Source organism: Gymnogyps californianus, chromosome 19, assembly GCF_018139145.2.
Source record: "Gymnogyps californianus isolate 813 chromosome 19, ASM1813914v2, whole genome shotgun sequence".
In the NCBI taxonomy this organism is placed as follows: Eukaryota; Metazoa; Chordata; class Aves; order Accipitriformes; family Cathartidae; genus Gymnogyps; species Gymnogyps californianus.
In genome coordinates, this window is record NC_059489.1 from 7,276,565 (window position 1) to 7,413,678 (window position 137,114).

Sequence of the window (137,114 nt, forward strand, 5' to 3'; positions counted from 1 at the left end):
GAGGACGCGCCCCGAGAGGCCGAGGTGTGCTCCCCGGACGAGCAGGGAGCGCCCCGACGGTCTCCAGCCACCGTCGGGGCTATCTGCGGCGACCCCGGGGGGAGGCAGAGCCGGCCCACGGTGGGGGCTCAGCGGGGAGTGGGGGCCGCCCCGGCGGGCCCCGCCGGCTGGCAGGGAGAGGCGGAGGTGGCCCCGGGGGAGCGGTCCGACCCCACGCGGGAGAGATCCGGCCCCACGGGGCGCGCAGGACCCCGCTGCCGGCGGCGGCAGGACCCCGCCGCCACCGCGGCACCGAGCCGGGGACGCCCCGGTGGGGCGAGACGACATTTACATAACCCCGCCCCCGATCGATCTGCATAACCTCGCCCTCTATATTTGCATGACCTCGCCCCGTCGCTCTCCTTGTTTGGCGAGTTTCGCCCCGCCCCGCTCTCCGATTGGCGGCCGCCCGTCCCGCGCCCCGCCCCCGGGTATAAGAGCGGCGGGCGGGGGGGAGAGCCGCCCAGAGGCGCTCGGCGCGGGCGGCGGGGACGGGCGGCGGAGCCGCTCCCGCCATGAGCAGCAGCGCGGGCCCCGCGGCGCGGCTGTGCCGCCTGGAGCGGGGGCCGGACGGCTACGGCTTCCACCTGCACGGCGAGAAGGGCAAGCCGGGCCAGTTCATCCGGCAGGTGGAGGCGGGCTCACCGGCCGAGCGCTCGGGGTTGCGGGCCGGGGACCGGCTGCTGGAGGTGGATGGCGAGAACGTGGAGCGGGAGAGCCATCAGCAGGTGGTGGAGCGCATCCGTGCCGCCGCCGGTGCCGTCAGCCTCCTCGTCGTGGACCCGGTGGCCGACGAGGAGCTGCAAAAGCGGGGCGGGCCGGGTACCGAGTCCCCCGTAGGCGGCGGGCAGGCGGCCCCGGAGCCGGCGGAACCCGAGGCGCGGGAGCCCGGCGGCGGCGGCCAGCGGGTAAATGGGCGGCCGGGGGGAGCTCGGGCGCTGAAAAGTTTTCGTGGGGAGGGGGTGGTGTCCGGGGTGGGGGGGAGGGTCGAGACCTCCCGGGACCGGCCCCGGTCGTCGCCTTCCAGCCGAGCGAGCAGGAGCAGCAGCCGCCGCGTCTGCCCCGGCCTCCCCCGGGCGCCCTGTGTGGTTTCGCTCTTGGTTCTTTCTTTTTTGCTTTGCTTTAAACGCGGTTCCCCAAGAGCACCGGGCCCCGCCAGGCCCTGCTGCTTTTCCTTTTTTTTTATTTTAAACTATTTTTTTTTTTTTACTTAACACTTTTTTCTGCCAGCCATGTTGGGTGACGAGTGGGGGTGGGCGGGCACACGGGGCTGTTTGGACCCATAACCGAGCAGCCCGTCGTGTCCCGGAGCCCTTTGGCCCGCCCTTGTGCTGCAGGGCCGGTGAAACGGGGTGAGAAAAGCAAGAGGGAGCGAGGGTGGTGGCGAGCTTCGACGTGCAGGTGAGCCCCTGCCCGGGGCTGGGCTGAACGTGGCATTCACCCGCTCCAAAATACAACAAAAAAAGCTGTGGCAGAGGGTATTTTGGGGGGGCTGTGACTGCAGGTGTTGGTGGCAGTCACTGGTGCCATGAGCGTGTCCGGTCTCTGCTGCAGAGCAGAGATGGCAGAGCCCTTCCTCGGCCAGAGAGACTGATCCTGTCGGTCAGTCGCCGCGTCCAGACACTTACTAATTCAGGAATGTCGGCTTTAAGCGGCGCGTGGGAGTTAGCGATTGCACAAACAAAGCGATGTAGAAAGGTGAGGAATTGAGAAATAGCTGACCTTTCCTGCCCAGAGCAGTTCCTAAGAGACGCTCTGGGCTGCTGGAGATAATAGTGCTTTTTTATTTACCCAGCAAAAACATATGTTTGCTGTTACAACAGAGATGTGGATGGTCTTCCCAGGAAGCAGGCTCCCGATGTCCCCGGGGTGGGGGACCTTCTGGGGACCTCTTATGACCTGCTCCCAAAGACCAGCTGTGAAGGGTTGGTGCCGCGGGGCCTTCCCAGTGCCAGTGCTGAGCCCCAGGCAGACTTTGGTGCCTCACTGAGCTGTTGTCATGCAGGGTTTTGCTGAGGATCAGGTATTTTTATTAGTTGTGTCTCGTGTTGGACTTTAGCCTCATGCCGGCTGCCCGTTGCCCCCAGTTGGGCTGATCCACTGCAGGACACTGGTCTCATCCCTGCCTGGCTAAAGCACTGCTCCGGCACCTCCTTGATGGGCTTGTTCAGCTGGGAACAACCAGGCTCTGCCCCTGTCACTGCCCCGCTTGCTCGCTGTCCCCCACGGCATCCCTGGTCCCTCGGGTCTGGCCCCGTGCTGGGCTGCCGTGCTGCCCCGTGCGGGGCGAGCGTCCCTGCTCTCCCGTATGTCACAGTGCCAGCGCTCCCTCGGGGCCAGTGAAACCGTCTGTGCTGCGCTTTCCGCTTCCAGATCTCTCCATGTGCTGGGAAAAATAAAAGGGATGTAATTAATGCAGCTGGAGTGAGTCCCCTGCCAGGCCTGGGGGGGCTGAGGACAGGCAGTCCCCAAGGGGGACGGAGCCCCAACATGCTGCGGGGTGGCTGCCTGCTCGCAGGGGCTGTGCCGGCCGGAGCGATGCAAAGGGCCCGGGAAGCTGGAGATGCCCCACGGGTTTTGGGGGGCGGGGGGGGGGCAGCCCTGGCTGGAGGTGCCCCACAGTCTTGGGGTGCAGGCTTGGGGCGCAGCCCGTGCAGAGTTACCGCAGGCGGTTTCTCTCTGCGCGGGAGCAGGAAGTGGGTGACGTGGGTGACATGGGGTGACATTGCTGCATGGCCCCGGATGGTTTCTCAACAGGTAGCAGGAAATCTTGCGGCTGGGGGCAGGGCCGGGTGCTCGGGGCAAGAGAGCAAAGGCGAGCGGGTTTGGAGACGTCGCCCCAGCCGGGCGCCCACCAAGCAGAGTGGGAAGATGCCGGGTGGGATGCCGAGCCAAGCCGGAGCGGGCGGAAAGGGATTTCTCTCTGGCGAGCTGGGAACACACTGGCGTGCCTGTTCTCCGGCTGCTGGCGGGCAGCCGGTGCCTGCTGCCCCATCCCCCCGCAGCCCCCAGCAGCCCCGTCCCAGCCCCCTGGGTTGGTGGGATTCCCTTGGGATCGCTGTGGTGGGAAGCGGGAGGTTTGCCTGTGTCAGAGTCCTGTTTGCTTTATTGGGCCGGACTTGCCTTTATTTGCTTAACGAGCCTGGAGACACTCACTACCGGGAGAGCCAGCCAGTAGCACCCGCACCCTGCCCGGGGCCGAGCGAGGGTTTAACATCTCCCACCTTTGGGCAGGATCCAGCCTTTTTCCAAACACCGCTGGGTCCTGCACGGTCAGGACTCCCCTGTGCCAGGGGGCTCGGACACCCCCTCGGCTCCCAGTGCTGGGCGTGGGCTAAGGAGGTTTTGGGAGGGTCGTCATGGGCTCCCTTCTCATTCCTATAAAACCCTGGGTGTGCAAATCCCCCTGATGCTGGGGTGGAGGTTTTGAGCCTCCCTGGAGGCACCCGGGGAGCTGATCCGTGCACCCCTCTTCTGCGGCGCCGAGCCAGCGAGGTGATGGTTTTACACCCCCGAGGCCACACCTGCTTCTGGGGGCCCTGTGTCGCAGAGACTGTCCCCAGCGCTCGGCTGGGAGCCGTGACGGCTCGTCCTCCCCCCGCCTGCGTTTCCGGAGGCTTCAGCTGCTCGGGAGTGTCTTGAGAAAGTTTTGTGCAAATGGCACGGCGTTAGCGGAACAGCACCGGCAGCTGCCAGGCCAGCGCCCTGGCACGGGCTGGGGCTGCTTTTACCAGGGCAAGGCTTTTGCTACCAGCCCCGGGGTTCCCCCCTTGCAAATTTAGTGCTAAATTAGAGCCCTCCCTGCCAGCAACGCTCATCCCTCCTTGTAAAACCTGGGTGAGCCTCCCAGGGCTGGGTTTTGGGGTATAACAGGGAGCAGATCCCCCCTATTTGGGAGCATTGCACTGGGGGTAGCTGGTGTCTAATTAGGAAATGAATTAAATTTCCTCTCAAGGCAGCTGCATGAAAAGCAGCTCCAGTCAAACGGGACGTGACGGGGATGCTGCAAGGAGGCTGCTTTGCATCCCCTTTGTATGAAGCCCGAATGCGTGCGCCAGATTTCGGGACCCGTGTGAATTTACTGGCCCAGGCATCCTCCGAGCCGTTGTGTTTCTCTTTGAGTAACCGGGAACGCTGCTGCCGACGGGCTTGTTGCTGCTTGTAGGGCTGTGGGGAGTTTCCTGGGACTTGGGGCTTCAAAAGCTGTCCTGAAATTGCTGTTGGGGGGCTGGGAGCTGGGGAGTGGGTCCTGGCATGCTGGGCAGTTGGGGTCCCTGAGTCCCGGCTGGTCCTGCTGGGTGGCCGAAGGTGCTGGGGAGGGATGGTCTGGCACGCTCCTGGAGGGAGAAGGGTCCGGAGGTGCCCCAAGTCCTATTCCAGGGCAGGAATAGGGATGCGATGCCACTGAGCTCCCCATCCCAAGCGGGCATCTCTGCGGGCAGGAGATGTCCCTCTGCCACCCCTGGGTGCAGAGGACAGGGGTGGCACAGGATGCCCACGCTGGGGGCTGAGTCCAGCTTCCCCCGCCACGCTTCCCACCGGAGGTTGTAATTGCCTGTAACGAGGCTCTGCCGGCTAATCCATGCCCCAGCACGGTGGGAGGGCTGCTGGCGTTGGAGGAGAGGACGCAGAAGCTTATAGAAATTAAGGGCATTTCCGTTTTCCTACTATCCAGCTCCCGGTCCCACAGCCGTGGGGCTTCTCTGCATCCCGGGTGTCGACCCCAAACTCTCTCACCTCGGGTCTCTTCTGGCCAGGGACACTTTGGGGCTGCAGGGATGCCCTACTGCGGGGTGCTCGCCCCATGGACGGGCAGGATACGGCCCCTGGAGGATTGGGATGCGTTTATGGTTGTGGTTTTTTTGTTTTTTTTTTTTTTTTTCTCTCGGGGAGGCAGAACGGTGGCTGCCCGCAGGGTTTCTGCTGGCATGAGGGATTCGGGGAGGGCGAAGGTGGCCTGGCACACTGGGCGGGAGGAGCTGCCAGCCGCTGGCGGGGCTGGGTCACGGCTTGGCCGGGCTGCCCTTGCACGGGGTGCTCCTGCCTTCGCCGGCTGCCTTTGAGGGCTTGGTGCCTCCCTTGCTGCCATGACGTGTCCCCCTGCCCCGAGGCATCTGTCTATCCTGCAGGGCTATTCCCCCCCCCCCCAAAATTCATGGCCCCAGTGTCTTGGGGAGCCCAGGCTGCCGGGGCTTTGTTGGTACGGGTGGGAGCCAAGTCCTCCCTCCTCCTCCTCCTCCTCCTCCTCGCCCGGGAGTGCTGCCAGCGCCGCTTGCTGGGTGCTCCCTCCGGCTTTGTCCTGAGCTATCGGCGTGGAGCAACCCCGTGGTGCTGCCAAGGGCACCGGGAGCGTGGGTGCTCACAGAGCCCAAACCCCCTTCCCGGGGCCAGGGCAGGGACCTGCGGAGGTGCTACCTTCCTCCAGGCTCCACCAGCTCCTGCTTTTTGGCCTTGTTTTGGGTCTTCCCTGTCCCCACCCTCACTAGGGATTGCTGCCTGGGTGGAGGGTGCAGTCACAGCAGCTTGGGCACCCTGTGAACTTGCTGCCACCCAGGCACGGGGACTGGGGCAAAGCCCGCAGCCCAGACCCCTGGCATGGGGGGACCGAGGGGTGGCCAGGGCGAAGTGGAGGTGTCGCAATCCTCCACCCAGCCAGGGAACCTGCTGCCTGTCTGCGGAGGAGACGCCACCAGCTCCTTGGGGTGCAGCCGGGCTGTTGCAGTGGGCATTGCCCAGCCCAGCCACGGGTGGAGCAGGTCCTGCGTGACTTGCCAGCGCTGCGGCATCCCGGGCTCACCTTCGCTCCCCGGCAGGCCCGGCTGGGTACTTGCGTGCGCTTCCCTCCCTGGGGTGTTGGTGAGCGGTGCCGGGGCGGCAGCTGGCCTTGACCCTGCAGGAAGGCGTGCAAGAGGATGGGGTTTTATCGCAGCGTTGGGCTTAGCAATTGCAAATGCGTGACCCTGTGCCACTGCGGCGCTGCCAGACATGGGGTGCCAGCACCACGAGGACCAGGCTTTCCTGGCAGGGGGCAAAGGGGATTTCATGGTGAGAAGGGAACGTGCTGTACAGGGGGTGAAGAGCAGCACGGTGCAGATGCGGTAGGGGAAATTCCTGCAGTGCATGTCCCCAGTGATGCTATGGGTACCAAAGGAGAACAATCTCAGAAGAAAGAAAAAATATTAAACCCTCTGATGAGGAATATTTCAGGAGCTCGAGCGCAGCTTGGCTGCTGGGAGAGCCCTACCAAAGCCCAGGAGCTGGTGGTTAAAGCAGGGTCAAACCATTTTACATGTAAATATGTAGAAGTGGTGTTTGGGTGCTGGGGTCGGAGCAGTTCTGACAGCGCTGCATGCAGGCAGCTGGTTCGTGTCACCTGGTTCCTTCGATGCTTCCTGGGCATCCCACTCCCCGCCAGGCGAGTGAAGGCAGCTCCTATTTGCCAGGCTCCTGGAGATGCTCCTGCTTCTCCCCACTGCTCACAATGTGGGGATCTGTGCTCTTAAAAGGCTTGTGGGGGGCCGGGTGTGGGGCTGTGTCTGCCTCAGTCAGGTTCCCCAGGTCCGGGTGCTGGCGGATCTGCAGGTCAGGGTGAAACTGGGCGCAGACGAGCTGGGTGTTGCCTCCTGGAGAGGTGAACATCCCACATCGCACCGCCCCGGTCAAGCTGGTTTCTCTGTTTTGCAATAGCAGAGGGTCGTGCCGGGGCATCGAGGCGCCTCGGCATCGGGACTGCTCTGACTGGATCCCAGCTGCCTGCCCCAGCCCCATGTGCCCCTTCCCTGCCGGCAATGGCTGCGGGGTGCTTTGGGGTGGGGGATCCCACTGGCCCCATGGCTGGGTTTGCTGGGGAGGGGGGCTGCAGCTTGCAAGGGGGTGATGGAGGGGACCTGTACTGGTGGCTGAGACTTCTCCAGTAGTAAAGGCTTCCCGGGAGGGGTGGGGGTGCTTCCTAGCAGCCTGGGCTGTGCTTCCTCTTCCACCTTCATGTGGCAGTTGCAATCCTGATCCCAAAACGAAGAGCATCATCTGGGGACACATGTAATAACATGTTTCTTTAATGTTTTGCTGCAATTAGTGTGCCCTGCACCTAATTAATTAAGTAGAGCCTGGGTTCATAGGGTGTTTTGGCACCCTGTGTTCCAGCTCGAGGTGTCTGTGGGTGCGGGTGACCACCAGAGGATGATGTCCTTGCCACCCAAGCAGGTGTCCGGTGCTGTCCCTGGGTGTTGGGGGTTCCAGGAGCAGCTTTCCCACAGGCTGTCCCTGTTGCAGGAGGAGCTGCGGCCTCGGCTATGCCACATGAAGAAGGGCCCCAATGGCTACGGCTTCAACCTGCACAGTGACAAAAGCCGCCCGGGGCAGTACGTGCGTGCTGTCGACCCCAACTCGCCGGCTGAGGCAGCGGGGCTGGCCCCCCAGGACCGCATCATCGAGGTATGCAGGGGCGGGAGGGGGGTGTCTCCTCAATAAGTTCGGTGCTCCCTTGCATCCCGGTGCCCGGGAGGGAGCCGCCCTTTGCTGGGACGGTGCGCAGTGTCCCCAGTGTCAGCGGTGACTCACGATGCAGCCGCCCGACCTGCACCAGCCTGCCTGTCCCCACCCAGGGGCGCAGGCGGGTGGGTGGCGGGGAACAGCACCGCAGAGGGCTGGGGCTGAGTACTAATTAGCTGGCTGTGGGTTAAGCAGCAGCAGTACTGTCCCCTGCCCGGAGCAGGAGTGTCCCTGGGATGGGGCAGGCTGAGGACAAGCTGCACAATGGCCCCAAGCCATGCTGCCGGCTGTGACCGGGGTGGGGATGGGGCCAGGGTTTGTGCCAAGAGGGATGGTGACCCGTGAGGGCAAGGACAGGCTGAGCTCTGACCGCGCTGCTCACCAGGGCATGGGGCTGCTGCCTCTTTTGGGGTGAAACTTTGGGGTCTCTGGGGACCATGCCATGGCACGAGGGCTTTGTGCCTTGCCTGTGCTGCCCATCTTCTGTTCCAGCCCCAGGTCCCTGCCCTGCTGGGCGCTCCCTGCCAGCTTTGCCTGTACGATCCCGTGCTAATCACTCAGAGGGAAAATCTGCTTTTAATGAGGTTTTGCTGGCTTCACTGCTAATCCCCGTGAGGCTGTAGATACCTGCGGGGGTTGTGGGGTGGCCGTGCTGGGGCTGTGACTGGTACCAAGGCTGGTACCCAGCCCCAACACGGAGCTCCCGAGGGACGGATGTCCCCTGGCCCCAGCAGTGACATGGTGCCATGCCCACAGGTGAACGGGCTGTGCATGGAGGGCAAGCAGCACGGTGATGTGGTGGCAGCCATCAAGGCGGGCGGTGACGAGACCAGGCTGCTGGTGGTGGATGTCGTCACGGATGAGTTCTTCAAGAAGTGCAAAGTGGTGCCCTCGGAGGAGCACCTGGCAGGTGGGCTGGGGGCTGTGCTGCAGGGAGAGGCATTTGTGCCACCTCTGCCAGCTCTGTGTCACCTTGTCACCAAACCTGGGGGTGCTGGGGGAGTCCCTGAGCCCTGGGAAGTGGAGGTCTTATCACCCTGGGGCCAAGCAGCGTCACACGGCTTTGGCATCTCCCTGCCTAGCCAAGGGCCCTGTGCTGGGGCGGGGGGCTGACGTGGGCTCTGCGGGAAGGTGGGTTTATGGCTTGGGGAGCGAACAGGCAGCAGCCGCTCTTCACTTTCCTCTGCAGCCTCGGCTCAGCCGTGGCCCCCTCCCTGCTGTCACGGTGGTCCCCGGGAGGATGGGGGGGGTGGTCTCACTGGGCTCCACGTCGTGGCTGTCATCATGGGGATGTGCCTGGTGCCCGGCAGCGTCCCCCTGTGCTGCAGGGCTGGCTGTGAGGGGTGGGTTAAAAAATTCGGGACCCAGCCAGACCCTGGGCGGTGTTGGGTGAGCGCTGGCCACGTGCAGCCTTTGCTGGGCACTGCTGTGCCTGTTGGCGAGGGTGCGGAGCGAACACATCCTCACCCAGCGCCCGTGTCCTCGCCCTGCAGGTCCCTTGCCAGAACCAGTTGCCAATGGCGATATAGGGAAGGTAAGAGAGCCTCATCTTGCTTTTAATCCCATCCATGCCAGTCTCCAGGCAGGGATTCTGCCTGTTTAGGTGTCCCCTCTGCCCGTGGGTGGGTGATGCCACCAGGGACCGCAGTGCTCCCAGGCTGCCACGCAAGAGCAGCTGCCACTGGGAAGGGGACTGGGAGCTGGTGCCCCCCAGGAAGGGGTTTGCTTGTGGGGCTGAGTGTCACAGAGGTGGCTGCAATGCCTGCCTTCCTCCTCCTCCGTCCTCATGATGCTGCAGGGCTGGGAGCCCTTGTGCCGCTGTAGGGAAGTAGCATCCAGCCCTGCAGCCGCCCTCCTCCTCCTCCTCCTCCTCCTCCTCCCCCTAAAGCCAGGGCAGTCAGGCCAGAGTTTAATCCTTCACCGCCCCGGATGGGCAGCGCTAGAGGTATTTATGAGCCTGGAGCTCGCAGGGGATTACGTGTGGGGAGGACGGATTTCACAGCACCCTGGCTGGGACTCGCAACTCCGGGGGCCGTTCCCAAACCCCAGGGCTGGAGCCGCCCCGCTCACGCTCGCTCCCTGCTCCCCCCAGGAAAATGGTGGAGAGCCACAGTCCAACTCAGTGTCCGAGAACCCGTCCAGCCCTGGGCCGCTGGCTGCATCCTCTGACTCCGGCGAGACCCACAGTGAGGTAGGGCTGGGGATGCTGGGGAGAAGCGGTGGCTGGAAAGTGGGGTCTGGGCTGAGCCCCCACCGTGGGGCTGTCCCGGGGGGCACAGTGGGGCTGATGCAGCCTCTTGCCCCTCAGCCTGACGCACAGGAGGGTGACAAGCACCATTCGGCAACCGGCTCCCTCCTGGACCTCAACATCCCACTGGCGGTGGCCAAGGAGCGGGCACACCAGAAGCGCACCAGCAAGCGGGCACCCCAGATGGACTGGAGCAAGAAAAACGAACTGTTCAGCAACCTGTGAAGGCCCCAGGGTGGGGGCAAGGGTCTGCTGGTCCCCCCGGCCTCGCACCCACCTCTCCTGCATCCCCCCCTCCTCCCCACCACAGGCTCCTGGCGGGGATGCGGGGCTACTCCCCACCACCCTGACCTGAGCAATGGGGCTCAGTGGCCAGTGAGCATCCCTGCAGCGGGGTCCTGGGCGGTGGTTTTAGGCTAGAAAGAGCTGGGGCGTGCCCCCTCCCGTGAGCCCATCCCCGGGGTGCTCCTCCAGCCCTGCCTTGAAGCCCTGCACACCCTGGTAGGCATAAGCAGGGGTTTGGGGGGGATCAAGGATTTGGGGTGGCCTGATGCCCAACACTTCTGATCCCTGCTGTTCCCTAGTTCTTCCCCTACCCCAAATCCCATCTCCATTTTAACCCTCCTTACCCCCCCAAATTGCCCTTTAACTGCAAAACCTGAGACTTTTAGTGACTTTTAGCAAACCCCACCTGCCCAGCCACCAACCACAGCGATTTCTGCCCGGGGTGTTTGACCCCCGCCTGGCAAGCTCTGTCCATGATGACCCTGTCCCTTTGCCCCTCCAGCTGCAAGGAGGGACACGGGTGCCCAGCACGGCGGGGAGCCCCCAGCACCCTGCCCCCGGGGCTATTTTGGGGAGAGGAGAGGGTGTCTGGAGCCAGCGCAGCAAGCAATAATCATCTCCTTTGCTCCTGCTCACTCCTGGAGACAGCCCATCAGGGTTTGAATCCGACACACTTTAATTTAAAGGCTTCTCAATAGACTCTTTTTTTTTTTTTCTAAAATAAGAGTTTTCCAATCACACCTTTTTTTTTTTTTTTTTTAAATGTATTTTGTGGAAATTCTTCCTGTGGATGTTTTGTTTCCATGTGTTGCGATCGGGTGTTGTCGTACTGTCGAGCTCGAGAAATTCTGTTTACTGGAATAAACCTTCCTGACTTCACGTGTCCAGTTTAAGGCTAAATCCTTCCGAAGCCCGAATGTGTGTGGGGGCTCATCCGGGGCTCGCTGTGCCACAGCGGGTGGGGGAAGAGGCAGGTAACACTCCCAGTAGCGGGGGACACCGGGGCTGGTTTGGGTGCCCCTCAGCACCCAGTGGGGCCAGGCTGGGGGGATCGGGGAGGGACCTGCTGGTCCCAGTGTGGGTTAATGCCTCGGGGTGATTAAAGGGCTCTAATCCCCCGGGGGAGAGCTGGGGGGGGGGGGGGGGGGAGGTGGGTGATGCAAGGCTCTAATCTGTGTCTGCTGCCCAGGTTGGAGGGCAGCAGCTCTGCCAGGGGCAGCCCAAATCTGCCCCCAGCCCCTCTGGGGAGGTTTGGGGTGAGCCCGAGCCCCAGGGTTGCATCCTGGGTTGGGGGGAGGCAGGGGGGATCGGTGGGGAGAGCGTTGCTTGTCCCTCTAAATTGATGGATCTTAGCCCTGTCTGGGGAGCGAAGCAGAGGAAAGCAGGGCAGAGAGGTGTTTCAACATGGGGTTGGTGATGGTGCCGTGGCTGGAAGGGGCTGGGGGCTCAGCGTGGTGGGGCCAGGGTGCCCCCAGGGCTCTGCCACCCTGCCCACTTCCCAGGGCTATTTTTAAGCCCATGCGGGGCAGTTTATACACGGCCAAGCTAAGCCCTCCTGCCGCAGCGGGCGAGCGTGGGGGCACGCTGTGCCTGGGTGGCTCAGCAGGGCCGGCCTGGTGGCACCACGGCTGCGCCAGGGAGGGTGGGATGGTGGCTGCCTGGGGACAAGGCAGGGCTGTGGACCTGCAGCCCTGGCCTCTGCCCGGCATCTTTACTTCCTCCCCTTCTCCATGCTCTTGTTTCATGCTCCAAACCCCCAGACGAGCTCCTCTACCTGAGCAGACGAGTGGTTGCAGAGGTCTGCAGCTCAAATGACAACCAAGCGACCAAGTGCCACCACATCTGCGGGGGACATGCAGGCTGTCACTCCTCCCTGGAAGCTGGGGGAGCCCATTTCAACCTGCCTCATGCTCCGAAGTCGTGTCCTCTGCAGCAGTGCTGCTGAGCGGAGGTGAGTCCCTGTCCCCTCCTTTCCCACCCTCACCCCCTTGGGGCAAGCAGGGTGTCCCTGCCTGGGATGGGGTGCGATGCTGCGGGCTGGGGCCACCCATGCAGGGCAGGAGTGGGGGCACCTGGTAGGTCCCAGGACCATCTTTTGCCTCTTCGCCCAGTCAGAGCAGCCTGAGCACTGGTTCCCTGTAGGAACCCCAGTTGAGTCCTGCCGGGGACCCCCCCCAGCCCTGGGGGAGGGCCATGGCTCCGGGACAGACCCAACTTTGTTTCAGGTTGCCAGGGCAAAGGCTTTTCCCAGCTGCCCATGGAGGCGGGGGAGTGTGCCGGCGTTGCCGGGGGACTGGGGATGCCAAGCGGGGCGCTCACTGGCTCCAGAGCAACCGGCTGGGCATGGGGAGCCGCGGCGGGGCCGGGGAGGGCAGCACGGTTAAACTGTGCCCCCCTCGGACCTGGCAGAAGGGGTTAAAAGAAATTATTTTTCCCACCCTGGTCACTTTTTAGGGGAGCAAATCCCACCCCAGCTACATCTCTCCTGCCAGTCCAACCTTGCTCCTCTGGCAGAGGGATGAAATGCTCCACGGAAGGAGCACAGAGCCAGCAGTTCACCCGGCAGGTTCTGCAAATCTTGTTCTGGGGGGCAGAATCCACTCCTGCCTGCAGCAGGTGACGAAGAGCATGAGGATTAGTAGCCCTTCTCATGGTAATCCCAGCTGGAAGTAGAGCCGCTCTTCACTTTATTACTGCACAAAGCTTTTGCTACAACTAAATCCACGCTAAATACTTGTTGTTTAAAATACCATGATACGCTGTTCCCGTGCTTGGTTTTAATATTAGTCACAGGCATGATGTATTTAAATTAACTAAAATAGGAAAACTAAAACCCCCAGGCCCTAAATATACAGGCACAGCAACGCTAAAAATGCCACAGTCTACCAATCTCTGATAAAAATATCTCTGGGCAAATCTGAAAGCTATTACCTGATACTGCGTAATTGGAACAAATAATTTCTGGTCTAGAATTAGCCATTACGGCTGCTATTACACTGGGAAAACATACAGGAGCGTCAGTTATCCTCCTTACCTTCTGTCCTCTCCTCTGAGCAAGCTTCCCTGCTGTGGAGAGCATGCTGCGTAGGGCAGGAAAGGTCAGGCTAAACAACTGTATTAAAAAGTCTGTCCAGTGGGAGTCAGGCAAGTGCCTCTTCTTCAGCCACAGATCTCAGATACATCACAGCAGAGGCCAGCTGGCTAGCTCCTGCCCTAAATATATCTGCCCCCAATAAGAGATATTTTTCCCCCCATTCATCTTACTGGAGAGCAGCGAACGGAGCCTCCAGGCTCAGCAGAGCAAGCCCTGAGCTCCTTGAAGCAGGGGATCACTCTTCTGTCTCCTTTCAGTTGTGTTCTCCTCCTCCTTGCTTTCATAAAAGCACCCTGGTAAAATGAAGTGCAATATCCCTTCACCGATGGCCTGAGGTTTCCAGGTCCAAAGCATGGCCCTGAAACTCACAGGGTTTTGTCTCAGCAGCCTCCTGCAGCTGCCAGTCCCCCCGTTACGCAGCGATCGTGGCGAGGCTCTGCTGTAGTCTCGGTCGGCTGACATCAATAATTTTCATCATCTTAACTTGCCCTTTGGTTGTGCTCACCCACACCTGGGCCTCTCACTTCCAGGATCCAGCAGTGCCCCCCCTGCAACCCACCACACCCCAGAAAATAGGGTTCAAAGAGTCTCTGCTGTCCTTTACAACTTCAAATCACCTTTTCAGCAGCCAAAGCGAGCAGCCGAGCCCCACTGCTCCCAGATCGTGCTCGGGCACCTCAGATCTTTGTCATTTTTTTTATTCAAGAGAAAACAGACTGAGCTACCAGCGTACTGAGACTGCCTCTGTTGAACTGATGAATCCTGCTCTAAGGGCAGTGGAAGAAGGAACAGTGGGTGCTGCTTGTCCAGAAACTGGTGGCTCCAGGAATCAATTAACTGCTGGTGATTTTAGGCTCTGCTGGAACAGCATCATAAGGTTATAGTCATTCCTAGTCAAGCCTGTGAATTAGTGGCTGTTCTCCAGCTCCAAATTTCAGGCAGTATTCCTGGCTGGTGCAACAAGGTGCAAAGTTGACGAGATGACAAAGTAACCAAGGGAGACAGATGAAAACAGTCAAGTGCAGTGTTGGCTCCCCAGTGTCCTCCACACCCAGACCTTGGAACAGCGTCCAACTCCACCCTGGAAACCAGGCCTGTGTCTGGATGTGTCTGTCAGGTCTCCAGCACCCCAGCTGGCAGCTTCAGTTCAACGTAGCTCTTCTCCTCCACGTGGTTTGTCTGTTCCAGGAGCCATCGTCTCTCCTGGTCACTGACATCCAGCCTCAGCGTCACCTCTTGGAAAACGCTGTTCACAGCAACCTGTATCGTACAGAGGAAAAGCAGCTCAATCCCAGTCACAGGGCAAACGCTGCTCACGTTCTCTGGGTAGAAGACGGGCTGTTACCACACCTCCTTAAAATGAAGCTTTTTGAACATGCAGATACTGGCTTCATTTTCCTGACCAATCTTAGCCTCAAATTTGGTGATCCCCAGGTTTCTCACTCCTGCAAAAGAAACCAGAAGGAGAAGCATTTCTATTACCTGCTCAGCTGCCACATCTATGAAAGCACAGGACACCAATTTCTGGGGCAGATGCATCCCTTACTACCCTGTCTGTATCACTGGGAATACGTGCTCCTAGATCACATCCCAACTGTACTCCCGTTCCCGTGCATTGAGCCACCCTTACCATAGGACATCATCATCAGAGTTGCCTCCTTGCCAAATCCTCTGCCTCGGTAGCTGGGCTCTGAAAGAGACAGCCACAGAAGTCAGCATCCAGTTACGTGAGACAAATCAGCCATGCTGGACGCTTTTCAGAAGAGACTGTGACCTGGACCAGCAAAGGATGCTGATCAGGACTGAACAGCCACGGTAAAGCAGTGAGAATAAAAAGCTGCTGTACGTAACATCTGTCTGCAGCTGGCTTTAGCCACGGTGACAAAGGTCCAAGCTATGAAGCAGAACTTGACCTGCAATCATAATTTCAATCTCGCCCAAAGTTGGATCCTCAGCATCGGTGAGGAAGAGATTCACGTCCCCCACCATGCAGTCCTCATCCGCACACGCCTGCCCGGACCACCGCTCCGTGTCCAGCACAATGAAGGTGCACTCTGGGGAAAACAAAAACGTAGCAGCTTTTTCAGGGCACGCTGAGAATTATTCACAAATTAATGAAGGATGAAATTAAAGGCATGCAATGGACAGAGGAACAACAGTTTCCACATGTTAACAGTGAGGAAGAGCTAATAATTAGGCCTCCCATGCCAAGTGTGCCTGCTCCCATCCCTAGAAATATAAGAAATATTCTGAAAAACCCATTGTGACGGTGATGTAGACACCAAGACTAGAAACAGCCTATTTAAGGAGCACGAAAACTTTCATCCCATGACTGAGGTCTCCCTTCCTTGTCTCACTCTGCAGCAAGTTTCGGCAAAGAATTGTTTGATGCACAAGAGACTGAGACCTAGTGATTCACCTAGTCCGTATTATTTTTCCTTTTAGTAAGGCTTTTAATGCCATCTAAGTCAAATGTTCCAGACTGAGGTCTTTGCCAGCCTCAGTATTTTGCAGCTCACTATATTTTTACCAGGCTTTTATGGGCAGTGATTCATTACCTGTAGGAGAGCCAGGGAACCAATTCAGTCAGCACACCTCAACCAGGTAAAGTCATTCAATTTCTCAAGGAAAAATACAACCCCCTTCCACCTTTTTATGACGATCAGACCTGGGGAGTGTTGACTGTGCAGGAGCAGCTCAGCACATAACGCTCGGGGAAGTAAATCACTGTAATCTTTGAAAAACTGCATAAAAACGACACCAACAGCCCTGGACATTCTCTGCTTCCCTGAGCATATACCAGCTATAAACAGAAAGCCAGTTCTAAGCTACTGTTGTAGGTCTCACATCGCATCTGCTTCAACAAGTCGAGCCCACTCACCGGGCGCGCTCAGCCCACTGTGGGTCCTTTACGGGACAGAAGGGACCTGCTCACCACTCCCACCCACCCTTAGAAAATGTTTAAGATCCTCACTGTCTGCGTCGTCCTGCCAGCTGCGCTGCATCTCATACTCCTGCTCCAGGCTGAGTGGTTCAGAGGCGGTCAGGCGCTGCAGCTCCTCTGACTGCATCCACTCGTGGTACCTGACAACGGGACCCAGAACCAGATCACTGCCTGAGCTACAGCATCACAGTCTGATTTCCACAAGTGCTCTGAGGATCAGGCTGTCATAAACCGGTTCTGGAAACACTAGCCTGGCATTCATAGCAACTTGAAAGTATCCACAAGCCTCTCTCCCTTATCTAACACAGGAATTGGTGTTCTCCATGGAAATTTAGCAAGTTTGTCCATCCTGTACCTTTGTCTGAAGAGTGCCCGATGCAAACTTGATGTTTTTAAAAGTACTGAGCATTGAGTTCCGGCACGTTTCATCCCAACTGAGATGGACACAGCATCTCCCGGACACTGACAAAATGAGTAATACTGGCATCTTTGTGCTGAGGCTGCAGCTGCCCAGGCCGACACTTCACAAACTGCCTGCATGCCTGCTTCTAATTTATCAAACATCCATCTGGCTTTACACATTGAAGTTGTGCTCTTCCACTGTCATTAGGGAAAGACATCAACGAACAAGAGAACTGTTGGCGGTTCACTCACAGACAGGTATTCCCCTTTCCATGGGTACATGGTGGCACAGATGAAGTTCTCTTTGTCAGTAGACCTGGCAAAGAGCACAGACCTGCCAGGGATGTCTGCTGCCAGGCACAGAGGGCAAAACCGACTGCCTTTCTATCAGTGCTCTTTCCACTGTGCGGTTCCCAGGAGGAAGAGGGCCCTGCAGCTGTCAAGCCAGCACCCTTTGTGAACACCACACTCCCTTTAAAAAGAGAAGTGAATCAGACAGCGTAGAGTATCAGAGGAGGACATGAGCCACGTACCGGGGCACGTGTGCAGAAGTGTATGGCACCAGGGTCACCCTCTGTCCTTGCAGCACAGTGTTCTGGTTAATCTTCATGGCCTCTGCACTGAGAAAGAGACCCAGCACCCCACTCCGTGTCTCCAGCGAGGCCAAGGGATGGGACAGCACGCCCTGCAGCCCTTCGGGAGCCAGCAGTGGCCGCTCTCACTGTGCGGACAGGCCCCAGCTCACACCGATCCCCCACCCAGCAGCCTTCCCGCGTCCCCCCTCATTCCCCTCACCCAGGGCAGGGCTGCATCGGTGCCGACTGCCCTCGGAGCCCCAACAGCGGCCGGGGGTCTGCCCTGACAGGGGCCGCTCAACCCTTCATCACCCAGGTGGTGGTGGAGGCGCCCTGCCCCGACACACGGCGGGCCTCGGGGCTGAGGGGAGACCCGGCGCCTGAGGGGAGATCGGGGCCCGAGGGGAGACCCGCGGCCTGAGGGGAGAGCCGGGACCGGGAGCAAACGTCTACCTGCCGCGTCGCCCTTCCGCGCATGCGCAGAGGCCCCCACCTCCCCGCCCCGAGCAGTGTGCGCGTCATCGCCCCGCCCCCACCCCTTCCCCGCCCCGCCCCGCCCCGCCCCTACCCTTTCCCCGACCCGCCCACACCCCTTCCCGCCCCGCCTCTACCCCGTCCCCGACCCGCCCCTACCCCGTCCCCCGACCCCCCGACGCGCACGTGACTCCGGCGTCCAATCGCGGTTGGCGCATTCACCTCGCCCCCACCCCGCCCCGGGAGGTGGTCACGTGCGCGGAAAGTCCTCGTGGGCGGCGCGTGCGCGGTGGGGTCCTCGCGATGAGGGAGCGGGGGTCGCCGGCGAGAGCCGCTGCCGGTGAGGTACCGGGGGTCCCGGTGTGGGGGTGCGGGGTGAGGCGGAGGGGGGGCCGCCATAGGTGGGGTCTGGGGAGCGTCTCTGCGAGGGAGAGCGTGGGGTGAGGCCTGGGGAGGGGTCCCATAGGCGGGGGTGCGGGGTGGGGCCTGGGGAGGGTCCCGGTGTGGATCCCGGTGTGGGGCGGTGGTGACCTGGAGCGACAGGGCCCTGGCGGGGGGGGAAGGCCGCTGGACCGCGGGGGTGGCTCTCGGGATTGTAGGGGGCTTCTGTGGGGCGGGGGGAGTTTCCCCGGGGAGGGCAGGTTGGGCGAGCAGCGTTGCCAGCTGGGGGGCAGGCCCGGGGGGAGCTGGGAAGTGGCAGGGCCGGGGAGCTCCGGAGGCCTTGGTAGGCTCCGGGCCCTGGGGTAGGGCCCCTCCCGGGCTGGGGTGGGTGCCCTGCACGAGCACGCTTTCCCCGGCTGTGTCCCGGAGGTGTCTGTTAGTCTGCCCGTGGTCTTGCAGCTTTCTCTTGGTTTGTTAAGCTTGGCTTAAGAGTCGAGGTCTGTTATAAAAGAAGACGTTTGGCCTCTTTTTCTGAGGGCGGTCTGGTTATGACCACAGTTTGCTGTGCTGCCTGATTGATTTCTGTCATCTAGTGTGTGTGTGTAAGCTTATGAACTGTTTGGTTTTTTTAGTAGTGCTCTTAGCTTGTGAAGTTTGCGCTGATGATTTGTCCCAGTTGGTATGGCTAAGTAGGAGCACATATAGAAGTATGAAGAATTTGATAAAGCTCTTAAGCAATTCAACTATGGCCAATTATTTATTGACTGAAACCTTTCAGAAGGCTTGGGTTCTCCCCTCCCCCTGTAGTTTTTCTAAGACAATGTGAAGTTCCTCAAATACTTCTGCTTTGGAAACCATGGTATGTGTAACAAAACATCTTGGGGTGTTTTTCATAGGTCCAGTATTTTTGTTTGTCTACTTATTTCTGTACTTGAGATTATGAGGAGAGACTGTAGGCTGTTTTTTACTGCTTTGACTTGCAGGAGGCACGTGCTTTGTAAGAGTAGTAGCTGCATGAGAAGCAGCGGTATGAGATCATCCTCAAGTCAGGCATTCTTCCTCTTGAGGTTTTAGTGTCTGAAATGGCCCCTCTGGCTGTTTGGAGAAGGTAAGTTTGGTCATCGCATGCCGTGAAAGGGCAAGGCCTTTTGGTTACTTTTAAACTAGTTTAACAGGTACGAGAACTTTTTTCGTAGAGCATTGAACCAGGCAGTGCTGGTGAGTGGGGTATATCTGTTGAAGTGCAAGGTCCTGTTGAAATCCTCTTTTGTTCAAATATCAGAAGACTGATGTGCAAAAGCTGACTTGGGAGTTCCTCCTCTTTCCGACAAAGCTAACGCAACTTTATGATGTTTCCCTAGGTTAAAGGCAATAGAAGTTGAAAACACCCTCCTGAAAACACCCTTCTCGCTTTGCTCTGAGCCTCGCCACCACCTTCAACATGGCTGGTGGCATTACTGATACAGGAGAGCTTTACTCTCCCTATGTAAGTAATGCTGTTTGTGGTTTTGCTCACAAGTCTTTTCAAAATCCTCTTCTCTCGATGTTGTGTTTTCATTTCCTACTTTCCCATGGACATAACCTCAGTGTTTCAAGAGGTGATGGAGATCAAAGGGTACTTAAAAATGCTCAGTACTTGTAGTTGTTGGGGTCTTTTTTTACATCACAGATCACTTTATATAATGTAAAGGGATGATGTCTGCTTAAGGTATAGTTCTAAAAGTGTTAAAAAGAGCTTCATGTCCCATACCAGCTCTTGCATCCTTCTACCCACTTTTCTTATATTTTGTTAATGTTTTCATCAACCCAAATTGTCACGTGAAGCTAGCATAAACAGGGGGGATGGTGACATTGAAAGCATCCCACTTTGCTTCTCTTTTTTTTACTTTATATAACGTTCTCCCCTGAATTTCTTAAAGTTTACTTACTTGTAGCTGTTGTAGTAATTTGTTTTAAACTGCTTCACTTAAAATCAGTAATCAAGGTGTTTCTTCCTTGTAATGTGGTGTCCTGTGAAACTGCAGAGCCAATTACTGCTTTCCTATGTAACTGGAAATACTGGTTTTCATAGCCACAAGTGTTCATATAGTGTCAGCTCTTAAAAACAGTGCTTTGCAAACATTTTTTTTTCTGAAGTGAACTCACTAAATGTAGAACCAGTCCTGAAATCTGTGTGTTGGCTTTCAAATGCTTTAAAACTTTCATCCCCACGTTAACGATTGAATTTAGAAGAACTGGGTATTAGGCTGCAGAAATAGGTCACAGCTGAGAAAATGGAGAACAAGACAGTAACTGGGATGTCTGGACCCTAAAGGATTAGCGTCACCTGCTCTTATGTTGTTATGTTAGTGTTGCATGAATTTCCTAGAGTCAAATCCCAAAGGCTATGACTCTCTCCTCTTTCCCTGAAGATGTCTAGCCAGACTGAACACATGGGCACCATTCTCATCTCTGTCTACTTGACCAAAGTCAAGGAAAATCACCTGAGGTGTTTTTTTTGAGAGTCCTTCACTGAAGAGTAAGTCATGGCCCTGGGCACTTGAGTTGTGCTCAGGGAATGACAGCTCTGCCAGCTGAATGAAAAGAACTTTCCTGCAAGCTGCAATGGCTGATTTTTTTCGTTGTTCTTGGGGGACTCGTCAAAAGATGAATTTGCTGTGCTTATGTCAGTGAATGAAGGGCTCGCAGGGTCTCTGGGGAATAGTTCTGATATTAATTGCTCCACACCCAGAAAAGTGTACTCAGACACAGTTCTTTACTGGCTCTCCTCTGGAGAGACTCTGACCTATATTAAAAAAAAACCAAAACCAAAACAAAAAACAACTTTGGGGCAATTTTTGATCTTGAGTTCAGTGAAATTTATAGTCTGGGGGGGTCCTGTCCAGGTGCACAGTTATAGAATCATAGAATGGTTTGGGTTGGAAGGGACCGTAAAGATCATCTAGTTCCAACCCCCCTGCCGTAGGCAGGGACACCTTCCACTAGACCAGGCTGCTCAAAGCCCCATCCAACCTGGCCTTGAACACTTCCAGGGAGGGGGCATCCACAGCCTCTCTGGGCAACCTGTTCCAGTGCCTCACCACCCTCACAGTGAAGAACTTCTTCCTTACATCTAATCTACCCTATTTCAGTTTAAAACTGTTACCCCTCATCCTGACACTACACTTGCTGATAAAGAGTCCCTCCCCATCTTTCCCGTAGGCCCCCTTTAAGTACTGGAGGGCTGCTACAAGGTCTCCCCGGAGCCTTCTCTTCTCCAGGCTGAACAACCCCACCTCTCTCAGCCTGTCCTCATAGGAGAGCTGCTCCAGCCCTCTGAGCATCTTTGTGGCCTCCTCTGGACTCGCTCCAACAGGTCCATGTCCTTCTCACACTGGGGGCCCCAGAGCTGAAGGCAGGACTCCAGGTGGGGTCTCACGAGAGCAGAGTAGAGGGGGAGAATCAGGGTCATGCTTCTTTTGATGCGGCCCAGGATAGGGCTGGCTTTCTGGGGTGCAAACACACATTGCTGGGTCATGTTGAGCTTCTCGTCAACCAACACCCCCAAGTCCTTCTCCTCAGGGCTGCTGTCAATCCACTCATTGCCCAGCCTGTATTTGTGCTTGGGATTGCCCTGACCCACGTGCAGGACCTTGCACTTGGCCTTGTTTTGCCTTATCTTCTGCACCTGGATAGAAAAAAGCTCATTGCCAGAGAGGGTAAAATCCTTTCCCTTCCAGAAGTAAAATCCCTTCTTCAGAATATGCTCAGCTGCTTACTGGTAAAATGGCAAGCAGGCTTTGAATTAGAATTCTGCTTGGAAACTTCCTGCTTGACTAAGAATAAAGAAGAACAAGAGATTCTGAAAGGTAACTTATGTACGTAGTCATAACTACTTAGATTCAGGCCAGAAAACAGGGAGAGACCCCACCCCACAGTGTAGACCCTTCTGGTAGAAGGCAGTGGATTTGAAAACAAAGAACCAAAAAGCTCACGTGCTTTCTAACTTTAAAAGTTAGAAAGAAAAAAACAATATTTAAAAATAGTTAGAAAAATGGAGAGGAGTATCAGTTTCTCCAGAAATGTGCTGACACTCACTTTGTTCTCTTTGGTTATCAGTCCCCTCTTATATTTATTTCTAGCATGGGCTTGCTCCCACCCTGCTTGCTCAAAGATTGCTCTCTCCGTGTAAATCAGTACATATGTGAGGTGTCTTGGATGATCTCTGGCACAGCTGCAAACTCTCATGTTGGATTGTGTGGATGATTGCAGGTCGGTCTGGTTTACATGTTCAACCTCATCGTCGGAACAGGAGCCCTAACCATGCCGAAGGCCTTCGCGACAGCAGGGTGGCTCGTCAGCCTCGTTCTCCTAATGTTCCTGGGATTTATGAGGTAGGACACGAGTATGTGTCTTTAGGGGATTGGGGTTTCAGTTGGGTGGGGCTGTAAGGACAGTGCTAAGACTTCTGCTGCTTTTCTGAGCGATCCTGTCCCTCTGCTGCTTGAGCATTGGTCTCTGCAGTTGTGTTGCCTGTGGACCTTATTTGGAGGGATGCATTTTCTGACTGCCTGCAATATGGTGCTACATCCCATTTCCTGACCGATGGGAAAGACTTTTTCCTCCAGTCCAGAGTCTTCTGGGACCTTTCTCCTAGCTTCCTTGTTTGACACTGTCCTCGCTGTGGATACATCCCACGCTTGCCCCTGTCACAGATCAGTTCCCCAAACACTAGCCAGGTCACAGGTGACACAAGACCATTTCTCTGCTTTGTGACTTGCAGATGTGATGCAGACCTGTTGTGTTAGCTTTCTCTTGGCTTCTGGCAATGCTCTGGGCAGCTGCAAGAGTGTCAGGAAAACAAATTACTGTATAGCCAGGCCTGTCTTATTCTGCCCCCCCACCTTTGCTGCTCGAGACCTTGGAGCTGGTCTCATGATTTTTCACGCTGGCTCACCATGAGCTTCTGCCCAGATGTCTCCCTGCTGGAGCAGCAGGTGGAGCTGAAGGCTGTTGATACAGCACTGATGTCTAAGTAGTTATTAATAGAATTGCCGTCTTCTGGCAGGCTGTGAATCTCTGCTTGCTTCTTGCTTGGTTTTAAAATAAAATAAAACAAAATCCCCTCCTGCCGTTTGTAAGAATGGAATTTAGAAGTTCCTTTCTTGTCAGCGACCAGCTCTGTCAGCCTGAATGAGCCTTTGATTTGGAGGCGGTGCTTTTCGGATCTGTTAGGTGCTGCTATATAGAGGTACTGTATGGTCAGTACTGACTGTAGTAATGCTTGTAAGTTCCTCACCTCAAAGCTATATGCTGCAAAGGCTTGATAAAATGTAAACTGTGGGAGTACCAGTCACTGGGAGCTTTGGAAGCAAGTCGTTTTAGGTACATTAGTTTGAAAGCATAAATTCGATGTGTGAAACTCAGCACCAGCAGACAATCCTTCAAGGTCAGCAGAAGAGCACAAACCTCCAAAACTGCACTGGATTAAACGGAGAAGACGCAGCTCAAAGTATTACGTGCCTTGGGAGCTGTGCTGCCCCGTCGCTTTTGTTCTGTTGCTTGTGACTTCCTCAGGCCTGCTGGGGACCCTTCAGTGCAGGAAGAGTCTGGGCAGAAATTGCCACATGGGCCTCAGGACAGGGCTGCCTTCTTTTATTCTTGCAAAACTAATCTCTCATTTGAACTTGATAAGCGAGTCCAGTTCCTGAAGCAGTGAGAAACCACTTTAAAGCCTTAAATAAGATTGATTTGAGGCTTTTTTTTATTACAGGACTGTTTTTAGCTGAGATAATGATATTCCTTCTATCAGCGGCTCTCACTGTCTCCCTGGACAGCTTTTCCCCTGGCCTCCAGCAAAGTGTATTTGTATGCACGTGTGATCTGCTCCTTGGTCTTGTATTGCTGCTTTGCTTCTGATGCCATTTGTAAGATTCTTTAAGGAACCATAGTACCTTTGCCACAGGCCCTAATAGATAAGCTTCAGAATAGTACTGTGTTCATCCTAGGCCCTAAAAAGAGGAAGGAAACTTACTTTCTAACAAAGGAGGAAGTCCTTGCCTTCCTCAATCCACAGAATCACTAGGAAGGTGCCTTCCAGATATCTAAAACGTCTTCTTATATCTGAAGGCATGTTATATTTTACTGCATTTTGTGGTCTGCTTGAACACCTTAATCTCAAGAACAGAAGGGAGCAGCAAACTGAGATGAAACACTGTACCAAAAACGCAGTGTGTGCGGAGAGCTGGTGAAAGGGTTGTTTTGGTTGGTTTGTTTGCTCCTACAAACAGATGGGAATAATTCTTCATCTCCCTTCGGTGACAGTTCTTGACTATTACTGATATCAGTTGAATTTCTCTCTCTAGCTATATGACTACGACCTTTGTGGTGGAAGCCATGGCTGCTGCAAATGCCCAGCTGCGATGGAAGAGAATGGAAAAACGCAAGGTTCGTGTGGGGCTTAATTTTCCATTTTCTCTTGTTCTTTTATCCTGTAGGACTTGCCTGAGATTCCTCTGCATGTCTGCCTTGCCTCATTAGTAACTCTAAAGGAATAAATTTCTACTGTACTTAACTTTGCCATATAAAATATGTCTGTTAGTTCCCTGTGGGGTTGCTCATTAAAGACAGAATTTCTGCTCCTGCTTTGAAAAATCTCCTGTGCTATTCACATTTCTTACTGATTGCGCTCTCCTTGCCCAGAAGCGCTGCTCAGTGAATGTGGAGAGGTGGCAGCCAATATATTGGTGCCATTTGGAGTGTGCTGAGGTCTATAAATCCTTGCTGATCTCAGGTCATTTAACTGGGACAGGCTGGAATGTCCTTGCTGTCACTCGGGCTGTATCCCAAGGCGTGGACAGTCCCGAAGAATGTCCTTGCTGTAAAACTTACTTGTGGCTTTTTGGATCCTGGCTTTAGTGGCTTTTCTGGGTCAGTGCGAGGCATAATTGTTTGCACTGATTTAGATCCCTGCCTGTTTGTTAGTGGGTTGGAGTTAGGAGCTAGACCTGCCTGCTTTGACTAGCTAAGACTATATATGTTTGGAGTTTTATTTTTTTTCCTACCAGTTCTGCAACCCTGCAGATCTGGCGGAAGTTTCTAATTTCCTTGTGCCACATATCACTACACGAATTGGACACTGTTGCTCTGTGCATGTGACCTAGGCTAGGACAGCAGAGCCTGCCACTCACTTCAGCCTGCTCTGCTAGTGCCCTCTTCTGCTCTCCACAGGATCCCAAGCCCGGGCCAAGGGCTCTCTGGTATTGCCTTTGCTTGCATGTCCTGCCCATCCCTGTTTGGGACCTTCCTTTGCATTTCTGGAAGTGAGACCGTGACACTGGTGGTGCCACAGCCTGTACTGTGGGTAGCAGACATCTCAGCAGTGGTCTGGTCTTTTCTTCCAGGAGGATGATGATGAGGATTCTTCTTCTGGAGTATCTGACAGTGACGTTCTCCTCCAAGATGGCTATGAGCGAGCAGAGACACGACCTATCCTGTCAGTTCGTAAGTACCGAGTTCATGCTTTCACTGAATCCGAGACCTCTTCTCTGCAGACAGTGTCCCAGTGGGCTCCAGCAAGTGGAGCACGACTCTTCTGTCCATTTCGCCCTTAATTCCACGTGCTCACATCCCAAAGTCCTTAGCACTTGCAAGATAAGACTCGTTGAGAATTCAGTTCACCTTCTGCAGTCTGATAAAGATCTTTTCCTTCTAGGTCACTAAGATGAGAACCTATTATTTTCAAAACACTTTTAAACTAGCTTCAGCAGAGTAATTGGACCAGTGACTCTGGAGCTGTGGAGTCGTACATACTGTCCTCCAAACTGTTGCTAGAGCTTCCTGAGTGTCTTCAGATAATCTGGCCTCTGGGTTTATTGGAGGGACTGGTTGAAACACTTGTTTTCAACTTGCAGAGAGACGTGGCTCACCCAATATCTTTGAAATCACTGAGAGGGTGGAAATGGGCCAGATGGCTTCCATGTTCTTCAATAAAGGTAAGTGACTTCCATTTTCAAAAGTCCCTTCAGGTCCTCCTGCATGTTGTGTGTATGGCTTTTCCTTTAGTTTGTGTGCTTCTCAGTGTGGGTTTGCATCCTGAGTTTGTGATGATTCCACCCAAAAGTGTTGTTCCTTCTCTCTGTGGACTAGATTCATCCCCCTGTGTGGTGTTTCTACAAAGCAGAGTATTTATGGGCCAGGTGGGCCAGAACCTGCATGAAGGGGAGGGTGCTGTGGTGGTAGCGGAACTAGCCAAAATACTGCAGGTTATGGGCCTGGTTTCTTGGGACAGGTAAGTTTAAGTCAGTGCCTTTTCTGACTGCCCTTAACCTGACTCTGAACTGCATCTATCCTCTGTGGTCTCCACTGTCTAAAGCAGTAGAGCCCAGCTGTAGTGTTTGCTAGTTCCATCTTGGTTGTAGCATTTGAGAATTTAAGATGTTTGGGCTTCCCTGAACCCTGTAAGTATCAGTCTGAAGGAGAGAGACTTCCGGGGAGAGTAACTGAGAATTGCGTGTGTCTGGGCAGTCACCAAGAGAGCAGTTGGGACATCAGCTGCTGAAAGGGTCCCTGGTGTGCATATGATAGGCAGCTGTCTTGTCTTTTTGCTTTTAAATATCTCTTGTATGCCAGGGAACAAACTTGTAACTGTACTGCAATAAAGCCATCTCTATTGCTGCATGCGATAGAAATGCGAACTACAATGTTAGGTACTCTGAAACTTGTAAAACAGTACATTTGAAATGCTGTGCAGAGCCAAAAAATCATCAGACACCATGGTTGTGCAGTTTTGAGCCTGTCAGGCCCCATTTCTTGTGGAAAGTGACATTTTCTCTTGTTCAGTGGCCACCTTACAAAGACGTGATGGGCTGGTTTTTTTCCACTACATTACATCAGCTTTATGCCAGTGTAAGACTGTTGCCTCTGAAGGACAGCTGGGTTTAAGGAGTGAAGATTCTTTGAACTATATTATTTCTGATTTTAAAGTCCAATTGAAAAAACTTTTTAATTTCCCTGCATGTCTCTTCTGGGCCTTTGTAGATTTAAATCACTTGGGACTATCAAAATAATCCACCTTGGATCAGGCTGCCGCTTTTCTGGTCAGAGGAGAGGTGACTTGAGTGTGGGTTGGAGACTCAGACATGTCTTGTTCCTAGTCTTGCCTGTAGCACTGGGTTGCTCTGACTTGAGGCAAGTTTTCCTGCTTGTGTACTTTGCTGTCTGTAAAACACCGCGAACACTTCCCTGTCTCCCAATCATCCTCTGGGGAGTAATGCTTGGTAAGTGCTTTGAGAGCAAGCACCATATAACAGGGCTTAGCAGTATTGCTGAGGATTCAGCTGTAGAGGCCTGTTCAGCTGCAGGAGGGCTGGGGGATCCCAGGAGGCAGAGTGCTCCCATAAGCAAGTTCCAGAAGGCCCCTGCCTTACATATGCTTCATAGTGGGAGATGGTAACGACCCCCCAAAGCCAGCCAGGCGTTGGGCAGTTGCCTTCTAGATCTCTCTGCCTTGATGCTGGCTGCTGCTCAGCCAGAAGAGGGTGCTGGAAATACACGTCCTCTCTCCTGTCAGGCACCGATGTACACTTCCTAGCAAAGTGATATAAACTGCTTAGTACTCTAAATCTTAATCCCTCTTCTTAATGTTGCTTTAGCCAGAGTTATCTGATTTCTGTGTTAGGGATCCTCCCCAGGACCTACTCAGCCCAATGCAAAGGGATGAATCCCTCTGCAGAAAGGCAGCAGGATCAGCTCCAGACCATAGCTTGAAACAACTTTTGGCTTCCAGATGAGATGAGGTACACCCAGCCAAGGGCCTGGGGCAGCTGTAACTTATTTGCTGCTTTCCCTTCCTCCGTGCTCAGCAGTGAGGCTCCATCCCTGTACTGTTGCTGAGTCCTAGTTCAGAGACACCCTCTGGTCTGCTGAGCAGTTGCAGAGAAGAGACAAGTTAAGTACCTCCCTCTGCAGATCCTTGCTGAGGTGCTTCCTTCTGATGGTTGCACAGAAAGGCCTTCAATAAGGGCAGTTGCTCAGTGACCAGTTGCTGCTGCCTAGTGCTGAGAAATTGGGCCACACTTGGGAAGTCTCAGCTCCAAGCACCAGACTCTGTGGTTTCACAACTAGTAAATGTCTGGGTAGGTTTTTCCTCGCGATATACAAAGCATGGATCCAAACCCAAGGTGTCCGAGGGCTTTACAGCCTTCAGAGGGAAGGCTGGTGAAAGCTTTGCAATAGACCTCAAAGCCTCTGATTTCCAGCGAGTTCTCTGCTCCTTTCTCTTGACTGATTTTTATTTTCAACAATCTGACAGGAGTTGAATCTGTAGTCCTGGGAGGTAAGCTGGGGATAAATCTCAATTTCAGAGTGTCTCCTTTCTTAAAGGGAGCTGACTTAGGTTTAGGCTGTGAAGGGCCTGTGTGCGCTTTCAAAAGAGCTGGCTCTGAAGAACTGCTGCTTTTTTTTTGTTTGTTTGTTTAATTTGCAATGTTGGGTGCTTTCTTCTGGGACCGAGCAGTCATTTATTGCAATAATGGATTCTAGGCACATCTATCGTGCTCCTTCCCCACAGGAAGTCATTGATTTTTTTTTTTCCTGTTTTGTGTCCAGTAATGAAAGTATTGATCAGGGAGGGTCAGCAGCAGTTTATAAAAGAACTGATGCTAAAGTCTTCCTGCCTTCGAGAGGATGAGTTTGGGAGAGGAGTGTCACCTGGACTTCCCACAGACAGAGCAGTCGGCACTGAAACGGGGATATAGTGTGTGCTGGTGGGTACCTGGTGGTGCTGCTGTGGTTTAGCTGGTCGTGTTAGCCTTATTTTTGGGGGGAGGGGGTGCCGCTGAGGCTTGAGATCAGTAGCAGATCCCAAAACAGAATCTATATCTGAGTCTGTGTAGTCCTGTGCTTAGTGTGTCTTGCAGGTTCTGTCCTATGTCAGATACTTGTTATAACCTTCAACCCTTGTTAATGGGAAACTGGAGAAAACTGGTAGGTGGTTTGTTGCCATCTTCAGAACAATGCAGAGACTCCTTAACTGTGAAGCCATCTTAAATTTTTCAGAGGAAGAAAACAAGGGGGGAACTATATGGAATGATCTGACAATTTCTGTAAGATCTCCATTTGTCTCAATTTGTCTCCATTTGACAAACCAGGAACAACTCTAGAGTACTGGCTTAGTGTGCTGCTTTACAGAAGCAGGGAAGTTTTCTTGCTGCTTTCCCAATACAGCCCTTTTTTTAGGAATGTTTTATGCTAAGTAGGCTCAGCATATTGAATAATTTATTTAAATGAAGGAGAATGCCTATTAATGTTTCCTGACATCCAGAGATCCAGGGGCAGTATGATGGCAAAACATGGTAAAACTTTGGGGCATCCAAGCACTGTAGAAATATTAGTCTGCATTCCTGCAGTAATGCTGTCCTTGTTTGATAGTTGTCACATGCGAGGCTTGGAGAGGTGAATTGATTTGCTCAAGCTGCATTAGGATTAAGCATCAGGTGGTATTGCAACTTGAAAGTATGGGCAGGTTCCTTGAGCTGTTTTCCTTTGATGTCAGCTTCCTAAGTGAAACAAATCTGAGGCTTTTTTTTTTTGTAGCTCACCTGTCTCTGAACTAAAATATGTTCCAGTTTGTTTTTCCTTTGTGAGATTTATACTGACTTGCTTGGAAGAAAAGAATCCCAGGGTCTCATCAAGCATTTCTTTATCCCTGCGGATTTTAGCCCTCCACAGCAGCGTCTTGTTGTGCCCCAGTAAAGCTGTTCTGTGCACCCAATTAACTTGTGTAAGACTTTTTTAATCTCACAGGTGAAGGCAGAGCAAGCTTCTAAAAAAAAAAAAAAAACCACCCAAGAAAACAGTATGGGGCAGGAACAGCGTACACTGTGGCAGGAGGGTAAGAGGGCTGCAGAAACAGAGTTTTAAAGCTTTGCAGGCTTGAACCTTGGCTCAAGTTGCTGATGGTAAGGAATCTCCCAGAACAGCTCCATTTCAACCCTGTGGAACCTGAGCTCTGCAGGGCCAAATCCCTAATGTGAAGGTCCTGCAGGTTTGCAAGCAGAGGGTTTGGAATCGGCAGAGACTAAAAGCATCTTCTCTCTTCGTTTCACTGTTCGTCAAGCTGCGCTCACACCAAGTCTGTGAGCATCAGCTAGATGTTTGCCTGTGGCTGTTCCAAGTTGACAGCTTCATCTGGCAGATGACTTACGCGAGACCTGTTGGTCTTGACCAGTGACTGGAGGATGGGCTTGAACTAGAAGGCCTAGTGTCAGGGCCAGGTATTGAAGGAGGCAGAGTTGAGCTCCGAGGCACCTCGTGTCCTGTCAGTTCCTGTGCTGTGGCTAAGTTCCCTAAGCTGCTGATGTGACCCTTGGGTGGAGTTTGCAGAAAGAAGTAAACTGTGGAGGCAAATGGTGATTTATTTTTAAGACCTTGAAAAAGTTTTGTGTATTTGAAGTGCAGAGTTCAAGAGTCCCCGTGTACTCTCCTGTCTCTGTATAATATTTCTTTTTCCTGCAGTGGGTGTCAACCTGTTCTATTTCTGCATAATTATCTACCTCTATGGAGACCTGGCAATCTACGCAGCAGCTGTACCGGTCTCTCTCATGCAAGTGACCTGGTAAGTGTGCTTACTGCTGTGGGGTTGTGTGCTAACAGAGAAGAGAGCAGGCTTTTGGATTTGATGGGATGATAAGTCTGACTGGGATCAGCTCTACTTTCTGAAGAACAGAGTGGAGGACTGACTCGAGGATAGCTCATCACTTGTGGGTGGGAAGGTGAAGTTGTTTTATATTCCCCACCCGAGTGCCTGCTGCCTGCCTGAAAAGTAGCTGACCTGATTTCAGATGAGTCCTCAGATGTGAAGTACTTCCAGCTTCAGCACTTGCAGACATGGGACTTGTTGCTCTAGTTTGATTGCAATACTCTGTGCGGTATTTTAGCTTCTCTGTCTCTTTGGGTGAGAGCTGAGAGGTGTGATGCTTACCAAGCCTGTGACCAGCGAGTGGTGACGTTACACGGACTTAGCTCTGGACTGAGACCACTTCATTTCTCAAAGAAACAGATAATGAAAGAGATTGGTTTGATAAATCTGGGCTGGGCTGGATTTGGACTCATGACTTGGGAATGGAAAACCTCAGTGATCCATATATGACCTAAACTTGCTAGCTTGATGACCAAATGACCAAACTTGTAAATAACTGCAGGCAATTCAAGAATTTGCCTTTAAATGTATGGTACTCAGTGACTTGCTTTGTTACACAGTCCAGAACGTAGAAGGGAGGAGGGTGTTCAGGGAGGGAGAGGAGGAATGGGCACTTCAGGTCTCTGATCATTCTTCTGTCTTGAATGCAGGAGAGGGGAAGACCTCTGCTAGGAGTTACTGTGTTTTGTTTCTCCTTCCTTTCCCAGCAGTGCCACTGGCAACCATTCTTGCGGTGTTGGAGATGGCACAAAGTATAATGATACGGACAAGTGCTGGGGGCCAATTCGACGGATTGATGCTTACAGACTGTATCTGGTGAGTTTCTGAAACTGGCATGACCATTATTTCCATTTAAACTTTACTTCTACTGGGTAGGGACTTTTTTCCTGTAGAGATGATGTGGTTCAAGTGAACAACAGAGGTGTGAAGCTTTTGGTTCAGTCTGACCTTTTTGGCCAAATACCCCCTCTCTATTCTTGGTGACATGGCTGTGTTTCAGTTTGGTGGCCATCAGAATAATCCTTATGATTTTGAGTTTAAGTAGAGTTCTGCCCTTCTTGTTGTGTAGTTTTATGTTGCTTAAGCAGGCGATATGTCCATGCCAAAGGGTGGGGTTTTTTTCCAGTGGCTGGCTAAGTAATTGTTGCTTTGAGGTAATTGTTGTCAATATACTCGAGTATATTAAGCTCTCTTGAGTGCATTCTTTATGTGAATAAAATTGTTTATGCTGCAGGAGAATCTGCTTTTTGAGAGATGATGGAAACAGCCCACTTAACATCCAGTGCTATATGTTGCTTTAGTAATAGCTTCCTGTCTAGTTTAGGATTGTCTATTGCATCTATTACTGTGCTGTGGTTCTGCTGTGAAACCAAGGTTTTTCCCAAAGATGATAAACACTGCTTCTCTTGAGCTTGGGAAGAGTTGAGCGCTCGTACCTGGAGACAGATGTCAGTAGGGCGGAATGAGAGGAGGGAGGTATGGAAGTGCTGCATAGCGTGGCTTCTGTTAAGGGTCTCAGTGAGAATTTTAAGAAAAAAGAGTGAAGGGGGCTATGTGTGTGCAGAGAAATCCAGGGGTAAAGACTATTTGAAGCAATTTTGCAGTTTAGTACATTTTGGACCTGCGGCGGATCACATCCCTGAGTATACTTGTTCCAGTGTTATAGCAAAAGTAAGAGCTGGGCCTCAGAAATATTAGAGAATGTCAAAGCCTAGTTAATTATTTAAGAGAAATATTACCGCTTTATTAAATTGTGTCTTGGTCTGTTTCTTTAAAACTTCCAGAAGATTGAAGATTTTCTTCCTGAATTTCAATAACTCTCCCTGACCCAGCAGAAGGAGCTAGTCAGAAAAGGCAGACATGCATTAATTACTGCCTGCATCTCTCGGATATTATGTCTATAATTCATGAAGATAATTGTTGTTAGGACTTGAAAAATTAAAAAATTAAGACTGTGTAAGCGTTAGACTTGCCGTCTGTGTACATAACTCTCAGAGGAGCTTTTCCCTCTGCTTGTCTCCTCTTGTGGATTTTGAGAATAAATATCTGCAAAGTCTTTGATAGTGGTTAATCCTTCCCTGCTCAGTAATTGAGATGAGTTTCAGTGCTTTTCTCTGCTCCCCCTTAAAAGTAGGGAAGGATTGTTTGTGGGATGGGTTACTGGAAGGTGGGGGGTCCCACAATCACTGTGTTCAGGAGACTGCTGGGTGTCAGCATTACCTCCGAGTTGTGGGTTTTTGTTATGGTCTCTAATACTTCTTCCTGGATGAGTATGGGAGTAAACTGGGACTTGTTCTATCTCCAGCTCTGCTGGTCCCACTCCCTGCTTGACCTGTGTGTTTTTATTCTCCAGAAAACAAAAATGATGACGACTTCCCTAGACAGGGATAAGAGATGTAATAATTTATAAAACATTCAGACCCGCATCACTGACACAGTCCAAGTTTGGGCTGCCTCTGAAGAAACTGTGCTGGTTAATATTTTTCCCCCGCTGTCCTGTTTGCAACGTGGACAGCTAGTTACCAGTAGTTAAAGCTCTTAAATTTTCTGAGAGAAACCTGGGGATGGGAGGGCAGGGGTAGGAAGTCGCTTGACTTCAAGGAAAAAAATTTAATAGCAAAACACTGTAACTATCTCTACAAATTTTGTCCAAGCTTCTTGTGTATAGAAATGGAGTCTTGAACTTGCAAGAAAAGCTGAAACCTGCCCGTCTGAAGGGGAAAAGGCAACACAAAAGTGAGGAGGGGTGAGATGCATCAAGAGCATAGCTATTCTCTTGGTCCCAGAGGGTCATACCCATAGAGAACTTGCTCTGTTTTCTTGACTTTTTTTCTTCTTTAAATTCTTGTTTGTTGGAATAATTCAGGTTCCACGTTTCAATGGACAAACAAGGTCTCTTTTTGCAGGCTAAGTTCCCCTGTGGCAAGGGGACAGATGGACACTGCGATCCCAAAAGAAAGCAGCTGAGTTTTTGAATCAGCCCTTTTGTCCTAGATGCCTGCCTCTAGTTTTCTCACCTCGTCTTAGTACTGTATTTAGGTTTAAGTGACTTTTAGGAGCAAGATGGGTGGATGTAACTGGACCCTCTTGCGCATTCCAGTGAAGCAGGTCTCTGGATGTAGTGGTATATTTCTTGCTCTGTGCATGACCCCACAGAAAGTCTTTTTTGGGCTACCAGGAGAAATAATCTATTTGAGGTTTTCTGGGAAGATGATGCCAATGGGAGCTCTCTTGTGCCAAGTACCACCAGTCTGCCAAAGATCTGTGCTGCCTTCCTCCTGTCGACTCTTTCTCTCCCAGCGCTATGTCTTCTTTTCAACAAAAACCATTTCAAACATTGACTCTTTGAGATGGGGGTGGAGAGGGGAATAATGACTGATGTAAAAATCCTATTTCACGGTTTATTGTCCAGAAAGGCCTCTGGAAGCTGTCTCTGCTCTGATCACTGTGAATGGAAGCTGAAAACTATGTACATAATGAGAATATTTAGACAGATTAAATTCTTCTCTTGAGACTTGCTTGTCTGTGCAGCATCTTTATTGCTACTCCAAAATTTCACACCTAAGTGTTACTGCAGAGTCTTCAGAGACCAGTAGGCCTCTATTAACCTTTGTCTGAACAAATGGTTATCTTGCTTCTTGTTTGTAAATTGCCTTGGAAAATAAAGGCTTGCAAAACAAATAAGTGAAGGCAAGTGCAGGAAATGCTGAAATAGATTTTTTTTTTTTTTTTTTTTTTTTTCCCCCTTTTCTTCTCCTGTCCCATCACTTGCTGCTAATATTTGCCTGCTCTTTGGGACCATAGGAGTCCTGGGAGGTTTAAAAGGCGAGCCTTGCCGTGCTGTTCCACGCCTGTGAGGGCAAGACCACGCAGGGCAAATCGGCTGGAAGGCAGGCATGTGTTAGATGGCCCAGCGACCTTGTTGAAGGCAAGCACTGATTACAGTTAAAGCAGATCGATGGCTTTCTATCTTTGCTTAAGATCCGTCACCATGCTGTCATGTCCTCGACAGCTGAAGTGACTCCCGAGTCCCTTGGCTGTCTCGATGGCAGTGCTAAGGACAGGGTCGAGTTCTCTCCGTGCTGAATTCACACTTCAATGCAGTCGTTTTATCATGCTTTCTGTAAGGTCAGCTGGGCGTCTTCTGTGTAGGCTGCGGGGAAGGGGCAGCAGATTTAAGTTTCAGATCTTTCATCATAACACTTTCTTGTCTTTCTGTTCCAGTGATGTAGGAATGTGACATGATAGTCCCTGTTTCTAGAAAGCAGATACTGAGATAAATAAGAGATTAAATCCTGGGGATCAGCAGCCATTCAGAGTGTCTGATCCAAAATGCATTCATGACCTGGCAAACGGTGCTTCTCTTCTGCACCAGGGCAGCCGTTGTAGCTAAAACCTCTACTCTCTTCTCAGCCCTCCTCTTCTGGCAATTTGGGGCATGGTGTCTTCCCACGATGGAAAGGAAATGGCTTAAACTCTCAGGGGGAGCCGTATGCCTTTCAGAAGAGGCACTGGCACAGGTACTCCTGGTAGCCTGGCTCAGTAGCACGTCAAAGCTACCAGGTGCATCTGTTCTGTCTGAGTCTCTGTTGGTTTTTTAGCTGATTGGGAAAGGGACGCGGCATCCGCTTTTGCCGGTTCACAGATGCTGCAGTATCGCAGGCAGCCCAGCGGGTGCAGGCCGAGCGAAGATGGGAGCGCAGATGGTTTAATGGAGATTATCCCAGTTGGAAACGTGCTTGTGCAGTGAATAAAATGAGCGGGCTTGCAGGCGCTTACCGTCCCTCTTCAGGAGGGGACAATGTCACCCCAGCCTGACGCTCTGATCAGAATACCCAGTGACCAGAGCGGGGCTGGCCTGCAGCTGCGGGAGGCTGTGCAGGGGGGGTCAGGAGGTAGTCTGAGGACACGTACAATTGCTCAGTGCCAGCAGAACTTAGTCGGCAAATGCGAAGGCTGAACTGATAAGTGTTGATGTAGATGCCGTCCGCCTTGGTGCGGTGCTGCCTTCCCGGCCCTCTTCGGCTGTAGGCTGGAGCGCCGTGCTTTGTGCCGCTAGTGTACGTGCTCTGCTTCCCTCCTCGGCATTTCTCCTTCCTGACTGTGCCGCATGTGTGTGCGCACCCCCTGCTCTGGGTAAAGGTATCTGTGATTTTTATTGTCAAAACGGATCTTTCCAGATACATTTGCATGCACTAGGGCAGTTTTATCAGCGTGTTCAGTGCACGAGACCCTTGTGGCCTCTCTGTCCGTGGTTGCCTTGTGGCCTCTGTGGGCTTTCTTTGGGGATTTTTTGTTTTATTTTTTTACCTCCTGGCAGGGATATGAGAGGAGGCCTCATGGCAGTACTTGACCATCCATGCTTGATCTAAGCTGTCTCTTGCTAACTGGGAGCTGGAGAAACAGAGCTGGAGCAGTGCTGCAAGCAGAGTGCTTCTTCCAAGGACACCTGGGTTTGCTCCGCTTGTTCCCTTTGCAGCAAGTGCTCTTCCTCTGCCCTGCCTTCCTCAGCTGTGCCCTGCAGCAGCATCCGGTAATAAATGGGTCACAGCTGCTGTCTCCTGGATATTTATTCTTACAGGTCTCAGTTTCTAGAGACCTTGAGAACCAGCAGTGGGGAAGGTAGCTGCTTCAGTGGCAGGTGTCTGGAGCAGGGAGGGCTGATTTCACAGCACATCAATCAAAAAGGTTTGGGGTGCTTGCCCTGGGCTCCCAGGGTGAGCCAGGGGAAAAGAAGGAAAGCTGATGGAAGGTTACCCTGCTGGTGTGAAGCCATAGTCTTGTTTAAATAAATTGCTTAAACTGTAGCATTGTTATGTTCCAGGTTACCCCAGTTTATAGTAAGGATGCAGCAGGACTGTGGCACTATTAGTATGTCACCCTGCATATCCTATAAGAAGTTATTCATGGTAAGACCTTCTTGCCAAAGATATTGCGTTTATACTCCTTACCACAAATGCTCTTACGTGTTTTATTATGTTACTGATACAGAAATAGAAACAAACATACAAAAAAGGCAGCTGCTACTTCTGTGCGTAGATGCAGTTCTGAAAGCCTTCAAAATAGGGAAAAGCCTCTCAAGGGTCCGGAATATTATGCCATTTCTGTATGTACAGGCACCTGAGTTTTGAGCCATTGCTGTGGCAGGAGAGGAATTAGTACTGCATTAAGCATAAATATCAATAGCCCTAACTGTTTGTTACAGGTGCCTCTGAAATACAGCTTTGCTTGGCTAAAAGCCCGGTCTCAGGGGCTGATTGGAGTCTTCTCATGCCTCTCATCTAGTCAGCTTCCAAAAAGTAAGGTCAGTTAAGTTGCTGCTTTGCTCTGAAGTGGTTGAAGAAGGACAGGAGCCAACTTCATTTAAAATAAATGGTGTCTGGATGTGGGACGGGAAGGCAATTCTCAGCTTTTTTTATTATGAAACTAATAAGGTTGAAATTGGTACAAAGCCTTGTTAATATGGCATAAATCCTGCCTCCTTCATCCTGGTCCGTTCTTCTTCTGTGGGCTTGTCAATAAATTCTTTCAATTGCTCACTCATCATATGCCTGTGACACATAAAGTAGCTCTTTCGGAGTTTCCCATACCCCTTGTGTTTCCTAATGCAAAGGGAACTTCAGATAATAACTGGCCTTGTGAATAAGAGGTTTTTCCTGACCTGGCAGGAGGAGAGGCAGACGAGTGCGATGTTGTGAAAGTGGAATATAAACTTGTTGTACTAGTGACCTAAGAGCTGAAGTTCAGCTTCTGGTGTGTGATTTTTTTTTTTTCATGCTTTCCTTGTAACTGATTGCATTTTGAGTAAGAGAGACATCAGCCGGAAGGCAAGCCTCCCTGCTGCTAGGGCTGGGTAGGAGTCAGCCTTGGGTACAATAGTGAAGCAACTGCAAGACCATGGATTGAAGCAACTAACTTTAAAGGATTAGCTTGTCTCTTTTCACTGGAAAATCAATAGTGCAGGGGACTGGAATGTGTTTTCTGCACAGAGCTGTCTGTTCACTTCACAATGAGAAGTGGTTTTTTTCCTTAAGTGGAGCTTGGGTTACGCTGTCACTTGGATGCTGGACTTTTCCAAAGGGCCAATCCTTCCCCTTTACCACCTCCAGCTGGCTGGCAAGGCCTGTGGGGAAGGGAAAGGTGCTGTGCTGCAGGTGCTACCAGCCCTTAAGCAAAGCAAGGTGGCTGATGTGATGGGCAGAGGCCATTGGTGAGCTCAGATGTGCTTGGCTTCCCCATAGAAGAAAGTCCTGCACACTTCAGTGCTTGGTTTGGCTTATGTGATGATGGATCGTGAGCATGAACCTTGGAAGCAAGCCGGCTAAACAAATTGGGCAAAGAAGTGGCTCTAGATATATTTCTCTATGCTTTTGTGCATTTCCTGCAGTTATGAACTCACCAGTGGTGTTTATTGGGCTCAAACTACAGCCCCTGCTGCCCAGCAGAGCCACCCTGGCAAGGCTGAGAGGCCATGCTGCTGCTTTTCCTACATAAAGCTGTCCTTTGGAGTAAGCTCACTTGGGCAGCAAGGCACCAAAGCTGACACTGTTCTCTCTTGATACTGGAGACCAATCTCTCCCGAACAGGGCAGGTGTCAGAACCGATATCTGTTCATGATCACCCGCTCACTACACCAAGTTGTAAAGGTTTAAAAAGGGCCTTTTAAAATTCCTTTCGTGGACTAGACTGTTCCAGCAGACTCACATATCTTTCATTTTTGGAACGCTTGTAGAAAATAAGTAATAAATGCAGTTCCCCTGTGCAGTGTTATTTTATGCAGTGGTAGTGACAGCGTCCTAGAAACCAGAGTTGGAGAAGACCTGTTAAGTCAGCTAAGCACTCCCCTGGGAGATGCAATACAAGCCTTTTTCTCAACAGGATATTTTCCAGTATTTTGTTCAGTGCTTTAATGCCAGTTTTGTTTTTAAACAGAGGTCTGACCTTGCTGCCTGCCTGATTCGCATCAGCATTTTCAAGTAAGACAGCAGTCTTGATCTCTCCTCCCCTGAAATTATCATTAATTCCTTAATATACAGGTAGAAAGCACCAGGGCTGCAGAACTGTGCAGTTATGCCACTCTGAACATTACCAGAGGCTGTGGAGGAAAGAGCTCTGGACAGACTGGTGTCTCTTTATATTCCTAAATAAGTCTGTAACTTCTTAACATCCTCCTAAATTGCACTTTATGTCTGGGTGAGATCACTGACGCTCTTGTCCAAAAATGTGGATTTTTGGACTACATCAGCAAATCCCACACATGGCTCATGCTTCTGTAAGCAGGACTATAAATACAAATAATGCAGCTGGGATTTATTTTGTAAGTTGAAGTCGGTATAATGCTCTCAGGCAGAGCTGATCTCCGAAGCCTGTTGCACCAGTTTGGTGTGCGCTGTACAGGGAAGGCAAAGGAGGCGGCTGGGAGCAAGCAGACTCCCCGCTAGCCCCAGGCAACAAGGCTCTATCTCTTGCTTTTGTGCTGCTGCAAAGTAGTTACAAAGTCTGGGACGTTTCCTTTCCCTTCAGGCAACTCCTGCCTGACACAGTGGACGGGATAATGCTGTCCCTGAAACTACATCCTCCAGGCAGCTGAAGAATCATGTGAAACTCGGCTGAGAAGTTTGTAGGGGAACAAGTAAAGAGGAAAAATAATGGCTTGGTGGTGGAGGCACTGTTTGTGTTGTGGCAGACAAGGGGTTAGTGGCCTTCAGGAACAGTCATCCTTGCTGAACCCAAGTACCTCCTAATCCTGGCAGTTTGTAGCTTGATATGTTTGCAGGGCCCTCTGTGCATCCATGTCACGCTGGTCCATGTCTCCCTTGCTTTATGCTGTCTAACCCAGGGGCTTTTGTAGTCAATATAAATATTGTTGTAGTTGCCAATACCTTGCCAGGAGAGGCTATGAATATGCAGGAATTTTGGGCAGTGTCTGTCTATAATGATTATGCCTTCACACTTTGTTGGAGGGAACTCATTAATCTCTTGTACCATGCTAATAAATTGGGGAGGCGGGGGACGACTCCTCAAGGTTACTCAGTGTCAGGAAGGAGGAAGGCTCCTGTTTCATAGCCTGTGGGAGGTCAAAGCAAGCTGGTGGCGGGGGCTACAGCCAGACCTGGCTCTGCAACTCCTCTGCTGTCCTTCCAAGTATCACAAACCAACCATTCAGCTCTCCTGCATCTATCCACTTTGCTGCTTTTCTCCTGCTTGTTCTGATGCAATTAGGAGATGCACAATAAGGGGGGAGCCAGGGGTCAAGGAGGCAGTAAAGTGATTACAGGATGCTGCAAATGGCTGTGCCATAAATACTCCAATGATGAAAAATTAGATGCCAGTTGCCTCGGGGTTATTGCTGGCCTCCATCTTTCTCTTGTTGTGAAAAATGATAATGGAAGTGTATTTACCCCGGAGAGTGCAAGCTTGCCGCTGGCTGTGATCCTGCACGCCCTAGGTGTGCCAGGGACTGCAATCCTTGCACCGAATGACTTTCTGAAAATACTTTGTGCCTGGATGCCTTCACTTTAAGAGAAGGAAGAACTGGTTTTTCAGGGTGTTCTTTCCAAAGTGGAACGTTCCTGGTGCTCAGAGATGGGCCAGCTCTAGAAACAGACTGCGGCCCTGAGTCAGGATGGGGAGAGGAGAGCAGCTCCCTCCAGTACTGCCTTGCTGTCCATGTGCTACTTCTGCCTTTACCTCCCAGAGCTGCATGTAGAGGCTGCTCAGTTGCCGGCTGGTCCTTGGTGTGTTGGATGCCCAGCAAGATCATAGCTTGCGAGGACATCAGCTGGGACAAGAACACTTGTTTGCTGGATGGGCAGCCAAAATCAAAAGCTGGTGCTGGACTAGAGCCTTTGAAAACCTCTAGATCATATTCAGATCCACTGAAGTCAGTAGCTTTGGCGATACAGGCACTTCTTGCCATCGCTTGCAGAAGGTCTTCCAATTTGGAAGAAGTGCTGGGAGCGCTGAGGCACAGGAACCATGAGAGGCAGCACCCAGCTTAAAGGGTACCATGGGTGCGGGTGGGTGAAATACCACTTGCTTTGCTGGCAAAAACCGGCCTGGCAGCACCTGAGGTCTTCGTTCTTGGAGGATGCCTCCTCCCTGCCTTAAGGTACTGGGGAGAATGGTGGGTGAGGGCTCCTTAGTGCCAGCAATATGCTTCATGTGAGTTATGACTATAAGCCTCTGCCAGGTGTCCCGAGAGCGGCACGTGAATTACCAGAGCTGCTGTGGCAGCAGATGCCTGCTGTACTCAAAGCATATCTGCCCTTGTTTCTTTATCTATAAATATTCCTTGTGGGATGTCTGGCAGTTGCATTCTCCCTCCGTTGTGACTTCTTGAATCTGCAGGGGATCTGGAGGTTAAAATCCCTCTTGCCTCTCAACTTCTTTGAGCAGTCCTTGTTCTGTGGCTGGTTTATCTCTGTTCAGCCAACTTTAAGAGCTTCATAATCACTTGTCTGCTGATAACTTGCTGCCTATCAGCATGGCCCCTGCTGCAGCCCTGCCTCCAGCCTCGAGAGGCTGTGGATCTTCAGCTTTTTTTTTTTTTTTAGCTCTCTAAAAAGCTCCTTCCTGAACAATCAGACTCCTTTCATGTATTTATATTTGTACTGTCCACTGCAAGGGGTAAAGCTTTACCAACGAAAGCTTGGATCGCCGCCCTCACTGATGTGCCATCTGGCGCTCTAGCTTGAGGTATGAGCTCATGCAGGAGAGAAACGTGGCCTTGTCACCCTAGTGAAGGGGAGGAGACATGGCAGAGGGGGCACCACATTGCACTCAAGACCCTTTTCCCTTGACGTGTTTTGGCTGAAAAGCACTGGAGCCCGCTGCTGGGTAGCGTAGCAGTTGCCACAGCTTGAAGCAGGTGCAGAGGAGCTACCAGAGGCTGCAGGTAGGTGTTGGTGAAGCTGCAAGTAGCTCTGAAATGTTACAAAGCTCTGCTTTCTTTATCTAGGAGTCCCAAACAGGAGTGGGGAAAGCACCTTGCATTAAATATTTCTCTCCAAAGTCAACCCTAAAAATTCCCTGAGAATGTGAATAGGAACACCAATTCATAAGAAACTACTCTACTGAAGACGATAGGTCTGGTTCAAGCTTCCAGCCAGGGATAAAACCTCTGACCTGTGTCAATGCTGGTAAATCAAGTTTTGCTTTTTGGGTCCTGTCCTGTGTGTTGTGTCCGTCCCCGTCCCCCCCCCCGATGTCTCTTTAGGCACACTCTAGAGGAGAGTACCTGAGGTGGGAACAGAGCAGCCAGTCCCTGGTTCTCCTAACATCTTGTTTGATCTCCATACTCATGCAGTCTGGTTTTGTTGGATTGTTTTGTCTGTCTCTTCTAGTGCTCATCTGGGTTGTGAAACAGCTCTGAGCTCAGGGACGTCTTGCAGAAGCAGAATGGGTGTCAGAATTGCCACTCCTGACAGCGTGTATGAAATGTCTTCTTTTTCCTGCCGTGCTCAAGGAGACTTTCCTTGTGTCTGAGCACTGAATCAAACAAAGCTTCCTCTGGGAGGTGCTCATTCAGTAGAGCTTGCGTCTTCTTGTTGGTATCCAGGTATCTGCCTGGACTTGTGCAAAGCATTTGACGCTGTCCTGGATGACATCCTTGTCTCTAAATTGGAGAGACATGGATTTGACAGATGGACCACTCGGTGGATAAGGAATTAGCTGGATGGTCGCACTCAAAGAGTTGCAGTTAACGGCTCGATGTCCAAGTGGAGAGCAGTGACGAGTGGCGTTCCTCAGGGGTCGGTATTGGGACTGGCGCGGTTTGACATCTTTGTTGGTGACATGGACAGCACACCCTCAGCAAGTTTGCTGATGACACCAAGCTGTGTGGTGCAGTCAACACGCTGGAGGGAAGCAATGCCATCCAGAGGGACCTTGACAGGCTTGAGAAGTGGGCCCGTGCAAACCTCATGAAATTCAACAAGGCCAAGTGCAAGGTCCTGCATGTGGGTCGGGGCAATCCCAAGCACAAATACAGGCTGGGCAATGAGTGGATTGAGAGCAGCCCTGAGGAGAAGGACTTGGGGGTGTTGGTTGACGAGAAGCTCAACATGACCCAGCAATGTGCGTTTGCACCCCAGAAAGCCAACCCTATCCTGGGCCGCATCAAAAGAAGCATGACCCTGATTCTCCCCCTCTACTCTGCTCTCATGAGACCCCACCTGGAGTCCTGCCTTCAGCTCTGGGGCCCCCAGTGTGAGAAGGACATGGACCTGTTGGAGCGAGTCCAGAGGAGGCCACAAAGATGACCAGAGGGCTGGAGCACCTCTCCTATGAGGACAGGCTGAGAGAGGTGGGGTTGTTCAGCCTGGAGAAGAGAAGGCTCCGGGGAGACCTTGTAGCAGCCCTCCAGTACCTAAAGGGGGCCTACGGGAAAGCTGGAGAGGGACTTCTTGGAAGGGCATGTAGTGATAGGACAAGGGGTAATGGTTTTAAACTGAAAGAGGGTAGACTTAGATTAGATGCAAGGAAGAAGTTCTTCACTGTGAGGGTGGTGAGGCACTGGCACAGGTTGCCCAGAGAGGCTGTGGATGCCCCCTCCCTGGAAGTGTTCAAGGCCAGGTTGGATGGGGCTTTGAGCAGCCTGGTCTAGTGGAAGGTGTCCCTGCCCATGGCAGGGCGTTGGAACTAGATGATCTTTACGGCCCCTTCCAACCCAAACCATTCTATGATTCTATGATATGATCTTGCTTTGCTGTGGGAATGCTGCGTACCTGTAGTCCTGTATAAGGCACTCAACTCTCAGCTTTCCAGCCAAGGTGTCAAAGTCTACCAAGGAGAGTGATCCATTTTGTTAAACCAGTAACTTTCTTTTTAAATGTCAGCTTGCTCCCCATTGGAGTAGGGTTAGTTGCTGTCCTCGGTCTTGTGGGAGAAAGGTACTATTGCTCAACAGTTGTGAAATCTAAGCATCAGTATCTGCAGAGGTGGAGTTGATACTATCCTAAAATGAAGTTTGTCTGAGATGTTGGCACTTCTTCTATCAAGGGAAAGCAAGAGCCTCCAAGGAAGGATTTGGTTTGGGATGAGTTCTGGTTTTGAATGAGGGTGAGGAAGGCTGGGAGGAGGAGGAAAGGAAAAGGAAGGGTGGCTGGGGCCTCAGCCCAAAGGGAGATATTTAAGGAGAGAGCACTACAACACCTCTTTACCATCTTCATATTAAGACTGAGGGATCCTTGCCCTGATATCTGAGACTTAGTAACTTCACATTGCTATGATAGCCCTGTGCCACACAAATGCAGTTATTCAAAAACTCTCAAACTTTTTTTGCTCTGCTCCTGGTGTATTTGCTGCATTTAACAAGGTTAATCTTCATGGTCTCACTTTGCTCAGTAAATACCCTGCTTCTGCTCAACCTATCTGAAAGTTTCCAGGCTCTGAATCAACAAGAAACAGTAGCTACTGTTTTTAATTCACTACTCAGCAAGCACCAAAGACAGATGCAATTCTTACAGATGAGTTTGTGGAGCATGGAAACAAGCAAGTTCTGATGACAGTTATGAATGAAGCTGGTTTTCAGATGGTCCTCTTGCAAATGTATGCAGGCACTAGCAATAATGCTGTAACTACTGCATCTAATACATGAATCAGCTACGTTTGGGATGCTAATTGTGCTTCCTGAGCCGTATTGGCTTTTTCTGTAAAAGCCGCATGCTGGGAAGCAGATGAAAGCTATTGAACTGTGCTGGTTCAGAGTGATAGATGGACCCTTCAGGTCAATAAAGAACCTGTTCGTCAATACAGCCCTCTGACTGGCTTAAAGCGTGTTTGTATGGTCTGAAGGACTCTTGGCATTAGCTGGGCATCACTTAGTGGTTGAGAGCTCCCTCGGTGGTCCTCTTGGCTGAAACTAAGCTGATAAAACCAGCCAGATGTCCTATTAACGCTTGATCTTACTTTTGCTTTTTTAAGATAAGCCAATAAACAAGGTTATGTAACCAAGTTTTAACATAAGAGCTTTAATAAAATATACTTTTAGGAATATATAAATATATATAAAAATATATTCCAGGCAATGGTAAGCCCTAGCTATTTTCCCCTGTGGCAAGAAGACTGGAGTTGACCAGCCTGCTTTTCACTTTGAAATACTAAGAGCTGACGGGTGCAGAGGCTGGGAAAGTGGTGTCAGCTGAGTTGCCGGCTCAGAGAAGCTCCCAAACCTTGGTGCCTGTACTGTTGTGGCTTGGCTTGGTGGGAGGAATGGATTTGAAGACCCTCCCAGGGGTTGAGCAAGCTGGTGTGCTGCTCATGGCTCCGACTAGCCTGCAGGGAAGAGTGTAATTCAGGGTGACAAGCTGCTGTTCTTTCCTCTACACTAGCTGGCTTCTAATTTTCTGACTGGAAAGGTCAGTAAAAGCAAGAAAAACACTGTTTTTTTCAGTCACTAATGTGCTGGATCTTCATGCTGTTTTTCAGCATGAGAAAGGAAGGAAAAATAAAAGAATTTTGCATCTGTTGCATTTGTTTGCTGTGTGTGGGTTCCACATACCCTCCACAGCAAGCCTGGTGACTTGTCTGGCCTTTCCCGTTTAATGGAGGAGCTTGAAGAGAAATTGGGGAACCACTCTTAACAGCCGGTCCTGTGCAAAAACACAGTAAAGGTTTCTCTCTGCCATCCTGTGAATATAAACAGCATTTAATAGATCTGAACCTCCTTCTTAGCTGAAGGGAGGATTCCCTTACCTTAAGTTTAGCAATGAATCAGCCATGTACGCCTGCTTGTTTCTAATAGGAAACCACTTCACTAGTAGAAAAAATTTTAATCCAAGTAGACTATGCTCATTCTGCCTTGGGTTAATTTGCTGAAGTTTAGGAAGAGAATTATAAGCTCCTAGAAAACATCTCTGCTAGCTCAAGAGGTGAACTGGAAAACTTGGGAGAGCTTTTTGATGTGTTGGAGCTCTGCATATTTGATTTCTGGCAGGGCTGACTGGTGCAGTTTTATCTGTAGGTTTTAGATTGTTTGAATTACATGTGTAATGAAGCACTTTGTAAATTATATCCCTCTGGGGGAGACTTGAGCTTGGAAACATCAAGGTGGAAAGTTTGAGTGTATGTCTGAGGTGCTTATTTGGGCTTACTTTTTCCGTAGGGAGAAGTTATGAAACTAATTAACTTAATGGGTCAGAAGAGCATTTAGGTGTCTGGCACAGCGCGGTAGAGAAAGTAGACGTTGTCCTCCTAAGCATCGTGGTTTCTTCTCATCCTTTTGAGGATGTGTTTTTAAATAGGCTTCCTGGCCTTGGGACTCTTCTGAGGGTTGATGATGAGATTAGCCCTAATCCAGGGACTGAGTCCTTGCCCCTTGTGTCCTGGCTATTGGTGAGGAACTGGCCCCTCTTTCCTGACCTGTACTCAATCCTGTAGAGCTGTACACAATTTCACTTCAAAGTGATGTTAATCTGGCTGTTTAATGTCCTCTTCTGCCCTACCTTTCTCCTCTCAAGCAGTCCAGTGTGTGCTGTGGCTTCCCTTCCTGAAAGTGGTTGGCACAAATCCCTGCAAAGCAGGGCAACCTCATCTCATTGCAAGCCTTAGCATTGTTTGTATTGATCCGTGGATATCCATCTTGGATCACTAATGGGCATCAGGTGGAAAAGGTAACACATTTCTATTGCACTTGAATTCATCTCTCGCTTGGTTCCTTTGGACCAGCTCCAGGATCTTGTTAAGAACAGAAGACACTGATCAGGCACAAAAACTTGTATCTCTTCCCCATGAGTTTAGCAGTAAAGCCCACGGAGGAGGAGGAGGAGAGTTGAAAGAGTCGCTCAATGGATTTAGTTGTTTAAGATGCCTTGAGCACTGGAGAATAACTGCGGAAAGTGGAGTGTAACATCCAGAAGAATTCTTTCTGCTTCATTAGCAGATGTTGGGGAGCACATAGGAGACCCAGGTTCTTCCAGCACCTGAGCTTTTGATGCTTTTCAGCAACTGAACCCCAAATCCACCTTAACACAGCTCTTGGTGCTTAAGACAAATCTAGCTTTCAGACCCGGCTGTTTTGGTGCTGAGTGATCTTGTGTCAATCCTTGCCATGGTTTGAGGTGCTGTTTTGCCAATTGGTTCTGGTGCATTCTAATCTGCAGAAGACACCTGTTCCTTAATTATCACCATTCTTCGTCTGTCTCTTTTTGTTTCAGCTCTTTCTGACGCATGAGCTATTAACATGATTTGAAGGGAGGCTGTGTTGAGCAGTGTGTGTGTTGGGAGAGGAGGTTGAAAGAGATTAATCACAAACTCAAGAATAATTTCCCGTAACAGAGTTGGTGTCTACTTTGGTTTGCACTGGGTCCTTGACCTACATCGCTCTTAGTCTAAAGTTTATTTAGTCCTTTGGGGTTTGCGCACTATCCTACGATGGAGTGGCAGTCTGTAGAGAGCAGGAGAGGGCGGCAGGAGAGTGGAGTTAAGCTCCTGATTAGAAGAAAGAAACAAGAGGGAGAAGAGTAAAAAAAGACTTGTAACTGGCTGGTTTGCTTCTGTGTTAAAACTGGAAGTGTCTTAACTGTTAAGGCTGTTTTAGCTCTTAGTCTTGCCAGTTATGCCTGTGTTGTTGTATTCTGTGTTTCAGCGTTTCCTCCAAGGACCCTCAATTGCTTCACAAATCTGAATTCTGTGCGTGCTTTCTGTCCCTTTTCTGTCCCCCCCCCCCCCCCTTTTTTTTTTCCAAGCAGAAAAAACAAGACTTGGTGTAAATGATGGCCTCAGATCAGAATACATCTTCACCAAGTGACGTGTGAAACCAAGGGGTTCTCTCCTCTGGTCCTCTTCTGGGTTTACTTTCGTTGCCTGAGAATACTTGTGATTCAAGGCGTTTCCAATTTGCCTTGCAGATATTCTGAAACTGTCTCAAAAAAGGTTTCTTGGGGTTGTACTAGTCTTAAAATAGCTTGGATTCTGTTCTGTCGCTGACTCTGTTGGGATCGACAGAGACCTTGAGGCTCCACAGCCTGCCCCTTTGAGTCCCAGTTCTTCCCTTCTGGTGACACCTTTTTTCAAACTGCTTTAAGAAGTCATGGAAAAGAGCAATGTGTAAATATTAATGTTGAATATTTGCCTTTAAAAATCCCAAAGGGATGCTCAACAGATCTGTACCGTGTGTGCTGTGGCTTTCTAGATACTGCTTCCTTACAGCTTTTGGACCTGTTAGTATATCACTAGCCTGTGCCATCCCATGGATGACAGACAGGGCTCTCTTCTGTAACACCCATTTTGTCTCCCTCTCACAAGTAGCTTCTCTCAGTTCCCGTTCAGACCTCAGTCAAGGTCTGTTGTCTTCCTGCAGCAAAGCCTTTCTCTTCTGTCTGGAGTAGGTAGGGCTCGAGTGCCGCTCGGTGCCCGGGCAGAGGTGGTGGTGCTGCACAGGACGCCGCTCCTCTGGGCATGGGCTGACGGCATGGTTGCCTTGTGCGCCGTAGGAGAGTGCTAGAAGAAACTCACATGGGAAGCTGTGTAGTCCTAATTTTTCCAGCTTTGTTAGTTATATCTTGCAACCCAGCTGAAAGAGATGCAACAGACTGATACCGCAGCATACCCCAGTTTAATTTGCTAAGAAACACTGCTCTCTTAATATACATCTAAGAGGGCAGTGAAGAAAGATCTGTCTTCATTGACGGGACCTTTAATTTCCACACTGGATGAAGTTCCTTCTTATGAGTATCTCTTTGATTATTTCTTTTTTCCTCACTTTGCACAGGTTTTCAGCTTCCAAGTCAACAGCTTAACTGTTATACTGTAGCTTCCTGCTGTAAAACAAGCAACTCAAAGCGTGGGAAAAAATGTTCTGGGCAGACCTGGCTCCATTGCTGTTGAGCCTGGGACGCCCCGAAACTACCCCATCAATGTTAATGTGAGCAGACTGGTCACGGCTATTGCTATTCAGACCTAAACTGAGCATGTACCCAGACAAAGAGGCCACAGTTTAATATTTAATGTTCCATAAGGCTGCACTGAGAGCTTTTACTGAAATGTGTCAGTAAAGGAGTGCTGTAGCAGGGATAGCAAGCAGCTGAGAGCCAAGAGGATCCTGTGGTCTACTTCTGCCCGAGGCGTGTTCTCTGATACCAAGCAGCTTGCTTGACCCCCTGTGTGTCAGCCAACTTAGCTGTAAAATTAAGCAACAAAGAAAGCTCCGTGACAAACAGACGTGTCTGGAGGTGAACTTTCAAGGCGAGGTTTGCTTTACTGATAAATTCATCTTACTAGCAGAATTTCTGGTTTTTAACCTGACGTGTGTTTTTGTTGTCCTTCCAGGCAGCATTCACTCTCCTCCTGGGTCCTTTCACCTTCTTCAATGTGCAGAAGACCAAGTATCTTCAAATCATGACATCCCTCATGAGATGGATAGGTGAGTCTTGGCAGAGTCTTGGCCACCTCTTTATCATAGATGGAACCTGAGTCATGCTACCGATGCATCTCCTTGGCAAGATATTCTTGTTCAGAAGCAAGTGCTTGTCAAAGCAACCTCTTTGAGGAGGATTGTCCAGGCCTGATAAATCTTTGAGGAAAAGGATTTTTGTTCTAGGATGAAATTTCTGATTAAAACAAAACAAATTGTTCTCAATCAGACGTGAGCTGGTAGATGAAGTTTTTAATCTGGTTTGTGTGAGAGGTAGAAGGGATTTGGAAGAGTCTCCTATGTGGGGGCTAACCATGATACCCACCAGTTGCTGTTCAGCAGTAAGTTTCTCATTCTCTCAGCATGTGTACAACAGACTTTGAACAATCTTTGTTTTGATCTGAGAATAAAAGGCACTTCTGTCAGACTTTCTGCCTTAGTTTTATCATGTTTGCACTTTTTTTTTCCTGGGCCTTGCTTTAGCGTAGGATGTGCTGCACTGGAAACCCTCAAATCAATGTGTGTTGTCCTTGGGAAGCCTCGCTCTCGTGAGTTCTCTCCAAAATTTTATTGCCAAGAACTTCTGGGAAGATAGATAATTCCCTTAAGGGAAAATAAGACATGGCTGCTTTTTTTTTTTTTTGGCAGTGCTTTTGTCATCCAAAGATGCAGCTGCCTCACATCTTCCTTTTATGTGTACATGCCCTTAAAGGCTGAGAGGGGTGTGTGTGTTGTGGAGGCTTATGTTGAGGTTTGTCTTGTTTTGTGTAATCTAGACAGAGTAACTGATACTCGGGGCTAACAGAGATGGTGTTACAGCACCAGCAGCATTTCTGCAGGTCAACAGTCTCCTGGCTCATGGGTCCAGACCATTCAAGCACAGAATTAGCTCTGTTTATAGCTATCACTAACCTGGAATAGGAAGAAAAGCTGCTTCTCAGACTATTTCCCACTGCACACATACACTTGACCTGACTTCAGTTGGGCATCGTCCCTTTTCTGTGAGTTCAAAGGCCTCTGATCCTGTTTGGAAGGGGCTGGCAGTCGCTGCAGAGGAATAGAGATCCTCTGTTCTACAGCACATCTGAGATGGGGTTAAGCAGTTGTGACCCAGGAAAATGAGGTTGGATTTTAAGCCCTCAAGTCTCAGATGCTGAACAGCTTGAGTTAACAAATCCTGACCTCGGATGGTGTGAAAATCCTGAATGTCTGTTTTTCCCTTTTGTTGTCTGAGCACATGAAAGGTTTGAAAGCTCCCATGTTCTTCAGAGAAAGAGGTTATCTCATTAAGGCGTATTAAAGGAAGGGTTTTTTGGGGTTTGGTTTTTTGCTTTTTTTTTTTAAAAAGAGTAATCTCTGCTCAGCTCACTGGCCTGTTTCCAATCACCCTGCCTCCTCTTCCCTGGTAAAGACATCAGTCAGACCTCATCCTGTCTCTGTGACAACCTGACACCTGCCTGATCTGCCATTGGTTTCCCTTTAGCCGGCTCCTTCCAGTATAAGGATTGTTAAACCTTGGCATAAAGGCAGAACTGTTTCTCTCTTTCATCGCTTGATGGAGAGGGACAAAGGCAGTGTTTGGAGAAGTGTAGGGGAATTCATGCTTTAGCCTGATTGATTCCTGCGTCAGCCCACTGGGGAACAGCTGCCCCAGATAATGATATTTAATGACCCTGACAGCACCTCAGTGGCTACTTAGAGCAACGGATTCCGTATGTGTACAATGAGTGATAGATTTATTAGGAAAGACAATTTATCAAACAGCCATGTGATGCAGGGAACAGAGCTCTTGCTGCAGATTCCGGGATAAGGATGGATCCTGTACTGCTGAGATTTATCAAGCTGGCTTCTCCTATGTCCTCACATCACTGCTGTCCCCTCCTCCAAAAGCAGCGCTGTGAGTTAAACATGGGTTGGTCTTTTGTTGGTGCTTAGAGAGCTTAGATCCTGAAGAATGGTCTTGGCTAGTGTTTTGCGGTCTCCTGAACTTTTCCTGCCTGAATGCCAATGGCCAGATGTGGACTCTCTGTCCTGCTATAATCTGTGCCTTTTCTTCATCTTCCTTTAGCTGGTTTTAGCCATGTGGTGCTGAAGGTGGTTCTCCTGCAAAGCACTCTGAGCGGCAGAGCTGAACACTGGAGCTGCCAGCCTACCTGTTTGTTTTGCTGGGTAAAAACTTCCCACATGGATAGTGGCTTATTCAGCTTACCTGTGTCCGGTGGCCTGGTGTGGATGGGAAGCTGACCCATGCTTTGCATCATGATTTGAAAAAATCAAGCCTACATGAGCTGGGAGGTCAGTACAGGCTTTGCAACGCGCCTACTGCAGGATCCACCGCACACCCTTTTCCCCAGCCTGGTGAAAAGCCCCTGGATTTCGGAGCAGCAGTGGCTGATGTAAAGCTGCACTGCCTCAGGTGTACTGGTGATTCAGATGACAGTGGCTGAGAGGATGGAACTTGGCAGCAGGGAGAGCTAGCTGTGTGTGAAGGTCATTTCTGCTGCTGTTTGTAACAGTGTCAGCCTTGCCTTTGAAAGTTGCTTTCCCTCTTTCTCCTGATCTAAGTGATAATCAAATGTCACTAGCCTCTTTCCAGAGCCTCGTGCTCGTCGTAAGCAGCACATCACCTAACAAAGCCTACAGTGGTCTCTTTCCACACCTCATGGACAAGAAAAATTTGATTCTGTCTCTGAAAAATACAGTCTTAAACACTGGGACCTGAACTGGAAATTAAAAATGGGTCAGTTCAAAGAACATGGAGATGCTGCAGGGATCAGCCCTTCATCTGGCTGTGTTTTTCCTCCCAGGGTAAGGGACTAGCAAGGACAGGCAACTCTGAAGTCCCTCAAAGGAGACAGTTGAAGGAGGAGCTTGCAAGCCCAAATGCCCTACTGCTAGGGTGCCCAGACAGATGGGCTCTCGTTGTCTGGGCCTGCTGAACACGGAGAGCTCATCTGGAAACAAGGCTGGCATGGCGAGGCGTTTCGCTGTCAGGACTGATAGGAGCACAGAGGGTGGATCTGCGTCTCCAGGTGGAGTGGGGCTGATGGCAGAGAGAGGGCTTCCAGAGGCATCGAGCTGTTGGCAGTCTTCTGAAGAGTAACAGCTTACACATCAGCTGCAAAACTGATCGCCACCTCGCGTGGGTGAGTGCCAATGGTTAAATTCAGTGCAGCAGTCGGTGCTTGAATTGCTGGCCTTATCTGTGCTTAGAGCTCTCTGTTCTTTCCGAGCTGGCGGGTGTGTAAGGGTTTGCCTACACAAGCTCTCATCCCTTTCCCAACTGTAAAAGCTCCTCAGGCTGCTTTGTCAGCCCTCTCCTGCTCGTGCCTGAACTGCCTTGGGACACTGAGCACAGGCACCCTACGGGGTGCAACAGGGAGCCTGTCTGCTGTGCTCCCCTGGAGAAAGGGCTAGTCGGGAAAAATTACTTGTTTTAAATCCTGGTAATGGTGCTTCCAGTGAAGCCTTGATGTGAATTAGAGATAAAACCTTGTTGGCTTACCCAGCTCTTGAGCAACGCTCTTAAGAGCAGAGACAGGGCCCAGACTGGTTGACCAGGTAAGTATGAATCATCCCCCTGGGATGAGGAGAGTTCCTTCCCCAAACTGTGATTCCTTGCTTACTTTCAGCTCCCTTCCACCTCAGCCTCGGAGAAGTGTAGAGCTGTTATTAGCCCAAGTTCTTTACCAGTTTTGGAGCCTGTTTTCAGGTCTCTCACGAGGTTCTTGGAACAGGGCGTCTCCTGCAGAAGGCTAAACCAACTAAGCCATCAATAAATTAGAGCTGTTGGTATTTTCAGTTCTGCTGTTTGGACTTCAGGCTCTTTTTTCCTGGAGGGTTTAAATCTGTGGTGGTGATAGATTGCTCCCTAAAGAGACCTGAATATCTAGCTGGTTTTTTGCCCCTCCTTTCTCCAGTCCTGATTAAGTGGGTGGCGGTAGGGGTGAGCTGCTGGAGGGCATGGCACAGCAAAAGGGACTGAGCCAGGCAAGTCTGGTGCATTTCTCAAAGCGGAGGGGACACAGCTCGCTGGGGCACAGCCCTACCTCTTTATTATTGGATAGTATTGGATAATAACTGTCTAGCAGCGTCATGGGAAAGGATATGGATTAGGAAAGATAACAAAAGGACAGGGCTTGGTGGAGCTCAGCAGCAAACATTGGGCTATTGTGTACTAAGCAGCTAACCCGATTAATTGCAGCCTGTTACAGCCTGAGATGCCCAGCTCTATAGGGGAGGACTGTTGGCTTTAAAGACATTGGTAGCATGATTATCGCTGCTGTTATTGAATTGTCTCTGGCAAATGTTCCTAGACGGCTCCCACGTGGGACATTTGCTTTATGTGCTGCTCTTGATGCTGTATTGTAGTTATTAGAAAGTATTGTATTTTAGTAAAGAGACATTTTATAGAGGAATAAACTTATGGGTTTGGTTGCTGCAGGCTCAGTTCTTTCTCCCTGTAGCACAGTCAGATCATACCACATCTATTCAAGTAACTGCAGCCCTCAAGACAGAGCATTCCCAACCCTGCGTAAACTATGATCTCACAATTATATGCCCAGAAATAAAATCTCTCTCCTAGCTCTTTCCCCTGGCCAGTAAGATGGAGGGGAAAAAGGACAAGAATAGCCAGGAAGTCTGCGTTAAGCTCTCTTTTCTCCTTCCTGTCCCCTTCCAGGATACTTGCTAGAAGGCTTCTAGGGAAGAAACTAGGAGAGGGCTCTCCAGAGCATGCTGGTGAGGCTGACTTTCCATATATACTAACTTCTCTAATAGTTCTGCTCTGTCCACCAGAATCCTGCTCTTTACAGGACTCCCCAGCACTTCTCTGCAGAGAACTGGTCTCAGACCATCTCACTTTGTGAGCAGGTTTCAGCTGCTGTAGTAACTGTCGCTGCCATCCTTAGCAGGCTTAACAAGCCATGCTGGAGTTGATTCAGTGCAGAAACCCGGAGTCACTCTGCTGCGTCCTTTCAGCTGCAGAGACTCAGAATTATAGAGGAGGCTGATACAGGAGGGGGTGACAATTATCTGAAGTCCTGTGTTTCCAGTCTCCTGCAGAGAGATTAGTCTGCCAGTGTCCACAGTCCTCAAGGTAGCCTCTTTTCCACATTAGAAATGGAACTTTCTGCAAACAGCTTAAGGAGGGACCAGTTTGATCTGTGCCCCTTTCACAGAGCAGGGTATATGGGAGTGGCAAGGAAGAGGGAATTGGACTGTAAATCAGGACACTGTTGCATGTTCATTTGACGAGCTTCTTCAACAAAGTTACTTCATGTTCTTGCATCTCTTTTGGAGCAGTGAAAGCTGCTGCCAGAGCCCAGGGTAAATAATTCACTAAGAGAAGTGAATATATTTATGAAGAATTAGTTAAAAGGCTGTGCTTCTGTCATGCCTGCTTTCAGAGTTGTCGGCTGAGGAGCTCATTTCAGTGCTGTTTGTGGGGTGCAGTGGGGTGAAGCAGTGCCTGTGTGAGTCAAAGAGCCTTGTTAGCTTCAGATGCAGATGGAGAGTGACGTGTGGTGCTGGATGGGACCACTGAGATCCTGCCTGAGGAGTTGACGTTCCTGAAAAGAGCACTTTATCCAGGCAGCAGGAGATGAACTGATGGGTCTGAGAGCTGGAGAAGGGGAGCTGAAAATGCAAGGACACATTCAGCCCTGCAAAAGGGTCCGGATGATGGTGCCCGCACAGGTTTTCAGAGTGGGTGTGTGGCATGCAAAGCTGCTCTCTGTTCAGAGCGTGTGTTGTTGGAACAAGATAATAAAAACTTCGCTGGGTAGGGCCCAAAGCAGGATGGGGATGGTGTGGCTAAGCCTGCAGAGCACCTGGACTTCATGGGACACAGGTGCTTTCCAAAGCGTGCACAGCCCTAGCTCAGGCTTATGGTGACACCAAAGCGTGTGTTATTCCCTTCTCACAGAAGAGTAAATTCTCACATGGAGAGAGAAGTGACTGCCAAAGCTAATAGACCAAGTCAACAGCAGAGCTCAGAGCCGAGTGCCGGTTGCAGAGGCTTTATCGTGCTTCTGCCAAAGGTGACCGGAGGAGAGAGGACAATAAACTACATGGGTAATTTTCCACCAGAAGCAAACAAGCCTCGCTGGCTGCTCTTTCCTTCCCATATGTTGAGATAAAGCATCCGTGATAAACACCGGAGTGCAGAGCCATTTTTCTCCCTGTGAACTGTTGCTGGTGTGCAGATGTCTGTGGAGACCAGCTGATGTGGGCTGAGAGGGGGCAGCTCCACCAGTTTCACAGCAGGAGTTGTACCATGGTAGGGAAGGCTACCTGTAAATCTTGGTTATCGCGTAGCAAACCCTGCCCCAGATGATGAAGAAAAACAGGGAAATGATGCCTTTACAGCAGAGAAGCCCTGCTATGAACGGCTTTTGACAGCCAAAAAGTCCTGGTGGTACTTTTTAATAAAGTTTCCCTTTGTGAACGAAACGGGCTCTGCCTGGCCCGAGGCCAGGGCAGCGGTAGTGTCTGAGACGGTTGCAGCAGGAGCTAGGCAAACCTGGCAGAGCGGGTGAGATGGCAGGGGGAGTGGAGGTGCCAGAGAGGATTTTTCTTGCCTTCCTGGTAAGCTGCATCACACTTCCGTGATCTTAACGTGCCCAACCTGTGGCTGTGCTTCCCCTGCTGTATGAGCAACAGTCCCCTGCCATGGAGACCCTGCCTTAGGCTTTGGGGCAGGGAGGGTAACGCTGTCCCTGCAAGTCCCTGCTCTCCATTGCAGGAAGGAGCCACACTGATGTCCCACAACTTTTGCTCATACCTTTCTTCTGGGAAGTAATTTCCCTCCTCTACTCCTTCTGACATCTCTCTCCAGAGAATTGCTGTCTTCTATGAACATATCCATCTTGCTTCCCAACAGTCTCTGCACTCATAAATCCTTCATCTTCTTAGAGATGGTGTTTTAGGCTCTGTCATTGCCAAATCTGATCCTTAACTACTCCAGCTCCCACATCTGATGGAGCAAACCTGGTTTTCATGTTACCTCTTTACTGTAATTTCATATAGAAACCTCCTCTGAAGGTTGGAGAAATTTATCAGTTGCTGCTCTGGAGTTTACAGAGCTGGAAGTCATGAACAAGTGACAGGATATAACTTCTGCAGGAGAAACTGGGTAAATAAGTTTTAAATTTAAGAATCAGTGTCTTATTTTCAGATACTTTGTTCTGCCAGCATGGTGAGCTCCAGCCATGCTTTAATACTTCAAATGCCATGACATCAATAATGCCTGGCAGTTCGAGAGTTGCAGTGGGCTCTTAAACTTGCCCAAAACACTGATGGAAGGCAGCTGGCTCTGAGGGGGGGCACCAGCACCCTAGAAAGACATCAGTAGTGAAGTAGACAACACAAGTGTTGGGTAGGGATGCAGAAGGTAAGACTGTCTTGACATGATGCTGTGCTGTTCAGTACGTACAGAGCAGATGTTCTTGCTCTTATGCCCTCTCTCCTGAAAGAGCTGCCTAACGTTAAACTAAATGAGATCTCTTCTTCTGTTTAAGAGTGGTCTGCTGTGTTTTGGCTTGATGGAGGATCAGGATCAAGGTTAAGGTGGGGAGAGATCTTCCTCCTTCCAAAGAGAATGGGCTCAGGAAGCTCATGAAAACCTCCTCCTCTTGGAATCCATCATGCCACCTAATGTATGAAAAGGGAAGCAAGTGGCATGCGTTGTGAGAGTGTGATTCATTATCATTATTTCCTGGCATATTGATTCTCCGCTTCGACAAGAAAGCTCTGTCACACCGTCAGCCGGCGGTGACGGATGGCCCTGCCGCAAACGTGTCGGCAGCGCAACGCGGCGCCTGCTGAAACAAATGGCTGTGGGTGGGGGTAGGGGAGCAGCCAGGCGTGGGCCGCTCCGCCGATAGCGGGGTGGCATGGCTGCACGCCACTGCCTCTCTGGATCCCTGGAAGGGATGGCAGGCAGGTACGGTGATGTTCTCACCAGGCTTTCCTTGTGGAAGGAGGAATGAGAGTAGGGACCGAGTTGGACAAGATGTGACTCGAGCTGTGGTGAATGGGTGTGTAAGATCATTCTTCCTCTGTCTTTACCTTTCTGACTCTTAACGTACAGGTGGTTGTCATGTAACCTTTGTTCTATTTTTTTCCCCCATTAAGTCTTGTACTCATCCCTAGTTTGTGGCTGTCTACCCCCATGCTTTCTAGAGCCACTGAAACCATCCTTGTTTTAACTGGGACCAATGCTTTGAAGGTTGAAGTTCATTGTTGAACCTGGGAGGTGACATCTGTCTTTGGCCCTCCTTCCTGCGATCACAGAGAGGTTATCCAACACCATGGTTCTGCAGAACCTCACTTCTGAGCTTGCTTCCCCCTTGCCAAGCCACCTCTTTCTGAATTACACGACAGAGCATCTCTCTCCTCCCCGTTTCCCAGCATGGCTCAGGTCAGGATCTTCTCCATTATTTTCCACATGTCAACAGAGAGACAGAAGTGGGGCACCAGGTGAAACATCTCAAAAGCATACTGTCTTGCCAGGGATGTAAGGGAGGGTTAAGCCAGAAACTCATCCTGAGCATCAGTTCTTCTTCCAGTAACCTACCATGATGGGGGAAAAAAATGTGTTTTAGCCTTGGACTTCTTTTTTTTCCTGCAATAGCCTTTCTGCAGAGATGAAGCTCATGTACAAACCAGCATTTTTCATTTACAAAAGTGTTTGCTCTGACTCTGCAAAACAATCCTTAAACTTAGAAAGGCTAAATTATCTTCACTGCTTCTCTGCAGCTCTGTTATGCTTCTATCAAAGTTCACAAAAATGTACTTTTTAATATCCCCAGACTCCCATATTTCCCAAAGTGCTCTTATTTGGATGTGTGCTCATCCACATTCATCCTTCCACCTGCAAGAACCATAGCAGAGCTGCCCTATCTCTGAATCAACATCTTGCGAGTCGAGCAGGACAGGCAGCAGTAGCTGTCTGCAAGGTCTGCTTTGTCTGAGAAGAGCCAGTGTTTGCTCCTCAAAGAGTGAGAGGAGGGGTCTGTAGAGGAGGCAGCTGGACAGTTGTGATGAGATTCATCACAACTTTTCCTTTATGGCATACTCCCTCTTTTTTTTTTTTTTCCACAGCCTCACTTACATCCTTCAGTAAAAATGATACTCAAACATCTAGAGGAGAGAAGATGAGACAAGAAGTGTCCTCTGTGCCTTGTTGACTGCCAAGCCTATCTGTGGTGTGTGGGTTTGGAGTGGGTCTGACACTGTTGAAAAATCAGGACAAGCAAAACCCTCGATTGCTCTTTAAGCACTTGTATAAAACAAAGTTTTCATGTAACGTACTAACAATCTATGGTGGCATCACTGTCCGCCTGGCTTTGTGGCTCAGGGTGCTGTTGGTCATGGTATCTGAAGGTGTTTCATCCCTGGAGCATGTTGCTTATATCCTCTGTCCTGCGTGTAGAGGAACAGATCAAGGCTTTTTTAATGAACCCATGTCTGATTGTGCCAGGGTCCTTGTGATGAAGGAACGCTGTTGGACAGTTGATGTGGCAACTGTAGGTGACTTGAAATAGTGTAGTGTGACTCTGCCTTCAGCCTGCTGTCCCAGGTAGAGGAGGATGTGAGCAGGAGCTTTGTGTGTGCCTGAGGATCCTGTACTGCCTCTTGTCTGCTCAAACGTGCCTGTCAGTCAGAGTCTGTCATCTTCTTTTCATCTTGATTTATCATCCAGCATAACTAGGTTTCAGAGTTTCATTTTTGGGCTTGCCTCCTCCCAGGGACAGACAGATAGATCTGGCATGCAAATGTTTTCGCTCTCTGGTTCCAGGAGTGAGAGACTCTTCTGCCGCAGGGAGTGAGAGAAAACACAACCATTGGGGCAGGGCTGCTGTTGTCTTCTCTGGGGCTGGAATTGTGCCGGGGAGATTTCCAGTGTACGCAGCACCACCTCTCTCAAGGATCACGCATCTGCAGAGCACCAGTGCTAGGGCAGGGGGAGCACAGCTTGCCCTGTTGGAAACAGTACTAGTTTAGATCTTAGTATTGGATCATCATTCCTTGTAACTTTAATATGTTTAATTTCCAAAAGAAGTATTTAAGGAAAAACAAAGGTTATGAATTCTAGCTGCTTGAGCCAAAGACTTCTATTCATCATTTAGGGAATCCACAGGAATTCTGTTCTTTCAGTGCTCCCTGCCAGAAAAGCACATGTTGGGGCAGAGGAGAGCCTGTGGGTCTCTAACAGAAGAGATGCTCTGAGGATGGGGTGCCAGTCTGGGAGTTCCCCTGAACTGGTCCTGTTAGCGCTGGTGTGGAAAGTGGGGCTTTGAGCCAATGGCGAGAGTGAGTTTCGGGGATGGAAATAGGTCACTCTTCACTCTGCTGAGCAGAGCAGGTGGAGATGCACTGTCTAGTGTGCAGGGGAAGAGGTGTGAGACTTCAGCAGTTACATCTAGTCCAGATACAGGACCAGCTCAGGATTGGGCCGCAGAGGCTGACCACCTCTCCCAAGCGAGAAGGAAAGGAACAGTCTCAGCGTATTGCCAGAGCTGCCTAACCTGGTTTGTCTTATTGCTCAGGGCACCTTCTCCTCTTCCTTGTAGCCTGTGCAGCCCCAGGGAGTGCAGCCAATGTCACATCACCTGGAACACAGCTCTTTCCGGCTGTCTTGCTGTAGCAGATACGGCTGGCAAGCATCTCCCCTCCAGGGAGCAATGAGGGAGGTACAACAACCGTACCTGTATTCACAGTGCCCCTCACTTGCTGGCTTGAGTGAAGGCGAGGGGAATTGCACACACCCAGAGCAATGGGCTATTGCTTTCCATAGCCCTCTGTGACTGCTCTTGGGGAAGCAAATAGAGCCCAGCACTCCCAAAGTGGCCTGGCCCTTGTGGTGCCATGAAGGAATGGATCTGCTGTCATCAGTCCGGTGTTCATGAAGAGCTGTTAGACTTGCCCTGTCACTGGGAAGCAGTTGGAAGCGAGAGGTTTCCTGAGGCAGCACGAGATGAAATGCGGCGTGTGGCTTGGTGAGGGCTCAGCACAAAGCTGGTGTTTGCCGCAGGAAGAAAAGGAGGATTGCTGTGAGAGGAGAAACTGGGTTTCGAAGAGTGCTGGGGCACGCGGGAGGCAATGTTCAGTTCAGGTTAATCTGGTTTCGCTGGGGATAGAAGAGGTAGCGTTCGTGAACTGGTCTGTAACTATCTTTCCTGGTCCCATCTCTGGCAGGGTTTCCCATCTCCAACCGCCTGTGTCAGGCGGAGCAGTACTGGGCACAGAGCAAGCCAGTGTCCTTGTCACCCCACCACGAGCCTGCCCGGCTCACAGCGCCGGTGGCCAGCCTCCTATGGGCTTGGCCGCAGCACTGTGCGCTGCTCTGTTTAATTCCTCTGTATTTATATTTATGACATTCAAAGTTGTCCATAGTAGTAGTCTCAGCATTTTCTTATTTTTTTCATTACCTGATAATTCACGGCTCTGCTCCGATGCCTCAACCCAGTGCAGGAGACAGCTCTGTGCAAGCCACAGTGGCCCATCCGTTGCCAGCACCAGGCTGTAAATCTTGCTGCTTGCTGCCCTGCCAGGCAGGTTTTTTTCCCCTGTTCCTTGTTAACTCCAGCAGCTGATGATCATCTTTCCCAGGTTGATGTGATTTCTGTGACACTAGAATTGGTTTTCTGCTGGTTTTATGTACCATGCTAGGAATAACAGTCTAGCAGTAACTGCTTCTGGCTCAAATTTCCACCAGCGGAGTAAATAAGGGCATTAGCCCAATCTCCTCAATTCATTTTTGTCCATAGCACGTTGCTTTTTGTGATAAGCTTTATAAAATGTTGTTAGGCTTTTCCCTGACATAAGTGAAGGGTAGACAAGCGGACTTTGTGCCTAGAAGTGATGAATTTTAATAGCAGTCTTTCAGTGCTGCTTTAGTCCCTTCCAGACTGGCTTCTCCACCCTGGGATTAACTACAGCCAGCCTGTTCCTCCTGCCCGGGAAATGGCTGGCTAGTTCTTGCTCTATCGTGCTTGACAGATCACAGGGACAGGAAAGCTTGGTAGTGGCTGCTGCTCCCATGCATTTGCCTGTGCATGTAGGTGAGGTCTTGGAAACATTAGTCCAGTTGCAAATGTGTAGGAATATTACTGGAGTTGACTGCAGCCAGGTTTAATCTTTTCTTCCTTTAGAGGTCAAAGCTCAAACATCTCTAAGCCATTTTTAAATGGTGATACTTAGCCGAGGTGCGTGGCAGAAGCATCCAGGGACTGAGACCCTTGAGGGCGATGGGTGCAGCCGGCCGTGTTAGCGTTACGCTTCTGAAGGGCCCAGAGCAACCGTTTGCTATCGGGGTGGGAGAGTGAGTCCCTGCGGGAAGGAGACTGGAGGGAGATGCCTGCCAAAGGCAGTCCCGAGCCCATTCCCTTATCTGCTGACTAGCACTGAAAGCCAGTTGTGATTAATTCCTATGCACCTTGCCTTTGATGTACCACCTTCTCCAGAGATAAGGGGATGCTCTTGTGGAGCAGGAGAGAGAGCTGGTGCCAAGACTGCCGGAGCCGATGGGAGGAGGGTCGTGGGGAGGGCAGACCTGGGCTTGACCTGAAACGTTCTTTCTCTGCAGCTTTCATCCTCATGATTATTCTGGCCCTCATCCGCATCAGCAGAGGCCAAGCTGAAGGTCACCCATCCGTGGCCCAGCTCTCGGGCATCCGCAATCTCTTTGGGGTGTGCGTCTACTCCTTCATGTGCCAGCACTCCCTGCCATCCCTCGTCACACCCATCTCCAAGAAGAAGCATGTCAACAAGCTCGTGCTGCTCGATTACATCCTGATCCTGGCTTTCTACAGCCTCCTCTCCTTCACTGCCATTTACTGCTTCCGCAATGACACCCTCATGGACATGTACACGCTCAACTTCACCAACTGCGAGATCATCAACGTCGCCTTCATTCGTTACTTCCTGGGCCTCTTCCCCGTCTTCACCATCAGCACCAACTTCCCCATCATTGCAGTGACCCTGCGCAACAACTGGAAGACTCTTTTCCACAGAGAAGGAGGGACCTACCCATGGGTGGTGGATAGGATTGTCTTTCCTGCCATCACGCTGATTCCCCCAGTGCTGGTGGCTTTCTGCACCCACGATCTGGAGTCCTTGGTGGGGATCACGGGAGCCTATGCTGGGAACGGGATCCAGTATCTCATTCCGGCTTTCCTCGCGTACTGCAGTCGGAAGGACACTCAGCTGGTCTTCGGCAGCGGGACGGTTAACAAGCACCTCTCCCCTTTCCGGCACACCTTCTGGATTGTGTTTGTGCTCATATGGGGCTTTTCTTGCTTTGTGTTTGTGACTGCAAACATTGTCCTGAGCGAGTCAAAACTCTGATGCGGGGGTAGCGGCACACTCCCTCCTGGGCTCCAGAGACTTCAGCATTTCAGCTCCCCCTCTGCGACTGTGGAGTGAGGGAGAGGCAGCGTGAAGGGAAGTTTCCAGGCCACTGGCTTGGTGGCACAGGTTAGACCTGGACACAGACTTCTTCACTCCATTTTGGGTGTGGATGGAGTGGACTCAGCCTTGTTACAATCCTGGTTCTCAGACCCGCTATACAAAGCCATGGGGCTGAGCCCTTGGCAGCCTGCACGATTAACCGGTGTCCAGCCATTTCCACCTTCAGCTCTGTTGGAGCATCACTTTCTCCGTCCCTACAGTGGCTCTCTGTTGTGCTGCAGGTCTCAGCACACAGGAGAGCAGGCAGCCTTGGCTGCTCACTACACTAATCGGCCAAATGTCCCTTCCCCCAAAGGCAGGGATGTGCTGTGCAGAATATGGCAGGAGTTTGGGAGAACTGAGTCTCTTCTTTCTGCTGAGACCCCCTTCAAACCAACCTCCTGTGCCAGTTGAGGGAAGAAATTAGGGTGGGAATAGATCTAATTCAGAAGAAAATAATTTTGTGTTCTGTTAAATTTTCTTTTTCTGGAGGCATTAACCTGTTTGTGCACCATGGATTGCCTGGGATCTGGGACCTTGTGCTCAGAGCTGGATTTCTCCAGCCCAGGAGTTTACATTCACACTACTCATCCTGTTCTCCGGTGCTGTGGCAGCCCCAGCCAGACAGAGCAATGCCCCTACGCCTGCAGGGATACAGCCCTTCGCCCCTGGAAAGGAAACTGCAGCCTTGCTTCCCTCAGCTCCTGCATGCAGCTCAGTGCCTTCAGCTGGCAGAGCCCTTCTCCAGTTCTCACCTTTGCCCAGGGCTGGTACAACCAGCCAGACCCTGAACTCCAGTGGTCAGGATTTGTGTGGGCTGGAGAGGTGCTAATTACCCAGTCCTGACACGCGTGAGGCCTGCAGGAGCTCTGGCTGCGCACGCTGATGCGTTTCCAGCCTCCTGCGCTGGGTAATTAGCCTTGAAACAAGGTGGGTGGCAACTCAAGGGACTGGGCTTGTGCCAGGAGGAAGCGGCAGTGCCCTGGCTCAGGCCTGCCTGCCTGCAGGAGCAGAGCTCCCAAGTGCTGTGGGGGAGCAAAAACGGAAACCCTGCTGGAACTGGGCTTGAATCCTCCCCCCCCTCTTCTCTTTCTGCGCAGGGGTTAAGGTGGGCTTTGGGCTGGTCCTGCTCAGCTTCACAGGCAGCCCAATTCTCGGATACCTTGGGCAGCCAGTGCTCTAGGTGAGTCTCTGCTTTTGAGGCTCCTGGTGGTCACTATAATGCCACACGGTGACGAACGGCACTGGGTCCTGTGCTCTGAGGCCCTTGGGCAAAGATCATATGGGTTTTCCTCAAAAAAAAAAAAAAAGGAAGAACTTTAAAAGTTTTCACCTGAAATATTTTAAACACCCCTTATTAAAGCAGGTTCAAAGCCAGGTGCATGTCACTTATGTTAGATCCTCTTGCCCTCTGCGCTTGCAGTATTAAGTGTCACCGCTCACTAAAGCAAGCTTTGAACTGCAGCTCTTTAATCAAGCTCTGTTTTCAAGTAGGACTTTCTGGTTTCCATATGACCTGAAGTGCTCCTTCTGGGGGAATATGCAAGTATCTGGAGCTGTATATAAACACTTAATGGCTTTTAAAGCAAAACCCTGCACCTCTTGAGCCTGAGCACTGCCACTGTGTCCTTGCTGAGCTGCTTGGAGAGGATCCAGGGGGACTTCTTGCCTCCTCTCCAGCTTGATCCTAACCAGGCATTGGCAGCCCTCGTTAGTGAGTTTAAACATCCCCAAGAGCTCCGGGGAAGCTGATGTGGCATCTTCAGTGCCAAATTAACAAGTTATTTTACAGGTAGCTGGTGCTGGTGTCTCATTTAGGAAGAGGTAGGTAGGTTGGAGGGCAGATTCATGGGGCAGCTGAGCTGGGAGCCACCTGCGAGGCAGCTGGGAGCTGGGCAGAGCCGGAGAGAGGAATTTAATGCTGATGAAATGAGCCTTTGGAAAGCTGGAGAGGCTGCAGGGGCTGTTTTTCTGCACAAGTGCACAGGTGTGGGTTTATGGAGGGGGCTGAGGCCTTTCCTCCTGCACCGTCTGCCCTAGGCTGCCCGTGCTTTGCAAGGCACTTGGCTCAGCCTCCGTACCCTCAAGTGCCCATTTCAATCTCCTGCCTTCGCATTTCATTGCCGGCCAGAACACGGGGCTGTTCTCTGTTATTTCCTCTCCTCTCATCCTCCCTTCCCCGCTCAGGGCTGCCCTTGGTCCCCCTCCCTTCCTGCACCTCTTTCATACAGGGCAGCCTCCCACTTGCCTTGCCTGGGCTGGGAGGAGGGAGGCAGCCCAGCCTGGCACACCCTCTCCTGCCATCTCTTACATTTAAAGATGTGCCTTCTCTTCCCTGGCCTGGGTGACCACCTCTCCTCCTCGGCACGCCGTGTGGCAGTGACTTCTAAGAGGCATTAGCTCTAAGAGCTGCTTGGATCCAGGTTTTGGATGCAGTGGCACGGTGAGGGCTCGCATCCTGGCCCCAGCCTTTGCCGTGGTACCTTACCGAGAAGGACTCTGGTCCCTAAGGAGCACGAGTGCTTTCTCAAATAAATAACCACAAATTCCCAGGCACCCACTGTCCTTGCACAGCAGCAAAACAAATCTATCCGAAGAACTGGGGTGATTAACGGAAAGAAGCTCTGCGGCAGAGAGAACATTTTTCATATAAAACATGACATAGCAATGCCTTAAAAATTACTGGAGAAAGCGGGAAGGGGACGGCTCAGCGGAGCCAGCGCTGGCTGGAGGGACGTTGGGTGACCCCGGCTCAGCGTGGGGCGGGAGCTCCCTCCTCTCGCCCATCACGAATGAGTCTATTTTTATTTGGCTATCAACACTATCAGTTCATTATTACAGATTCTCACGTGATGCTTGTCCTGATTGTAACTAGTTTTCAAAAAGTGGGATTAAAAACAATAAAATGCACATTATACATCTGGTTTAGTCCGGCTTCTTTTTCCACCCCCTTCCTCCTCTCGTGCATGCACTGAGCAGCTATTCCTGGAGGGGACGGCCGTGACTGATGGGGCTGCAGGCCAAGGAGAAATGGCAAGCGGAGAGGCTAATGGAGACCCTCACCTCTTCTTCTCTATTAGCCTCCTGCAACTCCGGGTGGTAGCTGCAAACTCAATTAAAACATCTGTACTTTCCTCTTCTCAATTACGGCTCCTTACACTTAAAACCAAACAAATTGAATTGCTCCACTGCCTCGGGCTGCAAAGGCAGTTTCTGCCAACAAATTTATTATCACCATAAAGCGCAGCTTGATTTATGTTAAAATATTAAAACAGATCTTTATGATGGAAATAAACACTTTCTGCTGTGATTCTCTCGAAGGACCTCACAAGCAGCAGAGGATTTCGGGGCTTGGGCCGTAAATCTGAGAGCAAACTGGCATCGGGGATGGATTCGGTCTTTTGCAGCACTTCGAAGAGCAACGGCCAGGAAAGGAAAAATAAAAACCTCGAGCCTGAGAGGCAGGTTTAGACAAGGCTTGAACATCGCCAAGGAGCAGTGTGTCACTTGGGGGGGGGTTAGCTGTTTAAAGCTTTGTGAGGAGATACTCACCAGCCATGTGGGTTTGGGCAGCCGGGCCCTGACCCCAGGAGCTGTTGGCAGCTTGGGGAGGGCACCCAGCCGTGGGGGGCTTGGCTGTGGGGGCTGCTGGCAGCCCAAAGCGATGCCTGAGCGGCTTCGTGCTGGGGCGAAGGGCTGCTTCCACTGGGTCGGCACCCAGCTGGCTCCTGCCGACCTCCCCAAGGTGCTGCAGCCTGCCCCCCCCCAGCGGGGCCGAGGCCAGGAGGCGGGTGGCCAGCAGTGAGCTGGCCGTATTTCTCTTTGCACATAAACGGCAGCCCGCAGCGTCCCAGGGCGGCACGGGTGCCAGAGCCGGCTGAATTAAAAAGTGATTGATTAGACAATTTCACCAAAAAGAAATAATATCCCTCAGCGGCTGTTAAGCACTAAACTACCCAACCCCTGCTTTGGAAAGCCTGGTCAGAGGGTGCTTCCAGGCTGCTGCTTCCCTGCAGATTTGTCCCTGGTGCACCCTGGGGCAAGAGGATGCTGCAGGAGCAGCTCAGCCCTTCCTTGGTCTGGGGGGGATCACGCAGCTCCCACCCGCTCTGGGCTGCTCGTCCCCCTGTGCCCCGTTCGGCTCCTCACCCACCAGCACCCAGGTTAGCGCTTGGAACTGGGAATGGGAGAAAACCGGTGCTCTTCCATCCCAATTAGCATATAAAGATGATTATGCAAATGCCACTATAGTGGCAGGGGACCTGGGTGCTGGGGACCCGCATGGGGCACCCAGGACGGCCTCGGCCTTATACTGGGGTGCTGACACCCATCCCTGGGGCCACTTCCCCTGGGAGCGCCCACAGCACCCCCGTCCCCCTGTCCCTCCCTGCCCTCAGCCTCCTGCAGCAAAGCCCTTCAATAAAACATGAAGCAAATCCATTTGGCCTCTGCTGAGTCACTGGGGACATCACTAATTAATTTAAAACGTGGGTGAGGGATTTTTGATATTTATATTTTTTCCCTTTTCTGCTCCCTTTTGTTCTCACAGCCCCAACCGCGGCTCAGGCTTGGCCCCAGCCCTGCCGGCACAGCTCTGTGCGCTGGCTTCCTTGGGCTAGAAAGCCACAATTTGGGGGAAAGCTCCCCAGGCCACATTGGAGCCTCCTGGGGACCAGCCTGTCACCCATGGGGGTGTCCAGGGCACCCAGCTGGGGAGAGCTGCCCCGGGCAAATGGGTGCCATTGCCTGGGGCAGCCTCGCAAGGATCCCCTTGCCTTCAACTGGGTTTGTTTATTTATTTATGGCCTTTATTTATATACCAGCACCTCCCTCCCTCACCACGAGGCTTTGGAGGGGCTGCCAAAGCAATTAAGAGACAATTGCGATGATAAATAAGTAAAGGGAATTAAAGCGCTGGCACTGGCATGTGACGGCAGCCAGGCTGGGGGATGGGGGAGGACTGGCTGGATTTAACCCCAGACAGATGGGTGGATGGATTGACGGACAGATGGATGGACAGACAGACATTGCCAATGCTTTTGACTCTGGGCCACGCGTGGCCGGGCTCTTCCTGACCTCCCCAGGGCTTTGCAGCCGTTCCCGGGGCAGGGCTGGGTGTCCCGGAGCAGCCCCTGCCATCGTCCCCTCGCTGTTAGCGGCCCCGGCTGCTCGGTGGCTGCCAGCAACCCCAACAGCTGCTTTTAAATAGCGGGGAGGGGGGAAAAATGGAGCTTTAGAGCAGCTTCTTGGGGGGAATGTTCCTCCAGGCAGGCGATGCCGAACCAGCCAGGCAGAGGGGCTGAGGGTTGGCATCTCCCTGGGACAGCCTGCCAGCCCGCAGCTTTGCATAGCCCCGGCGCTGCCCCAGGATGGGGCTGGTACTACCCGGCAAGGCCGTGGCCACTGCCCCGGGCCCCGGCAGCCTCGGCTCTCGCTTCCCAAAAACCCTCTCCCCTGCCTGGTGCTGCCTGTGAATCACGGCCGCCCCAGCTTCCCCACAGGGAAAGGGCTGTGTCAGACATGTACATCAAGAAAAGAATTAAACCCGGCTCATCTATCGCACCTGATTTATGGCTCCATCAGCCCTGGGAAGGTGGGAGGGATTTTTTTCCCTTTCTCGTTCCCCCACAGCACACCTTCCCGGGGCTGTCGGGCCGTGCCGCAGCTCCCTGCCGGGCTGCTGTTTTGTAGCCATGGGAGCATCCCTCGCTGGCCCGAGCTCACAGCCATCTGTGCCCAGCACCCCAAAACCCAAGCCGGGTGCAGTAACTCCCGCTTCAGTGCTCAGCTCCAGCCACAGCACAGGCTGATGGCTCCTAAGTAATTATCCCTCAGAGCAGTTTAATGAGTTGCCATTTTCCTTTGCCTGGCTGCCGCTGATGGGACGAGCCTGTGCCGGGGCTCAGCAGCAAAGGGATGCGAGCAGGGATGGGGTGCACAGGACCACGAGCATCCCCGTGACAGGGGGTGAAGCCAAGGGCAGCCCCGGGCTCATTGCCGGAGGATGGAAGAAGGGTCCCCAGCCAGTTGAAAATGTCTCTTTAATGACCTGGACATGGCGTTTCGAGTCCCTTGAATGAAACCAAAACGTGATGGCAACACGGCAGCAATGAGTTTGGTGTCCCGGATGCCAGCCCTGCCTGTGGGGAGAGCCCGAGCCAGCGTGTGCCGGCCCCCGCCAGGCCCCTCTGACCCCCCCAAAGCGCACGGGACCCACTGAGCTGCTTGGAGCATCCCCGCTGCCGGCAGTGCAGGACCCCAGGACGCTGGAGCCCGACCGGGAGCCACTGGCCAGCCCGCAGGGACACCAGGGCAAAGGGCAGGCAGAGGGGTGCAGACACCCCGCTGTCCCCCCCCCTCCATCACACCTCCGACTCCAGGCTGGAAACCCGCCGCCAGGACCCGCCGGCGCAGGGACTCATCACCCCGCGGGCCACCAGCGGGTCCCTCCTCTCCGTCCCCGCCGCCCGCAGCAAGGCCGGTTCCCCGTGCCTCCCGCAGTCTCTGCAGCCGCTGTCCCAGCGCCTGGCCCCCCGGCTGCAGCCCGCTGGCACCCCGGGGTGCTCACGGGGCGGCAGGGACCCCCGCGAGAGGTGCCCCAGGTAGAGGGGCAGGTTGGCATAGGAGTTCATGCAGGCGTACGGCGTGCACGCCAGCACGGTGGCGCGGGGGTTTTGCCGGCAAGCCTCCCGGTAGGATGGCAGCCTGGCCGTGGGCAAGTGCGGTGCCAGCCGGCCGGTGGCCTGGGGGCAGCGGGGGCCGCAGCTGTAGCCGGCCTCGGCTTCGGGGAAGAGGTCAGGCACGTCGGTGCGGGTAGGCAGGCGGGCAGCACCGCAGCGCCGCAGCCCCCGGGACGCCGCTTCTCGCCCCGCTCCCCAGGCGCCCTGGCAGAGCTCGCCCGCCTGCTCGGCTTCTCCCGCTCCATCACCGCAGCCTCCGGCCGGGCCGGCTCGCCCCTAGCTCTGCAAGTCCTGGTGGCTTTCGGGAAGGCTCCGCGAGGGCAGGATGGAGGCAGGAAAGGGCTGTCCATCTCCCACCTCTTCTCCGCCGCGGAGAGCAGCCGAGGCAGCGTCCCCGAGCCCCCGTGTCCCCCGTCCCCCTGGAGCAGGGGGGTGTTTTGCAGCCAGTCCCCCCGCCCCGCCGGCCGCTTGTGCTCCCTGTAGATGTCCGGTGGCGGGAGGTCCCTGGGGGACGTGGGGGGCGGGAGGGGAGCCCCGATGTGGTTCCCCACCAGCGCCTGCTCCCCAAAATCCGCCCCTGGGGAGGTCTTCACCAGGAGGTGGGGCAAACCCGGGAGGGCTTCATCCTCCGTACAGCCACCCCGAAACTTCAGGGGGTGGAAGAGGCGGGGGACGTGCTCGTTCGCCCCCCTCCACTTCTCCTCCCCAGGCAGCTGGGAGTCCACGGGGATGGGCTGGGGCAGCGGCAGCCCCAGGGGAGCACCCTTGGGAGCGTAGGCTCTCCCCAGCCTCTCGGAGGGGGCCGGGCCGGCGGAGGGGGCCCGGTGGGTGCTAGTGCTGTTCTGCACCACGAGCTGGGGTGTCCTCAGGGAGAAGGTGGTCTGGAGGCGCTCGCTGCGGCTGCTCCAGTCCTCGATGGTGCGGGTGGCCTGCTCCAGCGAGCCACCCACGCTGGCCGTTGACACCATCTCCTTGGCCGCCTGCAGCATCTTCAGCACGTTGGCCTGGGCCGAGCTGGCGGTGACGTCGGGTGTGGGCGCCCGCCCGGGGCTCGCCAGGGTCTGCACCCCACTGAAGCAGCTGTAGATGCCCTGCGGAGAGAAGGGGGGGGCCCTCCACCATCAGCAGGGTCACTGGGGTCCTGCACCCATGAACCCGCCCTGCCGAGCCGAGATGACGCTGCTGAGGCTGAGATGTCTTGATGGCACCGATGTCCCCTCCCCAGCATCCCCAGCACTGCCAGGGTGGGTGACACCATTCTCTGTCACCCCTTCCCCCAGGGATGCTAATATGGATGCAGGGTCATTCCCAGAGCTGAGACCTTTCCCCAAAACCTGGCTTTTCTCCCCAGCCATCAGCACAAACATCTCCAGTCCCTCCCGTGTGGGTCAAAGGGACGATGCCCACCAAGCTGTGCCCATCCCCATGGCACTGTGGGAGGACATTTGGGCCCCTCGAGAGCCCCTGGCAGCGTCACTCACCCTGCTGATGGCCAGGAGGAAGTCAAGCTTGTGGGACTTGGGGACGGAGTGACGCAGCTTCCAGTAGACGAGGTGCTCCCAGGCGAAGACCAGCAGGCTCAGCCCCATGGCGACCAGCAGCATGTAGAAAACCCCGGCCATGTTGTCGATGTCCAACTTGCTGCTCATCACCTCGTTCTTCTCATTCTGGCAGATCCCCGACAGCCAAACTGTCTCCAGCTTCTGGGTCTCGCCTGGGGCCGGACACGCAGAGTGGTGGGGGTGTGTGTGAAAATGCCCCCCATGGGCATCATCTCCCCAAGCACAGCCCCTGCCCATCCCCACCCCACCATGGCTGCAGGAGGAGAAAGCCACCCTCAAGCCCCTGGAGCTGTTATCACCTAGTTCTTGCTGCTGCCCTTGGCCTGAGCATCCCACCAGTCACTTGTCCTTCTCCAGGGCCCGCTCCTGTCTCTGTCCCCCACCCATGTGCCAGCCAGCTGCGCTCACTGTCCCCTTCCCACGCTTCTCCTCCTGACCCTCAGATTTTGTGCACGGCCATCTCCAGGATTTTACAGCCTGCAGAAAGAGGAGGGGACCCCAGAGGGAATAAGCCCCGCCAGCGCCCAGCGGGAGAGATGCTGCTGGATTTCATGTCCTCTGAAAGGAGCTGGTGGAGAAGCCCCTCAGTGACATCCTGCAAGGAGCCGTGGAGGCTGCACAGGGTCTGGGGACCAAAGCCCTGGTCCCTGAGTTAATTTGCAGGGCAGAGGTGGGATGAGGATGTGGACAGGGCTAACGAGAAGATCGCTAACAAGAAGATCGCCCGGGCACCCACCGTCTCCCAGGAACTGGAGCAGGGCCAGGTCGATGGCCCGCTTCCAACGCGAGTCCTTCTGCAGGGCGATGCCGTAGCCCGTGGTGGCGAACACCTTCCCGCTGCCGATGGTCACCAGCTTGCAGCCCTCGTCCTTGCCCGCCATGTAGTTGAGCACCGCCGCATCGTAGATGAAGGCGTCCAGCTTCCTGCCCCGCCGACGGGAGGGAGGGTGAGGGGCGGGGTGGCTGGCAGCCCTTTTTTGGGGGGCTGTACCTCTTTTGGGGGAGCTCTACCCTTTTTGGATAACTGGAGCCCATCTGGAAGGGGGGTTGTATTCTCTTGGGGGGTCTCTGCCCCATCTTGGAGAGCTATAACCCCACTTGGGGGAGAAGTACCCAACGGGGGGGGCTGCATCCTTTTTGGGGGGAGCTGTATGAAGCTGTACCCCATCTGCAGGGGGTTGTACCCTGTTTGGGGGGCCACACCTCACGCAGGGAAGCAGCACAGAGCCATACCCCATCTAGGAGAGCTGTACCCAGCTTGGGGAGCCCATATCTCGCTTGTGGGGGGCTGTACCCCAGTTGAGGAAGCCCTAACCCATCTGGGAGGCACTGTACCCCATCCCAGGGAGAGGTAGTTCATTTGGAGGTCCTGTATCCCATTTGGAGGTCTTGTATCCCATTTGGAGGAGCTGTACCCCAGCTCTGAGAGCCATACCCCATTTGGGGGAGCCGTACCCCATTTTGAGGCTGGTGAGGGCATCCTCCACAGAGCGCTGGTTGTACTTCACCATGTGGGTGTGCATGTCGGGGTAGTTGCTGCGGATGTTCCTCTCGGTGCTGCCATTGGGGACGGTGCCGAAGCGGAAGGGGGGATACTGCTCCTGCGGCTTCTGAAACTGCAATGGGGAGCCCCGGGGAGCAGCGTCACGCAGCGTCCATGTCCCTGCCATGTCCCCAGGATGTCCCCCGTCCCCACAGCCAGCCCTCCATCCACCCACCCATGCCCAGCCGGCTGGCAGTGACGTGCAGCCTCGCCACGTTCTCCCCACCCAAAAAACCTTATTATTTTTTAGGGATCCCAGCCCAATTGTCAGCCCCACCTTCCTGTCGCTCAGCCCCGACACGGTGTCGATGTACTGCTCCTGGATCATGAAGGCGGCCAGGTTGGCCGTGTAGCTGGCGAGGAAGATGACGGCAAAGAAGGCCCAGATGAGCACCATGATCTTGCTGGTGGTGCCCTTGGGGTTCTCGATGGGCACCGAGTTGTTGAAGACCAGAGCCCACAGCAGCCACACCGACTTGCCGATGGTGAAGGAAGGACCTCCCGGCCCTGCAGGGACCGGGGACAGAGGGGACAGCCGTCAGCCCGGCCAGGGATGTGTCCCCCTCCCACGCAGCTCCCGCCTCCCCCAACTCACTCTTGCCGCTGGTGAGGTTCTGGTTGTAGCCAACGGGGCTGAAATACTCGAACACGAAGACGGTGACGGCCACCACGGTGAGGCACATCACGAACATCATGACCCACACAGCCGGGCTATAAGGCTCTGCAAGGCAAGCGGGACTCTGTCAGCCCCCCCGGGACACCCCATGACCCCCAGAGGACCCCCAGGAGCCCTCCTTAACGGACAGGGCTCATCCTCCTGAATATTGCCCCTCCTCAGAGAGGAGACGGGGGCTGGCAGCACCACGTCTGAGCAGATCCACAGGGAATCAGGAGGGAAAGGGAATGCTGCGAGATGGGGGGGATGCAGCCGTGCTTTTCTGCCTCAACAAAATCAGGCTTTCATCAATGGGGAGATGCTAATGAGATGCTGCCCATCTCCGGGGTCATCGGCAGGAGGGTTTCCCATGGGATCACCGGTTGTCCCCCGTGATGGCTCTGGCCACAGGACCATGCCTGCACCGGGCACGGGACCACTCCCCTGGCCCCGTTCAGCCCCTGGGAGAGCCCCCTGGGAGCTGGGGGTGGGCAGCGAGCCCCTCCCTGCCCAGGATGAGCTGGAACGGGGCTGTGAGAGCGGTGGGGATGGATCCGAGCCCTTGACAGGCGGCCGCCGAGGTCCATTTGTCAGCGTGTCCTTCGCTGTCAAGGAGGAGAGGCCTCCCCTGATGGGGATGTGCCTCATTAGCGCGGGAGGCGGGAGGCGTGGGGAGGCGCGGGGAGGCACGGGGACCACGGCCCCTAGCCCTGCCAAACCGGGGCAGGATGCTCTGTCTGTCCCCAGGGCCGGTGAAGGTGACCCCTGCTTGGTATGGGGGGACAGGAGGGGGATGATGTGCCCAGGTTGGTGGTGTCCCATACCCCACAGCATCCCTGGCACCCACACCCACACCCACACCCACCCACACCCTCCCCACGCGGGAGCCCAGCTCCAGCTGAGCTGGGACACCACCGCTGTGCCCTTGCTGAGAGCCTCGAGCCCTGCCCGAGCGCTCAGGCTGAATTTCGTGATGACCTTGGCCAGTCTCCTCCCCTTCCTAGGCTGCAGCTTTGCGTTTTTAAACCTCATTAAATAAAACTTTTAGCACGGGCAGTTTCCTACACTCAGCTTAACCATGCACTCTGGTGACAGTGGCAGAGAAGGGGTCCCCAGAGCTGAGCTCAGAGCTGGCAAATCCCTGCCTTGTCTCCCCCCACGTCCCCGTCCTCCCTCCTCCACACAAGTAATGAAGAGCAGGAAACCACCGATCCCAGCCTCCGCCTCTGTAATAAAAGGATTATTCAGGCGAGGGGAGGAGGAAGCCCCAAAGCCGGCAGCACAATCTCCTTCCCTTATGACTTAGGCTTTTTTTTCTTAAAAGTTATTAAAACCGAACAATATTTCTAATTCGCCTTTGTCGGAAACGTGGGATGAACCTGCAGACAGACAGACAGACAGACAGAGGGACACACGGCTCACCCAGAAAGGCAGAGGGGGAGACGGTGCCATTGCTTCTTGCCACCATGACACTGATGCCCGTCTCCACGAAGGGCACGGAGAAGTCCACAATCTCGGAGCGCTCCTCGTTGATGGTGAGGGAGCCGATGGCCATGTCCGCACGCTTGTAGTACACCTGGGGAAGGGGCAGATGGTCTCGGGATGGGCAGATGGACGGGCAGAGGGACCCAGACCACCTTCCCCAGGCATTTCCTCATCTCCAGCATTTCTAACCTTAACTTTTGTCTTTTTGTTTTAAAAATATCAGCTTCTTAAATGACCAGTGACACAAACACAACTAGCTGTGGGGTTGTAAATGTTCGGCTGACTCCTTCTCCGTTCTCCTCCACCAAGCCTTGCCCATAAGCTCATGCCAAGCTGTCCCCTGCCCAGAGTCCCACCGCAGACACCCTGACTCTGTCTCCGTCAGGAAAGCCCCAGGTCAGGGCATGCCCTGAGCGAGCGGTGCCCCCCAGGGAGGGCCGAAGGTGGGGTCCGAGCCATGCCCACCCCTACCTCACCAATCATGCCGTTCCAGACCCCGCGGACGATCTTGCCGTGTTTGCCGTTGGTCACTAGGTAGAGGTCGTAGGAGAACTTCACCGCCTTGGCCAGCTTCTTCAGGATGTCAATGCAGAAGCCCTTGCAGCACAGCTTGGTGTAGGGATCCACGAGGCCATCGGCACTGAAACCACACCAGGAAAAATGGGTTGGACCAACCAAAGATGCTCTGAGCATCCTGGTGCCCCCTGGACACCACAGGCCCGGGGAGTGGTGGCCAAAATTGCCGAGCTCCATCCTTGCTGCTCACCTCTGGGAGGAGTTGGTCTGCTTGCGGCAGGGCACGGTGTTGCGCACGCAGACCCCGGTGCTGGGGTCCGTGTTCTCCACGATGACGAAGGGTCTCTCCTCCAGCGTGGCCACCGTCAGGTGGCGGTTATCGGCCACGGGCTGCAGGAAGGAGCCGTAGCGGGGCCATACCGGGTACTTCATGTGGATGATGCCTTTCTCCCACTTGCCCACCTGCTCCCAAGGGAGAGTGCACCGTCACTCCGGTGAAGGGCTCTGGGGGTCACATGGGGTTCCGTGTCCATCCTCCCCACGCCTTCGGGGTTCCCTTCTCCCAGAGCATCGTTAGGCTGGAGCTCAGCCGTGGCGAGACCCATCTCAGCATCCCTTTCTCCACGTACCCACTGACCACGGGGCGAGGTGTTTCCTCCCGGTCCCCAAGCACCGGGCTTGGGTGAGCACAAACCTGGCCAAACTTCACCCAAAAGACTTTTAAACTAGAAAAAAACCCTCTGCGCAGCTTGTTTCAGGTCTAGGTGTTTGGCTGCTGTTCTTCAGAGGTGAGCAGCTGGTTTTTTGCCTCTTTTGGAACTTTTCAGCCAAATTGCAGGGAGAAAAACCCAGTTCTTGGCAGAGCTTTGGTGCCCGGCATTGCTGCAAAGCCCCACCATGCCACCATGGGTACTTTTGGTACCAACCATGGGTTTTGCATGGGACAACCTGCCCCAGGGTGGGTCCCCAGCCTGTGCATGGCCCCACGCTCACCCTGCGTGGCCACCCCCTCGGTGTGCCCATCCCGGGGGGTCTGGGGGTCCTACCATCTCCCAGAGCCGGTGCTGGTTGAGCGAGATCACCACCATGGTAGGCCTGACCAGGTAGCCGCCTTCATTGAAGGAGAAGTCCCTGTGCTCCCACGTCACGTTGAGGAGGTGCCTGGTGGGACACAGCGCTCGTAAGCCCCTGGCTGTGCAGCCCAGCCCCATACAGCCCTCCTCCTCCTCCTCTGGCTCCAGCTGGGCTGCCACAGGTCCCATGGAGAGACGCAGGGCTGAGAGCTGGGGACCAGGTTTAGCTCCTACGCAAGGGGCAGCGGGGAGCTGGAGAAAGCCCTGCCAGTAAGGAGGCACCGAGGATGGACCACTGCCGGGTTGAGGCTGCACAGACTGCCACAGCAGCCCAGAGGTGCCACATCTGCACTGCAAAGCAGAGCTGTGAAAGCCCCCCTGAGACCCCCGTGGGTCCCAGGTTGCAGAGAAGCACGGGAAAAGGCAAGGGCTGCTCTGGGGAAATGCTCCAGGAGAAACCCAGCCAAGAGGCATGGACCACCAGCCGCAGCCCACAGCGAGCATTATCCCCCCTGCCCACCAGCTCCATCCTCCTCCTCCCCTGCCCCTTCCCTCTCTGTTTCCCCATTCCCCCCATTTCACACCCATCCCAGTGGGTCCCCAAGCCTCACCGGTAGAAGCTGGTGTTGGCGGTGGTGGCCCTGGCCGGGGCCCGGCAGTCCCGTCCCACCTCTGGGAGGTAGCCATGGGCCCGGAAGAAGCTGGCCGCCCCCATGGCAATGATGGCCACCCCATCCCGCACCTTCTGCCGCAGGCTCAGCTTCCAGCTCTCCGTCACCACGCTGATGAGGCCAACAGGGAAGGAGGAGGGTGGCACCTCCATGTTGCCCACTGTCAGGCTGGGCACGATCCAGACGTAGCCCGGCCCCACAAGGCCGGCTTGCTCTGCCATGGCGAAGAGGTACTCGGCCTCCTCTCGTGAGCAGTAGACAATGAGGACCTGGGCATCGATCTGCCGCAGGAGCCGCTGCATCCTGGAGCTGCTCTGCTCCTGGCTCATCTCGAAGGTGAGCACCTCCTGCAGCTCCCAGCCAAAGTAGCTGGCGTCCGTGAAGGAGCGGATGAGGTCCAGGAAGATGTTGTAGCCTGGGTAGAGGCTGGTGATGACAGCGAAGGAGCCCCAGTCGTATTCCTCCAACACCTTGAAGATCACCTGGATTTGCTGCTCAATGGAGACACCCAACTGCAGGAAAGCTGAGTCGGGCTCCTGCGGGAGGAGAAGGAGTCAGGGGCTGCTCCAGCACCATTGTCCAGGTCTCTTGCACCCGTGCAAGCCACTTTGAATTTGCCATCATGAAGGGTTCGAGGGAGTCATGAACTGGAGTGGTCCATGGGCTGGAGACACCCAAAATGGGACTGATCCACTGGTGGTCTCCAAGGAACCTCATCCCATGCAAAGGGTCAAGCCCTGCAGCCTCTCCTCCATTTCTCAGCTTATTGATCAAAAATACACCCATCCTCCGAAGGAGACCAACAATTTCTCCTTAAACCAGGAGAGGGAGGGGGGCAACGGCTCTGCCAGGAGCGTAAATCCCGTCCCACCTCCGACCTGCTACCTGCTGCCGGAGCCCATGCGGCTCCTTCCCTCCCGCCCCACCTCCCTGGCCATCTGGCCTCTCATTAGCAAACATTAATTGATCTGATTCTGTCTTAAATGATTCAGCGAATGGCATTTGCAGAAGGCCATGTGCAGGCAGCAGGGTTTTGCCACCCAGACACCCCTCCACCTCCAGAGTAGTTTTTCCAATGAGGATGGTGGTCCGGCCAGAGGGATGAGCCCTGTGGAGTCCCAGCTGGGGACTGGGAGCTGCCGGGGACCCATGGGAGGAGGAGGTCGAGCCTTGAGACAGGTCCCTCCACTGCCCCTGAAATACCCAACCGCTGGAGAAAGCTGCAGAAAAACACCCAGACTGCAGCAAAGCCATTGCTATTTTTTAGTTGCTTGGGGCTCCACCTGAGCCCACTGCACCCACCTGAGCCCTCTGCACCCACTGCCACCCACCCACAGCGAGCAGCAGCTCGGGGTGGTCCGGGAACACCAGTCAGTGCAGGCAGGGCTGCCGAGGTGCCATCCAGGGGGTTTAGACCCCAAAACCTCTGGGCAAGCAGAGCATGAAACCAGCGCCCCGAGGAGCAGCAGGGTCTCCAGCCCAGGGGCTGCTGCCATGGGAAGGAGCCAGTGCCGGGACCCCTCCAGTGCCCAGGCTGGGCAGGGTGAGCTGAGCAGCCAGGAGGAGATAACCCAAATCTCCTTCCTGGGAGGGACGGGAGCTTTGCCACAGCCCATCGCCGCCTGCCCAGCACCCTCCAGCCCAGCTCCAGCTCTCCCTGCCACCAGTGCTTCCCGGCAGGCAGGTGACAGCGACAGTGACAGTGACAGTCCCTGACGCCAGCGAGGAGCAGAGAAGCCAAAAATCCTGTTTCGGCCCGCGGTGCACCTGAGATCGCTGCCACAGCCGAGCGAGGCTTCTCCATGGTGCCTGCCCGGCCATTTCAGGGCTGGATCCGGCCCCGGCAGGGCGGGGAGGGAGGAGGATGGGGACGTGCCAACCCTGCCGCTGCCCTGGCAGCCGTGGCACCACGACCCTGGCACCCCGTGGTGGGCACAGCCTGGAAGGGACAGGAAGCAGGACACCAGGGAAGGTCCCTCCACAGGGCACTGAAGTCCTCTCCCACTTCCCATCAACAAGGCCCCTCCTTGAAGTCCCCTCCATGTCCCACCGCCCTGGTCGGACACGCTGCCGCAGCCACTGCCTATTCCTGCCCGCGAGCCCCCATGCTGCAGCCCAGCAGCTCCTCTGCCCTCCAGCATTTCACATCCCGCATCTACCCCTCTCTAATAATCTCTCATTTCTCCCATCCCCCCCAGAAATAACCCCCAGCGAATGCCTCACCTTTGGGGTCAGGACCACGGCAGACCCCCCACTGATGCTGATGACGGGGACCTGGGTCTGGGAGGAGATGAAGTCAAGGATCTGGGCCACGGCCTCTGTGCCGACGTTGTCCTCAAAGACGATGCCGTGGATCTTGTGGCTGGCGAGGATGTCGCAGATCTGGGTGAGGAGGGTGCTGGGGTTGGTGTTGTTGACGATGACGGTGATGGGGTGGATCTCCAGGGGCATGTCCAAGAAGCTCTGGGGACTCAGGCGGGAGCGGATGTGCAGGGGGTAGGACGTGCCCCCAAACACCACGGCCACGTTGACCACCGGCTCCTCGGGGCCCGGCAGCAGGAGGTCCGTGAAGGCAGCCGAGCAGCCCAGCACCATCGACAGTAGCAGAGCGTGCGCCGGCGCTCTGCCCATGTCCACCGCCGCGTCCCTGCCAGGACGGGACACAGCCCCTCGCATCCAGCCGCCCGCCCGCCAGGACCCCCGGCCCCGCTCGCCCCAGCCCTCCCCGCTGCCCCAGGGCAGCACCAGAGCAGGTTGGCCCCAGGGAGAGAGGGGGACCCTTGTCCTTTGGAGGCTGGACGTGGTGGAGGGACGACCACAGGGTTGTACCCACCACCCACCGTACACCCCAGTGCCGTGTCCCTTGTCCCCAGTCCCACCAACCACTAACCCTTCCCAGCCGGTCCCCCCTTGCCACCACCACGCCGTCCCCATCCCACCACCACCGTCCCCCTCCCAGTCCCGTTGCCCTCCCACCCCTATCCCCCCTCCAAAAGCCATCACTGCTACGATGCTCCTTATCGGCCCTTCGGCCAGGGATGGGGACAGCAGCGAGCGGTGACAGGAGGAGCTGGCGGCTCCCTGGTGCCTCTCTCCACAGCTGACAGCCACCTTCAATATTTAAAGGCTTTGCCCTTGAGGGAGGGTTCAGCTCTGCAACCCCCATGTCGGGATTTTGCAAACCACACAGTCACTGGAGCAACCGGTCCCCTGCCTGTCCCCCTGCCTGTCCCCTGCCCGTCACCCTGCCCCAGCCCCCTTGCTGCCGCTTCCCAAATCCCAACCAAAGCGCCCACCTGGCCCTTTATCTCCAAGTTTCCCCCCTAGACATCATCTTTCAGCTTTCCCTCCTTCTTGCCTTTACTGCCCAGTGCGTGGCCCCCACTGGCATTGCCAGCCTGGCTGGGACACCCACCGCGCTGCATCTCTGCCGGCTGCACCCCAAAGCCAGGCTCTGGTGGGGGGGGTGTTTGGGCACATCCCTCCTGCCAGGTCCCCAATTCCCCACTGACTGTGGGTGCCCAGCCCGCAGCAGGCAGGGTGACAGTCCCTGGGGGGCACACATCCCTGCCAGCGGCAATGCACCCCCATGCTGGAGCTCACCCCTTCGTCGGAGCCCACCGGCAAAACCAACCCGCAGCGAGACCTGCGGCCGGGGGCATCTGAGCCCCTCCGAGCCCCATTGCCCCCAGGGCCATCACCCCAGTGCCACGCTGGGCAGCGGGCAGAGGGATAAGCAGCCCTCCGCGGTGGCACCAGCCACGCGCCAGTGTCGCTCCATGCAGCAAGATGCCAGCTGGTGCTCAGAAACATCACTTGCAATTAAAAGCTGCTGTTGCTTAACGCATGCTGGGCACGGCTAGAGGAGCCCCTCACCGAGTCCCGGATGGTTTCGGGGTCTGGGCTGCCCCGGGGACCCACACCCCAACACCCCTCCGTACCGCAGTGATGGACAACCCCTCGGCACACTGCGAAAGCACCGCCGGCATGTTGTACTGAAAACGCAGGAAATAAATAATAAACCCAATGACTGCCTGGCTGGGCACCCTGCGAGAGCTGCTCGGTGCAGATTTGAGCATCAGGGCTGTCCCCTCCGGCGAGGCAGGGACACGAGCCCCACGTCCCCCTCCTGCACCCCGTGGGTACTGGGAGGTCTCGGGCACTCACTCACCAGGCAGCATCTCTCTCTGCCAGATGGGTTTCAGCAGGGGATCACCCACCCCCAGCACCCACCATCACCCAGGGGGGTTCACCCTGCCCGGCTGCATTCCCCCCACTGCCTCACTTTGCAGCCGGCCGAGCCGCAGGAGCCACGATGCCACATCGATGGTCGCAGCCGGGGCCCCTTGGCCGGAGAGGGCGGCGGGTGAGTCATGCCATGCTGGCAGCATCCCATGCTCCGGCACGGCCAGCCCAGCGGCGGGGTGGCCCGCGCCGCCCGCTCCTCACTGCGAATTCCCGAGTATTTTTAGTCCCGTGATAAATAATTCATCAGGAATCCGGCATCAGCTACCCGAGCAGAGAGGAAGGGGAGCAACACGCCACCCAAAACAAACAGAGCCGCTCTCCCAGCAGCTCTGCCCGTCTGAGCCCTCCTCAAGGACATTTAAATATACTCTGGGCCCTCGTGGTGACTGATCGGGTTTGCTCGTGCCAGCCCTGGCACCTCACCCATCCCAAGCCCTTATCCTCCTCTTCCTCAATCCAGCTCTTCCCTGTGTTCAGGAGCCTCTTCTAGCACCGAGTAACCCACGCACAGGCCAGCAAACCCCTCCCGTGATGCGAAGCACTGTCGCCGAAGGGGTTGCTCCACTCCCGGCTGCAACTGGGGGCAGGTTTGAGCAAACTGGTTTCCCACTGGATGAAGCCGCAGGTGGAAGCCATCCCTGTCCCTCACAGCCGGAGCACAATGGCAATGGTAGAGGGGAGGTTGGCATGGGTACATCACATCGTTCAGCCATCGCTGGGACAACCAGGGGAATGAATTTCCATCCTTCCCAGGAATCTGGTGCCGCCGGCCGGAGCCAAGCTGCTCGCCGCAGCCCTTGGTGGCTGCGGAGGAGGATGGAGGGGTTTAGGACCAGTGAGGCCGTGGCTGGCAGGGGCTCCATGCGTGGGCTGGAGCCAGGGCTGCTCCAAAATGGCCGGATTCGGGATGCAAAGAGCAGCCAGCTCCTCCAGCCCAGCTGACTCCATGTGCTTCCAGCCCGTTTTTTTCAGGAGCAAGCTAGAGGGGTGCAGGAAAATGTGGTTTTTGGGGGGGATGAGGGCGGGAAAGGCAAATTGCAGGAAAGCGGTGGAGGCAGAGGAGGAACCGAGCCCATCCCTGCGCTACTGCCGGAGCCGGGGCTGCTCTTGGGCTCAGCACAACACAGCAAAGCCCCCGTGGACTTGAAAAAAATCCACATTTTTCAAGCTCTTGTAGCAAGCACTGCGGAATTGCTCCTTTGAGAAAAGGCCTTCCCAAAAGGGAGGTTTTCCAGCCGGGTGAAGGGCTGGTGGCCGGGTTGGAGCAGCGGGAAGGTGCCCCCGGCCAGGAGCCTGGGCAGGGCAATGCCACCCCGCAGCAGCCTCCGCGGGGACCAGAGGACACCCACAGAGCTGCTCAGTGGCTTTGGCATTTGTTTTTTGTTGCTTTGGGGTGGTTTTGAGCAGGTTAACACCTTTCCTAGGCACAGCTTCACCTGATACACCAAACACTCGCAGGAACCTCCTGCTAAAGGCACCGATCGAGCTTTTACCTCCCACCACCCTCTGAAATGTCATTTTAATGCAACAGGGAAAGTTTGCTCCTGATTTTAAACCTCCTTTTTGCCCTCCCTCCATTCCTCCCTCCCCTGCTCCGAGAGGGGGAGAGCTCATGCAGATATTTTGACCTCAGGAAAGGGAGAAATAAAATCCCAAAATGCAAAATATTGCTCAAGAAAGAGAAACCTTATCCCCCAAAAAAAGCCTCCAAGCCCGAAACGACAGGGAAGGTGCAGCCTCCGCCAGGGGAGGGGGAACTGCTGCCGATGGACGGAAAGGACAGAGCGAACCCGAACCTGGCGGGAGCTGTGCGGGGAGGATGGGAGGCACCGGGGAGGGCATCGGGTTGTGCCAGGGCTTGTCATTGCCTGGATGGGGGACACCCCTGTGGAGCAAGGAGACCTCGATGGAGCCCCCCAAAAGGAGGGAAAAGCAGCAAAACCTCCCCAAAGTCAACTCATCGCCATCCCTGTCCCCATGCAGGGGGGACGACTCGGGAGGGAGAAGCACTGGCAGCCCCCGGCAAGCACTGTCTCCTTTCAACCTTCATCTGCCACCACTCGGCACCACCCTCCTCTTCCTCATCACCCTCCTCTTCCTCACCCGCGCCTCCGACAGCAACAGTTGCGGGCTGGGGGCTGCGGGCCGGGGCGATGGCGAGGGCCCTGCACACGCACGCCCCGAAACGCAGCTTAAAAAGGTCGAATATGGATTAACCAAAAATAAACACCAAGTGTCCTGCCTGCCGTTGGGTTACGCAAGGTGGCGGGGGGGGACACAGGGCTGGTGGCACCTAGGGAGGTCTTCTCTCTTTTTCCTGCCTCCCGCCCCCCCAAAAAAAAAACCCAGTACAGCGCCCAGAATTAAGACTCATTCCCATCCCCTGCTCGGGATGGGGAGCGGGAGCTGTCGGGGATGGGGATGCAGGGGGATGCTGGGGCAGAGGGAAATGGCCAGGGCAACCCCCCACCCCCCCCAAAAAAACCCCCACCCCATCCCTAAAAGTTACTGGCGGCGGTGCCGGGGCGGCGGCAGAGCCCGTCGGGGGCCCGGTTGCCCCCAGCCCGCCCGGTACTTACGGGACCGCCGCTGCTCGGTGCCTACATGCCCCGCGGCTCCGGCGGGGCTGCGCGTCCCACCGCGGGCTCGGCTCTTCCCAGCCCTCTCCTCCTCCGGGGCAACCCCCAGGGGCAGGATCGGCCCCCGCCGCGGTTGGAGGGGGGGTCCAGCGGCCGCCGTCGGTCCCGGCTCGTCCTTGGAGGCGGCGGCGGCGGCGGCGGCTCTGCAGCGGCGGCTGGAGGCAGGGACGGGAGCGGAGGAAGGAGGGAGCGGGAGCGGAGCGGGTGTGCACGGGGGGGGGGGCCCGGTGGCAGCAGGTGTCTCGGCGGCCGCCGGGCCCCGGCAGCCATCTCCCCCCCCCCTCCCCGCACCGGGACCGGAGGGGCTGCCCGGGCGGGACGGCCGGGAGGAGCCGGCGGCGCTGGGGAGGGCCGCGGGGACGGCTGCACCGGGGGAGGGGGGGGGAGAGGCACGGGGGCGATGGAAGGACAGGACGTGTGTCCTCCCGCCTCGCCGCAACTTCGGGGCTGGCCGCCAGCCCCGGGGAGGGGGGAGCAGAGGCGGGCAGCCCTCCCCTGCTGAAACCTGCCCCCCCTCCCCTTGCACCCGGGGCCGGCCCCAGCGCTGGGGAGGGCAGGGGGCAAGACCCCCCCCACCTCCTTCGTCCCCCTCCTCCTTCCCCAGGAAGGAAAACCCACCGCAAAATGGCACAGCCCTTACAACCCCCCCCCGCCCTGGACACTGCCCACCCTACAGCCCCAGGAAGAGCTGGAGGGGTGCAAACGGGCTGCACTTGGACTCATTCCCCCCCCCCCCCCCCCCCCCCCCAAACATCTTCCAGCCCTTTGCTAACTGAACTGGTGGTGACTGGGCAGCTGCCCACCCCTGCTGCCCCCCAGCCGGCGCAGGGCAGCCCCAGGGTCCCCATCGGTCACAGGGAGGGGGGGGTGACACAGAGCAAAGCCCCCGCAGGCAGCAGCAACGTCCAGCTGTCGCCAGGGCCAGTATTAAAGCATTAGCTGATCCCGCAGCACTGGTTTAGAGCAAGCCAGACTGGGGGGAGAGAGGGGGGAGATCCACAAAGGAGGGGGGGGAGACAGGCAGGGGCCCTGCTGGGGTCCCCTTGCCCCCAGCTGGGTGCCCAGTCTGCCCCAAAACCAGCCCGTGCTCTGCAGCAGCCGGGCTGCGGGCAGAGGGACCACGGCTCCTGGCAGGGCCTGGCAGGGGCTAGAGCCCAATTCAGGCTCTGCCATGGGGCACAGCTGCTCCAAAACCTCCCCGTGCCCCGGCTCAGAGCCACCAAAACGCCGAGCAACACCCTGAGAGCATCTGCCCGTCTCTGCCAGTGCGGGGTGCCAGCAGTGCCCGTGCCCAGGCGCTGCCCTCCTGCCTTCCCTAGGTGCAGATGCCCGGCTTGGGTACACGGCCACCCAAAAGCAAGTTATTTAGGGCTGTCGGGTGGCTGCCACCCAACCTGGCACCGCAGCCACCTGCAACAGCATCCCTGTGGCTGCTGGGCCCTGGAAAGGCCGTTTCCAGAGAGGTTTCAACCTGCCTGAAAACCTGCTGCCTGCAGTTAGCCATGAGCTGCCTGATGCAGGACCTCCCCACACTGTCCCCTGTCCCTGAGGCAGCCCGGCCACCCGCTGCCTGGGTGCTGTGGATGCCCTCGGGGCACCTCAGCATTGCAAGAGATGCCAAAAAACAGAGGAAAGGGAAAAATGCATTTTGGGCTTCATTTTAATCCCTGTAAAAGCAGCACCCGCTCTCTCTGCAGGAGAGCTCAGCCAAATCTCCGAGGCTGCTGCGGTGCAGGGGCTCAGGGTGATGGGCGATGTGGGACCTTGCACCCCTCTCTCAGCTGCCTGCTGGCTGCATCCTGCTTCCCCAGCCTCAGGCAGCCCCGGCTGCCCACCACTGCCTGATTCTGGCAGCACTGTCTCTCTCTTGCCCAAGGAGAGGAGATTTAAGGGTTAGCAACAGGTCCTCTCTGCCTCAAATCCTTTTCCCAGGACAACAAAACGGTGGCTTTTGGGTTTAAAATTGAAAGTGGCAGTGGCTGCATTTAACCCCTTCTGTTGCCTTCATGGTCGGGTGTGACCGGGCCTGGGGAACCAGCTTTCCGGGGACCTGGTCCCTTGGGGCTGGCACAGAACCCCTGAGCTGCTCCCGTGCCCTTAGTGTCCCTCCAGCAGCTCAGGGGCCTCATTTACCCCTACTGGGACTGGCTGCTGCCTGGGCTGCATCCCTCGGAGGGTCTTGGCTCACACCTATTTCAGCCCCAGTGATGTTTCATGGGGAAAATGTTTCCCAGCAGAGCTGCCAGCATCCAGGCGGGACAAGGAGGGGCAACAGCAACTCCCCCCCGCTCCCCGGGGCAATACCCACCTCCCCCATCACACCTGTGACCCTCCAGCATCTCCATCCCATGGGACATTTAACCCACATCACAGCCCAAACCCCATACGTGGGACAGACAGACAAACCCAGGTCAGGCGCACAGCTGGGCACAGCTGGGGAGTGTCTGCAGTGGGGACAAGCAGCGGAGGGCAAGGACCGGTGGTGACACACATGCCGGGGCCCCCCCAGCGATGTCTCCTCTCCCCTGGGAATCAAACCCAGCTAAAGCCCTGGCCAGCGGCTCGCAGTTCAGGCTGCAGAGCGAGCAGCTGCACTGAGACCTCACCTCCAGGTTTTCAGTTTTCCTGGCAAAGTCCTTCAGTGTCCCAAAAAACAAAACCCGCAACATTTTTCTGGGGGAAAATGCAGCGATTCCCCAAATCCAACCCGCTGCTGGGTCTGGGCCACCACACCATGATGCAGCTTATGGGAGCTGTTCCGCAATCATCAAAATACCTTATTTGTGCATTTAAACAACAAAAGTCCTTTTTACACTCAAAAAAAGTGCCCTGATGGCTACAAAGGTCCGGGTTGAAACAGAAGCACCAACAGCACCCCAAGATGAAGCCCACAACCCCAGGAGGTGCAGCTGGACTTTTCCTCCTGGTTGGAAACCTCTGACTTCCCCAGCCCCTTGGTGCCACGCTCTCCAGGAATGCTGTGCCCTCTTTGCCTGGCTTTCTGGGCTGGGTGGGGATAACATGGGCAGGAAGCTGCCTTCTCCCCTCCTTCATCCTCCTCCTTCACACTGCTGGGGTGGTACCCCTGCGTGGGACCCTCAGCATCCCAGCGGGTCCCTCACCCACAGCACAACCCGGACAAGAAGGAGCTCAGCCAGCTTCTCCATCACCCCGTTACCTTTTCCCGGCGTCTTTTCTTGCAGGAGGCTCTGAAAGCAGATTGATAAACGCAAGGCGCCGCGCTCCGACAGCTCCCAGTGTGCAGCCACCTCCTGCAGGGAAGAGCCCGCCGGCAGCCGGGCCGGGGGAGCGAGGGGGATGCGGGAGGACCGTGTCGGGAGGCCGATGTTAGTCCAGCTTTGCGCTAACCCCTCCAGGCCAACACCGGTGTTGGAGAAGTGCCTTGGGCTCCACGCAGGCTCCTCGCATCCCATCGCAACCCCACCGGCATCTCGCATCCCAAGCTGGGGTAGAGCCCTGCACAGCGCATCCTACCCCAGCCCCATCTGTTCTGGCCCCCCCAGCCCTGCAAAGTCAATGGGAGCCCATCAATTCCCAGCATAAACCCGCACCCAAGCACCTACCCACAGCACCCACCCCCAAGGTGCACCCACAGCCAAGGCAGCACCGCACAGCTCGAGCCAGTGCCTTCAGTATCTCCAGTTCTGCAGGGCAAGCCCCTACCATCAGCCTCCTATTTGTAGGAGAAACTCGGCCAAAGGTTTTTAACCTGAATGCATCCTAAACCAGGACTTGGGGAAGGAGAGGACCCAGGTCTGTGCACTGCCAGCACAAAGCCAGAGCCGTCCCTGGAAGGGCAGGGTGGCAGCTGGGTGACACAGCCCGCTTGGGCTGTCCCCACGGGTGCCTGCATCCCGCTAATGGCATCCGACGTCGGACAGGGCAAACACAGCACCATGCCCACAGATCTCTCTGGCCCAGCTGAGTCTTGCAGGTGACACTTGTGACACCTGAGATTTAGCCCCGGACCTGCACCCATCCCAGACCTACACTCATCCCGGACCTGCACCCATCCCGATCCTGCACCCATCCCGGTTCTGCCTGTCGGCTGCCAACTCCCCTTCCCCAGAAGTCTGGCCAAAAATTCAGAAGGTCTGAGCCCAGCCACTCCTATTCCTGGGCACCCACCTCACCCTGTCCCTCTGGGTCTCACTTAAGAAGCAAACGTGGGTGTAGATCATCTTCCCCTCGTGCTGCCTTACACTCCTGGGGCCAACCCCAGGCACCATCCCCACCTCCCCTGTCTGCTCCATCCCATAAGGGTATTCAGGGCTTCAGGGCTTAAATAACCACACAGAGCTGGCCGGTATCTTGGATCCCAGCAGCCACAAAAGCAATCGAGGCAGAAAGCAGAGCGAGGAGAAAGGTGGGAGAGAGGCCACGGGGATGGTGCTGTGCATGGTGCACGCACGGCACGGATCTGGCACAGCTCCGCTCCACTGCCACTGCGTCCTACCCTCACAGTAATTAAGGGAGCTAAAATAAACAGGGATGGTTTCATCCCTGCAGGGATAATTCCTCCTCCTGGGGTGGCGTGTTCCTGCAGGGCTGCCCCGGAGGTTGGGGATGAGGCAGCCAAAGCTGGCGGGCTGGAAATGGAAATTTCCCAGGAAGGGAGGAAATCGCTTCTTTCTGGGGCGTAACCAGCCCTTGCCCTCCAACAACTTTATTTGCCGCTGTCGTATCCCTAAATAGCTCTTCAAAGCAGCTGCTGGGAGTTTACATCTCCTTCACCTCTGCTCCCCTCCCGGCCTCAGGAAATGGGCTCACGCAGCCCCGATTTCCGAAGTAATTCACCCCAAGCAGAGGGAGAACCTCCAGCCCCAGGCAGCCGCCCTGCAGCCGCTGCAGAGCCCCCGCAGCACTGCTGCCTGCCCCGGCACAGCCCTCCGACCACGGGCAAGACTTGGGGGAGTGCAGAGCCCTGGGAGGGTTGGGTCTCTAAGGCTGGGAGTGGAAACCGTGAGCCTCTGGGGGGTCTGGAGCCAAGGATGCGCTTGGGGTCCTTTCGGAGAAGGGGTGATGATGTGCCAGGAGGGAAGCAGTTCCCTGGGTGCAGTGAGGCTGGTAACCTGCTCCAGTGACCCCAGAGGTTGGTATCCCAAGCCCAACCTGTTCACCATCCCTGCCCGGGGCTGGATCTGGAGAGAAGAGCCCACAAGGTACGAGAAGATGTGCCCGGGAGAGCAAGCAGCAAGGGGAGGGTACACGCAGGGGCCGATGCTTGTGCTCCGCCAAAGCGCTGAAGTCAGCACTCTCCGGAGCCATCTGTTCCCGGCGAAGCCCCGGCACAGACGGACTCGTCCAGGCTCCCGGCAGCGGATGCCGCAATTCGGTGATTCATGCGGCGAGGGGACGGCGTAAAGCCGGACACCGCCTCTGCGGCCGCGCTAACTCCGGGGATGGGGCTGGAAAATTATATATTAGCCACACTGTGGAAAAGCTTTTTCAACCGTTTTTCTGGTCGCATGAGCTGGCTTTTAAACGGCAGCACAGCTCTTCACTGCTGGGCCAGAGACCTGACTCAAGCTGGTTTTTCCCTTATTCCAGAGCACAGGTAACCTGCCGCTTCACGGGCTCTAAATGCTCATTTAAAAAGGCCAAGTTCAGCGAGCAGCCTATTAGCAAAGCCAGCGAGAGCCTCTGCACTTGTCTCCCAGGTGTAATTGCAAAATGTAGCATCAACAGGAGCTTCTGGGCTTTCTCAGACCTGCTTCTTCCCTGGATTACTCCAAGCTGCCCGGCAGCCCCCGCAAGGCAGGAGCCCCAGGGCAGAGAAGAGCTAGCCTGCACAGCTCTGCAGACCGGGGAAACTGAGGCACAGCAGCGCAAAGCAGCAGCAGGAGGTTGCAAAGACCCAACTGAACAGCACTTACTGTGCAACCACCCCACACCGGGATGAGCTCTCTCTGCTCCGTACCCAGCCTGGCTGCCTTTCAGAGCAGCACACAAGACAGCAAGGAAAGCGTGGCACGGGGAGCTGCGGGAAGGGAACCGCGCAGCCTTGCCCAGCCGGTCTCGAGGCCATCCCTCACCAGATGCTGATCTCCATCAGTTTTGTGCAGTCTCATTAAAGCTAAGCTGAGCCATAACTGATCGGAGCAGGGAAGTCCACATTAAGAGCTGGCAGCAATGACTTTCAGCTTTTCAGGCCTCCTTCCAACAGCAGACGGGTGTCACTCACAGCATCGCCTTCCCGGCTCCTTACCCGCTGCGGAAAATGGCTTTGGACCTGCTCCTCCGGCTGCTCGGGAGAGTGAAGGGCGAGGGGGTGGCTGCCCAGCGAGGCTGCCCCCCCTCACCCCTCGGACCACCGCGGTGGGGACATACCTGTAGCAAACACAAGGTTAATCATGCCTAAAAGCAGAATCCGAACGTGAACGGGAGCCTGCGAGGGCCCCCCAGCCTGCCCAGAGCCCAGGCAGGCAGCTCGGGCTTTGTGGGCAGCAAGAGAGCTGGGTCACCCCCCCCCCCCAGCCCCAGGGGTGCCAGGTCACCCCTCCATCCCCACGCAGCCCCTCTTTGCTCCCGGTTACCGGCCTCCCAGCGCCACCTAACGACACGGCGACCGGGGACAAGGACCTTCACGGAGAAGCCGGACGCATTCCAGTCCCCGGAGAGAAGGATGGACAGCGCTGGATGGACATGGGGAGGCAGGAGGCAGCAGGACACCCGGCTGAGGCTTGGGGACGCAGGCAGCCGAGGAAGGGGGAGCTGGAGGTATTGAATAAAGATTTACGTAATTGTAATGATCCTTCCTCTGCCCATGAGGCTCAGTCCTCCATCCCTGCCCTTCGCTGACCTTGACCATCCCATGGCTTTCCTGCAGCCCGGCATTAACCCCAGGGCCTTGGTCAAGTTCTGGGTTGAGCAAGGACACTGGGCTCGGCAAAGAAAGTTGCTCCCCTTAATCTGTTATCACAGCCCAAAAACTACCCTGAAGCATCACCAGTTTGGGAACAGCCGTTTGCCGTGCTCAGCGCAAGCACAGCGGCCTGTATCACGGCTACAAAAGCACCCCGACATCAACATTCAAGGTGATGTGGAAGAAAACCCGGGGGAAGAGCCGCCTCATCTCTTCCCGATACCTGCAGATTTGATGCAGCCACAACAACCCCTTCACTGTCACGTTTCTGGCTGGGCTATCTACCGAAACGGCCGCTCCCCGCCCTGAGCGCAACCCCCTCGCCTCCACACCCCCCTTTCCAAAGCGCTTATTCACCTCCGAACCCAGAGCTGATGTAATCTCCCGCTCAAGAGTTCAGCATTAGGACTGCATCAGCCGCGAGACGTAAGGAGAGCCACATCACACAAGCAGCTGTTCGACAAAAGCTTTATTGCTCGTTTGCATACGAGTTCCCAGTATCACATTTCCTGAGTTTCTTAATGAGCTTGCAAATGAGATTTAAATAGAAAAGGAAGGGGGGAAAAAAGGAAAAAAAAAAAAAAAAAAAAGAGAGAAACCAGAGATGTCCCTTCCCTAAGGTTGGGCCAGAGATGGGGTGGGAGTACAGTGCTGGGTGGACAAGCCCTCTACCATGGGAGAGGGCTCGGCAGAGATGGAGGTTGAGCGTGGACCCGAGACAAACCCCCGCCGGCTGCCCTGGCTCGATTTACCCTCTGCCTCCATCAGGGAGCCTAATTTGTTTCTAACACACAGCCACCAGCAAGGGCCACTGTCACCGTTTACAGAGGACGGAGAGGAGCGGTTGCAATCCTGCCGCACGAGCGCGGGGAGTCGGGGACAGCGTGGGTGGCAGGACGGCCAGGGGAGGGGGCCACGCTGACGCGGCCCCTGCGCCACAGATAAAGAGGAGATTATGGCTCACGACTTGTAATCTGGCTTAAAACCTGACACCGTCAACCGTAGTCAATTTGGGCTAAAAGAAGCATTTAATAAGCTTCAAAACACACAGGCCAAAAAAAAAACCTCCACCAGTGAATGAAGTGAAAGGGCTCCAAGCATCGCTTGCACCAGTCAGCGCTGGCAGGTACCAACAAACACAGGATCCCTCATGATCCGGAACAAGGCAATTACACGCTTGTTATCCCAATCCACCCCACAAGCTAGCACCCAGGCTCTGCCGGGGTTTAACTGTGGCAGGCAGAAAGCAAATAAATGCCTTTGTCTGTCTGTTTAGAGCTCACAACAAGCGGCGAGCGAACGGTCCCTCCCTGCGCGAGAAGAGCTGCCCTGCCTTGGGACACGTCGCAGGAGACGCAGCGCTCGGCTGGCTGCTCCGAGATTAAGGCAGTCACAGACAAAGAAGCCAGACTCAAGCAGCAGGTCCAATTTGGCTTTCTTGGAAGGGTTTATTTAAAAAAAAAACAATTATTATTAAAAGAAGCCTGCTCAGGCACGAATGACAAGGCAACGAAGCCATTTGGCTTGAGGCTTAAAGGGGAGGCAGCGAGACACAAGGAAGTTTCTCTGCGTGACTTGCCATGGGGAAAGCGCCTGGCCAGGCCTCCTGCCCGGTGCACATCTCCTCTCACCTCTGCCAGCCAACTCATTAATGCTCGAAGGACACGAATGACAAGAATCACCCCCAGGAGTGGCAGCCGGCTGCAGAGATGCGGGGCCAGCCAGCAGCCTCACATGTTTTGAGACATTCACTTTGGGAACCCAGAGTTCATCGTTACTAGAGAGGCTCAAGTGTCACACACCTCCCCAGAGCGGCCACTAGCCCCGGGCACAAGCCCTGTGCTCCCGGGCCCTGTCTGTAACCTGCTGGCATTACCAGCTGGACCAGCACCACATTCCCATTGTGCTGCTTTAGTGACCGATCAGCCGCAGCATCTCCTGAGGATCCACTATCTTCTCCCGGGGTTTGCCAGCAGCTTTGCCTCTTGCCACTTCAGCAGCGTCTATCTTCTCCCAGTCCGAGAAGGAAACAGGACGGACCCCTGGGGTGACAGTGAGAGATGGGAGAAAGAACTTAACCAAGTAAAAAGGAGTTCAGCCTCACCTTCCCGTTAGCAGGGACCTGATGTGCCAGCAAACCCTGCCCTTTCCTGACACGGCGTCAGACTTCAGCCTCACAAAGGAATAATAATTTCTAACACCGCGAGGAGAGGGATGGCAGGTTCCAGTTGACTCGGATCAGTCAGACCTTTGCGAGCCGTAACAACGGCGAGCACGGCACCACCTTAGGGGACAAAACGCTTCCAGTTCACTGTTAAACCTCAGACAGTTAAGAGGCAAAACACACACACTTTAATTGAATGCCTTTAAACACAGCAACAGCAAATTACTCTCTTGGGCATTTTAATCTTTCCCCCAATTTGCCTGGAAGGATTACTAGGAAAACCACTCAAGAGCAATAGCTCGCTGTCTCGGCAGCTGACAGCGACATTTTACCCAAGGTCCGTGCTGCTTTTAATGGCCCTTCCCCGAAAGTGGTCATTAACCTTAGCAATGACACTGAGTTTGAAGGAATTCAAGTCCCGCTCTCCCTGGGCTTTGGAGCAATGAAACGGCAGCACAACACATTTCCATGGTTCAGACTCTGCTCCCAAAAGTGGCTCACGGGACTCCCTGCCCCGGGATACCCAGATCCAGGAGGAGTTTGGCGGCATCATACCTTCATGCTGGCTGCTACAGCGGCTCACACCCCCCCACACTGACCTCGGCTGCGCAGGATGCTCTCCACGGCCCCAAAGCCTTCTCTGGAGGCGGACACATCCAGCACGCCCACCCGGAGATCCTCCAGCACAGACTGGGCAGTGTCAAAGCTGTCGTTCATCGTGGTGATGATCACGCCCGTGGGTCCTCTCTTCACCCACCCGCTGCAGTACAGACCTGCACGGGCACACAGAGCAGCCAGGCTCAGTCCAGCACGTGGCCCTCGACCCTCCCGGCTGCAAATCCTTGCCCTGTCCCTGGGTGTCACGTCAAGCTGCGGGCGGTGGAAGAATCCACCCCTGCGATGGGAACAGAGTGCGGCCCTTTGACGGTGCTGTCACAGGAATTTGTGTACCTGCAGACCGGCACTAAGCAGCTGTACGGGCTGTATCGCTTCACTAACAGACTCCAAGGCCCAGTAAAACCACCACAACCTTCAGCGCCGTTTGCTGCAAAACCAGACACCCCTAACGCGAGCTGGGGACGGGCCAGGTCTTAACGCCTGACAGAGGCAGCTCGTTTCCTCAGTTTCCACTCTCCGATTGAGGTGTGCGACTGCCTTGTATCAGTGCCCTTGGTGAACGGAGCTTTCCACTCCAAAGCCCCCAACCCACCAGCTGTGCTTGACACGTGTCCCACGCATATCCCTGCGGATACAGACCTGGGACACCCTCCACTCTGCCCGAGCTGTTGGGGATAATGCCACGCTGGGTGTCGAAGGGTACCGCCGGGTCCAGCTGTAGGCTCCGGTAGCCAATGCTGCTGAGCACCAGCCCGCACTCCAGCTCCTCCATGTCTCCAGTGGGGATGGCTTTGGCGGAGTCACCCGAGCCCTGAGAGAGGGAGGAAGAGGCTGATGACCACTGAACAGTCACCAGATGCAGAGCAGCAGCCTCCTCTGGTCCCCTTTGGCATCCTTAATCCCTGAGTATTTGCTAAAGGCCTTTCTGCAGCAGCAGCAGCACGGAAAGAGCTCCCTTTAGATGGGGAAAGGCTCTTGAAAGTGGTACCGGCTTCCCCGAGAGCCTGCCAGCGGCCACTCCAACCAGCCAAGGAACACAAACCTGTCTTTGGAGAGATTCCCAAGGGCTGCAGGGATGCAGCAGCATCCTGCTCCATCCCTGCAGCCCTGCTAGTGCCACACCAGCCCTGCTAGTGCCACACCAGCCCTGCCACGAGCCCGTACCTCCAGGCGGGTCAGGGCCATGCGGACGCCCCTCGCCCGCCTCCCGTCAGCGGTGGGCAGCACCTCCTGGGGGCTGCGCTGGAACTTCAGCCCCCACTCCCGGGGGGCTGCTGCCTGCGCTGCTGCTGCCTGCACTTCCACTGGCTTCTCCCCTGGCTTCTCCAGGGCTGTTTTGATCATCAGCTCAGTCAGTCGCTTCCTGGGCCTGGGGGCGTCTAGGAAGAAAGAGAGCGCTTCAGGACAGGAACCTCAGCAAAAGCCCCTCAGGACATGGCACGAAGCCGAGGTCACGCCAAGGCAGTTTCAGTAGTACGTGAGTGTCCGTTTGGAGTTTGTCATGCCAATGGGAGTCCGACGCCTTTGAGATGACAAACTACAAGTCAAAGTGACCAGGAGAGCTCTTGAGGCTTGAGGCCAATGGGACACACAAATCAAAGCCTGCCACTTTGCTGTCTTGCTGGTGCTCAGAGGCAGCAGCCTGTGGAGAAGAGCAAGTCTCTGGACACCCTCGAACTCGGTGTTTTCTTTTTAGCTCTGCAGGAAGCTCTTAAATCAACAGCCTTGGGATCTCTCCTGCAAGGTTCCCCCAGCCCTCCCGAATCTCCTGCCCTCATCACTCAGAGAGTAAGCATCACTCCCAAGCAGCAAAGTGGCTGCACAGAGAAACAGGCTGTTCCCCTGTCTTCGTGGCCTCCTAGCACTCTGAGGACAAGCCACATCACGGTCACCTGGCTTTCACACGCCATGCATTAAGCACAGGGCAAAGAGTTTCTCTGATGCACATTCTGAGCATCTCCAGATCACTCCTGGACGCTCGCCTGTGAAGGTGAGTCCCTGTCCGGAGGAGCACGGCACACTTCCCTCACCTTTAATAGCGTTTTCGAGGCCTGTGAAGTCAGCAGGGTTCAGGACAGGTCTGGCACCAGGGAGGTTTATCATCTCCCGCAGCTCCTGGGAATTGGAGGCAGGAAGATGCTACCTCCAGCACAGAGAGGTCATCCAACAGCCCCAGGCACCCTTCCCCAGCAGTCCAGGCTAGAAGCCAGCAAATGGGTGCAGGAAGGAGGACACCTGGGTTCCCCACCCATCCCTACACCACCTCTCCCCACCAACAACGGGCAGCCTGGGGCTCAACGCTGGGAAACACGGCTGCCCTCCAGCACCCCCAGCCTCACCTTGATAGTGAAAGCAACTTGGAGAGGTCCCCTCCTCCCGACCAGCCAGACGCGCTTCACCTTGCTGCAGGCGAGAGCTGCCAGGGAGCAGTCAGTGATGTCTGTCTTCTGCAAGACAGAGACAGGAGAGTGGGACGAGGGCAGATCTGGAGGGAGCTGGGGGGAAGGCACAGCCTCTGAAGGTGAAAAATCAGCAGAAAAGCAGGCTGTGCATGCAGAGAGCCTGGGCAAGGATGGAAAACAAGTCATCTCCCTTTGCACAGAGCTATTTGCACAGCTGGTCCCTCATCACTGAACGTACTTGCCGAGGCCACAATGTGCTAGAGGTAACGAGCCAGCACCCCGTGAGATTGCCTCAGGGGATCCACCCAAGCAGGTTAACCTTGGGGCTAACAGAGCAAAGCCTTCCAGTGATCTCGATTTTGGGGTGCCTGCAGATGTTGTTGGGTCACTTCCCAGCTCAGGATAGAGAGGCATTTGGGTGAAACCCACTGCAAACCACAGCTCAAATCACTGCCTGCCCACCCCAGGCAGCTCCGAGCACAAACACAAGCATCGCCAGGGCTCGACTGATGGTTGGCATCTTGCAGCAACCCCATGCTCTGTTTCAATCGTGTGCACGTATCTAGGTCACAAGAAGATCTTTTCCAGAGAAGACATGATGGGAGGGACACCAGGTAACCAAGACAAACCATTACAGACCAGTATTTTCAACAGGAAACTGCCTGCACACCCTGGCACTCATTTCCAGTGCTGTATCCTTCGCAGCACTGCCTCCCAGCTGGCTTTAGCCACTGGTTAGCAGTGCCTCCAAGTTTGGGTTTTTTTTTTTTTTAATTTAATTTAGATATTAACACAGGAAGTTGTTTCACAGCTGTAACAAACCTCGTGGCATTTCTCCAGGAGGGAGCGCCTTTGCTGCCAACATCTGGGGCAGCAGCTGTAAGGAGCAGCTGGTGCACACCAGCTCCCAGCTGTCTATAGAGGAGCACAGCAGCGGAAGGAGAGGTCCACCAGCTTGGACCAGCCACCAGTGTGCCCAGTGTTACCAGCAGAAACCAGGCTGCTGCCCTCAGCTACAGCAGAAAAAAAAAAAAAAAAATCCCAACAGGAGAAGCTTCTAGTTTGGTGGTGGAGAAGGGCAAGCAGCTCCTCCTTTGCTTCTCATAGGAAAGGAAGGGATGAAGCTCAGTTGTCATCTTTTGAGGTACCCAGGAGACAGCAGCAATCCAGAGAGCTCTGTAGCATTACCCAAGGCACAGCCGCAGCCTTGGATCACTCCCTATGGACTGTGAATCCATAGGGTGCACCCAAGAGGCAACAGCCTTCCCTTGGGAAACATCCCAAAGACAGGAGAGTCTGAGGTTTTGCTGAGATGGGTGGGAACCAGCACCCACCCAGCAGGGAGTGGATTCAGGCCCCAGGCTGCCTTCACGGTGTGGAGTACCCCTGTGACTCACCCTGAGGAGACGCAGCGGGGACAGGAGGATCCGGGCAACATCCAGCGCCACATTGCCGTGACCCAGGATCAGCGCCGTCTCGCAGCTCAGGTCGGGCTTCAGCTGCGAGGAGAGAAAGACCCGTCTGTGAGCGAATCCACCCGGCCTCCATGATGTCCACCCCCTTAACCCGCTCTCACCACCCAAATTCCCTTCCACCCCTCTTTTCCCCAAAAAGGGGTGGTGCAGACGGGGGAACTCCACACCAGCCTCATCCCCAAGCAGACACAGCAACGCAGCCACTCCGGGTACCCCAGCCGATCCCTCTCCCCCTCTTCCTGCGATGGCACCTCTGGGAGCAGGAGCTGTTTTGGCCAAAAAACCTCCTCAGGCCAAAGCAGAGCATCACCCCCGGCAGGTTCCCATCTAGCCCAGCCAAAACGTGCTGCCAACCTACAGAGCCAGCTAATCCGCTCTCGCTGATGTGCAAATTGTTCACATTTCTACCATCTAAGAAGGATTTAACATGGTGCCTGCTAATCTTTTCCAATTGCGGGCCTTTCAGGACTTAATCTGGAGCTGAATGCCTGCGTTCGGATGCAGGATGGGGAGGAAGGGCAGGGAAACACACCGCTGTACTCACATCCCGGTTCTCAGGCAGCCCGTTGTACCAGCCCACGAACGCTCGGGCCGAATAAACACCGGAGAGATTCTCCCCTGGGATCCCCAGGACCCGGTTATCTTCAGCACCGTAACTCTGAGGAGGGAGCAGACACAGTCAGAGGCGTCACTGTGTGCATGGTTTGATACCAAAATGCAAATCTCCCCTTCCAGCTGCTGCCAGGGACGCTGCCCGGCTGCCAACCCTTCCCAGGGGCTGGGATACTCAACGGAGGGGCTAACACAGCCCAAGCCCAGGGGTTCATCCACCCCATCCCCCTGGGCTCCAGAGCCAAACTTGACCTCCTTGGGCCAAGGCAGAGCACAACAAGCTGAGGAGTGAACAGGAGGGACAAATCCATGCCAGGCTGAAACAGGTCTTGGCCATCACAGGGAAGAGGTTCTTCAACCGCTGCCTCTTCCAGCGGGGTTTCAGAGACCTGCATTTGATGCCATGCTCTAGCACATGCTCCCTGCAAGGCTTCGGACAAGCCTTGTAGCATCTGAGATATCCTGAGGCTGGGGAGAGTTTACCACGGTAATAAGCCACCCAGAAACACCTCACCCAAACCCTCTTCCCGAGATCCCAGTGGGGAATAATGCTGCAGACCTTCCCTGCGACTTCTGGGAAGCTAAGGCAGCCCTGGCTCCGAGGCGCGGTACCCACCAGCACCACAGCGTGGTAAGCCTGCTGCAGCTCTGCCACCGTGACGTCCTTCCCCACGGTGACGTTTCCGTAGTAGGCGCAGCGCTCCGAGCGTGCGGTCTGCGTGAAGGCGTTGATCACGTTCTGCCGAGATCAAACAAGCGCCGGGGAGTTACATCCAAGCCACAGCCGGGGCCAAGGCTGCTGCTGACAGGAGGTCCCCGTTCCCGTCCACCCCCCCAGCCTTGAGATGCTTCTCCCCCTCTCCGAGTCAGTTATTCTGAGACTCTTATCTAACAACAGCCGCAGATAATTCACGGGGAGATAAGCACAGCTGTGACTTGGTACTCTTTCCACCACCCTTTGTGGAAAGGAAAATCCATCTTTTGCACCCGCCTGGGGAGGACCGGACCCTTTCAACACGTTCAGCCCCTCTGAGTAAACCCCACCGTAGAAGAAAACTCCTTCCCAAAGGTGAGGCTTGCAAGGGAGTCCCACCAAACCACCCCTTCCATCGAGGGTGCTGCCTGCCAGACCCCCTCTGCCAGCCTCTCATCTCAACCCTTCCTGAAACCCACTTCATCAAGAGAGGACGCAGGGCAGGATGGCGCCCAAAGCCTTTTCTTCCGAGCGATCGGGGCTACACAGCAAAACAACCACTTCTTCCCCTGCCGCTCCAGCCGGACTCAGCCTGGTAACAGGATGGATACCACCGTACTGCGGAAGCTGCCCCAAACCCACATCCACTCCTCATCTCTCAGCTCAAAGGGATCCAGGCATTTTGGTCTGATGATCTCCAGGGATTAGAGGAAACCATCGCAAGATATTGCTGTGTCTGGATCTGCTGTGTCCTGCCACTCCAACCACCTCCACCCCAGCTCAGACACAGCAGATACCCCTGGGTACAACTCACGCCCACTGCGAGGCAAAGGAAAATGGTTGATTTCAAAGAGCTCCTTGGTTTAACTTCTCCTTGCCCAGATGTGCACCTACAGCCCAACTCCATCACCCCTGACAGCAGATCTGCCTGTTCCCAGGCACCCAGAACGGGTACAGACTGAGCAGAGGCAAACAGCAACTGCAGCGAGCGGGCAAGATCCTGCTGCCATAAAGTTGCCTGGTACAAAGCAAGCCATCCGTGCTCCTCAGTCTTGCTCCAGGCCAGGCTGACCGGCACCGGGAGCAGCACTTCCCATCACAAGCCCATTTTCGACCCACTGTCCAGAGCCCTAATGCCAGACATCCCATATCACCTGGCCATGGCCTTGCTGGGTCTCAGCACGGACAAGGAGGAGATCTGGACCTCTCCAGTGTGACAGCTCCGCACCACAGCAAGCCTCGAGGCACCACAAAGGACGGCGACTGCCTCGCCTACACCCACCACCATCATCGTGTTCAGCCGCACAGGCAAGGGGAGGAAGCCAGCACCAACCTTGACTTCAGGGTGGTCTGGGGCCACCCCAAAACGGACGAGCCCGAAGGGAACAGGCAGCTTCTCATAGATGTCCACACGGGCCCCGCCGTGGTGCTGCAGGAGAAGGCAGTCACGGTTAAGGGATGAGGACAGAAAGGCCACGTGAGCCCAGCAGCTCAGGAGGGACACGCAACGCTCGCCGGCTGCTGGGGGAAATACGGGGCAGGAGGGAGGGTTGCACCAAGATCCCGTAGCCAGAAACAGCCTCTTCCAGATTCTTCCACGCACAGGATGATGCTGTACCTGTTACTGCCAGGTCAGATCGCAAGGTGTAGCAGAGAGCGTGACCCCAACCACCGTCAAGTACATCTCGTGGGAGGCTCCATCCTCCTACCCACCCCACAGCTCCTCTTCCACACTAACCTGGTGGCTGTCCAGTACCCAGAGGGCTGACGAAAGAGCCCCCACGCTGACTGGGATGCATCCAGTGCAGCACCCTGGGTGCTGGTGGACCTGCCAGGCCGTCTGCTAGCCCCCGGCAGAGGTGCCCATGCCCTGAGATGTCCCTGAGCTGAGTCACCTCAGGGTCAGAGCTTTAGACAGATGTTTTGCTGCAAGGCTTTTGTTATCTTGTATTTTGAGTCAGCCTCTTCCCGGAGATTAAGCAGCCCTGAAATTTGTCCCTGAGGCTTAGTAACAGCTATTTTCCAACACGTACTGGAGAGAACACAGCACAGTTTAATGACGGGGTTAAGCTGCTGCATCTCTGGTTGGTGCCAGCGGCCCAGTTCTGTGCTCGGGTCTCACTTCCCGACAGAGACCTGACTGCCCAAAGCACCAACATTTACAGACACCAGGTAAAGGATCACCCGTGTGCCTTAATTCAGCTGGGGGAGGAGAAGGCAGGAGAGCAGGTCCTGCACGTTCCCTTTATCACACGGTTAATGTCATCCCCGTTGGGTGACAACAGCCCCGAGCGAGGCAGATCTCTGCTGCTTATTTCATTCTAGCAAAATCACTCGGGCTGAACTCGCAGCAACCTGGCCAGGCCTGGGTCCGGCCAGGATGGCCCAGGGGCAGGGCAGGGATGGGGACAGCGGTACCTACCCCAGGGTGAAGGGGGCCAGGAGGACTCTGTGGGGTCTGGGCTGCCCCAAGCAGCCCCCCAACACCACAGACCTGGCTGGAGCGGGGCCGGGAGCCCACAAAACCACTCCCCAACCCCTTTAGAGCCAGGCAGCATGGAGATGCCTCCCTCAGCAGGCAGGTCCCTGCCCTCACCCGCGGCCAAATCCCACCCCGGTACCTTGAGGAGGTGCTGAGCCGTGTAAAACCCCGCGGGGCCGCTGCCCACCACGCAGACACGAGGAGCCGGGGCAGGCGAGGACAGCCACCGCTTGAAACCTGGAGGTGTGAAGGACAGAGAGGACGGGATGCCGCATGAGGTGCTGACTCCCAGGCCCAGCCGTAGCCCTCCCCCCGAGCCCAGCACCGACCCAGAGGGGCTCGTCCCCCCGTGCCGGCCATGGCGCACAGCCGGGCGGCGGAGGAAGGCCGGGGTTTATGTACCCAGCCCGGCGGCGCGTCCCCCTGAAGAGGTTTGAGGTGGAAACGCCTCGAGGTCACGGCCAGCAGCCCCGGCGCTCGGCCGAGCCTGCGGCCTTGGCGCTTACGGCTGGGCCGGGACGGGGCCGGGACGGGGCCGGTGGTGCCAGAGGGGCTGTCAGCTGCCCCGGAGAAGGGCACCAGAAAGCACCGTACCCGAGACGCCCCCGCCCCCACGCACCGGGGGGGGTCCCGGTCCCGGCCCGAGGGGCACGGGGGCCCCCAGCACTCTCGCCCCAGAGCGCAGGGCACGGTCTCCGCCCGGTCCCGCCTCCCTCACTCCCCCAGGGCTGGAGCACAGGCCTGCCGGGCACGGCTCCCCCCCCACAGGCCCGGTTCCGCCGGTCCCCGTTCCCCCCGGACCCCGCGGGCCCGGGACATGTGTTCCCCTCCGGCGCCGGTTGCCCCGTGACGCCGCCAGGCCCCGCCCCTCACCGCCCGGGACGCCACCGCCCCTCCAGCACGCGCCGCCCGGTCCCATCCCGGCCGCCGCCGCTGCCGCTGCCGCTGCCCCGCCCCTCCTCCCCGCCGACCAATCGCGAGGCGGGAGAGCGCGACGTTTAGCATAACCCCGCCCCCACAGCGCCCCGTGGCCCCGCCCCTACGCAGGCAGCCAATGGCGGCATGCGGTTGCCGCTACGGCTGTCCGGAAACAAGCGGTACCATAGAGAAGTAGGGAAGGAGAGACCGTCTCGCGGCCGCTCGCGCTGCCGCTCTCTATGGCGAGGCCTCCGCGGTACCCTGCCTGCCTGGGGCTCCAAGAAGCATCATCCCTGCGGCTGCTAATTGCGTGCGCCCCTTTATTGCCAAGAGTGATTAACTGCGGAGCTCTCCCGGGGGAAACCGAAGCTCAGACTGATTTTCACCATCCCCCTGCGCAGCCGTCCACCCCTCGCCAGGAGAAACCCACAGCATCCCCTCAGGAAAGGATAAAACATCAGTGCCAGAGGCAGCGGATAAATGCTGCTGCCAGAGCTCCCGCCCCAGCCTCCCCCACGGTCCCTGCTTTATTTCCTCCTTAATCCCCATCACTCGGCTCATTTCAAATGCAACTACTCACACCTCCTGTGCAGGAGCACCCCATCTTGCTTCAGCCCCTGCGCAATACACCAGGCAGGAAAATCATCTCAGTGGGCCCAGGAGATGTTTAAGGGTTGTACAGATGCCAAAGCATGCAGGCAAACACTAACGGGGCTTTTTAAAAGCAATTAACACTGAGAAGAGTTTACAGCTAGAAGCTGATTTTAATAAGGGTCATAAAACCCACAAGCTTTCTCGCATGGTCTTGAAAATTAGTTCATGGCTTTCTGCAAAGGCATGCTGAGAGCGGCAGCTGGCCATACGGCTCCGTCTGCACCCGCTCCTTCAGGGTGTTTGCAGCAAGGACCAGGATTTCCAACGGCTTTAAAGCCTGTGCTCTGAGCCCCCAGCCTTAGCTCAACACAGCAATTACCAGCCCATGGCCCAGAGAGGTGAGGCTGGAGGCTCAGTTTCAAATATCAGCATTGACATCATCCACAAAAAGAGCTGAGTTTAAATTTGGGGCATCGCTCAAGGCAGAAATTTGGGGGGTTCTGAGCACAGGTCAGAAATCTCCCTTTTTCCCAGAAATCTCCCTTTTCCCCATTAACCTCTGCTGCATCTGCCACTTCTGACAGGGAATAATCCACGCATTTCCCAAATCGCAAGTCATCTCCCGCTGGCCGAAGGACCTGTGAACACTTGCCTTTAGATGGCACTGCGTTAAACAATATCCATGAAATCCAGCTGTGAAAAGGGCTCCCACCAACGCTTAGAAACATTTTGGGACTGATCTCTTTGCAACAGGGGAGGAGAAAGAGCATTTTGTGCCCACAAGCGGGGACACGTGAGGCTGAGATTACCCCATCTGAACCGAAAGCACCGCTAATGCGTGCTCATCCCCCCCCCCGCCTCGCTGGAGCCAGGAGCACCATTAATTTGGCACATTTAGCATAATTTAGCTCTGATGCTCATTTAAGAAATCCATCATGGGGGCAGGAGGGCAGCTCTGGGGAGGGTCTCTGCCACCGCCGAGCCCTGGGTGACCCCCAGGAGCACTAGGGCCATTTGGTCCAGCCACCCCACCCCCCAGCTTCCCCCCCACCTACAGACCCAGCGTAACCCATGCTCAAAGGGCAAGAATTTGCCCTTTGGATGTTTCACAATGTCCTGGATCAATAAACCAGCATGGGGCCAGTTAGAGGTGACACGGCAATGCCACCAGCCCAGGGCATCAGCATCCCCTGGGTCCCTGCCCAGGATAAATCAGTAATTCCTTATTTCTAATGCCAAAGGGGTCACACTGGACAGATCCAGGGCCAGCTTTTTCCCACCCCCGAGTCTGGATCTGCTACACAGAGACACGCCGTGGCCATCCTGGCTCCGGCCCCACATCACAGCGCCCACACGGGGACACTTCTCCAGTGGGTCTGAGGACGTCCCCTCACTCGGTGAAGGAGAATGGGGGTACGTGATGCCCACAGGAGGGCAAACACCATGGGCTGCCCACTGCAACCCTTGCCCTGCCACAGCCCAGGACCAGAGCAGAGCATCCCTGTGCCTTGGGACACTTTTGCAATGTGGAGCCTTATAAATCCCGGTTGTGGTGCTGGGGGGGGCCAGCCCTGGTGGGGGGACAGCATGAAACAGGGAGTGAAACGCCAGGCTCAGAGCAAAGCCTTGCAAAGCTCAGGGCCAACACTGACTCCCACACTGGTCCCAGCTAGGCCAGCTGCCTTCTCTGGTGCCAGCTCCCCACCGTGTCACCGGGCTGGACTTTGTCATGGGTCTTGCAGGTTTGGGACAGCAGAGCACCCCGGGAAAGCCAAAGATGGCATCCCGGAGGGGGTTGGAAGTGGCCACATGAGCATCCCACCCGCTGGCAGCGGCTCCGTGGGCCAAGTCCACCCTCCCTAAACAGGGAAATCCTCCCAAGCCCCGGAGACCTGCCTGCCTCCAGCAGGTGATTCTGCTGCTAAACTCCTGCAATAGCAATGGTCGGGTCTGGGGTCACCTCCGGCACCCCAGTATGGACACCCTACATGGGGCAAGGGTCTTTCCCCCAGCCCTGCCTCAGGCACTGCGGGACGCCAGGATGACTTGCTTCAGCAACAAAACCCAGTAATAAAGAGGATGCACTTCCATGTGTTAAGGCTGAATTTGCCAGATCATTGTTCCTAGAAGGGACTGATTTATCTCAAAGTCAGGCAAAGCGCAGGCAGCAGTGACACAGCCCCCTCCCCATGATCCACCCCTTCCCTGAGCCCCCAACCACACATTTGCAGCTCCATCCTATGGATCCCAGCAGCTCTCAGCCGGGAACAAGCTCTGGATGTCCCGGACATGGTGCTGCATCACCCATGGTCCTGCTGCAGGGAGGCCACAGCCAGCGGACAAGGGTTTCCTCTCCCCAAGCGTGAAAGCAGAGTGGATAAAACTAAGCCCTGGCTGGGAATAAGTGGGGGGACCCCCCCCTTTTTCTGTCCCTGGCATTGCACCGCCTGGCTCTCCTTCCGCAGTGGCTCCGTGCATCATTATCTAGCCAAAAGCAAGACATCGGGGAGAGATGTTTCCTACGCAATGGCTTTATGGAGGTGTGCGTCTGTGTAGCCCCAATCCTGCTAAAACCATCACTGCTGCAAGTGCCCCATGGGAAACAGCCCCCAAGTCCTGGGGCCCCGTCCTCACTGGATGCCCACCAGCTCCGTTATGGGGGGAGCGTGGACCATCAGCTCCTCGTATCTCTGGAGGAAGAGCCGGAGCCTGGAGGCGTAGGTGTCCTCGTTGTACGGCAGCTTCTTCTGCTTCAAGTACTGGGAGACGACGGGTTTGATCTGCAGAGGCAAAGGCAGTCACCTCCGTGCGGGATGCCCTGGCATTTGTACAAGGTTCCCAGCCTGAGGCATCGCCGAGCTCCCTGCAAGGTGCCCAGAAAACCCATCCCACATGCCCAAAATGGGGCTGGAGACAGCAGCACCAGCTATAACATCGTTACCATGAAAATTAAGAGGAAGGTGGTTTCCGATTGCAGCAACACGGGGAGTTCACCCTAGCAAAACGCCTTTGCAGGGCTCCGGATTAGGAGAGATGTCCTAACGAGGCTTTAACAAGGGCTAGCCACGCATGCTCATCTTTTGCACCCATAGTTATCCCCACACAGCCGGCTCAGTGGCAGGGCTGGGAGGCTGCCACCAGCTTAATTATCCCTTCCCTGCAACATACCTTTGCAGGAGGCAGGTCCTACCGGCCCCGTGAGCTTGAGCAAAGGGCACGACATGAAACCCACTGGTGCTCCCGCTCCCTCTATTACTATTACTTAATTTTTCCCCCAACTTGAGACTGAAAATAAGTGCACAGCATTAAATGAGTGGAGCTCCCACGCTGAAGGGCAGCGCACGGACCTGCCTTGGGATCCTCTCGAGCCAGGGCAGCGCTTGGAGCCCACATTTTGAACACACCCCACACCTCAGAGCAACAAGTAAGGGCACAATGAAAATTATAGGAGGTTTGCCTGGACGCTGGCTGAACCAAAAGCCAGACTGTGCAGCGCTGGAGATGTTTTCCCAAGGGAAGAGATGGGAGGATCCCGGACTGCTGGGAGGATGCTGCAGGCTGGATTTGGGACCAGGGGAAGGAGCAGGGAGCAGAAGCCCAGGAGAAGCAGGAGTAAGGATGGAGGGAGGTGGGTTAGGGGCTGTTGCAGAGCAGCGAGAGGTCTCTAGCATGGAGGAGCAGCACAGAGAGGTCCAGTGGCAGGGAGAGCTTGCAGCAGTGTGGTAGGGAGATGGATGGTCTTGTCCCCGTGTCACCTCCCAACGCGCTCATCCGCCCTGTGGGGCCATCTCACCTTCAGGCACATGTTGTCAGAGAGGCTGGGGAAGAGGTGATGCTCCACGTGGCAGCTGATGAGCGAGTGGCCGAAGGACCAGTCGAGCAGGACGTTGCGGGGCAGGTTGAGGACGCCCAGGCTCATGAGGTGGATCCGCTTGGGTTTCCGATCGGCCGCGAACATGGGGAGGCCGATGTGCTGCGGGAGAGGCAGGGTGGGGACCCTGCGGCACCCGCCACCCCCCCAGCAGAGCCAACCGTGGCTCTGGCCATGCGAGGGCACGAAGGTGCTGGCCAGGCTGAGCCACATTTTGGGATTTGGCTGCCAACCCCAGAGCTGGGTTCATCCTTAAAGTCGCTCCACCCTGCATTTGTCTGTCCACAGAGCCACCGAGGAGTACCCGGGCTCTGTCCCCGCAATGCACCCACGCTGAGCCACCAGCCTCTCGCCATCCCAGGACCTGTAATACCAGCTGCACCTACACCTGCAAACACACCAACCCCCCCGTCCTGCAAGCCACCGCAGAGGACATCACCCTCCAGCCCTTTGCACCCATCTGCCCTGACGTTCTCCCAGGGCCACCGCTTTCCACCCCAGCACCACCAGCCTGATCCTCCCCGTGACGATGTTGGCACAAGGGAGGTGTCAACCGAGGCCGCTCGCCTTTTAAGCTGACACAAGCCCCAGTCAGCAGCCTCAGGGCTATGTCACTGGTGCTGGGTGGTGGCTGGCCTGTCTCCAGCACCATCGGGACATCTCGGAGCTTCAGGTCTCTACCTGGAATACGTTGACATGGATGTAGGGATGGGCCAGGAGGGAGCGGGTGAGCAGCATGCAGAGCAGGGCAGACCACGGTGACTGGAAGCCTGAGATGTGGAGCAGCAGCCAGTAATGGCAGTAAAGACCCAGAAACATGCAGCAGAGGGTCCGAAGAGCTGCTTTCCACTCCACGTTCCTCAACAAATCTGTGCGAGGAAGAAGACACAGCACATGGGCAAGGTGCTGATGCTTCCCCACCACTGCTGCTCCAGTGGCCAGGCTGCCCAGCATGCTGATAAACCTACAGCCCATCCCATTCCATCCCATTCTTCATCTCCCTTTCCCGCATCCTCCAGGTTGGCCCAAACCCCCCAGCCCTGCTGACCTGCTGGTTTTTGGGGCTGGGGCCTGGAGCCCCCCAGGGCAGCGGGGCAGAGGCTCCCGCTGTGCATCATCACACGGGGATTTGGCTGCATCTTCATTTCTTACAACTTGCCAAGTCATTGTCTGCGTTTTTGGCATTGCCCAGAGCTGTGTGTTCAGCCCGACGGGCCCAGCTTCCTCAGCCTCTTACTATTTTCTAGGCTCTTCTCCCCAGTCATTTCCTGGCACCATTATTTCCCCCAAGCCACTGCCTTGTCTACCCAAGCTTGTTGCATCCCGGCCCCTATAGACCCCCGCACCTCCACCTCGCACGCAGTCAGCAAAATCACTATGATGCTCTGACCGGCCAGAGACCTACATGTGATGCTGAACCCTGCTATGGCCAAGGGGCTGAATCAAAGGAGAGTAAATTTAGGGCGCTTCAGGCTCATGATGGCTTTCCCACACTTGACCCAAAGTAGGAAAATGCGAAGCATTTCTGAGCACCAGCAGAAAGGAGAGATGCAGCAGATACCTTCCCCAGAGCAGATGCAGCATCACCTGCCTTTGCTGCAGCCCTGTGTCCCACCGCGGGCTGGGGTAGTTAATGTGATGCCTCCAAACAAAGCAGGACCCTTTGGTGGGGTAAGACCTGGACAGTAACGAGCTCACCATACCCAGCACCCTGTCCCAAGGCGGTTGGGACACATACCGAGAGCAACCAGAGGGGTTATGATGGGCACCGCAAGAGGCGCGATGAACATGTAGATGTAGCGGTTCAGGAAAGGAAGCTTCCAGGTGCTGGAGTCCCCCAGGCCAATGACGTTGGTGTAGCCGTGGTGGATCTTCACGTGGTTGTAGGTGGCCTGCTCAGCTGTAAAAGCTGAGCAGAGCTGGGAGGGAAGAGAAAGGAGAGGCGATGCCTACAGCCGCAGCACCAGGGTCAAGCACCATCTGGCTTGGACTCGTGGGAGAGATACCCAGGGGAGATGCTCTGCACCCAGGGAAGACGCTCTGCGCCCCACAGGCTCCAAACCAGTCTGGAAATGGACTTCTTAAAGAGTTAAGCACTGGAAACCACTCCCGCCATTCCCCACAACACATTATCCCGCTCTGCAGCCCCACGGCCAAGGGGACCGACACAAAACCCCACAGCCCAGCACACCACAGGGGCCGTCCCCAGCTGGGGGCTCACCCCCCACCCCACTGCCTCCAGGCAAAGCCCCACAAGCAGGAATGTTCCTGCTGCTCCCTGGTGTAGCATCGCTTTTCATTTAGCCCTCCTGCACATGGATCAGGAAGGGTTTGGATCCATCTTGTTCTCCAGTGGCTGTTCCTGAAGGGCTCGGAGTGCTGGCAAGATGCTGATGGGACTTTTGGGGGGGGGGGGGGGGCTGCCACCCAAACCCCCCCAGCCCCGCTCACCTCAATGAAGAAGATGGCCCACACTTTGCCCCAGGACTTGGACTCAGTCAAGGCGTTGTGGCTGGCCAGGTGGCTGCCTTTCACAGTCAAGGTGTGATGCACCACGCCGAGGGTGAGGACACCCACCAGGAAAGGGATGGCCTGGGCTGACCGCAGGCACAGGAACCCTACAGAGAAACCAGCCGGGCAGGAGCTCATGCTCCTCCTCGCCTCTCTCTGCCCACAGCCAGGCTGGAGGTGTTGCTACACCCAAACATGCCGCCCACTGCCCTAAACCTGTTTTTCAGACATAGTTACAGGTATTTAAACTGCCTGAGCTGGAAAGCTTCCCTCCGCACCACCCTGCACGGCTGGACCAGCCACGCTCGCCGTCATGCTGAAGGTTTGGCCACTTCCAGCCGCGATGGCACAGGGCGCTGCTGGTGCCAGGTCCCATCCTGCAGCTCTGGCTGGGATCCCACTGGTGACAAATATGACTCTGCCAGGATTTCAGCGTCCCCAGGAGTTCAAAAGCAAGAGAAGGCACCAGCCGTATCTTTGACTGTGCCGCCAGAGCCCCACGCTCAACCGTGTCTCCCTGTACCTGCCACAGCCGGGGCAGTTGTCACCAAAACTGCCAGGGTTTCCCTGCCCCATGGCAGGGCACGGATGGGGCACACCGCTCCCTGTCCTGCCCTGTGCCCATCTCGCCCAGGCACCGTCCCCGCACCCCAGGCTGTGCCCCGAGTGCCACCGTCACCCACTGTGAGTTTCCGATGGGGTCAGGGTGCCCCATGGCACGGGTGAAGGGGTTATTGCGGCTTCGTTACAGGCTTAATAGGCTGCTAATAGGCTTCCAGCACAAAGCTGTAGCAGCAGTGCAAAAGCCGCGAGGAGGCAGCGGGACACCCCCCGGACCCCCCCTGGCCGTGGTTTGGTGGGGCTGAGCCGGGTTACCTGCCGGGAGCAGGAGGAAGCTGCAGGCGAGGATGCCGATATCCACGCCGTGCCGGTCCCACCAGCTGCTGCTCTTCACCACCTTCTGCACCAGCTCCGAGAGCTCGGCCATCAGGGCTTCCTCGTGCCGCCCTGCTCCCCGTGGGGACCCCCTGGGGGTCACGTCCCCGTCACCCAGCACTGGCCCTGGCTCCCAGCCCTCTGCCATCGCCTCTGTCCTGCTGCTGTCGGGCGCTGGCGTGCCCCAGAGCGGGGGGTCCCCCGTCCCCCCGAGCTGGGGGGTACCGCTGACCTCGCCGTTGACCCGCTGTCCCCTCTGCTTCACTGGGTCCCCGTTCTCCAGCGGCATCTCCCTGCTGAGCAGAGGCCACGCAGGGTAGCACCCTCAGAGCAGCACCCACAGCACCCCGACCCACCGCAGACGGGCTTCCCAGCTCCCGCTGCCGCCGAAGGACACGGGAAGGGCAGGGATGGAAAAAAAAATAAACAACTCGAGGAGGACGCAGTCAGTGGAGACGGCCAGCGAGCCACCCAGCCTCCCACCCTGGGGACACCCCGACCACCACCCAGCCACCGCAGCCCCCTACTCACGCCAGCACGGTGGCTCTCCCGGCGTTGGCCATTTCAGGGCGGCCAGCCAGCCCGTGCGGCACCGCACACCGGTGCCGTACAGCAGCAATTTGGAGAAGGGAGGAGCGGGGAAGGACAGGGAGGAGGGCGAATGCAGATTAGCGATGGCAATAATCCGCCTTGGCGGCCCATTTCAGGGAGCAGCCGTTGCGGCGGGGCCATGGGGAGGACGCTCAGCCGAGGGCACGGGGAGGCGAGGGCAGCAGAGGAGGGAAGGATTGGAAAAGAGATGAGAGAGGCAGTGGAAACGCTGGAGGCGCAGGAGCCGAGTGCCAGAAATAGCCCCGAGAAACCCAAGCGGAGCACTGAGGACAGGGATACGGTTTCGCTTCTGCCAGGGAGCAGGAGCAAACATTGCCCGTCCCGTGAGGGAGCCGTTTTGGGGAGAAAACCGGCCTTTTTCACAGCAAGGAGCAGGCTGCGGGAAGGAGGGGGCAGTGCACGGCTGCGCGGCTGCCTGCCTGTGCCTGCCTGCTTGTCTGTCTGCCTGCCTGCCCAAACTGCTGCTGCTGCAGAGCCGCTTGGCACCCTCCCCTCTGCTGGGGGGGGATGCCAAGCCCCAGGGCACCTGCCAGGGACCAGGTCACCCCAAATCTGTGTGTAGCAGCCGTGGCACCCAGCCTTGACCCCCACAGGGTCCCTCTTCTCTTCCAGGCTGTTTTCAAGTATTTCAGAAGAATTTTCTCCCTTTTCCATCGCTGCCTCCCGACTAATCACCTAGACACAGCACAGGCACCCCGAAAGCTATGGGGATGCCCATGCACAGACCGGGACCTCCTGAGCCCCCCTTCTTTATGGAGGAAGACTAAAACCACATCCCTTCTCGCTGTGGCACTGGATTTCTTCTTACTTTGTTGTTTCTCCTAACCGAAAACCGGATCAGCTCAACCGATCCACCAAAACCTCGATGAACACTGACATCTAGCAAATCCATAGACAAGGCTGGTTTGCTATACCCATCGCTGGGGTACCCCAGCCCCAAACTGGGACAGGCTCAGCGCCTCCAGTAACAGCACATCTCTGCAGCGACTCGCAGGGAAGCAAACCTCGCACCCAAGTTGTGCCAAGCCCCAGGGGATTATCATCATACCCTGGAAAAAAAAAATTAATAACAATTAAAAAAATCACACCTGCTGCAAAAGAGGCAGAGCCGAGGTTTCATTTCTACTGTAAGAGCTTGTATTATGAAAGATCATTTCCAGAGCCAGGGGCACTAACGAATTACAGCAGCATCTGAAGCCCAGCAAGCTGCGGGGCTGGCTGCAGCCGGCCAGGTCAGTGATTCATTCTGATACACACCACAACTTTCATCACCCACTCGTTTGTGAGGGAAGCCCGCAGCCGGAGAGCACCCATGGGTGCTGCCGGGCCAGGGGGAGGTGGGTGTCAGACCCAAAGGGTGCATCGGGTGCGGCTGCTGGGTCCACTCCTGAACGATGCCTTCGTTACCTTCATCGCACCTAGGATGTCACCGTGAGGGACGGTGGCAGCGCAGTGACAAAGCCCTGCTCCGAGGGTGCCGGGCTGCCGTTCGGTGGGGCCAAAGGTGAACGGTGGTGAAGCTGCCATTGCACAAGTGCAGAACGGGGCAGAACTGGTTATGTGGTGGCAGCCGAGGAGGAGGAGGAGGGGATCAGCCCCACATCCAAGACCAACGGGAGCCATCAGGATCCCACTGCAGCCAGCAGCGAGCGTGCCAGTGTGCACGGGCAGAGGCAGGCGTGTGGCATCGCTCGGTCCCATGCCGCCGCTGGGACCAGAGACTACCTGGGAGAAGAAATAGTGGGCTGAAAACCGTGCAGGAGAGGCTGAGTTTTGGCTTCTGGGGAAGAGCGTCAAACCCATAAAAGCCTCTTCCTTCGAGCTGCAGCAAAGGTGGGAGTCACGATGCTCACAGAAGAGCAGCAGCCATAAGGAGAGTCTGCAAAGCCGTAAGGAAGGCCAGCAGATTCGGGGTTGTCGCCCTAAATCTGCTTCCTTGCTGCCTTGCAGAGCCCCATTTTCAAAAGAAACTTTTAAATCCCAATTTGCATCTGATTTTCCACCACACGCAGGTCAAGCCACACAATCCCACTGACCCCACTAAGATTTTAGGGATGAAAGCAAACGCTGACTTGACCCTTGCACCATGGATGCAAACACCTCCAATTTAGCAGGAAAAACACATTAAAGACTCAGAAATCCTTTGGCACACAGCAGGGCGGCTGGAGGGGATCAGCGTAATCCCCGGAGCAGCGAGCTCTCAGCTGCCGGCCCTGTGGCCATCCCTCACCCTGGGCAGCACGGGGGTCCTGCAAGCAGACCCCGCTGCCTCCACAGGCAGCTGCCAGCCCCAAGGGAGCCCCGGGGATCGGGCCCCCGCCACTGCCCTTATCCAACCTCCAGCCCCCCTGCCCCCAAGACCAAGCCCAGCCCCAGCTGGCACCTGGAGAGGCCAAATCTGGTCCCCAGCGGAGTCCTCCCATGTCACTGCTCCTAAACGAGGGGAAAAATGGGCCATTTTAGCATGGCACAAAGGCACACATGCCAGGCTGGCAGGGCTCAGCAGCCACAAGCACACCCTGCTGATCCCCCACACAGTTCCCCCAGCCCGTGGGGCAGAGCCCGCTGCAGCCCCCAAAGGGGCCGTTTCCAGCCCCAAACCCAGGAGCTGTTTGCAAACACTGCAGCATTTGCACCCCAGGGCCAGGGGCAGAGCCCCCTCAGCAGCCCCTCCATCCCTATGGCCACCGGCCCTGCAGACCCTCCTCCTCCTCCCCTGGGCGAGGAAGGAGCAGCCTGCAGTGGCTGGCAATGGGGCACTATCAGCTTCCTTGGCCACCACAGCCAGCCAGCCGTCCAGCCGTCCGTCCGTCCGTCCGTCCGTCCGTCCGTCCGTCCGTCCGCCAAAACTGCAATCCCCCCCTTCCCCTGACATTACTGGGGCTGCAGAGATTCGCTTTTATAATACCTGGGTTTGGGTGGGGTTCCCCCCCCTCTTTCAGGCCAAGCACATTTGGGTCATTAACTTAATGAGGGATTAATTACCACCATCCCCTCCCCAGCAGGGAGAGCTTAAGCACTGTCTTCTTTTCCTTTTGGGGTCTGGCAGAGCCAGGGGGTTCTCAGGAAGGAGAAATTCGCAGGGTTTAACACCTCACCCCAACCCTCTCCCTGAGCCCGACGGCCGAGCGAGGAGCTCCATCTGCAGGCAAAGCCCTGTCTCCATCACCCCTGAAAGCAGCTCCGTCCCCCCAAATTCAGGCCCTGGCACAAAGGTGCTTGGCACATCCCGGGATCCACGGCCGAGCCGCTCCCACGGCTGCTGCCAAGCCAGGAGCTCAGCTCCAGTCCCTGCTCTACCCACCCATCCACCCACCCACAGCGGGGCTGCCCCACGGCCAGCCGGGGCACCCCAAACCTTCCATCCCTGGGGCTGTGGGAAGAAGAAAGAGCTAAGGACGAGCCCGGGAGCCTCGGGGCAGGCACCAGAGGGAGTCACAGCTCCATGCAACGGCTGCTCTCGCTGTCATTTTGCCAAAAGTGCGGGATGCTCAGCCCTGGGCTGGTGGGCTCCCAAAAAGCGAGACCCAGCCTGATCCGTGTGCCGGGGCGAGGAGTTCTCAGTGGGTGCCGGGGGTGGCACAGCCACCGAGCCCCAGCCCACGGGGTGCAAAGTTCCCTCCCAGGGACCAAGACCTTGGGTGCAGCCACAGCCTCTCTCCAAGCTCCGACGGTGCCAGGCTGGGACAGGGCTGGAAGGGGTGACAAGATGCCGGATCCGTCTGGGGCCGTTCGGTAGCCCACGTGCTCCCAGCCCTGCCAAGACGTGGCAAGGCCATGCTTTTAACCTTAAATAAACACCCCCCGAGACGTCTCGCTGTTTGCAGGGCACAAACAGCCACTTCGGGCGATGGAAGACTTCCTGCTCATGCTTGGCAGCTCCGGGAAGAAACTGGATTCCAGCACCAGCTAATCTGGCCGATCTGTTTGCACCAGCCGGCACAGAACAGACCGGATGGCAGCGAGACGGGGCAGGCAAAGCCGTGCTGCCCTGTCCCAGGTTGTGCCTGGGCTGCTGGGGAGGCACCAGGGATGGAGGCCAATGGTCTTATCCAGGCTCTGTGTTGGTCCATGCTGCCTCGCGCTGCCCCGGCGCCTCGGGAGGGAAGCAGCTGAATGGCAGAGCCCCACAAAGGGCATTGCCCAGCTAGAAAGGGGGTGCAAGCCCCACACCCCCAGTGTCATTCACACCATCCTTTGTGTTGCTGCCATATTTTTCTCATCCCTGTTTGACCCCCAGATGGGTGCTGGGGGGGTTACACATGGCGAATTGCTCTGCTAAACCTCAACGATGGTCACCCCAGGGTGAGAAGAGTCGGGATTTACCTGCCAGCAGCAGCCGGGTATGGATACGTCAGCTTAGCTCCTTGGTGCTGCAAGCTTTAAGGGCCACACGGTGTGGCAGGACCTGAGCTCTCCCGACTCTGGGGTTGGGATGATGGTCCTCCAGGTCCTGGCCAGGCCAGCGTGCTGCTGTGCTGCAGGGATGGACCATGAGCATCCCCGACTTGCAGAGTGGGGACGGACCCGTGGAACTGCCCGTGTACAGTGGGAGGCTCTTCTTTGCGTGGGGTCGGACACATGCCTGGTATCAGCTACGCCATGGAGGGGAACACAACCACCTTCCTGCTCCCCTTTTCAGTAGCCATCTGCAAACACAAGAACCCCAAAGCTCAGGGACAAGCCCCAGGTGTAAGTCCCTGCCTTCCCAAGGCTGCAGGGCAGGTGAGACCTCCAGCAGGAGCTGGTGCAGGAGATTTATTCAAAGCCAATTGCACGTGAAAACCAAACCCAGCACAAAGCCCAGCCCTGAGCTCTTGGACATCCCTGCCAAGGGCTCAAAGTCACAGCACCAAAACCGATCCTTGCCCATGAGCACCCCAAATGCCCCCAGGGACTTGCTGTATATCCATCACTGGCCTTTTCGGTCACCACCACCGGAATATCCTGATACCGTACCCGGACCGTGTTTTCAGTTTTATATATCAGCAGTGAATAAAGCAGTTGTCATCCATCCCCTGCTCCAGCACGGCTTAATTTCCAAAGCCTGGCTGGAGGTGTCAACTAATCACAGACTTCCTCCACTTAGCAGCTCAGGGCGAAGGTAATCACTGGTTTGGGTGCCTCTGCTCTTGCCCTGACCGAAACTGCTTGCCCCCACCCCTCGGTCCCTGGCGTCACCGCCTGGCCACGTGTTACCCAACGCGGGCACGCGGTGGAGATGCTGTGGGCTCCGTCCCGCTCCGCTTCCAAAATGCTAAGCCTGCCACTGGCAATGCCACCAAGGGATGGCCGAGCCCTCTTGCCCACCGGCCCGGCAGCTCTTTTGTGACCCCAGAGGGCTGGGGGGTCCCTTCCCGGCAACAATGGGTCCCGAGGAGGGAACCAGCCATCACTCCAGTGCCGGTCATCAGCCAGCGATCAGAAAGATGCTCCTGGGTGCAATGCTGCACCTCCGGTCCTCAAAAATTAAATACATTTTTCCTTGTAACCACAGCACTGCCCAGCCCCAGCCCCCCAGCTCACAGGTGCCCTCCTTGTCCCCAAGCCAGAGCCACCTGGGCTGGCCACGCACGTGTCCCCGCGGGCAGGCACCCAACCCGGCAGCTCCCCAGCAGCCACCCACACGAAACTTTTACCGCTCGGTGCAGGCAGGGTAACTCCAGGTTCCATCCTCTGCCCTCTCTAGGAAAGAGGGACGTTTCCAACCTCCTCGGCATGCGGAGGGAGGACGAGGACCCCAGCGAGTTTGGGCCGGGGACAGCACTACCCGGCCCTTGCTGCCTCAGGCTGATCTGCAGCCGAGCAAGGACCGTTTGCTGGGGCGGCTCAGCGCCGCTATCCACAGCTGCTTTTTGGGACCAGGTCTCCCTGCCAGCTCCCACTGCCGGCTTTGCTGGCCAGAAGGGAAAGGAGCTGGGAAGGAGGGTAGGGCTCGGGGCCAAGATCCTCTTGCCTTCTCCTCCAGGAGTATTTGGACAGCCTCTGGTGGGGCCATTGCGTTTTTCCAGTTTAAGAAACCACAGCTAAGGCAGGCGTAGACCAGTACCTGCGTCTTGACTCCGTCGCTGCTCTTTGTGGGATCAGGAGACATTGAATTCACAGAAACCAGGAATTCCTGCAAGACAGAAAGCTCCCTGCTCATTAAGAAGCCCATACACAGCTTTAATTGGCAGGAGGAGGGGTTGCATGATACTGCCTCTGCACCCGGGACGGGCACTGCCCTGCGCCGGGCACAGGACAGTGCTCTGCCCCGGCATCGGCTCTGGCTTGAAACATGAAAACCAAACCCAGCCCAAGCCCAGCCCTGAGCTCTTGGACATCCCTGCCCAGGGCTCATAGTCACAGCACCAAAACCCATCCTTGCCCATGAGCACCCCAAATGCCCCGACGGACTCGCTGCATATCCATCACCGGCCACCAGCCGGTGGCAGGTTGGTGCCACCCTGGGTGCAAAGAGCAATTGGGTCCCGTGGTCCCCGGGCAGGTGCCTGATCCCACGCCGCTCTGGCTGGAGGGGAGGCGAGGGCAGCCGGGGCCGTGACGTAACCCACCGTGCCCGGGAGGCAGTGCCTGGAAGGAAGTGAGCCGCCCAGCCGGGATGGGAAGCCAACACGCTGTGTCACTCCTTCAGGCTGGAAATTTGGTCGGGAGCCAAAGGGCTGCCCAAATCCAGCCGGACTCCAAGAACGCGCTCCTATCTCCCTAGGTCTTGCACGGCCGTAACCTACTTCCCCGCTTTCAGCTGCTGCGGGGAGGTGATGGTTGAGCCAAGGGGCCGGGAAGAGGGTCCGCTGTCCCAGCTGCATCAGACACAGACAGGCTCCATCTCTCTGCCAGGCTTTGGGGACGCATCCAGCCAATACCCCACGTGTCCACCCTGCCCGGTACACATGGGGTAGCCCCCAGCCCCGGGCAAGGGGAACTGACTTTCTGGGGCTATCCCAAGCCCACCTTCCCTGGGGAAGAGCCTATCCTTCCCGGTGGGCACAGGCAGCCCACTGGAGCCCTACCGAACTTGCCTCCCACGGGTGCCACCACACCGAGGGCAGTTTGTGTTTCTTCTTCAAGGCAAGCGCCCAGATGCAACCCTGCCAGCCAGAGGGATAACTCACACACCGCCTGGCAGCTATTTCATCAGCACGGCTGGACCCATAAAACCAGTTAGCTTGGAAAAACAGGGACTCTTCTAATGATACCTTTGGAGCAGTGGTGCTCCGGATCCCAGTCCACCAAGGGAATATCTGGAGAAGCCCGGAGGAGGTTGCGGGTCAGCTCTGGCTGGCACGCGGCTGCATCCCCAGCCCTGCCAGCAGCACCGGGTGAAGGAGCCGTCCTCCATCCCCAGTGCCCGACAACTGGCATTTTGCAGCCTCCTAGGAAAACACGAACACCAGGAAAGCTGCTAATCCTGCAACCAGTTTTGCCACAAAAGCAAAGTCTTCCCAGCCCCGTTCCTCCAGCTTTCCCCCTCCCACCATGAGCCGTTGCAGGCAAATCCAAGGTGCTGCTCCTTAATCCCAGCCTGGGGAAGCAGGAGCCACCCTGACCCAAGCAACCTCACCGCTGCATTTTATTACCGACTTCAGCGAGGCCCCACTGGGATCGGGGTCAGCAGCAGCCAGAGCTCACCGGCGGGACAGCAAAGTGGGGCAAAGAGAAAGAGGGAGGAGGCCCATGAAAAAAAAATAGGGCTTAGAATAGAAACCAGGTTAGGGCTAAACTGCGGGCGGTAGGAGCTGTCGCAGCAGGCAGAGCTGGCTGCCGCTGCTAGCTCAGGGGACCTGGGGGCCTCTGAGCCATCCTCAGCATCCTCAGCATCCTCACCAAGTTTGCAGGGTTGCCAGCCCTCCAATTCTGGGAGTCACTGGGCTGGAGGGCACAGGGGGAGAGGGGCTGCAGGGACAAGCCAGGGTGCAAAGAGAACAAGAGCTCAGCCCTAAAACCGTCCCTTCGTCCTGCAAAGGCTCTTTTGGTCCAGCAGATGACCGGGGCTCAGGACTGCCCCTCAGAAGGTCTTTGCTGCCCCAGGAGAGCCACACCTGGGGCAGGGGGACGGAGACTCAGCAGAAATAGAGACCCAGATAGCAGTTCTGCAGAAAAAGTACATTTTGGTTTTCCTGTCTTCCTGAATGGGAAAAGAACAATAAAGAATGAGCTAAGCTCAGCGCAAGGTGAGATAAGACCAACCTCCCGTGGTGCTCACGGCAGGACGAGCGTCACTGGGCACTTGGCACAGTCCAGAGGGTTTCCCTGAAATGCGCAGAGGGCTCACGAGGTGCTGCCAGCACCGCCCCAGCACCCACCAGCCCAGGGAGCCCACGGGCAGCCGGATCCACCGGCCAACGCAGGAGCCGTCCCGTGGCCATGTCCCCGGTTGGGCCACAGCCAGCTGGAGCCAGGCAGGGAGCTGATAGCGGGATTTATGGAGCAAGGCCGGAGGTGGTTCTAGGAATAGCCCTGCTGCCTGGCATGAGCCTGCTTCCTGAGCAGGATGTCACCTTCCTGCACATGGCACAGGTGATTTCCCTGGAAAACCAGGTGATTTGCTGGGAGAGCGGTGACTATGACCTATGTTTTGTTGGAAAAAGGGGTGAAATCAGCCTCCTTGGAGCTGATGGAAAGTCCCTGTGGAGGACCCCAGGTTCAGCCTGCACACGGACCGATGGCTTTCCCCAGCCCACGGACCACTTTTCACCCAGGATTTCACTCCATCTGCTCCAGACTGGGAGAAAACCTGCTGTCAGCCATGGCAAAAAATATCACCATGACCTCTGTTTCCCCCAAACAGCAGGTCTCCCTTTCCCATAGTGAAAAGTCTTGTGGTCAACATAATTACCCTTCCAGAAGACAAGTCCACAGTGATATCATGAGTGGGTTCCCGTGCCCATCCCCTGCCCCACTGAAGTGCCAGGCACGTTGCCCTCAGTCCCTTGGGAAGGCTCTGCTGGAGGTAGGGCTGGTGGGGAGCCGGGGTGGGGAGGACATCTGAGGAGAGATGGCAAGTGCTGCCAGCTCCCCCTTCTTTACACAACAAATAATTTTTGGGAAGAAACAGTGTAAAAAGATGCTTTTTTTTAGCCTTCAGTCCCAACACGGCCTTATCCTGCTGTCAGGGCTGGATATGGCCCTGCTCTTAGCATCATCTGCCCCTGGGGTGCTGGGAAAGGGAGCTCACGGTCCCCTTCAGAGAGGAAGGCAGCCGTCCCGTGTCACCTCCTCCAGCCCCCAGTGTCCATGGGATGCCCGGGGAGGGCTGGGGACCTGCTCATCCCCACCGGCATGGAAAGCCACCCAGGAGGCTCTCACAGCACCCAGCCCCTCCACTTCACGCAGAGTTGAACCAGCCGCAGCTCGGGGACGCTGGCCCTGGCCACGGGGCTGGTCCTCCCCAGGGAAAGGTGTTTGAGCACGTGGCATTCCTGCCCGGCGGAGCTGAGCGCAGCCCCGGGCTGGGTGAGTAACGCCTTCGGCCGGCTGCCTCGAATACCGGGGGTTGATCTATCACCCGGTGCCAGCGGGCAAGGAGGTGTGCTGCTCCGCTGGCACCCAGGGGCCCCACTCGGCACCTCCAAAATGCCTCCTGGGGAGGGCCAAGGAGCATCTCCCTGCTCCTGCAAATGGGGCTGACCCAGCTCAGCACCATGTCCCAGTGCCGTGCAGGCTCCCCTCACTCTTCTGTGCCCTCTCCCACCTGCTCACTCCAGGCAAGTGGTCCCCATGCCCTGCTCTTGCTATGGCCCCTGAGCCAGCAGCCAGGGACCCTGCTGCCCTCCACCCCAATCACCCCCAGACACGGCTCTTGGGCACGTGAACACCACCAGACCATCTTCACTCCTCTCCAGGTTGGCTTTTGCCCCTCTGTGGGTGCTGCCCAGCCCTGCCGTGCTCCTCCAGGAAGCCTGTGCATCCTTTGCGGGTACCGTTCCGGGGTGCCACTGCCACTCAGGGCTTTTGTGAGGGTTGCCCAGCATGGGGCGGGGGGCCAGGCTGTCCCCATTCCTGCAGGCGTTATTCCAGAGTGGGAGCAGAGCTCCAGTCACAGACACACTGGTGCTGCTGCTGGCACCCTGCCCGCACAGGCTTGTATAACCTCTTACGTCAGGCAGTACTGGGCCGCAGCCGAGCCAGCTCCTGCTTCCCCCCCTGCCCGAGCCAGCCCGGCACCGTGGCCATTTGTGGGGCCCAAAGCTCGGGGGTCCCACTCCCTGGGGATCCCCGCACCTGCTGGGTGCCCTATGGGCCCCTCTGCCCAGCAGCCTTCCCGCAGGGATGCTGGCGGGTGCTGTCACCTGGTCCCCGCTGTGACCCGAAGATGCTCATCCTCCACCTCAGGACCCTTTGGGGCACAGTCCTGCTTCACACGGAGCAGCCTTTGCTGTTGCCTTTGAAAGCAACCAAAAAAAAAAAAAAAAAAAAGGGATGTTTTTATGCTTCTCCCAGGGAAGAGGGGGCAGGATGCAGCCAGGGCTGCTCCCTGGCCAGCAGCGGAGACAAGCCCAGCACAGCCCGACGGGCGTCCAGAAAGCCTCCACCTCCCCAGCCGTCCCTGGCCTGCTTTCCAAACCCGACCAGCCGGGTTTCGGGGTGCTGGAGGTGTGCCAAAGCAGCAGGGCAGTGGGGCGAAGGCATTCCCTGGCACCGGAGCACGCAGGACACCGTGCCAAGAACAGCACACGCTGCTCACCTCCCCTTCGCAGCCCCCAAACACAAGCAAAACCCCTGGGGAGATGTTGTCTGTGGGTGCAACCAGTGGCCAGTTCATGGCTGCCTGTCAGTGCCCTCGAGGGCTGTGCAGCACCCACAAAACTCACAGCCGGGGTCCGCACGCCCCTGGGCATGGGTGGTCGAGCCCATACACTGCTGTCAAGCACCCACTGTTGCCCCTCGGGCATCACTCGTGGGCTGCAAAGTGCCGCAGGGTTTGCTTTGGTGCTCAGTGCTCTTACGTAAGGAAGCGGGAGAGTGGTGGGGACGAGCCCTGCTTTATAGGTCAGAAAATGGAGGTGCAGGGCAGTTAGGGGATTGGGCTAGGTCACCCGTGAGTCAGTGGCAAAGGAGGGACCGGCGCGGCGGAGGCTTTATTAGCTGATGAGGGGTGGAGCAAGGCTCCGCAGGCAAGCGAGGAGCCACGCCGAGACACAGCATCGACTGAGCGGGGTCTCGCTCTCCTGCCCGGCGTGTCCCCCAGCACCCTGACCTGCCGGCGATGCGGCCCCGGCCCCGCTCCTCCTCCTCGCCGTGTCCCTGAGGGGTGGCCGAGCCGCTCGCCCCCCGCCGCAGCCCCAAACTCGCCCACGGCGCAGCCAGGAAGGCGGTGATGGAGCAAGGTCAGTGAAACAGGTTTCTCCTCCTGGGTCCCTCGAGCAGGCGTCCTTCCCCAGGCGGGCTGGGGAGCTGCAGACTTGTTGACAGCAGCTCTCGTTAGCTCGGTTATTGAGCGGGGCCAAGGGCTGAGCTCTCGGCTCCAGAGGTAGCAGCTCGGATGGGGCCACGGCTGCCCCGTGCATCTCCCCCTCCCTCCCAGGGCAGGTAGCAGTGCTGCTCAGCCTTCCCTCGCCTCGTGGGAGCCCCCTGCCCCGGGAGGTGTGCTCCGAAACACCAACGGGGCCGGGGCGGCTGAAATAACGGGTGTTCGCGTGGGAGCTCTGCTGTGCCAGGGACCTACAGGGGTTTGAGGGTGGCAGCCCCGGCTGACCCTGGTGCCGTGGCCTGCAGCCACCAGCCGTGGCTCAGCCACTCAGCCGTGGCCTGAGCAGCCGGTGCCAAGCTCAGGGGTTGTTTGTGGCTGTGGAGAAGGGCCATGCTGGGGGTTTATTACAGCCGAGGTAGAAGGCAGCATCCAGGCCAGCTGCCAGGATCCTTCCTCTGCCTCATTCAGGCCTTCCGCCGTGTCACTGGAGCTCCCGCGTGCTCCTCTGCGCTTCTCGCCAGCACTGCCCATGGCCAATGGCACTACACACCAGGGATGGGGAAACACGGAGGTCGGCCATCCCATCCGTGGGCGCATTTCCAAAACGTGGGGGCAGCGTCCTGGGGGGGGGGGGGGGGGGGGGGGGGGGGGGGGGGGCCGAGGGTCCCTGCTGCCAGCGCCGTGTTTTGCTGTGACACAGCCATGCCAGCCAAGCTCTGCCGCTTCCCAGCCGTGAGATAATGGGTGGGGAACAAAGGGATGTTGTAGCAGCCGGATCAGTCCCTGGTGCCTCCCGGGAGGGCAGAGCCCGTCCTTGGGCAAGAGCAGCGTCCTGCTCAGCCCGCTGCCGGCAGTGCCCTGCTGCAACCTCCACCCGGGCACCGGTAGGCTGCAGCCTCGCCAGAGCTGGGGAGGGGACCCCAAAGAAATCCATCCCCACCAGGGCTTAAATGTTTGTGTAGGACTTACTGCCTGGGTTTAGGTTGTTTCTGGGCCGGATCACCCCTTGCAGCCCTGCGCTTGCTGCCCCTGGCACAGTCCTGCGGGGGGTCGGGTGGTCCAGCCTTCGCCCGGGTGTCTCCTCTGGTGACGGCTGCTCCTGGTCCCACCGGGACCTTCAGGGCCGGGTGGCTCTGCCGGTTTTGAAGAGTGCTGTTGTGTTGGAGCTTGGTGTCCTGCAGCAGGAAAAGATAGTTGTTGTCAAAGTGCGTCCTAAAAGGTTAAAGCTCAGACAAAGATCAGGGAACAGGAGCAGCGGGAAGGTTGTCCCTGTCCCTGTCCCTCGGAAAAAGCAGGAGGTTGGCAGATAGTGAAGAAAACCGGGATCACCGCCTGCTCTTGGAGCCGCGCCGGGGCCCAGGCTTGGCATCACGGGGCTCTGCCGCCAGCGAGGGCCCCCAGTGCCACAGGGCAGGCGGTGCCATGGGGGAGGCAGCGCCGCAGCACGTGCGCCGATGGGTGCTGGCTGACCCCACGCCAGCTGGGGGGTCACACAGCCCCCCTGGTGCTTTCACCGCCTGCCTTCCTCCCACGGAAGCATCTGGGGCAGGATGTATGGGCCGTCCAGGGCACCAACCCTGCAGCGCCGGTGTTTGCCCCAGCCGACCGCATGGTGTCAGCTAGCAGCGCTACCAAGGAGCCGGTGTTGGTATTGCCCCAACTACATAGGGTTTCCCACCCCCTTCCCACCCGCCGTCACCTCTGGGACCCGCGTGCCCCCCTGCTGAGCTGACCCCCGTTCACACGGGAGATGCCCTGTCACTGGGGGCTGTGCAGGGCTGCTCGGTGCCCTCACCCCGGCACGTGGAGTGGCACAGAGCCAGCTCCATCGCTGGGGCTGGAGTCAAGTCCTCCTGAAACGCAGCTCTCCGCAGCTTCAGCATCGCCACCAGCAGTGCTGGGCACGACCACGTCCTCACCGCTGGGTTCAGGGCCATGCCAGAGCGAGCCAGGGGCCCCAGTGTCACAGGGAACCAGGGATGTTCAGCAGCTAGAGACAGAGATCAGGCGGTGTCTGTGCTCAAAGCACACTTATCCCCAGCAGCACTGTCAGTGCTCAGCAGGATGAATCCAGACCAACGTCATGTACCTGACCACAGCCACATCTTCACCCCAACTTGTAGTCCCCCAGCTATGAGCCCTTAAATCCCTCCTTTTCTCCGTGCTGTTGGGGAAGGAGCCTGGGAGAAGACATCTGGCTTTTTCAGCTCTACGCAACCCTGTAGCTCCCTCTTAGCCCCCAGCCCACCCAGCCTGAGCACCAAGGGGCTCTGGGGGGGGGGCGTGTCTCACAGCAGGGGCAATTCCTTGCATGCTTCTGCAGAAACAGCTTTGTACCCCTGCTGAGGCTGCAAAAGGTTATTGCAGCCACAACCCCACAATTACAGAGCAAACCTACGCTCTGGCCCTGTACCGAGCCCCGTGGGAGGTGCTGCCCTGCTCCTGACCCTCATTCAGCGGCAGTCAGGGATTTTAGCTTAACACCCAGGAGAGAGCATCTCCCTACCCCGCACCTCGAGCAAACAGCCTGCCTGCACCAGGCGCTGCAGGCAGACCACCAAAGGCAGACGGGTCCGGGGCACCAGTGATGCCCCACACCTTGCTTTGCCCTGACTCCCCCCAGGGACGCTCAGTGCTGTCTGCGGGTGCATCCCTGTGCTCCTGCAGCCACCCTGGCTGAGAGCAAGCCGGGGCGATGCGTACCGGGATGATGGGTACCAGGGAGCTCACTCCAGCCCTGAGACACTTGGTGGCAGAATCCACGGCATCGCCTGATATTTTGCTAACATTTATGAATTGCACGAAGCGGACGTAGAAAATAATTTGCCCTGTTAATACCTAAAGCTAGCATTAAAAGAAAACAACACGCCATTTCTCCCGCTTTCCTGGCCCACTCGGCAGCTCTCTCTCAGGGAGGACACACTGAGCCGTGACCACGCTGCTGCCTTTCAGGGCATTTTGGTTTTGGCAACAGCCGTGGAGGGTCCCAAAAGGCATTGCAAAGCCCCTGTGAGGTACCGCATCCAGCCCTGCGCTCGGCTGCCGGGGGAGCAGTGGCGGGGCACCGTGCAAGGCATGGCAAAGCTGGGGCATGCCGTGGGTGCCCTGCACGGAACCCCTTCCCGCTCGCTTCCCTTCCTGCCACCGCACGTTACTCAGCCGCTCAGCCAGGAAGTGAATCCCCAGCGGGATGGGCAGGAAATACTTAAGCAAGTGGCATGCAATGGCCTGCACTGGCCTGGCAGGTCCTGGACTCCAGCATCACCCTCTGGTGTGGGCACCATGGCCGTCACCGGCTCCAGGTGAGGCTGGAGGAGAGGAGCATCAGGCAGGGCTGAGGACTAGGTGCTCCAGCCCAAGGGAGATGCCTCCCCGTGGTCCCCTGTGCCCGTAGGACCTACTTGGTGTCCTGTGGGTGATGTCCTTTCTCGGTTCCCATGCCAGCCCCACGTGGCATGGCTGAGGACACGTGCCATCCAAGGGGAACAGCCAATAATCCCAGTGCTGCCAACAGCCTAGGGGAAGCAGCCATGTATGCCCCCAGGCCAGCCGTGGTACCCAGCAGCCAAGCATGGATGCTGCAACACTCGGCACCTGCAAACCCACATCTCCAACATCACCACTGCACGCCCTCGGTCATCCCCGAAAACCTCCCCTGCCTTCTCCCTCCTCCAGACCGCGGTCTGGGGGCCCAGCCAGCTCCTAAGGACAGGGAGACAAAAGCACCTGAGTGACAGCGAGTGCCAACACATCCCCCTCGCAGCAGCCGCATGGGGATAAGGGCAGGGCCTGTGAACCGGCATCGCTCTTTTGAGCGATGTTCCTCCGGTCAAGGAGCTGGGGCTATCCGGCTCAAGGATGTCTGTGCTACAGCCAGACTGCTGGCACGGCCCCTTGGCCTCGCTCCGCTCCCTGCGTGCCACCTCCTGCACCACTGGGGACAGGGAAATACATGTCCAAGCTAAACCCAGGGGACTGGTTTTGCTGGGAAGCCCAATTTAACACAGGCACAGGGCAGTTTAGCATTCGTGGCTTTGGACGTTAAGGGGTGACCGTCCCCAGGATGGCAGGTTCGCTGCCGGGGAGATGCTGCCATCCACTGCCACGTTGCCCGCAGGACCTGCGCCATGTCCGACCGCCCAGGCGCCGGAGGCAGGGCTGGCCACGGGCAGGTACGAAGGCCGGTGTTTGCTCGCTGGCAGGACCTGGCTCGGTTTCTGTTTGGGAGAGTATTTAAGGGTGTTCTCCAGGGTGTGCCAGCCCTGGCCTCCACCCTGCTTTCACAAGCACCCTCTCCGAAAGAAGCTTGTTGTTCTCAGCCATGGAGCAGATGCAATTAGCACCGGTGAGGTTCCCCCGCGGAGGCCGGGCTGACGACGGGCAGAGCAGCGACAGGGCCTGTCTGTGCTGCGGACCCGGGAACAGCCACGTCCCCTCCCCATGCCCAGGGCAAGCAGAGCCCGGCTCCATCATGAGCCCGGCGGGATGCAGCAACCCCGCCGGCTGGGGGTAGTTGGAAACCAGGGGACATCTCCTGGGCCGGGGGGTTTGAACACTGTCTTGTAAGGGCTGCATCCCCATGCTCCGTGGGAGACACTTGGAAACCGAGGACCAAACCCAAAGCCAAGCAACACGCACGAGCCCAAAGAGCGGGCACTTGCTCTGGGGCTGCCAGTGCCTCTGACAGCCACCCCTGTGCCCACAGACCGTCCTCCTTACCCCACCTGGGGCACCCATGGGCCTGAGCCCATCTCTTGTGCTCTGCAACGTTGCGTTGGTGCCACAGCTCAGTTTTGGTCTCTCCCTGCGGTCATGGAGGTGACCACGTTGGTCTCGGGGCTCAGCAATCCCAAGTGGCATTTCTGAGCTTGGTCTTAGCTGTGTGGGGATGTGTCCCATGGCACTTGGGTACCGTCACGTCACCAAACCTTTTCACCAGCTCTTTGGAGGAAAGACAAGTTGGGAGAAGGGATCTCTGTCAGCATCAGCCCAACATCAGCAACTGCTTGAGTGCTCCTAAGCAAAAAGGCAAAGTTAGGGAGCGTGCAAACCCCAGCTGCCTGGCAGCCCCCAAATACCCACCGCATCCCGGTGCCCAGCCCGCGAAAGGCTCCGGTGGGTGCCAAGCCAATAGATTAACTCCTCCCTGTCATCCACTGGGATAAACTGGTCCCCATTGCACTGGAGTGACAGTGATGTGAGCCAGGGCAAATTGCTCCCCTCCCATGTCCGGCACAAACCTAAAGGCACGATTCATCCCCGGGGGAATTGGAGCCGGGAGCTGGTTCGTGGCGGGCAGCCGGCGTTCTGCCAGTTATCTAGAGCAAGGGCAGAGGGCTTGGATGAAGTCACGCATGTGCATGAGGAAGGGGGTGAATTTAGCCACCGTAACCTCACATGAACGTTGGCCTTAGGTTACAGGTCCTGCTCGCAGCAGGACTTGGCAGCCATCCTTCTGCTGGGCCGCATCCCTGCTGCCTCGCAGCCCCAGTGGGTCCCATCCTGCTCTCCCAGACCCGGTCCCGGCAGAGGGAGCTGTGACATTAGCGAGCCGAGCCACCGCTCTCCCTGCTGGGACGGCAGCCCCGGGCTTTGGAGAGGGACCAAAGAAAACAGTGCTGGGGCCCCGGCGCCGCGCAGCCTTCACGGAGAACTTGCCGACTCAGCACATCTGATCGCTTGCCCTTTTGCCTGGAAATCAAGCCAAGAGTTAGGCAGAACTTGTAATTTCAAATATAAAAGCACTTTTAGCTCTAAAAATCACTTTAAAAAACTCCTTCTCAGTTTGCATCCTTGCAGAAAGATCTGGGACCTTCAGTGCAGCAGTGGTGTTTAGCTGATGCCAGAGCATCTCTGTGTGCAGTGGCATGAGGCTGGGACCCCACAACCTCTCCTGGTGGGGCTTCAGCCACTTAGGGAGCAGAAGGACAGAAAGCCACCTTGCAAAGAGTATTTCTTGCTTGCAGAGAGTATTTTTCCTCCCCTACACACACACCTCCCCAGGGCATGCACAGGCAGGGAGCAGCACCGCTTCACACCAAACAAATCCCCAGCCTCCAAACAGCAAAACCACAGCCTTCACAGCTCCAAAGGGACAAGCATGGTCCAGATCCCAGCCAGACCCGGGGTCAGCACATACAGACTGCCAGGAGTCACTGTGCTCAGGTCATTCCTTATCATTCGCATCCTTGAGATAAGGCTGGATAAGCAGTACCAGTAACAACATGCGGTATTTCTCTGATCTGGTAGTTTGCATCACAGCCTGAACAGGCACGTTGCCAGCACCCCATGGCAAGGGGCTGCTGACTCTCTCCCACTAGGATATGTCACTGCCGAGGTCCCCATCCCGCTGCTGCACCCCAGAAACACTCCTGCCACCCAGGAGCTATCCATAGATCGTGTATGTAAAATGGTGCAGTGGAGCTGGGAGCTGAGGGCTCGGAAAGAGAGTGGAAGGGTCAGCGAGAGATGCAATGGGTCTGTGCAGAACACCTAACACTACAGTTCAGAGCTGCGTTTTGAGCACTGATGCATCAGGGATGCTTGGAAGAGGCTCTGGGCTGCAGCCCGGTGCTACGCTCGGTCCTGGGAAGCTCCTGGAGGCGAAAGTCAACAACCTTCGCACACAAACTGCTGATGCAGCTCAGTGCCCTGGAGAGACAGGACAGAAACATTGCCTCTGTGGGACAGCCATTTGACCACTGGAAGGCAACTACCGACATGTTCAAACCAGCATCTTCATTTCGGACTGTCGCCCTCAAGACAGCACAGACTGGACTCATGGACATGCTGAGAACCAGGAGAGAGACCAGGACTCCCCATTCCTCTGCTCCTCCAGCCCAAAGCCCAAATCAACCACTTGCTCAAGAAAGAATGGATTGTAATTATTTATTTTGGGTCCCTTTGAAAATACCATCACACTTCTCCTTCCGTTCATGGCTTCGTGTGGTCTCTCAGCCTGTGACAGCACAGTGTCCTAGTCGGCTGTGCAGCACACTTCTTCCTCCAGCGAGCAGGCGACCATCGTCCCTTCAAGGTTGGCAGGTTGGAGCTGCCTGGTCCGATCTCAGAAGTCATCCCTCTGTACCAGGTACCGCCTGGGAGCATCGCACAAACAGGGAGCGGAGCGAGGGAGCAGGAGGGCAGTGCAGGGGGACTGGTGAGGATGGCTGTAGCTTTCAGCTGCCCCAGGAAGGGAGTCTCTGGCTTGTGTTTTCTGGCAACTTAGAACTGGGTTTGTTTCTCGGGCATTTAAAAAAAAAAAAAAAAAAAAAAAAGATGGTGCTGCTATCTGCAAAGAGAAAGAGAAAAATCTGTCAGCACCCCGAGGATCCAAGACTGAGCTGTACTGAAAGCCTGTAAAACCGGCAAGAAGCACACAGATATTTGAAGGCTGGGAAGCCCAAACACCACAGTGGATTGGGGTGTCAGCGGATGTGACAGTGGGGAGACCCACACTAGTGCCTTCCCTTCACCTCTACGGCAGGCACGTGCTCCTTCAAACGAAACCAACCAAACCCTGGAAACACCATAAAACAGCAGCAACTCCAACCCAGATATGCAGTCTCCAAAGGTCTGAGTAAGATCTCAAGCATTTGGGGAAGGATTCCCAATACCACTGGGCACTGCCGTCAGCCTGCTCCCACCGGGAATTGCGGTCGATTTCCTAACACCTTCAAAAGGTGAAGAGTCAAGACAAGCCTGAGCGTGGTTGAAAATCCCAGCTACGGGGACTCAGAAGAAACAGACCACAGAGCAGTCTGCATTCACATAGGTTATGAAACAAAACAAGGGCTTCACGTCCTGCCCAGCCACATTGGGGCTGTTGAGTAATGAACTAACGCTATTGCCACCTCTCTGAACTCTCATCGTTTCCACACAAGCAGGAATTTGCCCACACACAGAAGCACTGAGGTTACCTGGACTCCTACTCTTCCAAGCGGGTTGAAAACAAGACCTTACATTATCCACATCTCCACCTGCTGAAGGGTTTAATCGCTCAGAGGCCCCATCTCCTACTTACAGTTCAGTGTCTACAATGACATCTGGCTTCTCCAGAGTTTGTCGTCTCCTCTGGATGGCATCCACAATCTTTTTCCTGGGGCCCAATGGGATATTGATGCTCTTCAGGTCATTGTCTGAACAAAGCATGAGGGCCTCCAAGTCAATCTTTTCCTTCTTCAAGATGGAGATGAACTCAAACATGTGCAGGGAAGCCAGAAAAGTCTCCAAGGGGCTGGTGTCTGGTTCGTCATCATCATCTAAGCCCAGCTCCACCTCATCCCAGGGTAGCTCCTCTGCATTCCGCTCCTGCAGGCTGTTGGCACTGCCAATGCTATCGTTGAGACTTGGCGAGCGCTGCAGGCGGCTCCGTAGTTTGACACCTACCCCATCTGCGTTGTCTTCACCCAGCGTGCCAGCGTCCTCCTGGCCGATCCCAAAAAGCCCGCTGCTGACGTAGTTGCGCCGGAACACCATGGTGCCCAGCCCGGGGCGGTTGAACAAGGAGTCGTGGCCAGAGTCAGTGCTGACTTCCGAGTGGGCCGAGTCCATGTGCAAACCTGGGTCACTTATGGCACGGGAGACAGCGTCTTCATCCGTGAGGAACATGTCTCTGATATTACGCCGAGTCCATTCCTTGGGGCTGGCGTATGTGCCCTGCTTCACAAACATGACGTCGTTCCCCAGCTGCAGACCAGACAGAGACCGCACGCTTTTCCTCCCATCCTCGTAGATCTTGAACGTCCCGTCCACCTGCTTCTTCTTCTCTAGCTTCTTTTGTATTTTTGTCTTTCCCTTGGCTGTGCCATGGATGGTGGCTTGTGAGTATGGCAGGGAAGTCACCATAGACATGTGTTGGAACTTCTTGCTTAAGGTGCTACTCGAATAGCTGGAGAAGCTCATGGTATCCGAATTATCCGACATCTCCTTTCTGTACCGTTTCTCCATCCTTTCATGGTGCTTCTTCTGCAGCTTCACGCAGTCCTTAATCCTCCGCTCCGCTTCCCGAAAGGCCTTGTCCTTCAGTTTGCTCACCAACTTGGGGTTGAGGCTGCTCTGCTTGGCAGCAATAGAGTCCAGGTATCGCACACACTCCATGTGCCCCTTCATGGCTGCCATGTCCAGCGGGGTGTGGTAGTCGTTGTCCAGGCACCAGATGTTGGCCCCAAAAGAGATGAGGAAGGAAAGGCAGTTCAGGTGGCCGTTGGCTGCTGCCAGGTGGAGAGGGGTGTTCCCCCAGATGTCACATTTGTCTGGATCGCCCCTAGACAGCAAGAAAAACAACCAGTTAGCATGCAGGCATGGCTGACAGACTCTACTGAGATATTCCCAGTTGTGCAGGGGCAAATCAGCACCACGAACTGTTGCCTCCTCGAAATACGAAGCTGCACGCCTCTGGCCCCCACAGCTTAATTTTAAGGGGGTCTTCTGGAGGGGTGTACCACTGACGCGGAATCACGTGCCTGACACCCAAGTCTGCAGTAATTCCCATGACTTGAATTTAGCTCTCAGGAGACGTATGTTCCTGCATCAAACCAACTTTTGGAGGGAGGCAAGCCAGATTCTGAATAGCCTAGAACTGAGATACGGGGCTGATTCCAGCTCAGACCTTAAGCTTGTTATAAATTTCAAATCTCAAACATCACATCAAATTCTAGTCAGATTCTATCTTCAAATCTTGGCTTCATTCAGATTCTGTGGAGACACATCCCAAAATACCTCTCTATACACCACATCCTGTGTGGGACACCATGGGGTCCCACCATGATGGTAGCACCACCATGAAATGGCCATCCTCAGCAATGGTTCTGAAACCCAGCAGCTGCTGCACCTTCCCACCCTCCTGTTCATTGGTGCCTGGGGAAATTCAGGGCACAAGAGGGCACGTCGTCAGTAGAGAACAAGAGCAAAGTTGCTGGCATTGGCCTTGGGGTTGGGGTTTTGTGGGGTTCTTTGCTATACCACGCTTGGTCTCGATTGCATGGCTTGAAGCACATTGGTATTAGCACATCCTGAGAATCCAGTTTCAGAGAAAGTGGAGATTAGGTTTCTGCACTCCTCAAGAGCTGGACACTCAACTAATGCCATCAGCATCTCTTCTCACACTGTGCTGGCCCCTACCCCAGCAAGCTGCTGACAGGGCACAACCGCTTGCCCACATCTCCTGCCTCCCGTGACAGGATGGACACAAATCCAGGATCCAAGGGAAGTCTGTCCTCCTGACATTCCTCTGTATTTGTGATCTGCTGAAACAAGAGATGGTTCACACCCCTGCTGGCACCAGCCTTTGCCCGAGAGCGTGTGCTAATGATATGCAGCCAGCAGCAGTATCTGTCAACAAGGCGCTCTCCCTTCGTGCGCATGGATAAGGCAAAGCCTTTTATTAAGGCTGTGCAGTTCCACCACCCTCAAGGGCAACTCCTCACGGAGAGCAGGGCTCTGGCACAGCACTGCTCCTGCCTGTTTCCACACCACCCTTTCAACGAGCTCTAGAGGAACCGAGCACTGTCCCTCCATCACGAAGACCTCAGCTCCAAGCCCTGGTGACACCAGGAGTCTGGAAGGCAAATGCACACTTGAGACCTTCAGCCTGCGTTACTTTACTCCTTGCTGCTTTAGGACCTGCATTGACAAGAGCTGGGAGCAGCAGAGCCCAGAACCCTCTCCCAAACCCCACATGCTCTGTGCTACGGCTCGTCTCACTTGAAAGAGGCTGAGAACTACTTTGGAGAAAGAGCACGGAGACCACAGGAGCTGAGGAACTCCTTTCCCCTGCTGCTTTGCATCTTCATCACTAGTGCCCATGCACAAGACCCAGTAACAGCCTCGTCCAGCACATTCACCCTCCCATACTGCAGGCCCGCTCCCTGCTGCCCACTCTGGACACTGCTGTTCAGGGAACAGTGGAGCCAGAGCAGAGCCACCCGGCTGGTGTAATGACTAGTTTGCAATCCTCAGGCTTTGCCGACATCTCAGCTATGTAATACTGAAGGGAAATTATTCTGCAAAAGGCAGAAGCAATAAAGACAGTGGCCAGAGGTTAAGCTGGAGATTATCTGGACCCAGAGCATGAGCTTCCTGGCTGTATTCCCCGAGAGCTGCTATGAGTTGCGCTCAGCTTTCCTCTTGTGGGAGCATCACCAGTAGCTCCGCCATGCATCTACTTTCACAAAATTTGTAGAAACTTAGTAAGGACAACCTTGAGCCTGCTGGCAAATTCAGCAAGTTAGTCAAAAGGTTCAAAACTGTGTAAGGGCCAAAAAGACCCACAAAACCTGCAGGACTTCTGTATCCAGAGCCTTTGATATCTCTCATAGAAGCAGAGAAAGGCTTCAAAGATGGGTGCTAGGGAGGAGAAGGGCAGGAGATCACAGAGTTGAGGAGCCGTGAAGCCAGCAGAAGGAGAGGAGGGAGCTGCCAGTACTGCGGCAATGCCGAGTTTCCAGGAGCGGTAACTCCCCAGCCCTTGCCTCTAGCCTCGTAGTGACATGTCCAGGCTGGGAAATTCATGGGGAGGATAAATATTTGATGAATTGCAAGAGAGGAGTAAATTATTGATGGAGCTGGATTAAAGAGCCAGTGAAACTGGAACTGCCAGCACTGGCGGTGGGACTCCAGTGCGTTAAGGGTTATTCGTTTGTTTACGCATGCTCTCAATGGGCACATGGGTGCCCAACATGTGTGGGCAGATGAGCCAGGGCACCATGAGGGTCCCAACGTGTACACAGACTCATGATGTGGACAGTGACTTAGCAGCAGACTCCCTAGAAATAATCTTGCTCCCCAAGCCAAGTGGATGGATGCTCGATCCATAAAGTACATCTCCGAGCCCATTCTCATGTCTGTCTGGTTCAGGTGGCAAAGAGCAAAGCCAGGGAGGTCTTGGTGGATTCATATTTGAAGGTCTACTTTCCTCATGCTTTTCACCACCTCAGAGAGTAAGCGAGGGGAAAGAGCATCAAAACCAGCTTTCCCCGGACATTTCCACTGTCTAGAAACAAGAGTATTAGAGCAAAATTAGATCTCTAGGTCCCTTTGCCCTATAAATGTCTGCCGCAGGCGCTAAAAATGCATCAGAAGGAAAGAAGAACGGCGACTTGCAAAGCAGAGGTGTTTGATCCAGCACAGATAATAAACATGAGGCCCTCCCTCTGGCAGGTGTCTGTCTGAGCAAAACTTCACCTCCAGGGCACTGCATGCGAGGAGATGCTGACTGCAGGGTCCACTAAGTGGGAACATATTTTAATAACAGGTGTAAAGTGCAGCACTTCTCAACTTCAAAGCGTTTTCGAGTGCTGAGTCAACTCCTGTAATAATCATTATTAAAAACGCTGTTAATTGATCCCCTTAGGTGGATGTGTGCATCTCCTGAGTCATTGCGTTTGCACTGTGACACGCTCACTCACTCCCTTCCTGCCGGTTTTTCCCCTCCACTTCTCCCATAGGATCCCAATTAGCCGGGGAATCCAGCGGCACTTACATACGTCCTTCCCTGGCTGCACGCGTGAAGTTCCTCTGATAGCAATGGGCTGGCTCACCCCCTGGCTCATGGGTGTGCGTGAAGGATCAGGCCCTCAGACCGGGAGCCAGCTGGGTGCAGAGTGTCTCTGCCTCCCATAAAACGTTTTTGGATATAGGAAGAGGAAAAAAATAATTTATGGCTTAAGGAAAAAAAACCCACCAGCTTCAGCATAGCCAGTCAGGGCAATGACCCAAGCAAAGCCTAGAAATGAGCAGAAAAGATGAGGTTTTGGACCCAGAGCAGAGCCTTGGGTCCTGTATCCCAAGCTTTGTCCAGGTGGTGGTAGGTCAAGGATTCAGCTTTTCTCCAAGTTCAGATCCCCAAAAATCCAGCACAGATGCTGTACGTGAGGTTCATCTCAAGGGCTCTCTGCCTCTTGCACCAGCAAAAAGCTAGGCTAGCAGTTATTGTTACTGGTGATTATTAATGCTGGCTGTACTGTGGTAGTGCCTAGGGGCACGTCTACTGGCTCAGCGCTTCACCATGCCCAGATCTCACGCTGACTCCGAGCAGCCAGCTCAGGTGCCGGAAGCGATGAAGCTGCGACAGCGCTCCACCCTGCTCCTTCACCTTGCCGGCAGGTCATCTCCCAGGAAAAGATCCCCACCGACACGGCCACGCTGCTCCTGGCACCCACGTGGCCGTCAGCCCCGTGGCGTGCAGAGGATGCCCATCACCTTCACGTGCCTTGCTGCAACCTCCACTGCAACCCTGCCCCAGCCAGGGCGATGTGACTCCCTCGAGCAGCCTGGCTGATGTCAGGAGCCATCTCGTCCCCTCCAACTCCCTGCTGAGCCACTCGCACCCCTCTGCCATTAACATCCAAAGCATCCGTGACCCCCATTTTTGTAAGAAGGGAAACTGAGGCACGACTCTGCAAAGAAACGCCGGGTGACAAAGCTGACTGCGGATCTATCTAGCAGCAAGACACATCCTCACCTCTCCTGTGGTCCACTCCGAGGCAAGAAAGTCCTAGCCGTTCCCAGCCGAGGCCCTCAGACCTGTAGTTAACTGGAGCTGGACTGATGCCCGCCACTGCCGCAGCAGTTCATAACGAACCACGCTGAGGAATTACTGCCTCTGAAAAGCTGCAATACTAAATGCCAGTTAGCCTGCCTTTTCCCAGCCATCATGTTAATTGAGTTTGCTTCCCTTGCTGGAGCCCAGCCAGGAGGAAGAAAAAGGCTTTTTGTGTTGCAAACAAGAAGGATGAGCCACTGCTGATCCCTCCGTCCCCAACCCTCTCTCCATCCCCATGCAAAGGTGGCACGGAGGCATAGACACATCACCAGCTGTTATGGACAGAGCAATAAGCCTGCTTCGTTACCCCTTCTGCGTGGGTTGAGATGACGAACTTTCCTCAAGGATCCACCAACGGATTTATTATACTTTCTTTCCCCCTCCTCATTTCAGCCCTACACCACAATCTGCTGAACATGCAGGCGTATGAATGAGGCTCCTTCACTGATGACAGATAATCCTAAGCGTCCATCAGCCTGGCCTGCAGTGGGGCACGACAATCAGCACCGTGATTTTTGCCCCCAGCAGCCCCCCTCCCACAGCCCTGCTTTCTCAGGGTGCCTCTGGCTGGCCTCACTAGGACATTTCATAACAGCCCAGCCCCAGCACTTAAACTCCCGGCTTGTCTGGGCACCAGTACCGCTGCCCAGCGCCGGCAAGGAGGATTCGGTGTTTCTCGCTGCCCCAAGACTCCCCCTGTGCCTTGGCATCCCCCTGCAACCCAGTCAGAGGCTAACCAGCCCCCCCAGACCCTGAAGCTGCCTCCCACCCCATCCCTGCACGGAGCCAGCCCAGCCCCAAAGCCTCCGCTCCCCCAGGCACTGCTCCGTGCCGCAGTCCCACACTCTCCTGCCTCGCAGTGCAGGGCTCTCCGTGCCAAAGGAAGAAGACAGAAAGACATGCCCTGCCTTTTCTTTTTTGACAGAAAGAAATGCCCTGACATTTTGGGACACTCAGGGGTCCTCCCTCTTCCCTCCCAATTGTCATAGTGCAGGTGTAATAGTAACATATCCAACACAGTTTCATCTCTAAACATGACTTAAATGCCGTTGCACATCGTCCTAAGCACTAGCAGCAAATTACAGGGTCTGCCCGCGGGCTCTCCTGAACCCTGCATGATTTCCCCTCTCTGGCACCCCTGTCCCCAGGTTGGGGCTTTCCTGCCTCTTGCAGACCCACAGCCGGCTCCAGGGAGCAGAGGCATGCCTGCATCCGCACCGAGCTGAGTGGCAGGGCGAGGAGGCTTCGCTGATCTCTGCGTGGTCCTGGGCGAGGATCTGACACGCGGAGATGAATGCACGGATGTAAGCGCATCCTGCAGCCCCACACTTTGCTCCACCATCCATCACGTAAAGGGCACTGGGCTTTTGCCAGGCTATTTTCCCTGTCAGGAACAAATGTATGTTAGGCTGTTAATTAAACAGCAGCCAAGCTGCACTCGGACATGATTGAGCCCACGAGGACCTTTTGATCCAATGTGAATTTATAAAAGGGGCCCCTCCATGGAAAAACAGCCCTTGGGCTTCGTGAAGAGGCAGAAACTGCTGGCTTGGATGTGTGGGTTGGCAGGGCAGGCAGTGGTGCTGCAGGGTGTCCTGCGACGGAGGTGGGCAATATAAGGAGATATAATGATATAAAGAGATATAAAGTCAGTCTGAAAAGCCCATGCCATGGATGAATGCCCCTCCAGAAAGGCAAAGCCATCAAAGAGTCTTTGGAACCATTTCTAACTTCAGGGTCTCATCCCCAGAGCTCCTGCCCTTGTCTCTCTGGCCCTGGGTGGCAATTTCCCTCCTGGCAGGAGCTTAGAGCAGGTTTCTGCTGGGCACAGTCTCTCCTGGGAGGTACACAGTAAGTCACACAGCCCCCATCCAGGGAAGCATCACGGG

At 55.5% G+C, this 137,114-nt stretch overlaps 7 protein-coding genes across 12 annotated transcripts in view; 2 read left to right on the plus strand and 5 right to left on the minus strand.

The window, feature by feature from the left end:
* Positions 1-554: 554 nt before the first annotated feature.
* On the plus strand, positions 555-10,946 carry NHERF1 (NHERF family PDZ scaffold protein 1). The gene is made up of 6 exons (XM_050908369.1): positions 555-947; positions 7,312-7,473; positions 8,287-8,440; positions 9,024-9,064; positions 9,623-9,721; positions 9,851-10,946. Exons 1-6 carry the CDS (start codon positions 555-557, stop codon positions 10,001-10,003), a joined length of 1,002 nt encoding a protein of 333 aa, XP_050764326.1. The 3' UTR covers positions 10,004-10,946.
* Positions 10,947-13,745: 2,799 nt separating this feature from the next.
* On the minus strand, positions 13,746-17,122 carry NAT9 (N-acetyltransferase 9 (putative)). Of its 3 annotated transcripts, none has more exons than XM_050908440.1 (6): positions 17,037-17,122; positions 16,132-16,241; positions 15,071-15,211; positions 14,788-14,847; positions 14,508-14,602; positions 13,746-14,417 (listed from the first exon to the last, which is right to left on the minus strand). In XM_050908440.1, exons 1-6 carry the CDS (start codon positions 17,111-17,113, stop codon positions 14,271-14,273), a joined length of 630 nt encoding a protein of 209 aa, XP_050764397.1. In that variant the 5' UTR covers positions 17,114-17,122; the 3' UTR covers positions 13,746-14,270. The 3 variants fall into 3 exon arrangements, with proteins under 3 accessions (XP_050764397.1, XP_050764396.1, XP_050764394.1); XM_050908439.1 differs by having other exon boundaries at positions 14,508-14,595; positions 14,796-14,847; positions 17,037-17,113; XM_050908437.1 differs by having other exon boundaries at positions 14,508-14,599; positions 17,037-17,113.
* Positions 17,123-17,856: 734 nt separating this feature from the next.
* Positions 17,857-65,345, plus strand: TMEM104 (transmembrane protein 104). 3 transcript variants are annotated; one of them, XM_050908525.1, is made up of 10 exons: positions 17,857-17,892; positions 19,295-19,419; positions 22,185-22,306; positions 24,278-24,359; positions 25,316-25,415; positions 25,826-25,906; positions 30,429-30,528; positions 31,320-31,428; positions 48,883-48,976; positions 61,560-65,345. In XM_050908525.1, the coding sequence occupies exons 2-10, from the start codon at positions 19,375-19,377 to the stop codon at positions 62,318-62,320; spliced, it is 1,494 nt and encodes a 497-aa protein (XP_050764482.1). In that variant the 5' UTR covers positions 17,857-17,892; positions 19,295-19,374; the 3' UTR covers positions 62,321-65,345. The 3 variants fall into 3 exon arrangements, with proteins under 3 accessions (XP_050764482.1, XP_050764484.1, XP_050764483.1); XM_050908527.1 differs by having other exon boundaries at positions 31,323-31,428; XM_050908526.1 differs by lacking the exon at positions 17,857-17,892 and adding an exon at positions 19,005-19,041.
* A 3,439-nt stretch (positions 65,346-68,784) lies between these two features.
* GRIN2C (glutamate ionotropic receptor NMDA type subunit 2C) lies at positions 68,785-79,238 on the minus strand. The gene is given in 13 exon segments (XM_050908518.1): positions 68,785-69,275; positions 69,278-70,193; positions 70,584-70,816; positions 71,401-71,588; positions 72,120-72,280; positions 72,485-72,714; positions 72,803-72,928; positions 74,285-74,438; positions 74,819-75,041; positions 75,114-75,325; positions 75,910-76,024; positions 76,548-77,143; positions 78,831-79,238. Coding segments are annotated over 13 exon segments (4,053 nt in total).
* Positions 79,239-91,798: 12,560 nt separating this feature from the next.
* FDXR (ferredoxin reductase) lies at positions 91,799-101,746 on the minus strand. 2 transcript variants are annotated; one of them, XM_050908528.1, is made up of 13 exons: positions 101,701-101,746; positions 100,967-101,064; positions 99,865-99,927; positions 99,679-99,774; positions 98,268-98,390; positions 97,584-97,697; positions 96,962-97,063; positions 95,502-95,609; positions 95,193-95,277; positions 94,327-94,541; positions 93,802-93,973; positions 93,144-93,317; positions 91,799-92,422 (listed from the first exon to the last, which is right to left on the minus strand). In XM_050908528.1, exons 1-13 carry the CDS (start codon positions 101,744-101,746, stop codon positions 92,292-92,294), a joined length of 1,527 nt encoding a protein of 508 aa, XP_050764485.1. In that variant the 3' UTR covers positions 91,799-92,291. The 2 variants fall into 2 exon arrangements, with proteins under 2 accessions (XP_050764485.1, XP_050764486.1); XM_050908529.1 differs by lacking the exons at positions 99,865-99,927; positions 101,701-101,746 and adding an exon at positions 101,157-101,479.
* A 3,054-nt stretch (positions 101,747-104,800) lies between these two features.
* FADS6 (fatty acid desaturase 6) lies at positions 104,801-110,234 on the minus strand. Its single transcript, XM_050908531.1, has 7 exons — positions 110,189-110,234; positions 109,598-109,953; positions 108,662-108,828; positions 107,949-108,129; positions 106,892-107,079; positions 106,133-106,312; positions 104,801-105,119 (listed from the first exon to the last, which is right to left on the minus strand). The coding sequence occupies exons 1-7, from the start codon at positions 110,218-110,220 to the stop codon at positions 104,970-104,972; spliced, it is 1,254 nt and encodes a 417-aa protein (XP_050764488.1). The 5' UTR covers positions 110,221-110,234; the 3' UTR covers positions 104,801-104,969.
* Positions 110,235-129,701: 19,467 nt separating this feature from the next.
* The window catches only part of USH1G (USH1 protein network component sans), an 8,701-nt gene continuing 1,288 nt past the window's right edge, over positions 129,702-137,114 (minus strand). Inside the window, exon 2 of the mRNA XM_050908530.1 lies at positions 129,702-130,947. Within this exon, the coding sequence (XP_050764487.1) occupies positions 129,702-130,947 (1,246 nt within the window). The remainder of the gene's footprint in view (positions 130,948-137,114) is intronic.

Coding starts and splice junctions, on each gene's coding strand:
- NHERF1 (XM_050908369.1), top strand. CDS start 555: ATGAGCAGCAGCGCGGGCCCCGCGGCGCGGCTGTGCCGCCTGGAGCGG. Junction 7,474..8,286: donor CCCAGGACCGCATCATCGAG/GTATGCAGGGGC, acceptor CCATGCCCACAG/GTGAACGGGCTGTGCATGGA. Junction 9,722..9,850: donor CCGGCGAGACCCACAGTGAG/GTAGGGCTGGGG, acceptor CCTGACGCACAG/GAGGGTGACAAGCACCATTC.
- NAT9 (XM_050908440.1), bottom strand. CDS start 17,113: ATGAAGATTAACCAGAACACTGTGCTGCAAGGACAGAGGGTGACCCTG. Junction 16,242..17,036: donor ACTTCTGCACACGTGCCCCG/GTACGTGGCTCA, acceptor TCCCGTTGTCAG/GTACCACGAGTGGATGCAGT. Junction 14,603..14,787: donor TCTGATGATGATGTCCTATG/GTAAGGGTGGCT, acceptor TTTCTTTTGCAG/GAGTGAGAAACCTGGGGATC.
- TMEM104 (XM_050908525.1), top strand. CDS start 19,375: ATGGCTGGTGGCATTACTGATACAGGAGAGCTTTACTCTCCCTAT. Junction 24,360..25,315: donor AGAGAATGGAAAAACGCAAG/GTTCGTGTGGGG, acceptor CTTTTCTTCCAG/GAGGATGATGATGAGGATTC. Junction 48,977..61,559: donor ATCCCTCATGAGATGGATAG/GTGAGTCTTGGC, acceptor CTTTCTCTGCAG/CTTTCATCCTCATGATTATT.
- FDXR (XM_050908528.1), bottom strand. CDS start 101,746: ATGGGACCGGGCGGCGCGTGCTGGAGGGGCGGTGGCGTCCCGGGCG. Junction 99,775..99,864: donor GCCCCGTATTTCCCCCAGCA/GCCGGCGAGCGT, acceptor CTTCTCCTGCAG/CACCACGGCGGGGCCCGTGT. Junction 97,064..97,583: donor GGCTGCCTGAGAACCGGGAT/GTGAGTACAGCG, acceptor CTCTCCTCGCAG/CTGAAGCCCGACCTGAGCTG.
- FADS6 (XM_050908531.1), bottom strand. CDS start 110,220: ATGGCCAACGCCGGGAGAGCCACCGTGCTGGC. Junction 109,954..110,188: donor GGGAGAGCCACCGTGCTGGC/GTGAGTAGGGGG, acceptor GCCTCTGCTCAG/CAGGGAGATGCCGCTGGAGA. Junction 107,080..107,948: donor AACCCCTCTGGTTGCTCTCG/GTATGTGTCCCA, acceptor TTCCTCGCACAG/ATTTGTTGAGGAACGTGGAG.